This window comes from Callospermophilus lateralis, unplaced genomic scaffold (assembly GCF_048772815.1).
Source record: "Callospermophilus lateralis isolate mCalLat2 unplaced genomic scaffold, mCalLat2.hap1 Scaffold_2084, whole genome shotgun sequence".
In the NCBI taxonomy this organism is placed as follows: Eukaryota; Metazoa; Chordata; class Mammalia; order Rodentia; family Sciuridae; genus Callospermophilus; species Callospermophilus lateralis.
The window spans coordinates 150205-282794 of NW_027513060.1; the positions used below are offsets into that span (position 1 = coordinate 150205).

A 132590-nucleotide genomic window follows, 5' to 3' on the forward strand; every position below is an offset into this window, starting at 1 on the left:
CACATTAGATACCTAATAAATGTTTGATGTCATTATTACTGCTATGTGATAAAAAAATCCCTATTCTAGTCTACTTGTCCCCCAACTCCTATGCGTCCTTAAGAGAGTCCTTTTTCTTCTTTAGTCTCAGTTTCCCTGGCTGAAAAACAGAAGCAAGTGAAGGCCCAGAGAATTAGATACTTGAAAGAGGGGAGGATCTTGGATTTCCTATTTCTATAAATAGCCAAATTGCCTTACTTGCCTGAGGAGGTCCAAACAGCAATCAAACCTCAGGATCTCCCAGTTCTTACCACAACCTACCCCTAGAACCTCTAAGAGCTCTCCAGAGGGAAACAGCTGTGTATAGCCCAGCTCTGTTACAAGATACAGAGAAAAGTTCACTTCCCTGTTGAGCAGCTGCATGATCCTGCAGGTGGCAAGTTACCACCTCTCTTCCATCTGTACTAGTGGCTCCCACAGCCTCACCTCAATGTGCATCACTTCCTCTCCTCACCACCCAGACCAGCTGGTGTATCACCTCCAGCTGCCACTGGCCCAACTGGAGTCATCTGTGCCTCTCAAGCTCAAAAACAGAGTCCAAGTCCTATCATTCCTTTCTATTTAATCTGTCCCCTTAATAGTGACACATCATCTGTCACAACTGGGCTCCTGCACTCACCTTTGTCAAGTCCCAAGAAGCATCTCCAGCAACACTGTTCTTTTCCCCCAGGATTCTCCTGATACTCCTCAGTTTCCTGCTTCTGGTGGTCACCTCAACAGAGCAGGACACTCCTCCAACAGGCCAATGTGCAGAAGCCCAGGCCCTCAGGGAAACAGTTTATTTCTCTACACCTATATCCAACAAAGACACACTGCTCCTTTGGATTCAAGGAAGGACTCCAGGCCCAAAAGTAGGAGGGTTGGGTTTCACTCTTGCTCACAGGCTGCTGAGACCTGAGGCAAGCCCCTACCCCTTTTGGCACTCTCAGTTTTGCAAATTGTAGAAAGAGGAAATGGGTCCCTCAGTCTGCAATCACCCAACTATAATAATCTTTTGCCTTTATAGACTGCTTGGGAATTTCATTTTCATCCCTGGATCTCGTTTGATTCTCCCAACAAGCTAATCCACTTATAAATGAGAAAGCTTAGGTTCCCAAGGGAACAAAAATACCCAAGTCACACAGCAAATCAAAGGCAAAGCCTGGATTAGAGCCCTGAAATCTTGGTCCTTCCCTGGTCCTTAACTTTCTGTGATGCTGGGACTCTTGCTGTGTGGCTTTCTTTGATTTGTTCCATTTGTAAAAGGACAGTGTGAGGATCTAATTAGGAGAGGCAATGAGGGGGACTGTGTTTGGGAAACCATAAAAGGCTGCAGAAAGATGACTGGACCGCTACATTACTACTTAATTGCTCTTCTCTTGGCTGAAGCGCCCCCGCGCGTCGATCCCTAGACGCTCAGACTACGCAGGCGCCCTTCAGTGTTTACAGACGCCTGAGGCCCTGCATTTGCGCGTGCGCTTCCAGCCTCCCGCCTCCCGGCCAAGCCAGAACCCTCTGGCGGCTCTTCCTCCTCAGATTAGAGCCTGCGCGCTCCAGTCCCCCTAGCGGTTGTGGCCGTTCTGTCACCACGACTCCCTGGGGACTCAGTCGGCTCCGCGTAGGTTGGGGCGTCTCCACAGCCCCAGAGCTGCGGAGATGTTAGGAGCGACGGGAGGCACAGAGTGATCACTATCTCCTCCTCACCCTATTTTCAGCATCTCAGTCGTCGTTCCACTGAACCTCAGGCGTCGATCCTAGCATCCACCGCCGCAGACACGAGACCGTAGTCAATCCCACCAGAACCTCAAAGCACCCCCGCATGGAGCTGTAGTTCGCGGTTAAGACCTTCCTGGGGCTGGAACGCTGTAAAGACTACGTTTCCCAGAAGTCCAAGAGTCAGAGTCGCAGAAGGACCCGCCGCCTGTTGGGAGTTTAGAGTTTGGGGACCTTACTGGGGTTCTGCAAGCGAACCTCAGGCTCTGAACCTGGAGTGGCGGAATCGCGTAGCTAGCGTAGGAGTGCACAAGCATTGGAAAGGATGTGTCTTAGAATACAACCCATTAGTTTGCAACTCCCACAGGGCCCCCTCCCCATCACTCCTCGGAGACTGCACTCTCAATTATCATCTTACTGCAATAATGGAAATGTTCTTTATCTGTATTATTCAATACTATAGCCATTAATCTGTGATTACTGAACACTTGACATGTGGATAAATGCCATGCATGAATTCAAATTTGTACTTAATCGAATTCATTTTGAAATTAATGTATTTTTTTTTTTAGTTGTAGATGGACACAATACCTTTATTGTATTTTTTTTTTTAAATATGGTGCTGAGGGGCTGGGGATATTGCTCAGTTGATAGAGTGCTTGCCTTGCACACATAAAGTCCTGGGTTCAATCTCTAGCACCACAAAAAACAAAAATAAAAAATAAAAATAAATAAATGTGGTGCTGAGGATGGAACCCAGTGCCTCACACGTTTTAGGTAAGCACTCTACCACTTAGGCAAGCACTAGCGCGCTCGCCTGGCATGCGTGAGGCCTGGGTTCGATCCTCAGCACCACATACAGACAAAGATGTTGTGTCCGCCAAATACTAAAAAATAAATATTAAAATTCTCTCTCCCTCTCTCTCCTCTCTCTTTAAAAAAACAAACAAACAAACAAACAAAAAACAATTCCAGCCCTCTTAATTAACTTTTATCAGTTTGCAGCTCCCTCCTCAGTTTTTGTCCCTGGAAACCTCAAAATTAGTTTGGACTGTAAAAATCTGCCCTGCTATTCATCAGGCTGAAATAACAGACACATAGAAGGTGGTATTTTATTATTATTATTATTATTTTTATTCCAGGGATTGAACTCCTCCTGTCTCAACTTCCCGATCTCCTGGGATTACAGGCGTGCGCCACCTGCCTGAAGGTGGTAAAATTAACAAGAAATATTTTTCCTAAATACATACCACAACCATAAAAATGTCCTAACAACCCTTTGCTTTAAGTGACTACTTCTTCCTTACTTAACTGAGCAGCCTTGTTTTCTAAAATTATAGGCTATTGGAAACAGCTGTTTGAATTGTTTAAACAAGAATGAAACTCTTGCCTGGGGGATCTAACTCACTAAATGGACAGAATTTACACCCGGGGCAGAGATTGAGATAAGGGGTTTCTGAACATGTGTTCTACTATAACGAGTCTGGGTGGCCCACAACTGTAATCCCACACACTTGGGAGGCTGAAGCAGGAGGATCAAAGTTCAAGGCCAACCTGGGCAATTTGGTGAGACTGGTCTCAAAATAAAAAATAAAAAGGGCTGGGGTTATAGTTCAGTGGTTAGAGTACCCTGGGATTCTATCCCCAGGGGTGCCAAAATAAATAAATAAAATTCTAAAGAAATCTACCCATATTAACTTCATTGTTTCCAAGGAAACAGTACCTTGCATCCACTTAGCAGAGCAGACCTGATGTTGACCCCTTTATACATGGCTCTGATTTGCTTGAGTCTATCACATACTGTCCAGATGTGGTTGACTAAGGCAGGTGGAGGTGCTGGGTCATGCTGCTGGAAGTGTAGACAGGCTGTATATAGTGGGCATTGTGCTGAAGGGCACAGTAGTGGGCATGTTGAGTGGCTGCAGGTGCCTGCCAACTACTTCCTGGTCCCTCTCTAGCCAAGGTTATTCTCTTTGCTATCACCATCAACCTGAGCTTTACTGACTTTGGCAGCTGTCTTCCTCACCTGCTTGTTGCTCATGCTCAGAGCTTCCCCTTCAGTCTCCTGGCTGTGGCTGTTGACAGGCACCTATCTGTGTCCCACTTGGGTGTATAATTTTAGTCACTAGGTCCTGAGCAGGGGGAAGATGGTTATTGCTGTCCTCTGGGTCTTTGCCTTTAGCTTTGGATTGACTTCATTCCTAGAGTGGAACAGTAAAGACAGTACCACAGTAAAGAAAGTCCCAAGATGAAACCATAGATGAAAGTTGCTGCTATTTAAGAATGTGGTCCTCATTAATTATATAATATATTTCAATTTCTTTTTTTAACCTTTATTTTACTTATTTATTCTTATGTGGTGCTGAGGATCGAACCCAGGGTCTCACATGTGCGAGGTAAGCACTCTACCGCTGCGCCACAACCCCAGTCCCAATATTTTAATTTCTTTGGCTGTGTCCTGCCCCCAGGGCTCATAATGTTGCTGATCAAAATCAAGGTCTTTATGGTGGCCTGCATGCAGCTTCAGCCAGCACACCAAGCTGATGGGCCACTAGAGGACCACTGTCTATCCGGAGATAACACTACCAAGTCACAGACCTTGACTGTGGGAGTTTTGCTCTGTGCTGACTGTGCCATCAGCTGTGTCACTCTTCTTCAGCCATTTTGGGCTAAGGATAAACCCAAGTGGGTAATGAACATGGCCATTCTCCTGTTATAGCCAATTCAGTTGTCAATCCCATTGCCTATGCTCCTTGAACAGAAACTTCTGCTATACTTTTCACAAAATCACCCCCAGGGGTATGTTCTTTGGCAGAATGATGTCAAAAGTGGTAATGGGTAGGACAGGACACAGCCTGCTCTCAATGTGGGCTGTGACATAGGTTGTGGCCTCTTCCAGAATAAGTCACAAACTCACAATAAACAAGGGACAGGGAATGATTGATTTTCATCATGAACGACAGCTCCACCTCAAAATTGGGAGGAGGGCTGCCTCTTTGGAGCACTTCCCTGGAGTTTCCACATATCTAGCTATATGTATGTATTAGTAAGCTCCAAGGGTTGACAAATAGATTTATGGTTCTATGCAGCTGTTCTTACTGTGTATATGATGCTGACAGTTTAAATGGATTCTGAAAGACTTTTTAAAAAAGAGTCTGCCTTGGTTATGATAGAAAATGACTAAAACTATTTAACTGTAGAACTATGTGAACTATTATAATGTGAATATTTTTAAACTTAGGGGCAATGGAAAAATAAAAGTTGGCTGTACTAAAAATGTATACTTGTTTCTAAGAAGGCAACCAGGAAAATAACAAGTACAATTCTTCAATCAAGAAACTGCCATATTGTGATTGCTTCAGCAGCAAATATATTAAAAATTGGAATGATACAGAGAGGATAGCATGGCCCCTGCACAAGAATGACAATGGCCCCTGCACAAGGATGACATATGAAGCAGTGCATATTAAAAGAAAAAAAGAGAAGCTGCTGTATTAATCTAGGGAAATAATATTCTCATAAGTTCTTAGGTAGAATTATCATCAGAAAATCATGTCAAACTGTTCTTTTTCATTTATAGAAACTACCCTTGAGGAAGAAACTGGAGAAATGGGATTCATTCTCTATAACATTCTCTCTTTAAAAACTAGGTAGTGGGCTGGGGATAGAGCTCAGTTGGTAGAGTGCTTGCCTTGCAAAGGCAAGGCCCTGGGTTTAATCACCAGCACCACAAAAAAAAAAAGAACTAGGTAGTGAATTTTATATCACAAGTTCAAACTTGGTCAAGTTATTGGACTCCCATGTATGAAAATTTTTACTAAGTAAATTTATATGAGTGCCTATTTTGGGTGAAATGAAAATAAAACTGTAAAAAAACAAAAAAACTTTACCTAATTTATGCCCCTCTCTCAAACCTACAATAATAATAAGGAAAGTAACTTTTCCTTTTATCTTTGATGGAACACTCACATGGGTCCTTTGGTGTGTTGTGAGATGAACTCACTTTTCCCAACCCCTAGATGTTTTAACCCTAGATGTTTTTAACCATTTCACACCTTTAAACTATTTCATTTTTAATTCTACATTAATTAGTTATAATATTTGGTGGGCAATTAGTTAACAACATAAAAACTGTTCATTTGCCTTAAGATTGTTACCAAAAATTTTTTTAGTGTTATTTTAGTTGTTGATAGACCCTTATTTATTCATACGCAGTGCTGAGAATCAAACCCAGTGCCTCATACATGCCAGGCAAGTGTACTACCACTGAGTCACAGCCCCTGCCCAAGATTGTTACCAATTTTTTTTACAGAAATTTAAATTTGTCTGATAAAACTTCATATAGAACACATTCAGATGGCACTAAGACTGAGAAGCCAAAGCTAGGAAAATAAAAAAGCAGCTACAATGCTATTTGTGTTCTCATGTACTGAGAATAAAGCCAACCCAATCCCAAAGGTATTATTTGTGAAAACTACTTGCAAACAGCAGTCTAAACCTTTGATGTTATCATTTAGAAACATAACATAAATATCAAGCAAAAAATAAACTTGCTGGGTTTTAAGCAGTATTATGAAGTATCTCAGACATATATTTCCAGTGTCGGGACATCCAGATCTAGCTCCTTTGGATTGTACTGGTTTCCTTATTTTTTTTTAATATTTATTTTTTAGTTATAATTGGGCACAATTCTTTTGTTTTATTTATTTATTTATTTTTTAATGTGGTGCTGAGGAACCAGGGCCTCACACAATGGTAGTCAAGCGCTCTACCGCTACAACCCAAGCTCCTGGATTCCTTTTTATGGATGTATTGTGATAAAGTAACTATTCATCCTGTCCAGCACTAGACTGCAACTTCTGGATCCAAGGGTGTGTGTATTTATCAGATGTGGCCAAATTGCCCTCCCAAGAGAGCAAATAAACCAGGTTATACTCCACCAGCTACAAATGGTGGACTCCATTTCCCATACCTGCATCAACTAATTTTAAGAAAAACAGGTTGTAGCTCATTGGTAGAGTGCTTCCTCAGCACCACACAAAAATAAATAAAATAGTGGCTGAGGAGATAGCTTCGTTGGTAGAGTGCCTTGCATGCACAAGGCCCTGGATTCAATCCCCAGTGCCACAAAAATAAATAAATAAAATAAAATAAAATAAAATATAAGGTATTGTGTTCATCTGCAACTAAAAAAAAATTGAAAAGAAAAAGAAAGAAAATTATTCATTTGCCAATCTGAAGAATAAAAGATGACTTTTCTGCCCACATCCTGCATGAGGATGGAGTGCTTAACTATCGGGTGTGTGGGCTGGCTGGGAAATAAAAGCTATGAAAGTAATATTAAGAGATTAGGGGCTTAGATATTGGCTCATTGGTAGAGCATTCGCCTAGAATGTTTGAGGCCCTGGGTTTGATCTTCAGCAATAAAGGTACTGTGTCCAACTACAACTTAAAAAATAAATATTATAAAAAAAGAGAAATTAAAGACAAAGACAAGAATTATCTATTAAAAAGCAAGGGCTAGACAGGAGAATAGCCCTGATGGGTCTGATCCTAACAAAGAGAAAAACTTGCACTTGCTTTATTTATAGCTGTACAGACCAAGGGGGATAGTAAGGAGCTTCTTCAGGAAAAACAGGATAAGAATGTGGGGGAAAAACAGTTTTTTTGTTGCTTGTCAGGTTCCGCCCATCTCCCAACTGACTGCCTTGTTTGAACCTGGAGGATGATCTGGGCTTTCGCCATCCTGGGAATTTCACCCAGGAGTTCCCAGAAAAGCAGCTTCCCTGTCTTAAGGGCTCAACCAATATCCATAGCTGATACAAGGCTTCCAAAACCTTTCATTTGAATTTTAAGCTACACTTTACTAGTTAATGTGCAATTTTATTTTCTGTGGATGACTTGTTTTTCTTCTGATAAAAATCACTGTTTCTCACCCCCACACACACCAGTTCTGGAGAACAAATCAAGGCTCACTGAACTACATCCTAGTCTTTTTTGACTTTTATTTTGAGTTGCCCAAAGTGGCCCTGAATTTGCATTCCTCCTTCCTCAGCTTCCAAATAGTTGAGTACAGATTAATGCCATTGTATCTGCTCCACTGCTCATTTTTATAGTGGGTTTCTGTTTAGTTGATTTACAAAGGTTATTTATATGTTCTGGATTTTATTACTTTTATATGTATGCTGCAAGTAGTTTCTCTCCATTTTTTTTTGTCCTTGCTTGCTTTTTTTGTAGTGCTCAGAACCCAACCCAGAGCCTCACACATGCTGCAAGTATTCACTGAGTTGCACTCTAGTCCTCTCCACCTATTGCCTCCTTTTTTTTAAAAAAAAATTTTATTTATTTTTAGTTGTAGTTGTCAATACCTTTATTTTTTTTAATGTGGTGCTGAGGATCGAACCCAGCGCCCCGCGCGCGTCAGGCGAGCACACTACTGGTTGAGCCACATCCCTAGCCCTATTGCCTCTTTTTTGACTTAGTTGATTGTGCATTTCTTTGTTTTCTTTTCTTTTGAGACTGGGGATTGAACTCAGGGGCACTTGATCACTGATCCACATCCCCAGCCCTATTTTGTATTTTATTTAGAGACAGGGTCTCACTGTTGCTGAGGCTGGCTTTGAACTTGCGATCCTCCTGCCTCAGACTCCTGAGCTTCTAGGGTTATGGGCATGTACCATGGTGCCTGGCCTGCATTTCGTTTTTGAGTGAGCTGTTTTTGCTGTTGTTTTGTGGTACTCAAGATTGAACCCACTGAGCTAAGTTCCCAGCCCTTTTCATATTCTATTTTGTGACAGGGTCTCGCTAAGTTTCCCAGGCTGGCCTCAAACTTCTGATCCTCCTGCCTTAGCCTCCTCAGCCTCAGTTGCTGGGGTTATGGATGTGCACTATCTCACTGAGATGTTTTGTTTTTGTTTTTGGTTTTGGTTTTTCCTTGAGATGGGTTCTTGCTCTCTTGCCCAGGCTGGTCTCCAATGATACTATAGCCTGAGCCTCCCAAGTAGTTGGAAGTATAGGTATGTGTTATCATACTGGCCCTGAGTGAGGATTTTTAAATTGTGGTAAAATTGTCATTTTTAACTTTTTTAAAATTTTAAATTCATTTATTTATTATAATTTGTTATACATGACAGCAGAATGCATTTAAATTCATAGTACACATATAAAGAACAATTTTTCATGTCTCTGGTTGTTCACAAAGGAGTCACACAATTTGTGTCTTCATACATGTACTTAGAGTAATAATGTCCAGCTCATTCCACCATCTTTCCTACCCCCATGCCTCCTCCCTTCCCCAAATTCCTGTTTGCCCTATCTAAAGTTCCTCCATTTCTCCCTTGATCCCCCACCCCACCCCCATTATGAATCAGCATCCACATATCAGAGAAAACATTTGGCCTTTGGTTCTTTGGGATTGGCTAACCTCAATTAGCGTAATATTCTCCAACTCCATCCATTTACCGCAAATGCCATGATTTTATTCTCTTTTAATGATGAGTAATATTCCATTGTGTATATATACCACAGTTTCTTTATCCATTCATCTACTGAAGGGCATCTAGGTTGGTTCCATAGTTTAGCTATTGTGAATTGTGCTGCTAGGTCAAATGGTGGTTCCATTCAAAGTTTTCCAAGGAATCACCATACTGCTTTCCAGATGGTTGCACCAACTAGCAGTCCCACCAGCAATGTATGAGTGTGCTTTTTCCCCCACATCCTCTTCAACACTTATTGTTGTCTGTATTCTTTTCCTTTTTTTTAATATACCTTTTTTTAAATTTTTTAAAATTTATTTTTAGTTTTCAGCGGATATAACATCTTTTTGTTTGTATGTGGTGCTGAGGATCGAACCCGGGCCACACGCCTGGCGCGCTACCACTTGAGCAACATCCCTAGCCCCAAATCTTTTTTTTTTTTAAATACTTATTTTTCAGTTTTCGGTGGACACAACATCTTTATTTTATTTTTATGTGGTGCTGAGGATGGAACCCAGGGCCTCGCATGTGCTAGACGAGCACTCTACCGCTAAGCCACAATCCCAGCCCTGTATTCTTTTTTTTTTTAATATTTATTTTTTAGTTGTAGTCGGACACAATACCTTTCTTTTTATTTATTTATTTATATGTGGTGCTGAGGATCGAACCCAGGGCCTCACGCATGTGAGGCAAGCGCTCTACTGCTGAGCCACAACCCCAGCCCTGTTGTCTGTATTCTTAATAGCTGCCATTTTGACTGGAGTGAGATGAAATCTTAGAGTAGTTTTGATTTGCATTTCTCTAATTGCTAGAGATGTTGAACATTTTTTCATATATTTGTTGATTGATTGTATATCATCTTCTGAGAAGTGTCTGTTCAGGTCCTTGGCCCATTTACTGATTGGGTTATTATTATTATTATTATTATTATTATTATTATTATTATTATTGGTGTTAAGGTTTTTGAGTTCTTTATATTACCTAGAGATTAGTGCTTTATCTACTGAGCGTATGGTAAAAATTTGTTCCCATTCTGTAGGCTCTCTATTCACCTCACTGATTGTTTCTTTTGCTGAGAAGAAGCTTTTTAGTTGGAATCCATCCCAATTATTGTCTCTTGATTTTATTTCTTGCACTATAGGAGTCTTATTAAGGAAATTGGGGCCTAATCCCACATGATAGAGATTAGGGCCTACTTCTTCCTCTATTAGATGTAGGGTCTCTGGTTTAACTCCTAGGTCCTTGATCCACTTTGAGTTGAGTTTTGTGTATGGTGACAGATAGGGATTTAATTTCATTTTGTTGCTTATGGATTTCCAGTTTTCCCAGCACCATTTGTTGAAGAGGTTATCCTTTCTCTAATATGTTTTTGGCACCTTTGTCTAGTATGAGATAACTGTATTTATGTGGGTTTGTCTCTGTGTCCTCTATTCTGTACCATTGGTCTACCAGTCTATTTTGGTGCCAATACTATGCTGTTTTCATTTAAGGTTTATTAACCTTTTTTTTTTGTTGTTGTTGTTACTGGGGAGGGAACCCAGGGGCACTTTACCAGAGAGCCACATGCTCAGCCCTTTTTATTTTTAAAATAGTTTTAAAGTTTTCTTTTTAATTTTTAAATCAGAACTTTATAATTATACATAGTAATTGGGTTCATCCCAATGAACTCATGCATGGGATTCAATTTCAGTTCACCATCCCATCCTTTTCTCTCCCCTTTTTTTTCTCCCATCCTCCTTCCCCTTCCCTGTTCCCCTTCCTCTACTCTGCTAAACTTCCTTTTGCTCATCTATTTATTTATGTTTGATTGGTTCTTTTTACTTCTACATAAAAGTGAGGTTCCCTGTGGTATATTTATATGTGCACAAAATTCATTCGGCATTGCCTCCCTTTTCTCATCCCTCCACTCTGCTTTTTGATCTAATACACTGCTGACCTTCCCTTTATCTTTATGATATCCAATCCTTTCCTCCTCATTTTCTTTATTTTACTTTAGCTTCTTCATGAGAGAAAACATTTGACCTTTGAGTTTCTGAGTTTGGCCTATTTAATTTAGCATGATGTTTTCCATTTCCATCCATTTACCAGCAAATTTCATTCTTCTTTATCTCAGTCCTTTTTATTTGAGAAAGGGTCTCTTGCTTAATTGTTGAGTCTGGTCTCAAACTTGTTATCCTCCTGGCTCAGCCTCCTGAATCGCGTGGAATTACAGGCGTGGGATTCCATACTTGGCTCAAATCCTTGCTTTTGATTCTTGTGGATATATACCTAGGAGTGGAATTGCTAGATCATATGATTCTTGTATGTTCACCCTTCTGAGAAACTTCCAAACTGTTTTCCACAGAAACGTATTACCATACATTTCTACCAGCAGTGCATGAGAGTTCCATTTTTCTCTACATACTTGCTAACACTTTTTTCCCTTATTGTATCCATCCTAGTAGGTGTAAGGTGGCATCTTGTTGTATTTTATTTGCATCTCCCAAATGACTAGTAATGTCAACATGTGCTCACTGGCCATCTGCTTATGCTGTTTGGAAAAATATCTATTCATATCTTTTCCTCATTTTTTTTAATTGGGTGTTGCTGTGTTGACTTTTAGGAGTTCTTTATGTATTCCTGATAATAGCCCTTATCCAATTATATTTGCAAATATTTTCTCCTGTTCTGTAGATTTTCTTTCCTTCTTTCTATTTTATTTAGTATTATTTTTTTATCTTTTAAAAAGTTTTTTAGTTGTAATTGGATACAATACCTTTATTTTATTTATTTTTATGTGCTGCTGAGGCTCAAACCCAGCACCTTGCATGTGCTAGATGAGCACTCTACCACTGAGCCACAATCCCAGCCCCTATTTTTTTTTAATTTTATTTTTTGCAATGGTGGGGATTGAACCCTGGGCTTTGAGCATGCTAGGCAAGCACTCTACCACTGAGCCACAACCTCAGCTCTGTATTTTAAGTGAATTTTATAATACATTCTGTCATATTCTAAAGATGGAAAATATTTTCAGTAGAAGCCAATCACTTCTTTATTATATAATATTCAGATATAACACAACTAGCCAGATGTGATGGCTCTTGCCTATAATCCCAGTGATTTGGGAGACCAAGGTAGAAGAATTGCAAGTTCGAGGCCAGCCTCAGCAACTCAGCAAGGCCCTGACTCAAAAAAAAAAAAAAATTAAAAAGGAGATGTGACTCAGTGGTTAAGTACACTGGGTTCAATCCCTGGTACCAAAATAATAATAACAATAAAAACAGCTTGTTGCACCTCATAGCTGGGCTAATACACCCTCCAATGTGCATTTTCTAAGTATCTGAGAGTTAGCTAATCCTAAAATAAATTGATCACTTTCACTAACTGACCTAGGCCTCCACAGGTACTGTGTCCTTTGACTGGGCATGCCTTTTGGTGATTGTTACTACCAACCTGCAACAGAAATAGTCATGTGAAATATTCAGGCCAGGCCTGGGTTGGTGGGAGGGATGCAGATACCTGGGACTCAGGCCTTATCCCAAGAGGAATTCCATAGACCACAGCATAGTTTTCCCTGGGGAGGTGAAGAGATGTACTAGCTTGACAGGAAGTTGTTCCAAAGATCAGGCACAGCATATGCAAAGGCCACAAGGGCCCAAGGAGCCCAGTTTATTGTGATTTTAAAGCACTGTGCTGGTTTATCACTAGCCTTTACTACTTTCCAAGTTCTGTGACCCATCCCCATTAGAATTTCAACAGACCTGTCACCTCCAAGGCCCAGAAAGCTACCTGACATTGCCTAATTTCTCTTTTTGTTTCACTGAGAGGACCACCTTCTGGGTCTTCCCCAGTATTTCCCAGGGTAAGGCTGGCCCAGTGAAGCGCTCTTTTGATTCCTCACCCAAGCCTGTGTTCTGAGAGCTCTGGATAGGCCAGAGACAATTTTATCACGTTCCATGAAATCCACGATACACTGTCAAGTGTACCCACAAGTGATGTCTCTACTCCTCCAGAGGCTGCCCAAACAAGTTAACTCTTGGACCCTGATTCAGGATACTGGGCTACTGGCCAGCTCAGCCATTTACTCCATAAAACCTCAGGCAAACAAACCTCTTGTTTCTTTGGATCAAGGGGGTTTCCGAGATTAAAACAGCTGCATCCCCTTTTAATTTAATTAACTAATTTATTTTTATTTTGTTTTTGGTACTGTAGATTGAACCCAGGGTGCTGAGCAACATCCCCAATCCTTTTGAGTCAGGGTCTCCTCTTGAGACAGGATCTTTTTTTTTTTTTTTATGGTGCAGAGGATTGAACCCAGGGTCTTATGCATGTGAGGCAAGCACTATACCAACTGAAATATAGCCCTAGCCCCAGAGAGACACGGTCTTGCTAAATTGCTGAGACTGGCCTTGAACTTGGAATCCTCCTGCTTCAGCCTCCAGAATCACTGGCATTACAGTCTTGTGCCACCGCGCCCAGCTTGCATCCCTTTAATCTTAGGGACCTAAACTGTCTGTGACCAACTGGGCCCCTAAACCTTGTTCCCTTCCATAGGCAGTTCTGACTCCTGACCTAGCAGCCCTCAACCCATGGGAATTTTTATGTCGTCAAACTTCTGAGGACTGCCCCCCCCCCGCGTCCCACCCCCGGCCGAGAATCTTTTTTTCTCTCCTCTGGCCAACTCAAAAGTCATCATCTCCGGAAAGAAGGATTTCTTCCCTTCTGTCTCTTCCTCCTCTGTGCTTCTGTCATGCTGTGGGTGCCCTGTGTCTGCGTACACCCAAGAGACCGGGTGTAACCCAGCTAGGGAGAGTCTTGGTCGCGAGGCGGCGTTCCTTCCAGGAACACTTGTCTGCCCCTGCAATGAGTTATGGCATCTGTGACACCAGCCTGGATCCCTACAGCCCAAAGCATCCTCCGGACGGAAGAAAATAAAAAGACTCTTGTTCTCTAAGCATCCTTCACTTTAGAATTGAGTCCCGGCGCGTTTGGGTCAAGGAAGAACGCTGGACTTGGCCTTGGAGGCCCCGCCTCCGGAGCGCGCCAACAGGCAAAGGGGTAGCTGACCCAGGGCCTCGATTCTGGTCCCAACTTATTACCCCTGACAGCAAGAGGAGCACCCTGTGAGGCAAAAATTTTCTGGTGGGGCCCCAGCGGCGCAGACTTGCGGCAGCTTCCCCCGAGGAGTGCGCTCAGTTCCTCCATCCCTATCAAGCCCTTGGTACGGCCGGGGATTCCCCGCCACCGCCCGACCCCGACGTCCTGGAGTCCCCGAGAGGCCCCGCCCCCGCCCCTGCAGCGCCTGCTACCGAGTGCCGCGCCCAGGGCACTGGCTGGAGACCCGGCTATAAGCGCCACATTCTGCGGCAGCTACAGCAGCGGGACCGCACGCAGAAGGCACTTTTCCTGGAGCTGGTGCCGGCCTGTGAGTGTGCCCTTGAGCATCTTAGAAAATGGCCATTGAGGAGGCTGGGCTCCCGGCCTGGGAAGAAGGTTTGGCTGTTCAAGCCGTGACCCAAGTGCTTCAGCGACTTCTGGCTTCCGAGGTCTTTCGACTTGAACCTGTCTGCCACGCCCCACTTCTGAATGGCCAGGATTCCCGTCCCTTCCAATCCAGGCTCTTCTTAGCACTCTCTTGGGCGGAGAGATCCTTGTTGATACCCCCTCAAGGCTCGGTTCAACCCCCACGAGCTGGGTTTCCTAGAACGTTTGCCCCTGAGTATTGTTTTTGCCAGGTCTCTTGTGCTTTCCTCCCTCTCAGATGGTCCCCAGGACCAGATCAAACCATTTAGTCTCTAACCCAGTGAAGGAAGGCTGAGTAGCCGCTTGTTGGTGGATCTAGGGTAACAGTGAAACTCTTCATCTCTAAGGAGAAAGCTCTGAATCTGGGCTCTGCTGCCGCCTATAGATGACTGGGACACACGAAGCTTCTCTGTGCTCAGCACACCCCAGCCTGAGGGAGAAGCAGGGGCCGCAGGATTTCAAAGGGAGCTGGGAAGTCAGATTCTTTTGGAGCTTTCTGGGCAGCTGGAGTGTGCGTTGGGGGTAGGGGTGGGGCAGTTCAGGATGGGATGAACAAGAGTGGATCTGTGTGTAGGACCATTGGTCACCTGAGATTGTATGTTTGGGGTTGGAAGTTTTAGTTTTTTTCACTAGTTCCAGCCTGCCCTGGAACTAGTGAGAAAAGTTTGGGGTTGGCCACAATCCCTGCTGCTATTTCACTGGAGCTAATCTTGGTAAGTCCCCAAGACCGAATCTGTTTCTTATCCTGGGAAATCACTCTGCAATCTTCCAGGTGCTGGGCCTTTTTCTTGATGGTCCTGAGGCTCTCCCCTACCTCCAGGCAGCCTCACTTAAGGGCTTCGATAGACAGGGGAACCTCCCAGTTTGAGGAAAGAGTCACCCCCAATCCCTTTTTGGGACTTCCAAATCTAAGGGTCTGGAGCAACCCAGAAGGCTGAAATCAGAAAGACTGAAATTCCTATTATCTCTGTGGTCTTGGGTAGTTCATGTCCCCAAGCCTCAGATTTATTCTATGTAAATTAGGCATAATGGAACCTTTTTAAGATTTGCTGGGGACCAGTGCTGTGCCTTTACTACAGCTGAGGTGGGGTTTTGTATGAGAACTAGGCTAAATCCAGGGACCTCAGTCAAGGTGACAAGCAGGGCACTGGGTGAGGGAAGGGAGCTGAGAAGCTAGGCTGGGCTTACCACCCCCCAGCCTGCTCCGGAACTGAAAAGAGGAAGTTATCGTGCATGGTGGTGGGTGTGTGTAATCCAGGGTCTAACCACCTAACCTAAGAAGGTCTGTTGGATAATTGCTCAAGGACTTTCTATTTTGACCTGGGGGAACTTGCACCAACTCTGGGGAAGTTAGGATTACTTTAGTGTGAAGTTAGAGCCCTTGAAGGGGAAGTGACTTGCTGAAGGTCATAGGCTAGTACAGCTTTTTGTTTCATCATGCTCTGGAGCCAGCCCTGTCTGGGGCAGAGGTGAATCAATCCTAGGCCCCTGGCGTCCTTCAGGACCCTCATCAGGCAGGACCCAGCCATCCTGTTGCCAGAAGTAGGGATCCTTCTGTCCCTGGGAGAACAGGTCTTCTCCTGGGTGACATGGTGGTCTATGCCAGCACTAAAAAAGGTCCTGTAGAGATGATCAAACAGCTCTCAGGCAAGGGGCACAACCCATCCACCAGTAGCTGCCTCAATCCCAGCATCCCTGGACTCCTGCAGCCTTTCTAGCTTGTATGCCGGGGGATGGCTGGAAAGTGTCTATCTCTGCCCCAACTCACCCTCTTGCACCCCCAGATAATCATCTTCTAGAAAAAGCTGAGCTGTTGGCCAAGTTCTCAGAGAAGCTTCATAAGAAGCCAAATGATGTTATTTCTGCCACCCATCAGAGCTTCTGGTAAGTATATGTATCAGTGATCATAAAAGGCTGCCTGTTTCTAGTCCCTTCTGCCCACCAGCCCCCATACTGGGTCATATTCTCCCAGCACCTCAATGGCTCCTGGCTGCTACTCAGGGGTGGTTCTGGAGAGGCAGGCCCTCTCCCAGGCCAGCTGATTTAAAATCTTCTTTCTCCTTCTTTCTCTGAATTTTTCTATCCCTTTCACCTCCTAACCCTGCACTCCTGTCTTTCCTCCTTAGCCTTTTTCCATCTCCCTGTTCTTTACCTGATGCCTACAGAAAGGATCTTGCTCCCTATTCCAAAGAGAAAGAGAGTGAAGACTAGATCAAGGAATGGGTTGGGGCCAGAGTTAGCAGGTGTTTTTTTGAGGAAGGTCCTTGGCAAGGAAACACAAGGCCAGAGCACAGGACTCATGAAAGCTCATTTCTGAGATTTGCTCTTTCCTATTTTTCTTTTTATTTTATTTTTTTGTGGTGCTGGGGATGGAACCTAGGGCCTCTCCTATGCTAGACAAGCACTCCACCACTGACTGCTCTTCAGTCCTTGCTTTTTCCTTGAGTGGCTTTCAGGCTTCCATTTTCCTCAAGAAAAAGTTAACGGCTCTTATTTCAGGCTTTTCATGGGACACTGGGAGCCTTTGAGCATTGGGGTGAATGGAGGGGACATAAGCACCTCTCTCTGGTTGGTTGGCAGGGAGAAGTCAGGGCCTGACTCAGACCAAAGCTCACCACCAGGCACTCTGAGGGTGAATTGGCAGGAGGAGGAGGAGGAGGGGCTCTGCTTGGACTGTGGTGAGGTAAGCTGGGAAGGGATCAAGAATGGGGCAGGGCCAGGATCAAGGACTTGGGGCAGGGAGATACTGTCAAGGGAACCAGGAAGTGAGCAGAACTTCCTGTGTTTGCTGCATCCCCTAAAGTCCAGTGCTGCAAGCATTGAGTGAGCCTACTCTTCACCCCTTGTCCAGGCAACCCCAGGGCCCAGCATCAGGTGATGGTTAATATATATTTGCAGACAAACAACCAAGATTGATGTAGTCTGTAGGCAGGACTTGGCACTTCCACCTTGCATTACTGCCCTGCCTGTCCCCTGCAATGGCATCTCTTGGCTTCTATTTTACCCTACTTATTTCCTCTGATTTTCTTCTTATATCTGTAGATTTTACTTCTGAGTTCCTTCTCTGGCTCCTTTCCTTCCTCCCTTTAAATGTGGGTGTTCATTTGAGTGTGCTCATTGGCTCCCATGGCCACAGGGATTTTCTCTTTCTTTTTCTCTTCTGACACTCGGACCTGTCTCTACCCAGCCTTCTTTTCTGCACACTGGACTCTTGCTCAGCAGAGACATCACATCTAAAATCATCTCCAGCTGTGGGTGGTACACCCTGTAATCCCATGATTCAGGAGGTTGAGGCAGGGGGATTGTGACTCGAGGCCAGCCTAGGAAACTTATAAGACTCTATCTCAAAATAAATAAATAAGAAGAGCTGGGGATGTAGCTCAGTGGTAGAGTACTCCTGGGTTCAACCCCTAGGGCCACAAATAAAAATAAATAAATAAATAAATAAAATAATTGAGGTCACCATCTCTTCCATAATATAGCACTTAGCACTAGGCAAGCATTAACTTAGTTAATCCTCTACATTGTAGGTACAGAGCGGGAAACTGAGGCTTAGAGAGGTGGATTCTAGATTTGAAACTCCACCCACAGAAATCTACTTTTTGTGATTTCTTCATTCTTTCAACAAATATTTATTGACAGTCACTATGTCCAAGGAACAGGGAGTGCAGCTGTGAACAGACCTGGCCCTGTGGAGTTTTCAAGGGAGGAGAGTGTGATGGGCCAGTAAACATGTGTCCAGTTACAGTAAGCCGAGTCACCTGCCCAACACAAGTGTGGGAAGGGGGCTATAGACAAATTGAGAGCCTCTCCCCCAGAGCTGATGCTGTGGTTGCAACTTGATAATGGTGTGACATTATGCCATAACATTTGTAGATTTGTATTCATCAGGATACAGCACAATTTCATCACCACCAGACATCCTTCTTGCTATCCCTTTTTAGTCACACTCACCCTTCCCCAAACATCCTTAACCACTGGTAGTAACCACTCATCTGTTTTCTACCTCTATCATTTGAATTTTTTTCCTATCATTTGAATTTTGACAAGTACCAATAAAAAAATATTGAGTGGTATAACACAACAGAAATGAAAGCAAGTGATAGGTGACGAGGATGATGATTAGGTTGCTCAGTGGTGAGAAGGATTATAAACATTGTAAATTGGACCAGCTATAAAAGTAGGGGCCCTGTCTGCATGTGCAGGGGGTCTTCCCAGTCCCTCACCCAGGGAGTTATATCAGTGCAGGTAGACAGCCTCAGTCTCGCACCTCAATCCATCCTTACCAGGGCTTGTGAGAAAGTACCAGGAACAGATGTTAGCAATAAGAGTACCCCCCTACCCCACCCCCATCCCTTCCTTGTATTTGCTGCGCCAGAGGTGCTCAGAGTCTGGCCCTCATTTTTCTCTTGCCACACTGATGGGCACTGCCTTGCCTTGGATCTGTTTCTCTCACTGACCCCTCAGCATTGAAAGAAGGGAACCAAATTTCATCTTCATGGCTGGCCCATCTCTTGGCTCTGGGGTTGAAGGAATGTGGAGTGAGGCAGGGGTAAATATGTAATGATTCTCACCCTACTTCCGGGCTTTCAGGGCAGATCCACGACTCAGTCTGGGTTCAGTACTCTCACAGTCCATTCCTGTTCTTAGCCTTGTGTGCTTCTGTATTCTGAGATCTGTGCTTGGGCAGGCCAGCAGTTGGTCAGGGATTGTAAAGAAAGCCAAATGTTGGAGAGGCAGGGAATAGAACTCACATCCCTTGAACCCTCCCTGTAGATCAACACTTTACTTGGAGCATGATGTAGTTAGGTAGCTTGAGTTCAAATATCAACTGTCACTTAGCTGTGTGACTTTGGACAAGGCATTTAACTTCTCTGTAGCAATATTCTCATTTGTAAAACGAGGCTGGTGGGTTTACTATATGGTGTTATTATGGGGATTAAAAGAGTTAACATGTGTAGAGTGCTCAGAATAAAGCATGGCACGTGTAAATGCTAGATAATCATCTGCTATTATTTTAAATATTTTTCTTCATAATAGTTCTGGGTTGCTCTATGGAGGTAGGGTGAGGGTCATCTCATCTGTACCCCTGCCTCATTCAGCATTCCTTCAACCCTATGGAGGTAGGCACTATCATTCCCATTTTGCAGGTGAGGAAAACGAAGCTTGCTAAGGAGATTCACTTTCCAAGGGTCTCTACACCCCTAGGGTCATAGAGAAAATAAGTGGCACAACACAGCTAGAATTGAAACTCAGGAGTCAGATTTTTGAGCCTAGAGCCTCTGTTGTATCCTTATGCACGATCCTAAACTCATCTGAGCCTTGTTGGGAAGGGGCCGTGGAAGGTGGTGGCAGGCTCTGTCCCTCCAGCCTCTCCTGCCTGAGAGGGGCGTGAGGCCTGGTGAGCCTTCCAGAGGTGCCCATGACCACCTGTCTGCCCCCACAGATGGCCTACCAGGTGGTGAAGAAGAGTGCAGCCTTGGATGCCCTGCAGTCGGAGCTGGAGGAGCGGCAAAGCAGGTGAGTACCGGTAGGGTGAAAGGGATTGCGCCCTCCTCTGGCCCAGGTAGGGTTATTGCGTGGCCCCAACAGCTTCCCCCATGACCACCCTGGCTTGTGTTTGGGGGATGCGAGCTGCACGGCTCTGAGGGCGAAGGCTTGGCTGGGGACGTGGCTTAACCACCTGTCTGGCCGGTGGCCATGGGTAGATCTCTCTGGGGTCTTAGGCGGGTCCCCACTGGGCGGTGATGGAAGCGTTTTGGGATGCACTGCCTGCGCTTCGGGTCCTCCAGGCTGGCGGCTGTGGAGGCCCGCGTGGCGCAGCTGCGGGAGGCGAGGGCGCAGCAGGTCAGCCTCGTAGAAGAGCTACAGAAGCAGAATGCGGCGCAGCGGAAGGCCTACGAAGTGCTGCGCGTGCACACTGGGCACCAAGAGGCAGCACTGCGCAAGCTCCAGGAGGAGGCGCGCGATCGGCTGGAGCAGCTCTTGCAACGCAAGGAGCGCGCCGCAGCCGAGTGCAACTTGCGCAACGAGCGCCGAGAACGGTAAGAGGGCTGGGCCCCAACCTGTTCTATGACTAGCCTCCTCAGTCTGGCCTCGCCCTTGCCTGAAAGTCAGCGGTGGGGACTGCCCCCTGGGGAGAATGGACTAAATCAGGCTCGAACCTGAAAGCAGGGGCGTTTGGTACCCCACCTTGGAATCTTCTGGCTCCTAGGATGCTTTTTCCCCCACTAGGGCCAATCAGGCGCGGGTGTCCCAGGAACTAAAGAAGGCTGCCAAACGGACTGTGAGCATCAGCGAGTAAGAGTGAGGAGGGACCGGATCTGACTCCTGTACTCTGTAGTTGCCCGACTGTGTGCCCATTTTTCCATCTTCCCCACTCCCCAACACCGGTACCCCTGAATGCATGTGGGTGGACACAGCAGCAATCCAGGGTCCACTGGATCCTTGCAGAGCTGTGTGATTGTAGGAGCAAGTTCATGTGCCCACCGCACATCCTCCCTCCCACTCGGACCCTTCCCCGCCCGGAATTCACATCTTCACTGTAATCAGTGCTTGGGCAGGGAGGGGCTGGCCTGTTGCTTTGGACTTCCTGAGCTTTATTCCTCTCTCCCAGGATTCCACACACTCTACATGATGGGATCAGAGAGCAGACAGAGACTCTGGCTTTGGCTATTAAGCCTGAGTCCCTGGAGAGTGAGGCTTGTGGGAAGTGGAAAAGGCCTTTCAGGTGAGGACCCAGTTGGCTGTCTCAGAATTCTGAGGCTGCCATTGTCTTCTTCTAGGACCTTGGGGCCAGCTGGTGGGTTGGGGCTAGGAGTTTGGGGAGAAGCTGGGTTACAGCCCAGGACTGGTCTGACCTACAGTGCTTGGGGTTGTTGGGGTCATTTTCACTGAACATGCACTGCTTTCTCTTCTTCCTAGGACCAGAGCTCTGGGGTGGGGTTTAAGGCTTGTGAAGGGTGTCATGAGGAGGGAACTGTGGGCAAGGCCCAGGGCTCATCTGTCCTAGGCATGTATGTATGTAAACACAGGTGTGTGCATGGGTAGGTACACACGAGGACATGGGCATATGTATACAGGAGCTTGGTTGCGAATACCTTAGTGTGTATGAACATAAGAACATATGTAGATGTTTGCTCACACTCTCAGTCCCCCCAAGTCTTGATTTACTTGTTATTGAGGCTGCTCTCTCCTGGTTCCATTTACCAGCCTGAAGGCTTTTCTCCTCAGTCTTTTCTTGTAGGTCCCTGGTGTCTAGGTCCTGGGATAGTGAAGGAACCTTGGAGAGGGACTTGAGACACTGGTCTCCAAAGTTCTTGGCAGCCCTGGTGGGCTGAGACATCCCAGTACAGTTGGGCATTTCTGAGATTACTCAACCAGCTTAGGTTTCACTGCCCCCAGCCTTGTCCCAGCCTGAGGCCACTTCATCTGCCCACTCCCATATGCCCTAGCTCAGCCTCCCAGGAGCTTTTGTTTGTGAGCATTTGCTGAGGGTGTGGGGGGGGTTGGTAGTTCTTATCATCATGGTAGAGACTTCCATTGTCAAGTCCCTCCCTGCCTGCATTTTCCTGGGTTGGTCTGGATTACAACTCTCCTGATATTCAAGGAGTCAAGTTCTTGTCATAGGCTCTAGAGGTTATGAGTCTTCAGATCTCCAGCAAAGTATAGGGATGAAAGATTGCTGCCTATACACCTACCAGCCAGTCCCTTAGCACGTGGTTCTCGGTTCTGCCCCAGGTCTGCCTCAGCCACCTCTCTGACTCTGTCCCACTGTGTGGATGTGGTGAAGGGGCTGCTAGAGTAAGTGTGTGTATTTGTGTATGTGAAGGGGTTGGGCCTATTGGAGCCTCATGTCAGGCTTCTGGAGCCCAGGCTTGGTCTCTGTATGTGCCTCATCTGTTCATCCATATGGTGCCCACTGTCTGTGTGTATCTCTTTTGGGCCCCAGAGGCAGGAACCAGGTGTATGAACTCATTTTTTAACCCCTACTCAGCTATCTTCCAGGCTTATAAGGGATCTGTCCTTATCCAAGGTCCTCACAGGGGACCAAGATTTCCAGCCTGAGGCCAAATGGGAACTCTCACTCAATTGGAAAACTAAGGCTCAGAATGTAAGAACTCATTCAGTCACAAAGCCAAGCAGTGGCAAGGCCAATACTAACCATTAGCCCTGAAGTTTTCCTGCAACCACCAATCCTGCCCTTGTTCTGTGCTTTTCTGTGTATTCTCCACTCCATCCCGGGTAAATTGGGTTGGGGAACGGGCTGGTTGGATCCTGGGGCCATATTCTGCTACTGCCATGTCTGTTTCCTGTTGCTGCTACCTTTGGGGAGCTTGAAGCCCCCACATCAGAAGGCCTTGGTGAACATCCTCCTGACTCTACCCCTGCAGTTTCAAGAAGAGGAGAGGTCACTCAATTGGGGGTGCCCCTGAGCAGCGATACCAGAGCATCCCTGTGTGTGTGGCTGCCCGACTTCCTACTTGGGCTCAAGATGTCCTGGTAAGGGAGGAACTGGGCCACATGTGTGGGGGCCAATATGGGAGTGCAGGCCAGGCAAGCAAGACCCCCAGGACCAGCAGGAGTTTGTCTCCACAGGCCACGGTGGGAACTGCTCAGGCTCTTTACAATGGGGGCATAGACTGGAAAGGGAGATGGGAGGCTGAGAGAGTAGGTGGCCCAATGAGAGTGCTGGGAGGCAGAGTTGGGAGGCTGCTTCAGGGGACCAGGCAGAAATGAAGATATTTGCTGGGGCTAAGTTTGAAACTCAGGATTTGGGAAGAGACCTGGGGTGTGGATACCAAGCCAGCAGCAGGCTGTATGTGTGCACAGGCACATTGAGAGTGAGCCTGTGAGGGGGCACAAACAAGCATATGTGGGGAAGGCCCGGGTCACCAACCTTCCCTTTCCCCACAGGATGCCCACCTTTCTGAAGTCAATGCTGTATGTTTTGGCCCTAACAGCAGTCTCCTGGCCACTGGTGGGGCTGACTGTCTTATCCACCTCTGGAATGTGGTAGGAGGTAAGGACCCCTCCCTGCAGCCCAACCCAGTACTTTCTCTAAAGATCTACTCTCAGCTTGCTCCTGGGTGGGCCTCTTTGTGTTTGCCTCTACCTGGAACATTCCTGTGAGCAATAGCTACAGAACCCCCCTGCAGGAGCAGCACTCTGAGGATGCCTCTCCGAGGAAGGGTAGAACCCCTAGGCCTGCAAGATGGGGAGGGCTGAGTGCAGATGGGCCTCTGTTGGGGGAGGGGGAGGTCCCTTATCAGTCTTACAGAGACAGACCTTAGAGGAACAAGTCCTTGGGTTCACCAGGCCATCACCTCTTTTGGTATCACTCCACCTGCCAGAAGTCAGGAGACAAACATTGACTGTCCATCTTGTGCTAAGCTCTGCTCTACAACTGGGTTAGGGACTCAGAGCCAACCCCTGGAGGCTTCCTAGAGGAGGCAGATCTCCAGCTGGTCTGGCTTGGCTTGCTGTGTGACCTATGGACATTCCCTTCTCTCTGGTTTTCTCTAGCCCTATCTGGGAAATGCCTAGCTTCCCCCTGAGGCCCCTGCAGCCCAGGCTGTAACTGTACTCCATGATTCTGTGCTCTAACTTAAAAGAGACTCCTGTTCCCACTCTGGGTTCCAGTTCCTCTATTTTGTGAGTGACCTCATTTCACCTGTTCCTTTCCCTGCTCTCCCCCTGCCCTGCCAGGTCGTCTGGAGGCCAACCAGACCCTTGAGGGAGCTGGTGGCAGCATCACCAGTGTGGACTTCGACCCCTCGGTGAGGGGACTTTGCCCCAGTAGCATGGAATTATCTCCCCACACCCCAGTCTCTATACCAGTGGGCAGAGGCTCCCATCAGTAACAGTATCCAAAAGCTGGGTCCTTGGGCTCTTGCATATATCACTCCTGCTGGCCTGAGGCTCATTTGTCTTCCTTGATGACTTGGGCCATGGGAACCTTTAAGGCCACCCCTACCATAGTTCTCTGGACTGAAAGATGCTGCCTTTGGCCAGGCCTAGACTCAGACCTCTAACACTCCCCATCTCTCCAGGGCTCCCAGGTTTTGGCAGCTACTTACAATCAGGCTACCCAGCTCTGGAAGGTGGGAGAGGCACGGTCCAAGGTGAGACCTGACTGGGAAGGCAGCCTAAGGGTCAAGGGTCCTTTTTAGGATGAGGGAGGTGCTATTATGGGGTTTTGGCCATGCCTTTGATCCAGACTTGGGATGGGGCAGGAAACACTGTCTGGACACAAGGACAAGGTGACAGCTGCCAAATTGAAGCTAACAAGACACCAGGGGGTGACTGGGAGCAGAGACCGGACAGTGAAGGAGTGGGACCTTGGCCGTGCCTACTGTGAGGCTCAGCTCCAACTCCACCTCCCATCCCCCCCTTCCCTCAGATACAAGGGAACCTACCCTGCTTTCTGGGAGTGGCTCTGGGATTCAAAGACATTTTGGGTGAAATCCTCCAAGGTCATCCTTCTCTGTGCCCCATTGGTGTTCCCTATCTGATTTCTTCATGACTTTAAGCTTTGGGTAGATGAAGAAGAGGTGGACTGAGCCCTGGGCTGGGAAGATCTGGGTTCTAGTCTTGGGAGAACACTGCCCCTTTTGGACCTCAGCATCTCTACGTGTCTACTGTGCTAGCTCCTGACAACCCTCTGAGACCCTGCGCTCTACCCCTTGGTCCCTAGGTTCCAGAACTATCAATGTCCTTTCCTATTGTAACGACGTGGTGTGTGGGGACCACATCATCATTAGTGGCCACAATGACCAGAAGATCCGGTTCTGGGATAGCAGGTGACAGGCAGACTGTGGGTGGCTGGTGGACCTGGGGTCAGAGTGTTGGAGTTCTTGCTCCTTGGCAGGAAGGGTCATGGTGATTCCTTGGGGGAGTAAAGCTATGGGGCTGGCACTACCAGCTGGTATCCTCTGTTGGGCACAGCTTCATGGGGCATAGCGCCCCTGGGAAGCTGTGCCACTTTCCTTGTGACTTCTCAGTCCAGTATTGACTGCCTGGGCTTTACAACCAAGATGGACAAACAACTTTTTCCATTTTATTTCTACTTTTTTTCTGGTGCCAGAGATTGGACCCAGTGGTTCACTACCACTGAGCTACATCCCCAACCCTTCTTACTTTTTATTTTGAGACTGAGTGTTGCTAAGTTGCCCAGGCTGGGATCTTCCTGCCACAGGCTCCTGTGTAGCTGCAGTTATAGGTATGTGCCTTCATGCCTGGCTACCACGCTTCAATTAAAAAACCAAGAAATGTTTTTAGTTGTTTTTTGAACAGAAGAGCCCAGCATTGGGTGAATGGTTTACAAATGCAGAGCTGGAGCCAGTGCAGGGCCCATGTAGGCTGGTCTTGCTGGTGTGCAGGGACTGCCCTTTGAAGCCCTTCCTTCTCTCAAGTTTTTCAAGACAGACTTTTCATTGTTTTTCTTCCAGTGTTTATTTTAGTGATCCAAGGGTTTCAAGGGCTCCTTCTCAAATCAAAGTCTGACCACGTTCTTCAGTGGAGGGAGCTGGGTGGAGGGATAAGGGAGATTAGTTACTGGCAGAGACCTGCCTCTGGACTTTGTTGGTTAGGAAGGGTACCACAACTAGTCCCTTCTTTTCAGGAATGGCTTGGGGGACTGTTCCTTAGCCCTCTCTCCTCAGGGGTCTCCGCTGCACCCAGGTCATTCCTGTGCAGGGCCGGGTCACCTCCCTGAGCCTCAGCCATGACCAGCTGCACCTGCTCATCTGCTCCAGAGATAACACACTCAAGGTCATCGACCTCCGGGTCAGCAATATCCGCCAGGTGTTCAGGTACTAGCCTCTGCCTGTTGATCCTGTGGCCTTTATTGGGGCAGCTGTGTTTCTCTTTTCCTGTAAAAGTTCTCTGCCTTTCTTGACCAGGACCTGCTGAGGTACCTGACACCTTAGAGAGATGGGGCTCTCAAAGCCCCTGGTTGGGGACAGGACCGGCAGTGATCTCCATTCTGACCCCAGCCCTGTTTGTCTTTAGGGATGATGGCTTCAAATGTGGTTCTGACTGGACCAAAGCTGTGTTCAGGTGTGTCTGTGAGAGCTTTCCCATCCTCGAGTACACCCCACCTGGTCCTTGTGTGTGTCCTTACCTGAGTCACTTTCTCTTGTTCTGCTGTGGCCACTGCAGCCCTGACAGAAGCTATGCACTGGCAGGCTCCTCAAATGGAGCCCTTTACATCTGGGATGTTGACACTGGGAAACTGGAGAGCAGCCTTCAGGGCCCCCACTGGTGAGCAGACACTACCCTCCTACTAGTCCTGCCTGACACCAGGTTCTAACATCTCCCAGCCCCTGTCTCCAAACCTTCACCCCCACAGCCCTTCAAAGCACCCAGGTATCCTTCCACGTGTGTTTTATAGATACCCACTTTACAGATGAGGAAATGGGCTCACAGAGGGCCTCAAACTATCTAGGTCCAATACTGGGGGGCAGAGCCAGGCTGCAGACCTGGGTCCTGCTGCCCCTTGAACCCTACTCTCCCTCTCCTCAGTGCTGCTATCAACGCTGTGGCCTGGTGCTGCTCCAGGAGCCACGTGGTGAGCATGGACCAGGGCAGGAAGGTTGTGCTCTGGCGCTAGGATTACACCCCCACAGCCTGGGCTGGAGAACAGCTTCCCTCTGCTTCACAGAGCTCCAGAGCCCACAGGATGGGGGTGGCCTCCAAATTTAATGGGGAAGAAGGCCCAGAAGGACTTGGTCTGTTTGTTTAAAAACAGTGTTCTTGTTTAAAAAGTCTTTTTAAAATATGTATCTCCTCACTTACTTAGGGAGGGTGACTAACAAAATTGTCTGTTTGCGTCTTTGCAGCATTTGTGGGGTACAGGGAGACCTGGGCTGGGGGCTCAGGGAAATCTGGTTTGGTCTCCTTCCTCCTCCTGCATAGAGCTGTTTTGGCAGAGCCAGCCCAGGGACGCAGGTTGCCCAGCTTAATCATGCAAACAACATGAAGAACGGCTCAGGACAGCCCAAACCAGTGCCTTTCAGAGCCATGGAAATGTAGCCTTGGGTCCAACCTGGCCCTGAGGCCAAACCAACACAGTGGGCTGAAAAGGGAGCAAGCAGCCCATGGGGTCCTGCTGGAAAGGGTCCTAACAAACAAGAGTGATATCAAAGTATTTGGTACACTGGCCCCCTTTCCTCCTCCAGAGGCAGGGCCCAGGTAGAGGAGGGCAGCTTAAGCCTGGGCCTTCATTTACCTTGGCATCAAATTTCACCCCCACAACATGCCCCAGTCCAGGCTGAACTCACAGGGCAGAACCCAGCACCCCATTTCTTTCTGTAGCCTAGGGCTTGGCACAGGTCAGTGAAGACAGAAAGGTGTTGGCCAAATGGCAAAATCTACTCATTGCTCCCAGATTGCCTACCTCTCCTGGCACGGCAGTCCTGAACTCTGGATGCCATACCCAGCTGCCTCCTGTCATCTGTGCATGTGACCTCTGCCCCTCATAGTACCAGATCCTGAGGCTGCTGTGCCTCATGCTTCTCTCCATCCCTGCTGCCACTACAGGCCACCTTCTAGACTCACTGTCTCCTCCCAGTCCCGTACTTGCCAGAGCCAGTGACTTTCTAAGTTGCCAACTCTTTGAATTTTCCCTGCTGCCTTCAGAAGAACCCCTCAGCTTGAAATCTAGCCTTTGGAAGTCACCCTGTTGGCCTGCATCTTCATTCCCTTGCTATTCTGAATGTGACTTGCATGTGCTTTTCTCTATCCAGAATGTTCTTGTCCCTCCCAGCCCACAAGTAAAATTCGTCCTTCAGGATTCCCCTACTGACAGCCCTTTCCTCATCTACCAGGCTTGGTCCTACCCTTTCTTGTTTGTTATCAGCCTCCCTCCATTATAAGCCATGGAGCTCTTGAAATAGGCCAGGATGGGAACAGAATGTTCCCTGGGATCAGGTCTGGCTCAGAGAAACCTCAGGGAATGTTTATGAAGTCATTAAGTTCTCCTATGCAGGCACTCTGTGAGTTCAATAATCTAGCTCCCCTCACCCCTGCCCCAGCCCTACCGCTCTGATCCCTAGTGGCCAGCAGGGGTCACCAGCTGTCTGGTCTCTGAGGAGTCCTTTCACCAGCCTCCCCCCAGAGACTGATGGCTGAAAAAAACCAATGATGTCCCAGTGGCCACCATTACTAAGTACTTAACGTGTCAGCCTCCAGTGTACTTCCGGTAATTTCATTTGTTCCTCTCAACCAACTTGTGATATGGTTATCACCTATTTTACAGATGAGAAAAGATGAGGCTCAGAGGTTGAGTCAAGATCACACTTGCACACACCTGCATTGTGACTGCATTCATCATACAAATGTCAGACTTTAGGCTCCCTGGGCAGTGATGCACCGTGCCCCCCACTTCAGCCACCACAACTACCACCACTACCAGAGTGGGGGTGATTCCAGCTTTGTGTCTAACTGGGCTTCCTCCCTGCATCTTCTCTCTTCAATTCTGACCCTTAAAGCCAGGAGGGTTAGTGTCCTTCAAAGTGAGGGGGAGGCAGGAACAACGGAGAGAAGGAAACTTGCCGTTCAGATTAAGTGCCTCACTGGAAGGCACAGCTCAGCAGATCACAGACTGCTCAGACAGCCCAGGAGATGACGGGACTCGCTCTCTGGGATGGCAGCCTCCCTGACCCCAGCTTCCCTGAAGGCCTTCCTTCCACTTATGGGGGCAGGCCTGATCATACACTGTGGGATGGTGTGGCCTCATGGAGTACATGTCCACCTTAAATTTCTGTGCTTCCTGGAGGAGCAGATCTGAAAGGAGAGGCAGACTGGAGGGAGAGGCCACAGATGCCCAGGGCAGGTGCTCAAAGGGGCTAATGATAAAGACCTCTCTAGGCCTTTCAGAAGTCAGTGCTCAAGTTTGTTTTTGTTTTTTTTTTAATATTTTCTTAGTTGTCAATGGACTTTATTTGTGGTGCTGAGAATCGAACCCATTGCCTCACACATGCTAGGCAAGTGCTCTACCACCGAGTCACAACCCCAGCCCTTTTCTTTTTATTGGTAGTGCTGGGATGGAACCTAGAGCCTCATGCAGGCCAGGCAAGTACTCTATCACTGAGCCACACCCCCAACCCTAGTGTTTGGGGTTCTAGTACTCAGGCATTTGGGTGCTGTCTGCCTGAGTTTAGGTCCCTAGTCAAACTGGAATGACCTGTACACTTGCCACGTACATGAACTGATGCCCCAAGAGAGGGCAGGAGCTTGTTCTGGGTCACACAGCAGAACTGAGGCAAATCACAGTGGCTTCCAGGCTCTATATTGCCATCTGTCAAACTTCCTGTTCCAAGGCTCTCCCCACCCCATCAGCCAGGTGACATAGCTCTTCTGTAGGCCTAAGTACCTCCAACTGCCCTGCCTAATCTGAGGCCTTAAATGACAGACACCCTTGTTCTGGTACCTACTACCCCTTGGTCATCTCCTAGCCCTGGCTCCTCTGTTTTCTTGAGACTCCCCCACCTTATGTGAGCCTGTTTGTGCAGGGGCTGAACTCCTGTGCCCAGAACATAGCCTGGTACAGTAGTTTGCTGAATGGACAGAGTAACAGAGTTGGTTTCTGAAGGAATCTTGACACAAGGTATGGACCCACTTGTGAGAATGTGTGAATATTGCTATCTTCAGACACACCACCTCTGGTTTTAGGCTTTCTCTGAAATAATATCTTCAGCTCATCTGTACATTATATTATTTGATCCTTTTGGACTTTAGGAAGTTTGCATTACCTTCTCACTCCTACCTTCAAAGATGAAGAAAATGAGGCCTAGAAAGGTGAAGGGCTGAGCCTCAGCCCCTCAGGGCAAATCTGAGATAGCTCAGGGCTTGCACACAGTCTCTTCCCCCCATTTCTTCCTGCCCCTCCCAGCAGCCAGCCGTGGCAAGTGTTTGGTACAGTGTGGAAGGGGTGTGGACCCTACTCATGGGTTCATTTCTGCAATGCTTCAGGATAAAACACTTCAGGAAGATATTCCCAGATCAGAGTTCTCAGAAACAGACATGGCAGAAGGACTATGTGTGGTTTTTTTTTTGGCCACTGGGACCAAGGGAAAATAGTCCAGGAACAAGATGCTCTTTGGCATTCATATGGTTCTTGGCAGATCAGTCAGGAACAAAGCAAACATAGGAAGAACCTAGGTGGAAACTCAATTGGTTGTGTCAAGTGGTGGGGTTTCAGGACAAACTTTAACTCTCTTCCTTTTAATCTAAAATTTCTATTATTTGGTTATATTTCTGTCAGGAAAAACTTTACAATGAACAAAACAAATTCAAAGGTTTCAGAGCTGCCAGATTTTGTCATAAAGCTACTTGAAGAGGGCTGGGCAGTAACTGGAACCAAAACCAAAAACTGTGGCTGGGTTCCCTCGGCAGTGACTAGTACAGCCTGAGATGTCATTACAACCTGGAGCATGACAATTTGTGCCAGTGGATGAGTCCAATTGCTGGAATTTTCTTTTCATTTTCTTGTTATTCTAAGAAATCTTCAGCCATGGCTGAACAGTGTTGGTGGTGGAGTGGTGAGCATGCTTGCCTTCCAAGAAGCCTATCTACATGGTCTGTTCTCAGCTACGGTGACCTGCTGTGTGATATTTTTACTTGTATCTTAGAATAACTGAACTGATCCAGAATAAGAGTTGGATAAACTCTTCGAAATCACTCATTCCATTTCTTTTAAAGTTGGGGTTGCAGCAGGTTGGAGGGAGGATCACTCATTTAACAGCATCAGGGCTGAAGCCAGATGACATCACATGGTTTCTGTGTGGCTTGTGGACGTGGGCTGGGTGGTGGGGTCAGAGAGGAAATGCTGCAAGCCATATGCTGGGAGTCTGGCTTGCCCGCATCAAGCTTGTTCCTAAGATGAAGGAGGCCTACGGTTAGCTGCGACACTGGGATGGGGCAATTAGCTGAACTTTGCCCCTGGTCACAGACTAAGCCTCCAGTGCTAACAGCCATCTCAAATGTGAGCAGCCTGCACTGCAGGGAAAGCAGAAGATGGAAATATTCTGTGTCCCAGATTTATGGCTGGACACCTCACACACATCCCTTCACACAGGCCTCTTGAGGGACCTGTGTGTTCCTGTACAGCAGGAGACTATCGAGGATCTCAGTTATTAAGGTGAGGACCCAGGAGGTGGGAGAAATGATGTGAGGAGTATGTGGAGACCACCCTGTGCTGCATACTTGATATATCCTTCTTGGGACCAATAAAATGTCCTTATACACACTCAGTTCATTACTTCATAGGATGTAGCTGTGGGAAAGGGGAGAAGCATCCAGAATGACCACATCCAGGAAGCCAGTGGTCACATCCTCCAGGCTCCCTCCTTAGCTCACCAGCATGCTGCTGCCCTTTCTTTCCAGCATGTCTCATAATATTGTCCTCATTGTTATGTAGCCGTCTTTTTTCCCCACTGGGAAAGAACCTTGAAAGCAAAGACCATTAGTTATTTCTTTCCATCTTTAGGACCCAGGATATCATACCTGGCACAAAAGTGGTCTCAGGGTCTGTGTCCCATGGTGTATTTACTTGCTCTCCGAATTTGTTAAATGCTGTAAAGGAGGGCCCAAGAGTATCTTTGTAAGAAACATGGTATTTTGGGAAAAGCCTGTTGAACCAAACCTTTTTAAAAGGAAACTTGGAAAACTTAATTCCATTTTTTTATTATTCAATATTTTATACATAATAAATACAAATTTTTTACAGCCACTGTAAAGAAAGCGCATCTGCACAGAGACTCCTTCTGAGCCCTGCCCTGTGCATGGTGATGCTGGGTTACATGTCCTGGAGGGAGGGATTATTTTTTTAAAACGGAGGCATATTTTTACAACTTTGTTTTTAAAAATAAAATTAGCAGCTCTTCCAAGAAACATTTTAAGATCTAACAAAAGACTTCAACAACTTTCTGAAGTTGTGAAAAATCCAAATTCAAGGATAATTTGGCTAGCTAAAGAAAGAGTAGAAGACTGGGTGGCAAGTTGAACTGCTCTATTTAATAAGCACTTTTTAGATTTGTAACATTTCCACAAATTGTAAAATCTTTAAAAAACCACCCTTTTAATTGCTTTTTTAAACTTAAGAATAAGTTTGATAAACATAAGAAGACCTCAAGTAGATCAACAGTTTACAAAATGCGAAAAACCAAAACCATAGCCAACAGTCAAGGGGTATTGTTACTGAAGTGATCAAATGAATAACTGAAAACTTCTTCGGTTCAGACCCTACATTTTGTCAAAAATCCCACAGGGATGTTTGGTGAGCATTTCAAGTTTCTAAAGATTCTTAAGAGGGATGGGATTTTCAAAGCATAATACAACTTTTGGATTAAATTCTAAAAAATGTGATTTCTTAGCCAAAACAGAAAAGCAACAGGCAAGCCTCCCTCAGTCCCTAGGTAACACACTCCCTACCTTCCATGGGTGGAAAGCAGAGCCCCACGCTGTTCCCAGTGCTGAAGACTGCTGAGCACCCCTCCCACCCGCAGCTCTCCTGGGACTCGCAGAAGGCTCCTCTTCCTCATCAGTCTGCACTTGTGTGGGATGTGCAGTCAGAGTCTTTTCTTGCTCAGGAAGCTAGTTTCCTCCACAGGCCCACATGTTCTTCCTTCCTAGGAAGCATCAGGGAGGACCTGGAGCTGCATTATTCATGAGTGACAGCTTGTCTATACCAACAGCGACCAGGCTGTCTGGGTCAGTGCACTAGCTTTTGAACAAAATAGTGCTAGGGACCTCCCCGATAGAGAAGCTCAACAAGCAGCCATGTGTCCTTAATTTATCAGACACTCAGGTTCTAAAGATATTGGTCAGAAGAGTATATGCTGTAAAAACTGAGTTGAAAAATGTCCAAAGACAAAAAGAACATTAAACCGGCTCATTTCAGATCTGGAAGCTCCATCTCTGCTGTGGCCGTAGCCTCCTTTCTATTAGTCTATGTGATGGGCAAGATGAGGCTACTAGTTTAGCCCCCTCCAGGTTAGCCCCACTAATACTAAATGAATGGCATAAATATTAATACAAAGGACACTGTTATTATTTTAAATCTGTTAGTTGTGGAAGAGATGTGCGTTAATGCAACTGGCGCTAATGCAATGGGCAGTCCACTTTTTCCCGGTATGGTTTCACTCTTCATCTGGGGACGAACTTCGGGGAGGAGCCAGCCTCTCCTGAATCCCTCCTTCTGTTTCCTTTTGGAGCCAACAGAATCTGATTAATACTTAATCTGATTAATACTTAATCAGATGAGCAAAAGCCACTTGAAGAATGATGAGATTTTTGCCACATCCTTGTGGCCACAGTAATATACTGTACGAGCACACATGATCAGAATTCTGTGACTATTCCCTGGAATGAGGCCTGGTCTGGAATCTCCTATAAAAATGGACCATTGTTAGGCATGAGGGCTACTCCCCTCTGCTTCTAGGGCCCACTAGGATTTGTGCTATGGTAGGACAGATGACATAGAAAATGACAACAACAAAAAAAGGCACAAAATATTCAAAACATGGGAGGAGTTCACCAGGCCACCCAGTCACAGAGAATCTGCCTTGGTTTTGCTCTGTTAAAGAGTCACCATCATGCAAAGGTGCCTAAACAACAGGATGGGCCAAACTCCAAGCCTGACCTTGATTGTAGCGGTAACAAAGGGCAAGCCCATAGTCACACCATTGTGATCTCCACATCCTCCATCTTCTCTGCTGGCCTTCGGTGGTTCTGTGTGGGTGGAGGGGGAGCCGCTCGGACCTGAGTAAAGAACAAAGTCTTGGTTTGTAAGTCAGCTTCCAGACTCAGGCTGGAGCATCTGCAAAGTCCAACCAGTCCTCTATCCAATGACATGGGCACATACTTTCAGTGTAAATTTCCCACCCCGAAAAGCAGGTACTGTTCTGGATGAAATGTCAAGTCTACAAATGAGACTGCTGCCTGGGCTAAAAGCCCTGGGCACAACAGTTACTAAAGCCCTAAAATCCTTCTCCACAGCTAAAGCCTGGAAGGCAAGAGCGCAATACTTAGGGAAATAAGACATTTCAGCATGTCTTGGGAGTCAGTTCTAAGAGAGAAGGCTGGAGAGGCAGGCTGGGGCAAGAAATGAAGGGCCTTGTTGAGACATGTTATAAGAAATCTGGGCTTGGGCTGGGATTGTAGCTCAGCGTAGAGCACTTGCCTAGCATGGGTGGGACCCGGGTTTGATTTTCAGCACCACATAAAAATGAAGGCATTGTGTTGTGTCCATCTACACCTAAAATATAAATATTAAAAAAACCCTATATTTAAAAAAAAGAAATCTGGGCTTTACTCTGTAGGCAGGGGAGTCTTTGATGGATTGTAAGGCATATCAGATCCATGAAAAGATGTCTCAGATAACAGTTTGGAGAAGAGATTGGAAGTGGGCAACAGGACAAGTGAGCTGACAACATAGGAGACTTTCCAGACTTTTCAGAATGAAGGCTGATGTGAGCTGAACTAGATACCAGGAATGGTGGAAGCAGAACAGTGAAGAGTTTTGAGACCTGTATCCAAGGTAAACCTGGCAAGACCTGGTGATGACTGCAGGTAGGCCAGGAAGGTCTGAGGAATGCCTCCAGAGCACTGGTAGGATAGAGGATCCATTCACCAAGACAGGCAAAATGGAAGAAGGAACATGTCTTGGAGGGAAGGTAATTCACTAATTTTTGCTGAGTTTTGGGGGTTGGTCTCAGACATATAAGTTGAGATTACCACAAGTCTGAAACTCACTGAGAGACATGATTCTGGGATTTGGTTCTCACAGTCATGGGAATAGGTAACTTGGGGAGAATATGTTGAATGACTTCAAGAGAAGCAGTCTAGGGACAGGATCATGAAAAGTATCAGCAGAGATGGAGAGAGGAGGAGAAACCTGCTAAGGTCAATGAAAAGGAAGAGCTGGAGGTATAGTATAGAGCCAGCCAGCAAAGTGTGGTGGACAAGAAAATTAGCCCCGATTTCTCCATTTCTACTCTTACCCACCAGCCCATGTTACTAATGCCTCTTGCTTGGACAACTGCTACATCCTCCTAATGGCTCCTGTATCAGTTCTGCCACCTTTTATTGGTCTCCACTTGGTAGCCATAAATATGTGTTTAAAATACAAAACAAATCACAACACTGCCCTGCTTCATACCTCACAATGGCTTTCAATCACATTTAGAATCAAGACCCAAGTCCCTGCCAGGTGTGGTGGCCCAGCCTGTAATCCCAACTACCCAGGAGGTTGAGGCATGAGTATCACAAGTTGAGGCCAGCCTGAGCAATTTAGTAAGACTCTGTCTGAAAAAATAAATAAATAAAAAGGGCTGGGGCTATAACTCAGTGGTATAGTGCCCCTGGATTTATTCCCCAGTATAAAAAAAAATATTAAGACCCAAGTCATTAATAAGGAACTCAAAGCACATCTGCTTAATGAATCAACCTAGTGGTTCAAGAAATGGTGATAAAGGTCAAGGAAAACAGAATTGCAAAGGGTCCACTGGATTACCAGTATGAAAGCCATGACCTTGAAGAGGAGTGGTAGTGGAACTAAGATGGCAGTAAAGTGAAGGGTGAGCATAGGTAACTATTTGTCAGAATATATCCCTGAGAACAGGAGTTCTTTGAGGTCATTTAGTGTATTTCAATGCTCCTCAAAGAGGCAAATACGGCCTGGAAAATAGATTCTTAATAAACACTTGCTAAAACAATTGTTTTTATGTTACAATTATACTACTTCAATGTTCCTAGAGCTTGAAATACAATTGAAATACACCTGCACAGTGGTTATCTTGTGATCTTACCATGTCAGTGAGAAGTGTTCCAGTATAAACTAAATGATCCAAGATGAATTGACTTTAGAGCTGTCGAGGCTGTTTGAGGTGGGAAACTGTAGATACTTTTCTGGCACATAACCCACTTAGCCTTTTTAATCGCTCTTTTTTTAAATTTATTTTTTAGTTATAGGTGGACACAAAATTTTATTTTTATGTGGTGCTGAGGATTGAACCCAGTGACTCATGCATGCTAGGCGAGCGTTCTACCTCTGAGCCACAACCCCAGCCCCTCAATCAATCTTTTTACCTTCCCAAATTCATTTCATCCTTGTTTGGCAACACACAGGGGCTGATTTTGATTTGGAAGAACTATGCATTCTATAACCCTGCCAGCTAGGAGACTTACAGGCAGGAGTTTGCCATATGAGGTCTCAGGAGTATGCCTTGATGCCTGTGAGAATCCTGGTGACTCAGCATGGAGGCTATTTTCTAAGGGAGAGAATTAAAAAGCTCAATTTATGTGCTGTTGTGCAATAAAATGCACTCAGACCCTGCCCAGAGGACCCTTACCATTTGTTGAAGGAGACGGGGGAAGAGCTGGGCACTCCTCTTATCCGGGCTGGGGTAAGGACTGCTGGGAGGCTGGTCATACAGCGGTAGCGGAGGCAGGGATGTTTGCGGCTTGGGGGAAGGAGAGATCTGCATGGAAGGAGGCAAGGTTACCAGGTGCTCTTGGCCTCAGGAAAGAGAGCTGGCTTCTTCTCTGCTGCTGAACACACATTCCTTTTCTCTGGGACTAAATTATGACTGTTAAAGCTTGTCAGCCTTTTGCTCATCAGCAAATAGACCTAAAATAACTACCCCAAACTGTTTCATGATGCATTTAACAGTTTCCTATCATAGATCTCATTATATTACTGATTTTAGTTTATCTTCAAACAGTTACCAATTCAAACCATTCTCTAAACTTTTCTTTTTTAATTGAAAATATGATAAATTAGTCAATTCAACAAAGCTAAGGAAGAACAAAAAAGGGGACAAATTGTACTGTTTTTACATATGAAGATACAATAACTGGCTGAGCTTCTTGTATGTGAGGCTAAGTTATTATCACGCAAACAAGATTGGCAAACACTTTATTCTTCTATCTGCCAGGCTGCTGTAACAGATCCCCAGAGAAAAACTGAACTGAATAAATTAGGACTTCCTGTAAATGCAAGTTTCCTACTGATGAGCAAAACCTTACAGCCCCTTTATTGTGGGACAGGGGCTCTGGCAGGCCCTGGGTTATGTGGTAGGGCTCTGAGTGTGATAGAACAAAGAGCTACCTCAGAGTTGTACCACATAAACTAACCATGGACATAACACATTCTCTCTCTGATTTGTTTTTTCTCTCTCCACCAAACCAACCTTTGATATGCTATATACGATTTAGTATTTTGGTTAATAGATTCACAGAATGCAGAAGAATGAAGGCATAATAGGGTCATATCCCACAAGGGTCTGACCGTCAAGTCTCTGGTTTCTGAAATTCAGCTATATAGACATCTGGCAATTGAGGACTGGAACAGGGAGGGTGAGGCAGAGAGACTGCAACCCACTTTTGCCTGGTTCAAGAGACCCTAGGGAGTTATTTTCTTTAATCATGTTTTAAAGCAGCTGTTCTTTTCTTCTTTTCAGCAGTGCTAGGGATCAAACCTTGAACGTACTAGGTAAACATTCCACCACTGAGCCACACCTCCATCCCTTTAAACATTATAAAATTCAGCTCTCCCCACTCTGGTACCTGAATCTCTTTCATCCATGGAGTATCACCATTTTCTGAGGCTGAAAGTTCTTCAACTAGCACCGATGAAAACACTCCAATCCGCCCATTGAATTCCCCTTCCCAGAAGCCATCGTCATCTTGGTTCTCTTTGTTCAAGATACAAATGATTGCTCCCTCAGGAAAAGATAGCTCATCATCTGTTTGGCCCTCATAATCATAAAGTGCTTTCACAAAACAGACTAGAAAGCAAGAGAGAGACAAATCTGGTTAAGAACAAAGACAGTCAAGGCTGCTTTTGCAACCACCCCTATGCTCACATGTCAACTCAGAGAGCACCATTCAAAGTTGTAATTTTTTTACTCACTGTCATCAAAACAGGGAAACAAAAAACAGGAAGAAAGTGCTTTTTAACCTACTGAAGGCTTACTCCTAGGGTAATACAGTTTAGGTCAAATGTGACCAAATAAAGTGTGCCTTGTTTCAGTCTTTACCACTGGCATCTCCGTTGAGGCTGCCTGAAACGAGTTCTGCTTCCGTGGAATTGCTGGATGTGTGTGACCGACTGTCCAAAGCGGCCAAGGACTGCAGCATGCTCAGTAGGCTGTTCGAGGTGGGAAACTGTAGGTACTTTTCTGGCACATAACCCACTTGGCCAACTTTATTTTGAGCCTGGGTAAAAGACATGGTTACAAAACAGGTTTGCACACACAAAGGTTTGGACCGGACATAATAAGAACCAAAACAAACTCCTAAAAATGTCACAAGAGGGGCGATATGAGCAAAGGAATATACCTTTACCCAGTCTTCCATATCTCCATCTTCAATCACTTCTAACACCTCATGTTCCTCAATGGTCAACTCATCTGGTTGAGAAGCCTGCAATGGAGGATGGTCATGGACAAAATTAAAAAGGTTAGATAAAGAGCAGATGTGAGCTGGTCAGAACAAAAACTGGGGATAAAAATATTGAAATGATTTTGAGAAACAAAAATTTCAATGCTGTAAAACTATCATAATGAGGTGAAGTTTTACTCTAAAAAAATGAAACAAAATAAAACTGCAACTAAAACTGGATCCTCAGGAGGCAATCAGATCAGTGATCAGCACTGGGCTGGAAGTGAAGGATGTGGGTTCCAGCTTCAGCTCAGGTACCTAGTGGTAAGTTACTCAGCCTCCATTTCTTCAAAATGACAGTCCTGCCATTCTCTTGAGGATTGGGGTGTTAATGTAGGATGAATAAGCACAGAACCATGACGACTTGGGAAGCACAGGCAGAGGAGAAGGCACTGAAACGGAAGTGCTACCAAAGGCTACCATGGAGGTGCATGGAAAATGCAAAGGGCTATGTACATGGATTGGATGGAGGTTAAGCAATGCCGAGGGTTGATCTGGAATTGCTATAAAATAGTGGCCCAAAGAGGAAAATTGTGGGAAAGGCCATGATTGAGATCAGGCAAAATTTGGATTATGCTCCAATATTAGTATGAAGACTGGGTTGATCCTTAGAGGTTCTACACAATCTGTGATGGCTTTATTGTCCCTGATAGCACCAGTCACCAGATTTTCCCTTAGGACAACAAAACCTGAGAGGAGACTCTCAGAGGCTCCACAGAGGGGTTGGAGAGTCTGTTTGGCTTTGCTTCCTAAAGAGCCTTGTATGTCATATTAACAGGTGGCCTTGTGAGTATCTTCTGGCTCTCTGGTAAAAGCCTTAAAAGCTTCCCCCAAGTCCCAAGATCAGTTAAAATTGTCAACTGAGACCATATAGTTTTTCAAATCTCACAATTTCAAAGTGTAAAATATCTCCAAGTTACACAAGCAAAAATTGGGCAAGAAAGTTAGTCAGTTTCTATGATTCACTCCACATTTTGCAAGCTTTAAACATTTCATCAAAACCCAGATTCTGAAGCTACCATAGCTCCTTAAGACAAAAACAGTCTTGAAAATGGGTGATAAACCAGAGAATACTATAAGACTAGATTTTCTCCCCTCAGTATTAGGGTTTGAACCCAAAACCTCACACATGCTAGGCAAATACCCTACCACTGAGCTATATCCCCAGCCACTCCAGGACCAGATTTTAAGTAAATTACCTCTTATGTCAATATATGAAACCCACTTATTTACTTTTTTTTAAGTGTAAAAGAGAATTTATTTAATTGAAAAGAAAAGAGACAGAACTCCTGCAGGATGAGAGGGGACCTGATAGAAATTGTCTCATTTACTCTTTTTAAAAATTTGTTCTTCATAGTTATACACAGCAGTAGAGTCAATTTTGGCCTCAATTATTCTTTTTTGAGGAAAATAATTTAGTTCTTTATTATTTATTGGGATGTGGACGTGCAGCACTCTTTGTAAAAAAGAAAAATCAGGCTTAATGCATCTTAAAATTTGGAATTAAATGAGTTAAGTCTATATGATAAAGATTCTCTATTAAAAAAGAAGATGTTTTATAACATTTAGTCTGAAGAGTGATAGGTAAGTTATTACTGTTCTTGAAATAAAAAAAGCCAAATAGCTTGGAGGATATTTTTTATATAATAAATTCAGCATATACAAAAACATCATCCTACAAAAAAGACAGCATACGAGAGGGCCATGTGACACTGCCAAGATCATTAGTCAACAGGAGGTAAATATGGGCAATTTCAGGATTTAAGCATTGGATAAATTGTTGAATGAGATAATTAGTGTTGGTCCACATTTACTCTTGATAGCTTTTCCAATGGAATTTCTTTGCTACTCTGAAACCACATTGTGTCCTGAATATACCAGTAAAAGGTACTTCTGTAGTAAAGCCGTTTTCCTAAATTACATGCCAAGACTTAAAAAGTCTCAATACAACCATACCAGTCTCTACCCTGTGTGAGAGCAAAGCAGGATATGTTGCTGTCATTGTGCAACAGCCATTGAGGCCCAGTGCAGCAGGAGTCTTCTAGCAGAAGCAGACACTAGCATGACTGTGCTGACACCACACACCAATGACAACTTTTGTACAAGGTTTTCCTCTACATGGCAATCAAGACCTAGAGTCTGGGCCCTGTGAGCCTCGGGGTGCCCTGGACCAGCACACTCTTCCCTGTGGTCTAGGTGCACCATGTCTCTCTTGCTTCTATGCTTATACCCGGCTGCTCCTTTTGTCTGTCCTGCTCTGTTCCAGCTTTCCTATCTGATGAATGGATTAGATTATTATAGGTATAAAAGTCTAGTTTCAGTCTTGTTTCTATGGGAAAGAGACCATCTGAGTCTCAGTTTTCTTTCTTTCTTTTTTTCTACCAGAACATAAGTGCCATAAAGACAGATTTTTGTCTGTTTTGATCAGTGCTACATCACAGGCCCTAGAAAGAGCAAAGTATTTGTATAAAGAGATGCTCAAGTAATTGTTTGTTGAATAAATGGTGTTTTCTGATAATATCTTCTTTGTAGGGTTATTGAAGAGATTGAAATGAACAAAGAAGCAGTAGCTTCTCATGACTTGTGGCCCAGCTCTCTTTCTCAGACCACTGGCAATGAGCCAGTTGCTTCTTCCTTTTATTAAGACTCCATGAGTCCATCACACACTGACTACCATGGTGCTCTAGCTCACTGCTAGTCCTTATGAGTTCCCTATTAGAATGACTTAAGGCGGGGACTGTATTTCTCACTTATTCCAACTATAGGCAGCAAGTGGTCAGTCAATGGCTATTAAATATATGCAAGGTCTCACAATGTCTCCTTAAGTCCTAATATGTTTCAGTCTGTTACAAAACTCCATAGCAAACTGTGAGCTATTATAAAGTAGAAGATAATGAAAGAACACTTTTGTGTTGTTGCAGTACTGGGGATCAAACCTAGGGCCTCACACATTGCTAGGTAGGCACTCTACCATTGAACTATATCCCAAACCCTGAAAGAATATTTTGTATGTAAAACATTTTCTATATTGTGGCTCATTTCCTTAGGATGGATATTAATAAGGTTAAAAGTTATGAATACTTTTAAAGCTTTTGAATCTGAATATTAAATATAGCTTTTCTGTGTTCTCACCAGGTTCATCTAGTCCTTTTTTATTGGTGTAGGCCACAGAAATCATGATTAGGCTCAAAGTCAATCTCTTTCTCTTTTTTCCATTCATTCATTCATTGCAATGGAGTTTTGCTATGAGGATGGCCTTGAATACCCCGGTTTCAAGCCATCTTCCTCCTGCTTCAGCATTCCAAGTAGTTGGGACTATGGGCCTGGGCCACTGTGCCCAACTGATCTCTCTATTCTAATTTATCCTCCTGAGTTTCTACACAAATACCAAAGTTATCTCCTTAAAGTCCAGAATAAAAACCGAACTCCTGAGCCTAGTATACAAGGCCCTTTATTATCTGACAGCAAATGCCTTTAGATCTTCTGTTACTCCCCACCTCTCAGCGCTCCTACACATCCAAAAGTAAACTGTTCTCAACACCCTATCCTCTCATCCCAGTTTCCATATCTGCTGTTCCCTTTGCTTAGAAGGATCCTTCCTTTCCCTATCTTCTCTCTCTACCTAGAAAAGTCTAGATTATGATTTAATTTAAATGCCATCTTGTCTGTAAAATTTATTTAACTACTGCGTAGTCTGTCTATTCCTGGATGGCAGGGATAGTGTCATATTAATTCTTATATCACAAAAGTTATCACATATTGTGCACTCAGTTTTAGCTCATGATTAACTGACTAAATAGATTCTGTTTGTTTTTTTTTTTTTGTATTGAGGATTGAACCCAGGGGCGCTTCACTACTAAGCCACATCCCCAGCCCCTTTTTATATTTTGTTTAGAGATAGGGTCTCACTGAGTTGCTTAGGGCCTTGCTAATTACTGAGGATGGCTTTGAACTCATGATCCTCCTGCCTCAGTCTCCTGAACTGCTGGGATTACAGGCATGCACCACTGCACTCAGCCCTAAATAGATTCTGATAGTCTGGTTTCACAGAGACGTATCTGGGATAGATTAATGGAGGTACTGTGATAGATCAATGGGTGAATGTGAGCTGTTTTTTTTAATATTTATTTTTTAATTGTAGTTGGACACAATATCTTTATTTTATTTATTTATTTTTATGTGGTGCTAAGGATTAAACCCAGGTCTTGCACGTGCTAGGTGAGCGTTCTGCCACTGAGCCACAACCCCAGCCTGAATGTGAGCTGTTTAAAACAATTTAGACACTTAGAACTCTCTCCATCTAAGGATCTTAATTAGTTTTGAAACTTTCATGTAAATATAACAAGGAGAGGTGATATCAGAAAACATTCTGAACCCTAGTTTAAAAATGTCCTGTAAAATATCCCCAAATTTCTTAGAAGATGATTTCAAAATTTCAAAACATTATCAAAACAATGTACACTAGGAAAAAACCCTAACTTTTTAAAGAAAACAGCAAGTATTATGAATTTAAATATAATGAAATGATGTTAAACTCAAAAAACCCAGGAATAGCTGATACTGAAAAGTTTATAATGCCAGCTTTTGGCAACACAGGACTGGGGAGTGGAGTGAGAGTGCCCAGTGTATGACAGTTAAAGAGTCTCTCAGAACAGTCCCTCTGTTGTTATTCCTTAGCATTAACCTTTTCCTCTTGCTTTCTCTATCAGTATAGGGGCCAGAAAAGGATTCATTTGCTCATGCCTTCCTTACATCATTCACTTATTAATTTCACAATTATTAATCCAAGACCCACTGTGTGCCAGGCATTGTCCCAGGAGCTCATGACACAGAAAAGGTACAAACACAAAGTTTATACTTTCATAAGCCTTTAATGGGGAACCAGGCAAAGAAATATGAAGACAAGTAATACTTAATCTGGCTGGCACTAAGAGCTATACAGTCATGTACCACATAATGACATTTTGGTCAACACTGGATCACACATATATGGTGGTCCCATAAAATTATAATGGAGATGAAAAATTAAAAAACAGCATTGTAGCCATCATGATGTCACAGTATAACATATTATTCATATGTCTGTGGCATCATTAGTGTAAACAAATCCACCATGCTGCCAATCATATATATGTACAGCACACATAATTATGTATAGTATATAGTATTTGATAATGATAATAAACAACTAGGTATTAGTTTATATTTAATATACTTTTAATCATTATTTTGGTGTGTAATCTCTACTTACTAAAAAAACAAGTTTACTGTAAAACAATTTATGCTGGCCAACAGTAGCCTTGTACATGTCACGTTTATTGCATCTTTGGATTGCATGAGTTTATCTTGTGCTTGATTTAATCTCATGTTGTTTTGTTCGTCATGGTCTGATGAACAGAAATAATATATCTCTACCACACAGGCTAGGTGTCTATTAGGCTATACCATCTAGATTCGTATAAGCTCACTCTACAATGTTTGAATGACGATAAAGTCACCAAATGCTGCATTTCTCAGATCATATTCCCGTAGTTGAGTGAGAGATGACAGTATGGTGAACAAAACAGTGTTATGGGATAGAGTAGTAAAGAGCTAGCTATGTGTTTAGGTGGCTGAGGTGACCTTTGGAGGCTATTTGAGTTGAACTACAATGAAGATAAGGGCAGTCAACAGATATATGGGGAGACACAGTTCTAATCAGAGGGAACAACAAGTGCAAAGATGTGTACTCAGGAAGGAACCTGGTACTTTTGAAGCCAGAAAGGCAGCCAGAGTGGCCAGTGTACTGAGTGTGTGAAGTGGAGGAATGGCCTGACATAAAGCTGGGGAGAATGCCTGTAGTCCGATCAGGCTAGACATTACGGATTCCAGTGAAGAGTTCGGGCTGGGAACGGTTTTTTAGGAAAAGGAATGGAATTAACATTTAAAGCTTAAAAAGGGTTTTTTTTAGAAAAGGGGATGGAATTAACTCCTTTATATGTAAAAAATAATTGTAGCTGGAAAATGGATCGTTGGGAAGCTAGTGTCAAAGAAGCCTAATTATGAGGGCTCATCCCCATCTTATAACAATCAAAGAAACGGCCTAGATAAAGATGAGAGCAGTAAATATGGTGAAAAGTGAATAGATTCAGGATATGTTGTGGAGGTGGGCACAACAGGACTGGCTGACAGACTGAATGTGGGAGTGAGGGAAAGAAAGGAACTGGAAAATTGAAACACCATTTACTTTGTGTTGAATATAAAGTAATTGGATAAGCAGGAAAGGATGAGAGAGAGTAAGAACTATTATACCAAACCAAGTTTGGAAATTCTGGCATCTGTTAATCCAGATTTCCTGCTCAATATGGACAAGAGGGAATTATATTAGGATGAGTAAAGGCAAAGTATTAAAAACTGCTTTGGGAAACAATTTTATTTTGATATGAATTTTGAGGTTCATTCTAATGGAGGGTTTATGCCAAGCAGGCAATAGAGAGTAAGGGTAAGAGCTGTATTTACTGAATATACTGTATTTACTGAACTAGGTACTATGCCAAGTGCTTTGCTATAAAGGTAATCTCTCATTTAATCTTCACATTTATTTTACAATATTATCCCCATCATGTAGATAAGGAAACTGAGGCTCATAGAAATTAAAAGGCTGACTAGAGTAACCTCATGTAGTTCATAAGCAGTGAGACAGGATTTAACTCAAGAAATCTAATATCAGAGCTTAAACTCTTCATCATTATGTTTCGTTCCTTTAGATATTAACTGAATACTAACATTATGCTAGGTGTCCTGTGAGAAGCTGGGTAGACACAGTCACATGTATCTTTAGGTTTGTCACAATTTAATATCAGCAATATCTTAATACAAACCTTGTAGGAATAAACAACTTTGCAGGTGAGTGGATAATTTCTTAAGGTACCAGAAGGACTGGAACTGCTGTCATCAAAAAATCCATATTGTCTTCAAACTCTTCTCCTTCTTCTCTTTCATTATCTGCATTTAGCTAGAAAAAATTAAAAACCATTAGCTAGTTTGCTTGCTTCAAGAAAATGTCTGGAAACAGGAAAAGCACCTAAAATTGAACTGTTCCAAAATGTTAATTTACTTATTCGATTATACATAGATAGGACTGTCTGTTCATGCATGCATGTTAATAGAGGATAGAGATCATTTTTACAATCAAAAGTAAAATATGTTTCAAATAGAGAAGAAATATTTATTAGTATCTTTCACTTTTTATTCTTAAATACTGACTGACAATAGGCAACAAAAGAATAAAATAGCTTTGCATGGTGGTGCATGCCTGTAATCCCAGTGGTTTGGGAGGCTGAGGAAGGAGGATCCTGAATTCAAAGCCAGCCTCAGCAACTTACTGAGGTTCTAGCGAGACTCTGTCTCAAAATAAAAAAATAAAAAAGGATGGGGATATGGCTCAGTGGATAAGCACCCCTGGGTTCAATCACTGGTACCAAAAAAATTTTTTAAAAAGCTAAAATAAAATAAATTGGACCATCGAAATTAAAAATTGTTTTGCATCAATGGACAATAAAATGACAGGATCCCACAGAATGAGAGAAAGTATTTGCAAATCATATACCTGATGTGGGATTAACATCCAGAATATATAAAGAATGCTTAAAACTCAACAATAAAAAACAACCCAATTAAAAAATAGGCAGCCAGGTTCAGGGTGCACACCTGAAATCCCAGTGGTTTGGGAGGCTGAGGCAGAAGGATTGTGGGTTCAAAGCCAGCCTCATCAATAGCAAGGTGGTAAGCAACTCAGTGAGACCCTGTCTCTAAATAAAATACAAGGCTGAGGATGTGGCTCAGTGGTCAAGTGCCCCTAAGTTAAATCCCCAGGATCCTCCCAACCCTGCAGCAACAACACAACAACAAAAGGCAAAGAACCTGAATGGATATTTTTCTAAAGAAGATATATAAATGGACAAGAAGCACATGAAAAGATCCCAACATGTTTAATCATTGGGAAAGTGCAAATTAAAACCATGATATACCATTTTATACTCATTAGGATGGCTATTTTCAAAAAGCTATTTTCATAAATGTTGATGAGGATGTGGAAAATTGGACCATTGTACACTGTTAATGTTACTGTATATAGTACAGCTGGTGTGGAAAAACAGTAGTATGGTGTTTACTTAATAAATTAAACATAGAGTTACATATAATCCAACAATTCCATTTCTGGGTAGAAACCCCAAAGAATTAAAAGCATGGACTAGAATAGAAAATTGTAAACCCATGTTCACAGTAGTAGTGTTTACAACAGCCAAAAGGTGGAAGCAACCCAAGTGTCCAGTAACAGATGAAAAGACAAACAAAATTGGTACATACATACAATGGAATATTACTCAGTCTTAAAAAGGAAGGAAATTCCGACAATGTTACCACAAGGATGAACTTTGAGGACAGTATGCTAAGTGAAATAAGCCAGTCACAAAAAAATAAACCCCATAATTCCACTTATATGAGATATCTAGAGGAGTCAAAATCATAGAGACAAAAAGTAGAAAGGTGATTGTCAGGAACTGCGGTGAGTAATGGGAAGTCATTTCTGCAAGATGAGATGGATACTGAGGACAGTGCCACAACACTGTGAAGTTTACTTAATGTCATAGAACTATATGCTAAATAATACACAGGTATAACTAGATGATAAACAGGTATATTGACACAAAAGGAAAAGTCCCCTGTGCAGTGTTACACAGGAAAATATATAATTTTCTAATCTGAGTCTCAAGGTATATTACCCACCATAGCTAAAAGGCATATTAATTAAAGTAGTATTGGATGTTCAAAATGTATATGTATTTATCTATAGCACCATTTGTGCTATATTAAATATAAATAATATTTACACAAGCATAGTTGTCTGTCAAGGGAGTGCAGGACAAAGAAAACTGAGGGATGGACTGGGGTTGTGGCTCAGTGGCACGTACAAGGCACTGGGTTCAATCCTCAGCACCACATAAAATAAATAAATAAAATAAAGGTATTGTGTCCACCTACAACTGAAAAACGGAGGAAGGGGAGAGAGGGAGGGGGAGGGGGAGGGGGAGGAGGATCACTAATACTTTTAAATTGACTCCTCTTAAAAAATTCTAAGAATTCCTAAATTTTAAGAATATCTAAGAAATTCTAGAGACCCGCAGGGAATTCTAGAAGAATAAACTACATTTTTCCTGCCACATTTACTGCCACCACTTCAAACGTCCTGACATAGTTTCATTTATAATTATTACTGAAAATTCTCCACATGTCAGTGAGGTAATCTTGTGCCTGATCTTACAGTTATTCATTTGTAATCCCTCAGGCCAGTGGCAAAATAAGTTTAGATCTTGACTTCTCAAATCTCAGACTTCAGATTCTATTGTTTTTTCCTACAGGGAATGGTGTTATACAAAAAATAAGGATGATGTTCTAGAAATTTCCATAACACTAACTTAAAAAAAAATATTTCAACTACTATAAGACATTCCCTTCACACTCTAAGAAAGGTTATAAACATTTAAAAAATGTGGGTATTACAAAAAAATTTAAAAATGCTCATACATTTATAAAAATGAAGGTAGAACAAATTTCTAAAAAATATATAAAATGTTAATATTGTACTGTGCTATGGCACTTGGAATCAATTCAAGACATTTTAACTTGGCAACAATGGTTGACACTAAACATTCCTTTCCCTGCTCTATTTTTGAGTTCATTTTTTGGTTCTTATGGAAGGGAATGAAAGGCTTCAGTGACAGCAGCACATGCTTCTGCACTGCTCCAGCACCTTCCGGAATCATATCATCTCAGAATAATTTCTTCCTTTTCCCCTCTTCTACCCTCACAAAACTATTTAGAAAAATTTTTTTCTAAATATTTTTATGGTTGTAGATGGACACAATACCTTTATTTCATTTGTTTATTGTATGTGGTGCCAGGGATCAAACCCAGTGCCTCACACATGCTAGATAAGTATTCTACCACTGAGCCACAGCCCTGGCTCCAACCCCTCACCTTCCCACCCCCGCCCCGTGGTGGAGGAGATGGAAGTCAGGGTCTCCTACATGCTACTTCTGAGCTACACACCAGCCCCCTCCTCTACCCTCTTGACTCAGCATTTCTAAAATTACATTCTTCTTCTATTATCTAAAGAACTGCACTCAATTCTTTTTCTTCCGGTCACTTGACAGAACTTCAATCAAAATGATTTTTTTTCTAGCTGTACTAGTATTTTTCCTTCCTTAGATGTTGTAAAATGCTTACTGTTATTGCCAGGACAGATAAGAAGAATCTTTTTGAGTTGGTTTTAGTAGTGGTCTTCTTGTACTCGCAAAATAACCTCAGATAGGCACCATGGGCTTTGTGGTACTCTCTAGGAAGCAGTGGGCTCTGAGTCTGTTGGACTTGAGTGTGAGAGCTGACCATGTCACCTCCTGTGTGACCTTGGGCAAACTACTTAACTTCTCCAACTCAATTATCTCATCTCTCTAATGAAGTTAATGACTGCTTCACAGGGTACCATAAGGATTAAATGAGGTAATACATTTAAAACCATTAATGCATGCTTGCTGCACAGAAGGCACTTAATAAACCATTAGCTTTTATTGTTTCTATGAGGTAGGGAGAATCTAGATAAAGAATCTGTTAATACTCAATACAGGGGAAGGCAGCTGCTTATAGAAAATAAACAACAGAACCTCTGAACTCCATGTGGACAGAGAAGTGATCACAGTGAACATTATTCCAAATATGACACAAAAAGTTATGAAATATGTGAAAAAGTATCAGGAAAATGGATTCCTGCTTCCAAGCAAGATGGACTATCAGGGTCTAAACTAACTAAAAACTGTTCAAAATATATGGAAGAGGGCTGGGGTTATAGCTCAGTGGTAAAGCGCTTCCTTAGCATGTGTGAGGCACTGGATTCAATCCTTAGGACCACATATAAATAAATAAATAAATAAATAAATAAATAAATAAATAAAGGTATTGTGTCCATTTACAACTAAAAATGTTTAATAAATATGTATTTATAAATATGTGTGTGTGTGTGTGTGTGTGTGTGTGTGTGTGTGTGTATACATATAGTTTTTAAGACACTGGACATTAAGTAATGACCTACTGCCAGAAAAAGTTCCTAGGCAGAGACATAAGGAGAGGAAATCCAGGCAGAGAGGATGATGGTCTCCCAGAACTGATGAAGTAGAACTAGGAATTCAGGAAGGCCAAAGTGGCTGGAGTTGAGACTGCAGAGTGATGAAGAGGAGGGTGGGAGAGAGAGACAGAGATAGACAGATATCATGGGAAATCTGCAGAGGACAAGTATTCAGCTGAGTACTGATCAGTACATGTTATATGAAGAAAGTATGTGTGGTTAAGAATAGAACCACCCAAATGGATTAGAGAAAATGATCCACAGATATTGCACAGATTTGACAATAATTCCTGTTCTCTCCTAATAGAATAGAAAACCTCAGAAGGCTCAGGGCATCAGGTGGAGTTCTCAGAAAACCAGTAAGGATACAGAAGAACCAACTTGACTTAACTGACATTTATAGAACATAATATCTAACAGCAGCAAGTACATGAGAAACATTTACCAAGATATACCATATACTAGGTCACAAAACAATTTAGTAGGATTCAAGTATGTCAAGTATGTCGGACTACAACAGAAACAAATTAGAAATCACTAACAGCTGTGTGTGATGATGCAAGTAGACTGTAATCCCAACTACTTGGGAAGCTGAGGAAAAAGGATCACAAATTTGAGGCCAGGCTGCAAAACTTAGTGGTCCCTGTTAAAAAAAAAAAAGGCTAGGTAGAGCATTTGCCTAGCATGCACAAGGTCCTGGGTTCAATAAATAGTAAAACAACACACACACACACACACACACACACACACGCGTGCGCACACACACACAAAAGGGGGAAAAAAAAGAGACCAGTAACAAAAAATATCTGGAGCTGGGCATGGTGGCACACCACACCTGTAATTTCAGTGATTCCAGCAGCTGAGGCAGGAGGATCAAGTCCAAGGTTAGCTCAGGCAACTTAGTAAGACTACGTCTTAATATATAAAATAAAAAGAGCTGGTAGTGTGCCCCTGTGTTCAATCTCCAGTACTGACAAAAAATTATGTAAAAATGATTTAGAAAACCCAGAACAACTTTGAGAACATCTTTAAGAAGTTGGGGGAGCCAGGTGTGACGGCACACGCCTATAAATGCAGCATTCAGGAGGCCGAGACAGAAAGATTGTGAATTCGAAGTCGGTCTCAGCAACTTAGTGAAACCCTGTCTCAAAATAAAAAATAAAAAGGGCTGGGATGTGGCTCAGTGGTTAAGTGCCTCTGGGTTCAATCCTTGGTACAAAAAAAAAGTTGGAGGACTTATCCTCCCTGACTTCAACATTTTATAATTTTTGGGGCGATGGTGTTTATTTCTACTCAACAAAATCCAACCTGTTACTTGGAACACCTTAAGACTCCTAAACAGTCTCCCTCTTCAAATCCTATCTTCACAGATAGTATAGGTTGATTCCAATCACAGTCATGCATTGCTTAGAGATGGGGACTACTTCTGAGAATGCATTGTTAGATTGTTAGGGGTTTTTATCATGGTGTGAACATCGCAGAGAATGCTTACCAAATTAAGAGGCCTATGTTACTACATGACAATTTTTTTCTTTCTATATTTTAGATGACATAATTCTTACGGGACCATCATTAGATGGGCACCCATTGTTACATCTTGGGAGCAAGTTTTTACCCCTCATATATCAGATCACACACTAATTTCTAAGGTATATAAAGAACTCAAAAAGCTAAACACCAAAAAAAAAAAACACAAAACAAAACAAACAAACAAACAAACAAAAACCCACAACCCAATCAATAAATGGGCCAAGGACATGAATAGACACTTCTCAGAACAGGATATTCAATCAATCAACAAATATATGAAAAAATATTCATCATCTCTAGCAATTAGAGAAATGCAAATCAAAACTACTCTAAGATACCATCTGACTCCAGTCAGAATGGCAGATATTATGAAGACAAACAATAATAAGTGTTGGTGAGGATGTGGGGAAAAAGGCACACCCATACATTGCTGGTGGGACTGCAAATTGGGGCAGTCAATATGGAAAGAACTATGGAGATTCCTTGGAAATCTGGGAATGGAACCACCATTTGACCCAGCTATCCCTCTCCTCAGACTATACCCAAAGGACTTAAAAACAGCATACTACAGGGACACAGCCACATCAATGTTTATAGCAGCACAATTCACAATAGCTAAACTGTGGAGCCAACCTAGATGCCCTTCAGTGGATGAATGGATTAAAAAATGTTGTATATATACACAATGGAATATTACTCAGCACTAAAAGAGAATAAAATTATGGCATTTGCAGGTAAATGGATGCAGTTGGAGAAGATAATGCTAAGAGAAGTTAACCAATCCCAAAAAAACATTTTATAATTTTATAGGACTTAAGACAATGGAGTACTGGCATCAAACTAGACAAATAGATCCACCAATGAAACCAAACAAATGTTGAGCAATAAACACTAGTGGATTACTGGTTGACTAATGAGAGATGGGAAAGGCAGATTACAAAGGAAATGAGGAAACCTCTGGGGGTAATAGATACGTTCATCATTATAATGGTGGTGGTTTCATGGTGTATACATGTGTCTGTATGTATTAGACTGTGCACATTTAGATATGTGCAGATTATCGTATGTCAATTCTATCACAGTAAAGCTGTTAAAAATATTAAAAAAACTTGGGAATTTTAATGTCATCTTTCATACAGTACTTGATGCTATAAAACCATTAACTACATTGGAAATGGGACCTTCAATGATGATTCAACAAATGCTTCAGAAATGAAAAATAATAAAAGAATGCACAGCTATTAAAACATCATAGAAGTTAGAGGAAGAAAGGGAACTCAGAGATGGTGAAATAATTGATAAAGAGCAGGACTTCAGAGGGAGATATATTTTGGTTCAAATGTCACTTCTCTTCATTTATATGCTGTGTGCCTTCAGGAGGTATTTAATTCTCCCAAGTGTGTGTCCTCAACGTAAATACACTCAGGATTTTTGTGCTCATTAATTAATTGTGCACATATATATAACGTATGATTGTATTTGGCAGAATACCTGGGTCATAATACACTCTATCAATGTGAACTCCCTCCATTGAGTAGTAATGCACCTGTCAGAACTAGAGTAAATGGCTTTTCTGAGGTTCAGATAAATATTTTTAACATGTACTATGTATAAGAAACTGTGTCAGGCACTTTATTTTTTTCTTGTATAAAATTAAGTTAATTCCTTTATTTCATAGAAATCATAATTGATGAGATAGTTTTAAGAACTTTGAATTAATAACTTAATTTCCTAAAAAAGTCATCATAAACAAAATAAAGTTGATAATAACAACACAGTATTCCACTAGGTAGAGATAAAAAGCATTACTTTTTTTTTTAAACTATGTTGCCTCTGCTGCTTTCAAATTTGCCTTTTCTGTCTCAGGAGTAACTGGGATTACAGGAGTTTGCCACTGCATTCAGCTCATTATCTTTTCTGATGGCTTTTCTTCTAGTAATAACATATATGTACATACATTTTTTATAATTTATTTATCCTCACATTTTTGTGCTAAGAGCATAACATCTACTTTTGTTACATTTTTCATAAATAACATACCATAATTAACTATAGCTACTTTGCTGTACAATAGATCTCCTCATTTATTCTTTTCTAACTATGATCATATTTTCTTTAACCATATACCTTCACCCAATCATCCCAATCTCTAGGAACCACCATTCAACTCTACTTCTGAGATAATTTTTTTTAAGATTTCACATATAAGAGAGAATATAAGATACTTATCTTTTTGTGCCTGGATTATTTTACTTGACATAATGTCCTTTAGATTTATCCATGCTGTCATGAATGACAGGACTGCACTGTTTTTATGGCTCAACAACATTCATATATATATATGCCATATTTTAAATTAATTAATTATTTGGTACTGGGGCACTTAACCACTGAACCATATTCCCAGACCTTTTTATTTTTAAATTTACAACAGGATCTTGCTAAGTTACTTAGAGTCTCACTAAGTAGCTGAGGCTGGCTTTGAACTTGTGATCCTTTTGCCTCAGCCTCCCAAGTTGCTGGACAGATATGCACAATTGAGCCCAACTAAATGCCACAATTTAAAACCCAGAAATCTGATGATGGATGTTTAGGTTGATTCCATATCTTAGTCATTGTGAATAGCACTGTGATAAACATGGGAAAGTAGATAACCTCCTTCAACATACTGATTTCATTTCTTTTGAATATGTACCCATTAATGGGATTGCTAGATTGGCACTTGTTATTATGGCTATGCAGAAAGTCAAGGAACATAGTATACATCCCCTCAGAGTGAAATTCTGTGCATCTTTTCGCCTACCTTTTGGCCGTAGCTGTCATTAAGTGAGACTGGTTCTCTTGATCTGTGGGCACTAACTTAATAGACATATTCAATTTAGTAATTCTCAGTACCTAGTGAAGGGTCTCATAAGAAGGACTGGCTCAAGGCATACTTACTGAAGTAAGCTGTTCCTACTGAGGATTTGTTAGTTTCACTAAAAGAGTAGGCTCTTTTGAATATGGAGTTTAGTTAAATAAAAACCACGATTGCTCATTTGGAAATACTGTAAATGCAAAAGCAACTGAAGATTTTTGTAGGCACATTCTACAAACTGTTTTCAACAGTTTGCATTTATAAAAATCCGCTGTTTCTTTTCACTGGGATTAGCTTAAACCAAAAACAGATTTTCATATTCAAAAACAAAGACCTCTATACTGCAAGAACTATTAGGCAATACCTGGGCTGATGGAACTAAACTACATCTCAACGGTTAAAAATATTTAATCTACTAATAAATTTGAGAGGTTTTCCATTACAAAAAAAGATTAATTTCCTTGCATTTCAATCATACTATTCAACATGGTCTTCATAATGACTGGAGTCAGAATTTCTGTGTAACTCTCATATTCAATCATCATACTCTTAGACAAAGTTGACTGTTTGCTTTTGTTCAATATTTGGGGGAAGTGACTAAAGATAGGGAAGACAAGTACATAGTATTAGCTATAATTAGAAAGTTTAAGAAAAAAAATAAACCAATATTAAACAAGGACTGCAAATCTCTGACCAACTAATCCCACTCTGAAAATCTGTACTACAGGAAAAATTCTCAATATGGAAAAATACAGTCACCTGTTGGTATCCAAGGCAGGTTGGCTCCAGGACCTCTCATGGATACCAAAATCTATCAATGTCCAAATCTCTAATATAAAATGGCATAGTATTTGCATATTAAACAACACACATTCTCCCATGTATTTTAAATCATTGCTTACATTGCCTAATACAATGTAAATGCTATGTAAAAAGTTGTTACTGGGGCTGAGGTTATAGCTCAATGGGAGTGCTTGCCCAGCATGTGTGAGGCACTGGGTTCGAGTCTTAAGAACCACATGTAAATAAATGAAATAAAGGTCCAGTGACAACTAAAAAAATATTTTTTTAAAAAAATTGCTATACTATTTTGTCCAGGGAATATTGATAAGAGAAAAAAAGTCTGTATATGTTCACAATTGAAGTGATTTTTCTCCCAATTTTTTTGATCAGTGGTTGGTTGAATCCATGGATGCAGAATCCAGGGATATGGAAAGCCAATTATATGTGTAAAAATTTTTTATATTATTTAAAATAGCAAAAATTTGGAGGCAGTCTAAATAATGAGCATATAAGAGAACATTTAAGTGAATTTTATTATGCCTTCCTAATGGAATACTGTACAGGCACTGGAAGAATAATTATGAAGATCATCTAGTGACAAGGCATGTTAGGCAGGAAAAATACAAAATTAATTTAATTATGATAAATATATTTAAAATATATATATCAGTAATGAATATATTTCAAAACATGTTGTATACCATAAATATATATAATTTGTGCTTGCCAATTACATGAAAATGAAGAAAGAAAAGAGGAACGAATTATACCACATTGCTATCTGTAGTGTTATGGAACTTTTGGTCATTTGCCTCCCCATTCTGTTTTCTAATTTTTTTTTGTAATATAGTTATGTAACTTTTCCTATCATAGAGTTAATATAATTTCAAAAGTTAGGTTGTAAATTGGTTGTGGATTTTGAGTAAGGGAAAACAAAGAAAAAAAAGGAGGGATGAATGACATGAAGACAGACTAAGTCACTGGCAGCAATTCAAACACAGGAAGCTCTTCAGTTACCCACCAACTGAACATTTACACCAGCAGACTGTTCTCCTTTTAAACAATGTTGCCATATTCTGAGATTCTTTTTTTTTTCTTCCCAGTTTTATATTCTGTACCACGTATGAAGCAGAAGACAAAGAGTCAATGCTCAAGTATAGTTCCTTCCTTATTCTATAAGGTAAATAGACTGTATATTGAAAAAACATTTATATTTTATAAGGTAATTTTCAGTTATACTGTTAATGTCTACCAGTAGTATCAATCATATTTTCTAGATGACTAATGCTTTTGTTGGCATCTATAATGGAAGAAAATATTTGGTTACTAGAATGTGTGCTTCTGCTTTACATTTGTCAGCCAGCTAGCTGTCAGTGTGAAGAGATACAATCCTCTCTAAGTTATTTTAGAGATGTTATTCAAAAGCAGGTTAAATAAATATTGGGACCTCATTAAATAATTTTGTGACTGAATCTCTCTTTAATTTATATTGTCAGTAGATCTTCTACAAAATATAATCCCTCAATGAGGAGGGAAGACATAGGATTACCAAGACTGACTAGATAGAAGGAAAATGTGGGATGATATTGCAAAATACTTTCTTTACCAGAGACATGTCTCTAGATGAGCTGATGTCTACATACCACTAGATACACATTTCCTTCATTCCCCTCCTTTATACCCAGGAGCCCTTCCTCTTTATTTTTTGCTAAAATTGTTCAAGGACTACCTTCAAATGACATTTCCTGCATGAGGCAAACTTCTTCTAACTAGTTTTGAGCTTTTCTGGCTGCATGTCACAGAACTATGAGATTTTAGAGCTGGAGATCTTGGAATCAATTAACTTAACATTCTCTCAGAAATCCAGAAAAAAGTGACTTTTCCCAAGGTGTGCTGATGATAGAGGTAAGCAATTTCAAGCGGCCACACAGTGGCCCAGTCACACAATGCTACGTATCACTAAGGTCTATGAAAGTCTTGTCTTCTCTCCCAGCTTGTAAGCTCTTTGAGGAGAGAAACAAGTTTTATTTACCTCCAATTTGCCTGGAAGTAAGCACAATGTGAAGTGATACGGACCTTCTCAGGTGGTTTAGTCAGAAGAGGTGCTAGTCCAAGGATAGTAATGGGTTTGATTGGTTGGAAACAGTGCTGCTGCTGTAGAAGCCAAAAGCAAGTTTGTGCCCAGAATTTGCTGACATTATAAACTATACAACAAAGTAACCTAAAGCAGATTGGAATTAACATCTTTTAAAAGATGCAATAGGAAGAAATATTCCATGACATGAAGCAACTCTGTTCTAATGAAAACATGGCAAGCTCTTCTAACCCCAAAGTCATTTGGGTGATGTGTGGTTTTTTCCCCTGGACTGAATTACCATTAATAGTGAAATAAAAATAAACCTTCAATAGATCTTGTCTTCTTAAATGTATACCCACACACAATCCTTTTTAAATGTGCAAGTGTATGCCCATTAAAAAATCAGAATGTTATGTGAAAAAACTGAAAAAACTTCTAAGAATGTTTTAAAACTTTGGCTAATTTCTCTATCAAGGACGCTTTATTTCTGAAGGACACAACATTACAAATACAGTGGAACTTGGGAGATTTTAGCTTTTAGTTTGATACTGTTCCACCCACCCACCTATGTATCCATATTTTTCTCCATTTCTTCCTTCAACAAATATGAAGAACCTATTATGTGCCAGACATTTAGCTGTGCAGAGCAATGAACTAGGCAGATATGGCAATTATATTTCAGAGAGGAAGACGGACAATAAACAAAAGAAAACAAAGAAGAGAAGTACAAACTGTGATAACACCATTAAGGAAATAAACAAGATGAGAGAGAGTAATGGGTAACAAGGTGGCAGTAGGAATTAGGTCTGACTAGAATGCATCACATATCCACCTATGTAGTATCAGGGAAATCAATGAACTTTTCTGATTCTTAGATCTTTAACATGACAAACCAAAGTTGAACTGGATGACATCCAAGTGGAAAGACCTTTGGATGTGAAGTAAGAAAACTTAAGCTTGTGCCCCAGGTTTGACAATCAAGTATGAGAGCCTGTGGGAGCTGGAGTTACCTTTACACTGAGCCTCCACACTGCTGAAAATTTGTTTATTTTAATTTTGAGACAGGTATGGTTATGTTGTGCAAGCAAGGTGCGAACTCCTGGACTTGAGCGATTCTCTTGTCTCAGCCTCCTGTGTCACTGAGACTACAGCTGTGTGCCACCACGCCTCACTCACACTTCTTTAAGATTTTACAACTCTGAATGTTTTTCATTTTCACTAAAGATGACTTCTGAAAACTTCAGAAAGGCTAGGTTAAGTTTTCTATTCTACTACTTCTAGCTAAGAAGTACATTTACTTCATGAATAGAATAAATAATGAGATTGGTAGATAATCATTGATAACCCCATTAATGACAATGTATTCTTTTTCTGCACATTAAAAAAAACATTAACAAACTGCTTTTATCTTCTCTCTTCTTTTTCCTGTACTTCTTTTTCATCCTTTAGTGAAAGCCCATCATATCCAAGAAAAGAAACCATACCGAGTGTAGTGTGCCATTGCTGGTGGCTGCAGGAGTGTGGGCCCATCGCTCATTTTCCAGTTCTTCCATTACTTGGTTCATGGCACTCTTTAGCCATGTGTCCACAGAAACGCCAATCTGCTTTAGCAGGTCTAGCCGGGCTTCAGCTTTCAACTTAATTATCTAAGGAAACCAAGAAAATGATCAGAAATCAAGGCATTTCCCCCCTTTCATTATTAAATTATTTCCCATTTATTTATTTAGGACAATCTTGATATTCACAAGCAATTCTTCTTGGGTATAAAAGGTAATTTATCATTTGCAGAGAGGAGGAGAAAGGAAAAGAACATAAACACAAGAGCAGTCCCCCTAAACATGGCAATAGCATACTTCTTCCTTCTATCTATCTATTGGGGGTGGGGGTATGTGCTGGAGATTGAAACCAAGGTCTTGTGCTAGATAAGCATGTGCTCTACTACTGAGCTACACCTCCAGCCCTTGACTGACTGTATATTCACAAGAGCATAGTACTGATGACACATCAAATATAACTTATGAGGGGCTGGGGTTGTGGTCAGCTGTAGAGCGCTCGCCTAGCACATGCAAGGCCCTGGGTTTGATCCTCAACACCACATAAAAATAAATAAATATAATAAAGGTATAAAAATTTAAAAATACATAACTTATGAATAGGAAAAGGAAGTATGCCATAAAGCCTACTCCCCCCCCCCCCGTTAACAAGGCTACCCCTCAGAACATCCTAAAATCCAGTATTTTCAACCTTATAATCCAACTCTTGGTCTTTTTCTTTTCCTCTATAATCCATCTTTTACAGGCTGTGCATGGTCTCATCATGTCACTTCCCTGCTAAAATCTTCTACAAAAACTCTGGAGTGCCTACTGAATATAGAATTAACTAAATTTTAACATGGAACAAGCCATCTTTCAAATTCAACTTATTTCCTCCACTACTTTCCACACACCCTGCGCTCCCACACTACTATGTGCTGTTCCTCTAATATATCATGTGCTCTCATGCCTCTGTTTATGAGGGTCCCTCTGTGCATAATATCTTTTTATTGCCTTTTGATGTCTGGTGAGTTCCTACCTTTCAAGAGTCAGTTCAAATATTATCCTTTCTCTGAAGATCTTCATGACCACCCCGCCTCCTTACTCCATACCCCTTTCTCTGCTCCCAAGGCAGGTTATACAGACCCACTCAAAATGTGGTAGCATACACATTACTTTATACTCATCTGTGCAACTGCTGACCTTTTAAATATAACTAGGCTCCTTAATGACTGGAGCACTGACATTCGGTGCTATTCTTCTGATAAGTGTTTGATAATTGTTTTGAATGAGTATCCTATATAAAGTAACTTCTATTTGCTCTTCTAAGAAAAGATTTTACTTTGAAGAGGTATACTACTTCAGTTGATATTAATCTTAAGATGCATTCAGTGCCACTGAGTTAAAAACTACTGTTTCCTTTCAATAACCACTTTTTAATAATAAATGATCTCTTTTTAATAATTCTAATATTTTCAGCACAAGCTTAAATAACTTCTTTTTTTAATATTTATTTTTAATTTTTTGGTGGACACAACATCTTTGTTTTATTTTTATGTGGTGCTGAGGATCGAACCCAGCGTCCCGTGCATGCCAGGTGAGAGCGCTACCGCTTGAGCCACATCCCCAGCCCCAATAACTTCCCTTTTGATTTGGCTGCCTTTGGTGATTGTTTGTTGATTAATAGTCTTCTTGCTTTTAAGTTATGATGCAGCTGTCAGAAATAGTGGGGACTGGAAAAAAGTTCCTCTTCTACAAATTCAAGAAAGGGAATGACTGCCTCATCTTTAGTCCTTATTACAAAAAAACTTACTAAACAAGTGACTATAAAACCAATTTTAAATCTGTCTGAAACAGTGACTGCTCTGCTACAACAGGCATGCCTCTGAAAGTCATCCTCCAGTGACAGCTCTATGCTTGTCTGATTGACAATCATCTCCAGCCTCATCCAGTATTCATGCCTTTACTTCTGCTTTGGGTAGTCTGCCATCTCCAAAAACCATGGCTGGGAGCAGGGGGTGAGGTGTGCAGCTCAGTGTAGAACACTTGCTTATAATCAAGTTCTGGGTTCCATCTCCAGCAGCGAAAATACTGCTCCCTCCAACCCAACCAAATAACTGACCAAACAAACAAACAAACCCCAAACAAAACCTCCACCCATGCTAGGAGTGAGTCAATCCCTAAAACATTTCCAGTCTGCCAATCCCTAAAATTTATGCTTTCCTAAATCCTACATATCAGCTCTTGCTTTGTTTAGAGAGAATGTTTTGTAAAGATCATTCTGTTCAATAAATGTAATTCATCACACATCAATAGACTTAAAGATAAGAATCATATGATCATCTCAATAGATGCAGAAAAAGCATTCAACAAAATACAGCACCCTTTCATGTTCAACACACTAGAAAAACTAGGTATAACAGGAACATATCTCAACATTCTAAAAGCTATCTATGCTAAGCCCCAGGCCAACATCATTCTAAATGAAGACAAATTGAAAACATTCCCTCTAAAAATAGGAACAAGACAGGGATGCCCTCTTTCACCACTTCTATTTAAAATAGTTCTTGAAACACTGGCTAGAGCAATTAGACAGAAGAAACAAATTAAAGGGATATGGATAGGAAAAGAAGAACTCAAATTAGCACTATTTGCCAACGATATGATGCTATACCGAGAAGACCCAAAAATTTCCACCAGAAAACATCTAGAACTAATGTTTGAATTCAGCAAAGTATGAGAATATAAAATCAACACTCATAAATCAAAGGCATTTCTGTATATCAGTGACAAATCCTCTGAAAGAAAAACTACCCCATTTACAATAGCCTGAAGAAAAAAAAAAAACCTTGGGAATCAACTAAAGAGGTGAAAGACCTCTATAATGAAAACTACAGAACACTAATGAAAGAAATTAAAGAAGACCTTAGAAGATGGAAAGATCTCCCTTGTTCTTGGATAGGCAGAATTAAAATTGTCAAAATGACCATACTACCAAAAGTACTATACAGATTTAATGCAATTCCAATCAAAATCCCAATGACATTCCTCATAGAAATAGAAAAAGCAGTCACGAAATTCATCTAGAAAAATAAGAGACCCAGAATAGCTAAAGCAATCCTTAGCCAAGAAGAGTGAAGCAGGTGACATCACTATACCAGACTTTAAACTATACTACAGAGCAATAGTAACAAAAACAGTATGATATTGTTACCAAAATAGACTGGTAGATCAATGGTACAGCATAGAGGACACAGAAACTAACCCATATAATTACAGTTATATTAGACAAAGGTGCCAAAAACATATATTGGAGAAAAGATAGCCTCTTTAACAAATGGTGCTGGAAAAACTGGAAATCCAGATGCAACAAAATGAAATTAAATCCCTATCTTTCACCATGCACAAAATTCAACTCAAAGTTGATCAAGGACCAGGAATTAAACCAGAGACCCTGCACCTAAAAGAAGAAAAAGTAGGCCCTAATCTCCATCATGTTGGATTAGGTCCTGTAAGTCTCGATAGTGCAAGAATTAAAAGAATCAACAAATGTTATTGATTCAAACTAAAAATCTTCTTTTCAGCAAAAGAAACATCAGTGAGGGGAATAGAGAGCCTAAAGAATGAGAGCAAATTTTTACCACATGCTCATCAGAGCACTAATCTCTAGGTTATATAAAGAACTCAAAAACCCTGACACCAAAAAAACCAAATAACCCAATCAGTAAATGGGCCAAGGAACTGAACAGATGATATACAATCAATGAACAAATATATGTAAAAATGTTCAACATCTCTAGCAATTAGAGAAATGAAAATCAAAACTAACTCTTAAGATTTTATCTCACTCTAGTCAGAATGGCAGCTATTAAGAATATAAACAGGGCTGGGGATGTGGCTCAAGCGGTAGTGCGCTCGCCTGGCATGCATGCGGCCCGGGTTCGATCCTCAGCACCAAAAACAAAGATGTTGTGTCCGCCGAAAACTAAAAAATAAACATTAAAAATCTCTTTCTCTCTCTCTCTTCAATAAGTGTTGGAGAGGATGTGGGGAAAAAGGCACACCCATACATTGCTGGTGGGACTGCAAATTGGTGCAGCCATCTGGAAAGCAGTATGGAGATTCCTTAGAAAACTGAGAATGGAATCACCATTTGACCCAGCTATCCTACTCCTCAGTCTATACCCAAAGGACTTACAAACAGCATACTACAGGAACACAGCCACATCAATGTTTATAGCAGCACAATTCATAATACCTAACTGTGGAACCAACCTAGATGTCCTTTAGTAGATGATTGGATATTTAAACTGTATGTGTGTGTATGTGTGTGTGTGTGTGTGTGTGTGTGTGTGTGTGTATACATACATATACATACACACACCACACATACACACACAATGGAATATTACTCAGCATTAAAAGAGAATAAAATCATGGTATTTGCAGGTAAATGGATGGAGTTGGAAAATATAATGCTAAGTAAAGTAAGCCAATCCCAAAAAACCAAATGCCAAATGTTTTCTCATATAAGAATGCTGATTCATAATGGGGATGAGGAGGGGAACATGGGAGGAATAGACAAACTCTAGATAAGGCAAAGGGAAGGCATGGGAAGGGAGGGGGCATGGGGATAAGAAAGGAAATGGAATGAAATGGACATCATTACTCTAACTACATATATGAAGACATGAATGGCATGACTGTACATTGTGTACAACCAGAGATATGAAAAATTGTGCTATATATATGTAATATGAATTGAAATGCATTCTGCTGTCATATATAACAAATTAGAATAAATTAAAAAACAAAAAAGATCATTCTGTTATTTAGCAAGTAATAAATTCAGCTTAATTGTTTCACATATTAGAATGGTGGTCTCTTTCTTTTAACTTTGAAATTTCCAATGAGAGAATTCTTTTTTTTTAAATTTTATGTATGTATGTATGTATGTATATATGTATGTGGTAGTGAGGAACAAACCCAGTAACTCATACATGCTAAGCAAGTGCTCTACCACTGAGCCACAATCCCAGCACCCCCAATGAGAGAATTCTGATGACCCTCTCTTGGTGGCTTTCTGTTCGACTCTCACAGATTCCACTCATAATACAATTTTAGTCGACCTCTTCTTGGGAAGTTGGTGTCAAAAACAACCTGATCTCTGATTTGTTCAAGTGGGGTTTTATGGCTGAATTAATGTTGTTATCTTAAGAGATTTTAAAGCATATAATTTTTTTTAAATGGAGGCAAAATTCACCATCCTAACCATTTTAAAGTTCAAAATTGAATGGTTTGGGGTATCATATAGATTGTTATGTAAAGTAATTAGAGTTTTGGCTTAAAGGGACATCATTTGGTAAATATTCTTGAAAAATTAGCTTTTTTGATCGCTCATGAAAAAATAAATTTAATATGTAATTAAAAGACAGAAAAAAAAGAATCTTTATCTTTCTTTTGTCTTCCCTCCCTCCCTTTTTTGGTAATAGTTTTATGGACATATAATTCATATACCATAAATTCACTCATTTAAAGACTACAATTCAATGGTTTATAGTACATTCACAGTGCACGCAATCATTTCTGTCAATTTTAGAACATTTAATCATCCCTGAAACAGCTCAGTATGATTGAGCTATTGCTCATTCCCTGCTGCCCTGAGCAGCAACTAGTCTGCTTTCTGTCTGTAGATTTGCCTCTTCTGGATATTTAATATAAATTAAATCATAAAATATGTGGATTTTTTGTGATTAGCTTCTTTCACTTAGCATGTTTTTAAAAAAAATTTTTTTTAGTTATACATGGACACAGTATCTTTATTTTGTTTATTTTTATGTGGTGCTGAGGATCAAACCCAGGGTCTCACATGTGTGAGGTGAGTGCTCTACCGCTGAGCCACAACCCAGCCCCTCACTTAGCATGTTTTTAAGATTAATCTCTGTTGTAACATGTATCAGTACTTCCATCTTTTTAATGGCCAAATAATATTCTGTATTTGTCAACTAATGGACACTTGGGTTGTTTCTATTTTTTGACTATTATAATGTAGTTATAACATTCATATACAACTTTTTCTGTGTGCATGTTTTCATTTCTCTAGGGTGTATAGATAGGAGTACATTGTTGGGTCATAAAGCAACAACTCAATTGCAGAATCACTGTTGATCCCACCAGCAGCATATGGTTTCACCATATCATGGCAAACAACTATTAAAGTCTGCCTTTTTGATTCCAGTCATTCTAGTAGGTGTGAAACTCATGGCTTTGTTTGCATTTCCTTGATGACTAATGGTGTTAAGCATCTTTTCAAGTGCTTATTAGCCATCTGTACATCATTGGAGAATTATCTATTCAGAGTCTTTGCCCATTTTAAAATTGGGCTGATTGTCTTGTTATTTTTGTCTTTTTAAGATGAGTTTTCATGTATTCTCGAAACAAGTCCCTTATCAAGTACATGATTTGCAACATTTTTTCCCATTCTGAGATGTTGTTCACCTTTTTGACTGCATCCTTTATTTTTATTTTTCTGGATTGAACCCAGGAGTACTTAACCACTGAGCCACATCCATAGCTCTCTGTTTTTTTTTTAGACAGGGTCTCACTAAGTTGCTGAGGGCCTCCATGAGATGCTGGGATTACAGGTGTGTTGCTACTACACTTGGCTTGATCGCATCCTTTAAAGTATGAAAGTTTTTAATTCTGATGAAGTTCAATTTATGTAGTTTTCCCCCCACATTTTTTGCTTGGGCTTTTGGTGTCAAATATAAGAAACTAATCCAAGGTCATAAAGACTTACTTCATGGTTTCTTTTCAGAGTTTCATAATTTTACCTGTTACATTTAGATTACTTTGGAATTAATTTTTGATCTGATGTTAATTTTTAAAATAATTAATTGGTAGGCCATGAGACTAAGGTGGCTCCAGTATCCTGGATTCCTATGTAAATAAATAGGAACCCAACTCAGTGTAAAGGGTAAAATGAAAAAAGCTTCATCAGTCAAAAACTGCCAACTACCTTCTAACAGGAAAGGATCTAAATAAGGCTACTGCTCCACATTAACCAATCAAATATTTTCTTTTTTTGCTTTCTGGTTCATCCTACAAATCCTCCAAGCACATGCTTAAACCCAGTGGCTCGGGAGGCAAGACAGGAGGATCACTGTTCAAAGCTAACCTCAACATCGAGGCTCTAAGTAACTCAGTGAGACCCTTTCTCTAAATAAAAATACAAAAAAGGGCTAGGGATATGGCTCAGTGGTTGAGTGTCCCTGAGTTAAACCCTCAGTATCCCATCCCCCAAATCATCAGTGTACCTATATGAGAGAAGATCATAAGACATCATTTCAGGAGGGGTCCTATCACATGCCAGTAAGAATGAATGATGCATAGAGAGGCCAAGAAGAATCTGGACAGGCCTTGCTTGGTTTCCCCACTCAGTCTATTAGCACTAGAACATACTCCTTTGTCCAATAAATTTCTACGTGGTTGTCCATACTTCAATCATGTCTATGCAATGAAGTCTCCATAAAATGAGAAGGTTTGGAGAGCTTATGGACAGTTGCATGCATGGAGGCTTGCAGGAAGGTGAACAAAAGCTCATTTTCATGTTAGGATGGTGGTATACAACTCCATGGGAATGGAAGTTTCTGGACTCAGGATTCTTCTAGATCTTGCCCTATATATGTCTTCATCTAGCTGTTTATTCATATCCTTTAAAATACCCATTATAATTGGTAAATGTGTTTCTCTGAGTTCTGTGAATGGCTCTAGCCAGTTAATTTGGCCTAAAAGCAAGGGGATTGTGGGAATCCCAATTTTTAGGCAGTTGGCAGAAGTTCTGGAAACCTGGGCTTGTGACTTGTATCTAAAGTGGGGGCAATCTGGGGCCAATCTGTGGGATCTGATGCCATTTCCAGGTTGATAATGTCAGAGCCGAACTAAATCACTGCCAGGTGTCTATTGAAGAACTGAATGCTTGCTGGCTGGTGGGAAAAAAAAATTCTTGTTTATTTTGGGATCATGAAAGTGATCTGTGTTGTGAGCATAGAGCAGGGGGAATTAGTTTGGTTTGTTTCCTCAAAATCCTCAAGAGATTCCAATAGTTTATTTATTTATATATTTGATACCAGGGATTGAGAGTAGGGGCACTCAACCACTGAGCCACATCCCTAGTCCTATTTTGCATTTTATTTAAAGACAGGGTCTCACTGAGTTGATTAGCACCTTGCTTTTGCTCAGTCTCCCCAGCCATTGGGATAACAGGCGTGTGCCACCACACCCAGCTCCAATTGCTTATATTTTAACAATTGCTTATAAACAGAATTTTCCAGTGTTTTCAAATCAATTTTGATGATATGCAAACTGATTAAAAGCTTTGGAATATACCTTTCTGTAAATTTCATAAAAATTTACTTAACCAAAAATTCTGAGGTGGGTACATTAAACTCCATTTAACAGATGAGAAAAATGATTTAACTGCGATCATACTGATTTTGGTAAATTTTTTTACCAATGGTTCCTAATGAATCATGCCTTCTTGTCCAAGTTGTCCCCTCCCATACTGATTCTGGGCTTGTCCTTGTGATTTGGTTTGGCCAAATCCATTTGCTAGAAGCCGAAGCTCACTGATAAGGGCCATTCAACTTTGTTAGGGAGGCCAATTTTACCTATGTGAGGATGAAAGAAGACACAGGAAAGACCCAGCCCTCCAGGCAACTCTATGGCTGAATGTAGTGCTTAAGTAATATCAGGAAAAACCAGTAAAAGAAATGCAGTTAACATCCAGCATAGTAAAAATCAATAAAACACTGCTGCGTTTGCTATAAAGTTAGGGATAGTTTTTAAAGGCAACAACAAATTATTGTTTGAATAATTTAATTTTGGTATGTTTGGGCATTTTCCAGGTATCATTCTGTTACTGATTTTTAATTTAGTTCTGATGGGTCACAGAACTTACTTTGAATCTTTTTTTTTTTTTTTTTTTTTGTAGTTGTAGAAGGACAGAATGCCCAGAGTCAGTGTGGGAGGGGACTGCTTAGATAAGGCGACATGTTTTATTAGGAACCATTGGTAAAACAATTTACCAAAATCATACCAAAATCATACCAAAATCAGTATGATCTCAGTTAAATCATATTTCTCATCTGTGAGATGGAGTTAAATGTGTCCACCCCCAGAATTGTTCTATGAATTAAATAAAAAATATTTATGGTTATTTTTATGTGGTGCTAAGGATTGAACCCAGTGCCTCACACACAGCCCTGTATGTGAATCTTTATAAACTTAGTGAGACTGATTAACAATCCAGTATATAATGCAGCTGAATGGTACATGTGTATTTTAAAAGACATACATTCTACTCTTGTGCAGCAGAATAGTCTGTGAATGCCAATTAGGTAAAGTCGTATAGTAGCATCTCTGTCAAATGATTTTTGTTTTAATGTTTTTATCCCAGATTAATAACTGTTATACAAAACAGTGAGCCTTTTATAAGCTAATCCCTCTACTATAGTTTAAATCTAAAATGCTCCCTAAAGGCCCATGTGTTATAGGTTTAGTTTCCAGCCTGGTATGATTGGGAGGTGGTGGAAACTTGTAGGACCCAGTGGGAGGTCTTCCAGTCACAGGAGGTATGACTTTGAAGGGGATAATGGGACCCTACCCCTTTTTCTTGCTGTCTTGTTTGTGGCTTGGTTATGAGGTAAGCAGCTTTGCTCCATCATGTGTTCCCCATCATGAAGTGTTTCCTCACCACAGGCCCAAAGGCAGTGGGATGGGACAAATGAACTAAAACCTCAAAACTAGGAGCAGAAATAAAGCTTTTCTCTTTAACTTTATCTGGGCCCCCACCCCACCCCACCAGTGCTGGGAATCAAACCCTGGGCCTCAAAAATGCTAAGTGAGTGATCTGTCATTGAATTACAATGCCAGCCCCCAAACTTTTCTCTTTATAAGGAGATTATCTCTGGTATTTGTTACAGTAACAGAAAACTGTCTAATATACTCCCATTACAAAAAGCAAAAACTGGGGGCTGTGGCTGTGGCTTAATGGTAGAGCACTCACCTAGCATAGGGGTGAGGCACTGGGTTAGATCCTCAGCACCACATATAAATAAGTAAAGCAAAGGTATTGTGTCCAACTACAACTAAAAATAAATATTAAAAGATAAATAAATAAAGGTATTGTGTCCATTTACAACTAAAAATACTTTTAAAAAGGCAGGAACTGCTATTGAGATATATTCTACATTCAAAAAGAGTTGCAAAGAAATCTAAAAATTTTGTAGTTCTGATACTGCTTAATATGTATAAAAGGATAAAGAAGTTCCATAAAAAGAAAGAAAGGGGCTGGGGCTGTAGCTCAGTGGAAGACACCTGCTTCACATGTGTGAAGCACCACACAAAAATAAATAAAGATATTTTTAAAAAAGGAGAGGAAAAAAGTACTGAGATTTTCAATGTAAAAGTGGGAAAAAATCAAAGAAATTTAATAAAATCCCTCTAACTTTAAATTTAATTGGATATACCAAAATTAACTCATGATCATAAAACAATAATAAATGCATAGCACTAAATCTAAGAAAGAGGGGCTGGGATTGTGGCTCAGCGGTAGAGCGCTTGCTTAGCATGGGCAGGACCCGGGTTCAATCCTCAGCACCACATAAAAATAAAGGCATTGTGTTGTGTACATCTACATCTAAAAAATAAATATTAAAAAAAATAAATCTAAGAAAGAATAAAAAATAAATGACGCTCACAGTAATAAGCCCAGACCTTCATAGCTCAGACATTAGTGCCTAAATTTCATTCTCTATTAAAAGAAATCTGAGGGCTGGGATTATGGCTTAATAGTGGAGTGCTTGCCTAGCACATTCGAGGTGCTGGGTTTGATCCTCAGCACCACACAGAAATGAATGAATGAGATGGAGGTGTTGTGTCCAATAACAACTAAAGAAAAGAAAATGAAAAATAAAAGAAAGAAAGAAAGAAAGGAAACAAACAAACAAACAAATAAATAAATCTGATCTCCTTGGAGCTAATTCTAAGTCTGGGCAGGGAAAATATAAGGTGAGCCTATGAAAGCTTGTTGTGCTTAAAAGAAAGTATTCAAACTATTGGGGGTAACATCAAAGGGATACAGAAGACACTCTGAATGGACTCCAACTTTAGATAATATGGGGCCAAATTTAGATAATATGGGATTTAGAAAATGACAACTGAATTAATCTAACAAAAAATGAACAAAAATTCATAAGCTGAAAATACATAGGGTAAGACTCCTCAATATTATTGAGGGGTCAATTTTCATCAAATTGATTTATACATTCAGTATAATTCCAATCAAAATACCAGCCATCTTTTTTTTTTTTTTTTTTTTTGTAGAAACTGATAAGCTGATGAAAATGAGAATAGTCCAAACAATTTGAGGACTTACAGTAACTGATCCCAGGACTTATTATTCTAAAGTCATTAAGACTGGACACTGGCATAAGGATAGACATATAGATCAATGGAACTGAACACAATCAAAGGAAGATTCACACATACATAGTCAGTTGTATTCAGTAGAGTTGCAAAGGTAATGAGGAAAACTGCTGGGAAAACTGTATCTCTATGTTGAAAAGAAAAACCATGACTGTTAACTCAAACTGGACCTCAACAACTGAAATAATTCTTAGGATCATAGCCCAAACAGAACACTAAAATTACAACACTTTTTAGAAAACATAAGAGAATATATCACAACTTTAGTGTGGGCCAAAAATGTCTTAAGATTTAACCATAAGATAATATTGATAAATCAGATCTCACCAAAATTAAAAATTTACAATATAGAAAATGAAAAGCAAGCCAAAATCTGACGAAAACATTCACAATACATATATTTGAAAAATGATTAATACATAGAATTAAGACTGACCCAAATTTTAAAAATGGGTAAAATACTAAAAAGGATATATATTTGGCCAAAAAATTATAAGACTCAGCATTTTAGCAATCAAATGCAAATCAGAACCACAATGAAATGTATCGTATATCCACTCAAATGGCCAAATATATAAAAACCAATGATACTAAATGCTGGTGAAGGAACTGGAACTCCCATATCCTTTTTTTTTTTTTTAACATTTATTCATTTATTTTTTAGGTGTAGATGGATGGACACAACACAATGCCTTTATTTTTATGTGGTGCTGAGGACTGAACCCAGGTCCCGCCCATGCTAGGCGAGCGCTCTACCTCTGAGCTACAATCCCAGCCCCTGGAACTCCCATATCTTGGGAGTATAATATGGTACAGTCACTTTGGAATACACGTTGGCAGTTTCTTATAAACACACATTTACAATATGATTTAGCAATTCCACTTTTAGAGAAATCAAAACATGTCCAATCTTGTATATTACTTGTATATTCTTATAAATAAAGAGTAAAAATCTGGAAATAACCCAAATATATATGAACAGGTAAATGGGTAAACAAATATATGTATCGAAAGGGAGAGACTGGATACAAGAGTACATACTCTCTTTCATTTAAAGAAAATACAGAATAAGTAAAGTTAATCCATAAGATAGAAAACACTTCCGTTGTTACCTGGTCACAAGAGAACTTTCTGAGATGACAGAAATATTTTATATTTTGATTGTGGTGGTGATTTAGGCTATATATTTGTCAAAGTTCATTGAATTATACATTTAATATGGTTATATTTTACTGTATATATAGTATATTTTGATAAAGTTGATTTTAAAAAACCTATCAGGTCAGAACAATACTCAAGATAGAAAATACCTATTCACCCCACCAGAAATAATGAATACTTCGACAAACACAATGGGGTAAAAAAGAACCTTTACAGGAGAAAGACCCAGTAGCACTACCTTAATTAAGTGACCACTCATGATGGCAGATGAGGAAGAAGACCCGACCTTTGAGGAGGAAAATGAAGAAATTGGAGGAGGTGCAGAAGGTGGACAGGGTAAAAGAAAGAGACTTTTTTCTAAAGAATTACGATGTATGATGTATGGGTTTGGGGATGACCAGAATCCTTACACTGAGTCAGTGGATATTCTTGAAGATCTTGTCATTGAGTTCATCACTGAAATGACTCACAAGGCAATGTCAATTGGAAGACAAGGTCGAGTACAAGTTGAAGATATGGTCTTCTTGATTCGAAAGGACCCAAGGAAGTTTGCTAGGGTTAAAGACTTGCTTACCATGAATGAAGAATTGAAACGAGCTAGAAAAGCATTTGATGAAGCAAACTACGGATATTGATAATTTTTGTACTTCATGAAATTTCATTATATTCTGTGGAAATCATATATAATAATTGTGTATTTTGTTCAGTAATGTCCTAATATCTAGGCATGTAAATGAAAGATGGAGAAACAAAGTTTTCAGCCTTTATTTTCATGTCTTTGATCTTAGAGTGGTCCTTGAGCCTTTAATTACCTGCCTTTACATGACTATACTTGAATTACTTACTGAGTTTAATGACTACACGTAAGTTAAAGTACCTTACAAATTATGCAGTTCCTTCTGACTTTTGACTATCTAAAGGATGAAGTAGTATTTATGTGTTAGGTATATTTGTGCCATTATAAGCTATACTATAGCTGTTTAATATGTGAAATCTAAGTGTCATTTTGACTATGACAGCTGAGACATATGCCTTACATATTCTGAAGTTTTTAGACAACAGTGGTCTGAGATGTTATTAAACATAGTGAACTGGTTTTCTTTTAAGGAGATGATATTTGAAACTACAAGTTTTTGTAAGAATGTTTATGTGTTTTAAATGATAATTTGTTTTAATATTTTCTAAAGAGTGATTTTTTAATTTTTATTTTTTTAGAAACTTAAAAGTTTCATGTTGATGCTTCTATGTTGAAAGACTTTTTTGATTTAAAACCTTTTGGACCTAGGTTACTTTTTAAGTTTTATCATTTTCCCAATCATCTACTTTCAGGAGCAGGAATGGCAATATTTAATGAGCTAATGGTAGGATAAGCATTTGGGGTAGTGTTTTTTTAACATATTTGTAAGTACTTGTGGAAATGTGTAGTTGACTAAAACTGTAACTACAAAAACCACTTTTGTAGTTCACAGTATACAGGTTTTGTGTGAATTTAGCTTACTGCATTAAATTATTGCCCTTAGCTTAAAAAAAATGACCACTCATATCATTAACTGCAGACAACTTTATTCTATATGATTCCTGATGTTATGGAAAACATGGCATCACCACTGAAGCATTCCAGCCTAAAATCTAACCTGCCTCTAACTAGGCTGGTAGACCTAACTTGCACCTTATAGAACAGAAATAATGTGTCAGTCTAATAAACGTATAAAGCCAATATTGCAAAACATAATATAGATGTTAAATATAGATGTCAGTAAGTCCATGTTTATTCTTCTCTTTTCTGTATGCTTGAAAATTTTTGCAACAAATAATTTAAAAAATGATTAGTTGCCTGGTGTGGTGGCACACGCCTATAATTATCCCCAGCATCTTGGGAGGCTGATCTCTAAATAAAATACAAAATAGGGCTGGGGATGTGGCCTATTTTAGTAGGTATTAGTAGTCGAATGCCCCGAGTTCAATTCCCCATACCAAAAAAAAAAAAAAAAAAGTGATTAGTCAAGAGGTCTGCTAACATTAAGAGTACAGTAAAACTGCACAATAACAGGCTCTAACATAATGTAAGTTTGGACACAATATGATTGAAAATTGTTTTTATAGTAGGTTCAAACTTGTCATTTCATTATCCTTGTAATAATGAGGCCTTACCTTTTTACATAACTGGATTTTTTTATAACATTACAACAAGGGTCTTAATTATTTTTGAGTCACTGAGGGACAAGAGTAGCACAGTAATTTTAAATTACTCATGTATGATAGCACTTTATGAGGTGACAATTTAAGATAAAACAGGGCTCGGCATAGTGACACACACCTGTAATCCCAGCAACCCAGGAGACTGAGGGAAGAGGATTGTGAGTTTGAGGCCAATTTCAGCAACTTAGCAAGACCCTATCTCAACATAAATATAAAAAGGCTGGGAGCATGGCTCAGTGGTAGTGTACCCCTGGGTTCAATCACTCTACCCCTAGTACCAGGTGTGGGGGAAACTTGTATCTATAAAAGTGTGCTTATATAAAGAATAATTTGATATTTTTCTTTTGTTAATTCACTGATACTATATAACGGAACTCTGGATTTTTTTGTTTGTTTGTTTTTGGTACTGGGGATTGAACTCAAAGGCACTTAACCATTGAGCCACATCCCCAGCCCTATTTTGTATTTTTATCTAGAGACAGGATCTTACTGAGTTGCTTAGTGCCTAGCTTTTGCTGAGGTTGGCTTTGAACTCATGATCCTCCTGCCTTCACGTCCAAAGTTGTTGGGATTACAGGTGTGCATCACTGTGCCTGGCTGGACCTTGGTTTTCAAATACACATTTAATTCAGATCATAGAATCTAGTGAACATCTTGGACAAAGGATAATGTAGTCTATAGTTCCTCTTACAGATCTTACACCAAAGGAGGTTACTAAAAATGTCCTATATTTGATTTCTCACATTATTTTTTCCTTATTGTGTTAATCATTTCATTGTTCAAAAAAACAGAACTCGACCAACCCAGAAAAAAGGTATAATGTAAACTAAAAAACATTCTGAAACAACATAAGTCATGAACAGACTAGACTACTACTTAAAACTTTTGACTTCTTTACAAGCTACTTTAAAGAACACACACACACCTTTTTTAAAAATATTTTTTTTAGTTGCAGATGGACACAATACCTTTATTTTTATTTAAATTTATCCATCTATCTATTTATTTCTTCTTTATTTTTTAAAATATTTTTAGTTGTAGATGGACAGAATAGCTTTATTTATTTATTTGTGTGGTGGTGAGAATCAAACCCAGTGCCTCACATGTGCTAGGGAAGTGCTCTACCATTGAGCCACAACCCCAGCCCTCATCTTCTTTTTATTTATTTATTTATTTTTTGTGGGGGTACTAGGGATTGAACTCAGGAGCACTCAACCACTGAGCCACATCCCCAGTCCTATTTTGTATTTTATTTAGACACAGGGTCTCACTAAGTTTCTTAGCGCCTCACCATTGCTGAGGTTGGCTTTGAACTCGCGATCCTCCGTCTCAGCCTCCTGAGTGGCTGGGATTACAGGTATGTGCCACTGCGCCTGGCTCACCTTCTTTTTTATTGTAGTAAAGTGTATGTAACATAAATTTTCCATGCTAACTAACCATTTGAAGTGTATTGTTCAGTGGCATTAAGTACATTCATACTGATGTGCAGCCATTACCACTATCTTCCAGCTCTCTTTCATTTTGCAAAACGGAAACCCTATACATTAAACAATAATTTTTCGGGAGTCTGAGGTAGGAGGACTGTGAGTTCAAAGCCAGCCTCAGCAACATAGAGAGGCCCTAAAGCAACTCAGTAAGATGCTGTCTCTAATATATATATATATATAATGAGAGCTTGGGATATGGCTCAGTGGCTGAGCACTCCTGGGTTCAATCCCCAGTACTAAAACAAAAAACAACAATTTGCCATTCTCCCTCTCCCAGCCCTTGGTAACCTCCATTCTACTTTTTGTCTATGAATCTGATTACTTTAGGTGCCTCATCCAGGTGAAATCACACAGTATTTGTCTTTCTGCAACCCTGATCTCTTCTGGTTCTTATTTGCATGGAATATCTTCTTCCACCCATTTATTTCAATCTGTCTGTGTCTTTGGATCTAAAGTTGAGTCTCCTATAGAAAGCAAATTTCTGCCAATTTCTAAGTTTTGACTGGACAATTTAATACATTTACAATTAAAGTAATTACTGATAAGGAAGGACTTCTGTCTTCCTGTTTGTTTTATATATGCTTTATAGCTTTTTAGTCCCTACTTCCTCCTGTATTATTGTATTTTGTGTTTAGTTGATTTTTCAGTGTCATGTTTTAGTTCCCTTCTCATTTCTTTTTGTATATTGTATAGCCATTTTCATAGTAGTAACATGGGAATTACATTTAACATCATTATGTTGTAACACTCTAAGCTATTACTTTTTAAATAGTTATGTAAAAAATAACATAAATGATGAATGTGTGTGTATATGACAAAAGGCATTTCAAAAAATTTGAATTCCTAAATACCATACTAAGAACATTATTATTAGCTGGGCATAGTGGTGCATGCCTATAATACCAGTGGCTTGGGAGGCCGAGGCGGGAAGATCGAAGCAAGTTTAAGGTCAGACTCACCAACTCAGTGAGGCCCTAACCATCTGTTTCAAAATAAAAAATTAAAAAGGGCTGGGGATGTGGCTTAGTGGTTAAGTGCCACTAGGTTCAATCTCTGGTATCAAAAAATAAAAATAAAATTTAAAAAATTAACATTTCATTTAAACAGTTGTCTTATTTCAAATTCCTGAATTAGAGGCTGAAGACATGATATAGCTCCTACAAATACTCCTAAGACAATCCAAAGATCATGACAGTAAAACAAGAGTTTGTCCATCACTATTGGTATTATTTTTTTGTTGTTGTTGTATCTGGGACTGAACCCAGAGAACTTAACTGAGTCACATCCTAAGCCCTTTTTATTTTATTTTTTTTTAATTTTGAGACAGGGTTTCACTAAGTTGCTTAGGACTTCACTAAGTTGCTGAGGCTGGCTTTGAACTTGTGATCCTCTTGCTTCAGCTTCCTGAGTCACTGGGATTACTGGTGTGTGCCACCATGCCCAGTGAGTATAGTATTTTCATCAGTATCTGGAACATAGCTGATGCAGTGGTTGAATTAATCAGTTAGTAAATCTGCCCCAAATTAACCAGACAAGAATTAAAGATCTCTAGTCTTTGGAAAAGCATTTTTTATATTTTGAATTTCTTCTAGTTGGAAGATTCTTTAATCTATTACAAAAGACCACAAATGACTTTTATTCTAATTAGCAACACTGAATGGAGACATAATATAGGAAAGACTGGATAAAGCAGATTCTTAATAAGGCTCTTGTTAGCAGGAATTAAAAACCAATCTTGAAAGCTATAATGCAATTTTAACCACCTTTCTCTCTCTTGTAACAGGTATTTATAATTAGGTAAAAAGCTATTGAGTAACTATGCAATTCAGAAAAACCAATGCAAAAGATATACAGGCAGAGAAAAGAAAAAGGGTATGTACAAAACAATTAATGTCAATCTCTCTTGTTTTCTAGTCTATCTAAAAATTTCATTATGATAATTTTGTAAGTACTGCCCAAATACACATGCCCTCCTATTTGCCAGTTAATTTTAGCTGGGAATTTTTTAAAAATTCTCTAATATGAGGAAACTGAGAGATCATTTTAAGAAAATAGAATTAATTACATTTTACAGACATTCAAAACTGAGATAATCTGACATTATAATTTTAGCATATTCCATATTTTGGAACGAAAATGATCTTTGAGAATGCAGACTTAAATGTATTAGGAGAGGTGAAATATTCTGTTGTGGGAATCTCACTTTATATTTTTAGTTTTAAGCTAACAGTGTAGTTTAGCATACTCATACTCAGGGAAATAAAAGGTCAACTGGCCTTTATTTAGGCCTTTATTTAGACTGACAGCTGTTAGTACTACTACTATAAAAGATGTGGTAGTAAAGGCACTAGTGGAGTTAAGGTACTAGATAGTGATACCATGGATGGAGTCTGTAAATGGAAAATATAAGTACAACCCCTTCAGAAAACTTCTGAGACTTGTTCTAAGGTAATCACTTCTGTTCCACTAAGGCGGTAATACTGGCTTCATCCAGAGTGAAGAGAAACAAAACAATAGAATAATAATCTCTTCTACCACAAGCCAGTGTTTTCCAAACTGGCAAGGGCCCGCCAGCAGTACTTGGCCAGCACCAGAGGGTAGTGGTTTAGCTGTGACTCTGAATTCAGAGAGGAAAATGTCTGCTCACTGCACACCCTGCCCTTCTCACTATGGAGGCTGTGGGTCAGACTATGCCAAGAAAGAAGCAGAGGAGAGGTTACCAGAGCTTCTTTAGACTATGAAGATGGCAAACCCATTCTGGTTCAAATCACTTCCATGGGGCTATGTCAAAAACACGCTCATATACCCTGTGTTTGCCTCTGTCACCTCACCCTTACCCCACAACCACGGAAGCACTTTTTCAAAACCTCTAGAGCAATAAAGGGGTGTATGAAAATCACTAGTTTAGATTACCTTCAACCAATGCCAGAATTCCTTGTACAGAGTCCCTGACAGATGCTTGCCCAGAATCCTGAGCCCTTACAGTGTTGCATTATGTACTTATTCTGCCACTCAGAAGATCTGACTCTTAGAAAATATTTCTCAACATCAAACTAAAACCTGCCTCCTTCCTACCTTCATATTTTGGTTCAAGTTCTGTTTCTTGAGGTTGCAAGCCACAGATCTATGTTATTCCCTTTTCCCTGACTAATTAAATACTATTCACTGGCCAACACCATCCTAAGTCCTACCTCTGCTCTAAAAACCCCTTCCCCAATGCTCCTCGTGTCCTCCACTTCCTGAAGCATACTTGTATGGCCACTCTTTGGCACTTGTGCTTCACAGTCTTGGTTATCTTTGGCATTCTTTAGGCTTTTCTAATAAGAACATATCTCTTGAGAGTTGTAAAGTCTTGGTCTTTTTTTTTTAAATGTCTACCTCCATATCCCTTCATCATGCTGTAGCAGAGTAGATGAATACACATGTGTGTCCTCTGTGAACTGGACATAGTTTACTTACTTTCTATCACATTTCCTTACAAAAATCTGTTATTCCAATCACTTTCAATTGCCAAACTCTACCCTGTGCCTGCCCCCTTTTGCTAATACTTTCTTGTTCTCTCATTTTGACCTCTCCCCCTCTAGGGCAAGGAGTATTAGCCTGGGGTTGATGAACTCTGATGCTGTACACAACATGTACATTTCTTTTTTTGTGGGAGAGGTTTCATAGTTTTTATACAACTTTCAAAAGATCTCATGAGTCAAAAAAAAATTACTTTTATAATGCCCTATCGCTTCTCAACCAAATCTCTATTGCTGAAGACCCAGTTCATGCCCCTGGATTCAGAAACCACCCATATAAGGGAGATTTTTTAGGTTCTAAATATAAACATATATAATCTTATGTAAATATATTACTATGTATTATTATATAATATATAAATTATATATAAATGTTATTATATATTCTATAATATATAAGTTATCATTTTATATATAAACATAAATATCTCTACCATTAACTTGATTATAATTTTACTTTGTTAAACTTTAATATCTTTATTGTGATTTAATTCTTTTGTTATGTAATTTTCATGATTATGAACTCTTCACAGCAGGTTCAAAGTCTGCTATATGTATACTTTCAACAAAGCAGGCACTCAATAATACTACTGTGGACATAAATTAAATGGTGATTCCCCTTCAACTTAATAAGTGTAGGAACTCAGCTTCAAAGGTGTACATCACAGCTGTGACATTGACTGGAGTTGGGCAAAATGCCATAGTTAGCTGCCCCCTTACCTCTGCTTTACGAATATTTTCTCTAGCTTCATCTATTTTCTGTTCCAGTTCTGCTCGGCTTTGTTCTGATACAGCAACTCCATGGCATTCAAGTTTGTTTAGAACCTAAAGAGAAAACAGGTACAGAAAATAATCCTCCTTCTCATCTTTGTTCCTTGAATGATTATTTGAAAGATTTTAGTAACTAAAACCATGATTCCTTTTTTAACAAATTATTATCCTTTCCTTAACTTGTAATTTTGTTTCATTTATTTATTTAATTCTAAAAATTTGGATTATAGACTCTGTAAGTTGCAAAACTAGTACACACTCCCTTCACCCAACTTCCCCCAGTGGTAAAAATTTATATAACTTTACATTAGTAGTTTCCCTTTATCCTTAGGAGATTCTTTCCTAGACCCTCAATGGATGCTAAAAATGCTGGTAATACTGAATTCTAAAATTACTATGTATTTTTCTATAAGCCCTGCAACAATGCTTCTCAGTGGAAGAATTAATCTGTTTTATGTCATGGTGCCTTCTTTGCATTACTAGTCTTGTATTTTGTCGTTATTAAGTAAAATAAAAGGTTAAGCAAAACACTCTGATATTATAACAGCAGATTTGATAATCTAACTGGCTACTCAGTAAGTAACAGGTGGATAGGGTACGTAGCGTAAAAATTATGGTTAAAGTGTTTTGGATCTTGGGTGGGAAAGAATGAGACTTCCATGTTATTCAGAATGGTGTGCAATTTAAAACATCTAAAATGTTTATTTCTGAACTTTTACATTTAACATTTCTGGGCTGTGGTTGACTTCAGGTAACTGAAACCATGGATAGTGAACTGCAGATAAGTAGGGGCTACTGCAATAGAGTACAAAAATTGACATTGGCTCAATCTACAGATCCTACTTGGATTGTACAAGTTTTGACATGCATACCTTTAGTTTTTAAAATTTACATGAATATAAAATACTGTTACAAAACAATTAATGCAAAATGGCAAAAGTTTTTTATTACATTGTATAATCCATTATGGGGTAAAACTGTCATACCATCAATTAATTTTTATTTTTTCTAAACCACTTTTGAGCATTTCTCTCTATATAAAAACAAACAGAAAATTTTGTTTAAAAAAATAAAATTAGATATACTATCTTCTCAATCTTTCTAAGAAAGCTTTTCATGTCTGTATAAATAGACTGACCTCATTCTCTTTAATTAATCTATAGATCCAAGAATTTAACTGTACCATGTTTCATTTATTCTTACTCTATTTGCCTTTTGAATTTTCAAGTTTCTCAACATTATACGTGACTCTGTACAAAGAACCCTTTGTACAATGACGTTTTGTACAAAAGTCAATGACTTTTTGAACACATATAGGAATATTTAAGATAAAAAATATAAAAGCAGAAATTGCACATTTTAATTTTAATAGACATTACCAGATTATCTACACAAAGTTGTACCTACTCTTCCTTGTATCTTACCCACACTGAATTTTGCCAGTCTTTAGAATTATGCCAATGTATTTTTTAAAAAATAATCTCACTGTTGAGTTGGTTTTTCAAAAAAAAAATCAATAAAATCGAGAAAACTTTAGCCATGCTAACCAAGAGAAAAAGGGTAAAAACTCAAAGGATATATCACCACAGACACCACTGAAATACAGAGGATGATCAGAAACTATTTTAAAAACTTATACTTCAATTAAACAGAAAATCTTGAAGACATCAACAAATTTCTAGAGAAATATGACCTACCCAAATTGAATCAGGAAGATATACAAAATTTAAACAGGTAAATTTCAAGCGATGAAACAGCAGATGCCATGAAAAGCCTATCAACAAAGAAAAGCCCAGGACTTGAAGGATTCTCAGCTGAGTTCTACCAGACCTTCCTTCAAAGAAGAACACCAATCCACTTCAAACTATTCTATGAAATAGAAAAGGAGGGAACCCTTCTAAACTCAACCTATGACCAGACAAAGATACACCAAGGAAAGAAAACTTCAGGCCAATATCCCTGATGAACATAAATGAAAAAATTCTTAGTAAAATGCTGGCAAATCACATAGAAACATATTAAAAAGACAGTGCACCATGATCAAGTGGGTTTCATCCCAGGAACACTGACTCAACATCCAGAAATCCATAAATGTAATTCACCATATTTTCAGGTCTCTAATTAATGGAGAATCATTTTATATGTTGCTAGCAATTTGTACTTCTATTTCAATTCACTTTTTTAATCTTTTAATTATTATTAAGATATATTTCTTTCAAGATATTTACTCCTTTTTTTTCCTATTATTTGTTATAAACATTTCCTTCTACTCTATCCCCTTTCCTTTTTTAATGCTCTTTTGTTTTGCGGAAATTTTTAATTTTTATGTGGTCACATTTTATCAGTCTTTTCCTTTATAGCTCCTGAGTTTTGTTTTGTTTAAAAAGGTATATGGCTGGGCGCAGTGACAAATGCCTGTAGTCCCAGCAGCTCTGGAGGCTGAGGCAGGCAGATGGCAAGTTCAAAGCCAGCCTCAGCAATGGAAAGGAGCTAAGCAACTCAGTGAGACCCTGTCTCTAAGTAAAATTTAAAAAAAAGGCATGGGGCTAGGGATGTGGCTCAGTAGTTGAGTACCCCTGAGTTCAACCCCTGGTATCCCCACCCCCCGTCCAAAAAAAAAGGGTATCTGTAATATACCAAAAATATGGGGCTGAGGTTGTGGCTCAGTGGTAGAGGGTTTGCTTAGCATGTGTGAGGGACTGAATTCAATTCTCAGTACCACATATAAATGAATAAAATAAAGGCCCACTGATAACTAAATATATATATATATATATATATATATATATATATATATATATATATATATATATATATATAAATATTCTAGGTTCTTCTAGTTTTTTAATACTCATATGTTTAGCGTTTAGCACTTAGCTCTTTAGTTTTCTAAAATTTATTTTGTATATAGTGGAAGAAAGAAACCTAATGGTGTATTTTTCCCTAAACATACAAAATTGCTAAATCCATTTACTAAAGGATTTTTACTAACTTTTTTCCCCAAAGATTTGAAATGCCATTATGTGAACGTCTAGTGCGTTCGGGTCCCTGGGTAAGGGTCACGAAATAACCGGGACACAGGGGATGCAGAGCGAAGGCAGCAATTGCAACTGCATGCTGAGGTTTATTTGCAAGTTCCTTTTATATTCTTCTTCTAACAAAGCAAGCAATTCTTCAATAACACTTTGCCCACATTGCCCAGATAACATGCCTCAGCGGATACACAGAGCTAACTTCAGATCGTTCCTGCTTATTTGATAAGTACCCTCCTAAAGTTCTTTGTAGACATTGTCTACTCCCCTGAGCAGGCATTTGTTTCTTTAGAATGTACTGTTCCTAGGACAAGTATGCAGGAAGCTTCTTCCTCTTGGCCAAACCATGCAGAACTTGTGACTTGCGATAAGGGGAAGAGAACGTTTCCTCCTCCTAACTGAGGTTTGCCTCAGCTGACCTAAATCACAGCCACAGCTCTTGCACACTGTCAGGCCTGAGGGAGCTAAACTCTGCACACTCGAACCCCAACACCATTAACTTTTTTTTTTTTGGTAGTGCTTGGAATTGAACCTAGGGCTTCATGCATGCTAAGCATATACATGTTCTATCACTCAGCCATACCCCCAGGCTAACATGTTTTCTATTATAAAAAAATTCAAATATACTTGAAGGTTTTAGAGCATCTATTACAATAAATCCAATATATTAATAACTGAGATTCAAAAAAATGTTAAAATTTGCTTTACCTATCCTTTTTGTTCTTTGCTACAGCATTTGAAGAAAAAAAATCGATATTAAGTCATTTTATTCCTACGTGTTATAATAAATATCTCTAAATGTGAATTGTTTTATACAACCATAATACCATTATCAAACCTAACAATAATTTCTTGGCAGCTTTTAATACACTGTTCATCATTATATTTCCCTCCTACCTGAAATATGGCATCTTGATTGACATTTCAAATCTTTGGGGAAAAGAATTAGTAAATCCTTTAGTAAATGGATTTAGCAATTGTGTATGCCAAAAATGGTATCTTGATAAGATCATTATTCTAAATTATCATATGTTCTTTAATAGATTTGCTATTTTTTTTGTATTAGATCACAGTTAATTTCTGTGGCCATTATTTTATGATTTAGTATGTGGTAAGTCTCATTCTTGTGTGTTTATAAAAAGAATTCCAGGTAAATTTTAGAGCCAGAATGTCAAGCTTCTCCAAATATATTTTCTAAGTTTCATTAAAATTTTATATTCCTTTACCTTATCAGTATTTTACTGCTGTGATGAATAACTTTTTTCCACTGTATTTGCAATTTATTATTTCTGATTAATGAGAAAACTAAAGTTTTCCTTTTTCCCTTCAGTTTTGAAGACTGAACCCAGGCCTCACTCATGCTAGGCAAATGCTCTGCCACTGAGCCAGATTCCTAACCTTGGAAAATTAATGATTTCTAAAAATATATTCTTGTATTTGTTCACTTTACTAAACCATCATTGACAATTGGGTCTTGGTATTTTGGGTACATATATTATTAATAAATAATGATGGATGTGCCTTTTTCTAATATTTAAATCTCTTAACTGGTTTTCTTTAATTAATACATTGACTAATCCTATATGACACTGAAAAGTAGTGGTGATGATAGATGTTGTTTTCTTGTTTTATCATTGTAATAAGCAGCATGGCTTTGAAGATGTAAATACCCTGGTGTTTGAAACTGTGGGTATGTATGATGTAATTTGCAGAAGTATTAGAGTTAGGAACCTTAAAATAATGAGATCATCCTTGATTACCTAAGTGAGTTCAATATAATCATGTGATATCTTTCAAGCAAAGAATTTTCTCTGGCTAGAGTAAGATAAGAGATGGGTAGAAAGGAAATTAGAGATTCTAAGAAGAAGAATTCAGTGTGCCATTGCTGATTCTGAGACCGGAAGCACAAGTGCAAGGACCAGGAAGAGTAGCTTCTAGGGGCTAAAGACAGCCTCTAGCTAATAGCTGGGAAGGAGACAGGGAACTCAATCTTGTTTTCTTCTCTTTAGTTGTAGATGGACACAGTACCTTTATTTTATTTATTTTTATGTGGTGCTAAGGATCAAACCCAGTATCTCACATGTGCAAGGCATGTTATTATATATATATTTATCATTTTTACAAGTTTGTTATACCTTTGTCTAAAATCAACAGACCATATATGCGTGGGCCTACTTCTAGACTCTTCATTTTGTTCCATTCATCTGTAAGTATATCCTCATACCAATGCTAAAACATCTTGATTAGTATAGTTTTATGTCTTGAAACCAGGTGGAGAAAGCCCTCAAATCTAATCCTTCTTTTTCAAAATTGTTTTGGCTATCTTAGATGATTTGCATTTTCACATATCTTTGAGAATTAGCTTGTTAATTAAAAAAAAATGCTGGGTATTTAACCTGTATTACATTGAATATATGGAGAAAACTGGTATTTTAAAAATAGTCTTCATATACTGGGCATAGTGGCGCAAGCCTATAATCCTAGCAGCTTGGGAGGCTGAGGCAGGAGGATCTCAAGTTCAAAGTCAGCCTCTGCAGAAGTGAGGTGCTAAGCAACTCAGTTGAGACCCCGACTCTAAATAAAATACAAAACAGGGCTGAAGATGTGGCTCAGTGGCAGAATGCCCCTGAGTTCAATCCCTAGTACCCATCCCTCCAAAATAAATAAAAATAGATTTCATATGTAGTTAAAGTCTATATATGTGTCCTTATGCCAGTACTGCACTACCTCAATCTCTGCAGTTTTATAAGCTTTGAAATCAGGAAGTAGGAGTTCTCTAACCTTATTATTTTTCATGACTATTTTGGCTATTTGGGGTCTCTTGAGATCTCATATGAATTTTAGAATGGCTTTGTCTTTTATTGTAAATAACACTGTTCAGATTTTGAAGGGAACTACATTGAATTTGAAGAACATTTTGGTATTAAGTGCCATTTAACAATATCTGCAGCTATCTGGGAGGTTGAGGCATGAGTATTACAAGTTCAAAGCCAGCCTCAGCAACTTAATGAGACCCTGTCTCGAAATAAAGAAAAAGGGCTGTGGATGTGTCTCAGAGGCAAAATGCCTTTGGGTTCAATCTCCAGTAACAAACAAAACAAAACAAAACAAACACATGAAAAGAAGCCCCCATAAAACAAACCCCAAACAATATCTGCCTTCAGTTCCATGAATACTGGATATATTCCCAATGGGATTTTGATAGGAATTACATGGAATCTGGACATCATTCTGGGAGTAACTGTCATCTTATCAATACCTTCACTTAATGAACATAAACTGTCTTTCCATTTACTTATGCCCTCTTTAATCTATCATCAATGTTTTTGTAGTTCCCAGTGTACAAGTCTTTTACCTTCTTGATATTTTCTTTTTGGTGTTACTAGAAATGAAATTGCTTTCTTAATTTCCTTTTTTTATTGTTGCTGTGGTACTGGAGATGTATTAATTTCCTTTTTGCAGTGCTCATTGTTATTTTGAAATGCAACTGATTTTTTTGCTTTTATTTTGCATCCTGCAACTTTGCTATAACTGCTATGGCAACTTTGCTATAACTGCTCTAGAACTCCTATGTTGAGTAAACATGGTGAAAGTGAACATTCTTAGCTTGTTCTTGATCTTGAAGGAAACATTTTTGATTTTTCATTATGGACAATCAATTACCACCCCCCCAATATCTCATACTAGGATGGAACCTGGGGACTACTACTACAGAGCTACATCCCCAACCTTTTTTTTGTTAAATAGTCTCAATAAGTTGTCCAGGCAGGTCTTGAACTTGTGATTGCCTGCTCCCCAGCCTCCTGAGTAGTTGGGATTATAGGTGTATATATCCACGCCTGACAACTGTTAAACATTTTTTGTATTTTAAAGCTGACTATGATGCACTGTGGTGTGATTTTCTTTGTGTTTTACCTGCCTCAGGCTTACTGAGCTTTAGCTCTTGGTTTACAATTTTTATTAATTGTGGACAGATTTTAGCAAAAAAAAAAAAAAAAACCCAAAATCCCAGGCTTTGGGGGATAAGAAGTGAGTGTATTTTGCATGTCAGAGGTATGTGAAGTTTTAATTATAACTTTTAACCATAAGGTATACTGTGGAAGACTATGTTTTTCAAAAAGTTGTTACTACATTTCTCATTCTGCATGTTTTTCCAACTTCGTTACTTCTCCACCAAGAAGTAGAGTGTATGTCCTACCTCCTTGAACTATGGACAGGCCTTTGTGATTGTCTCAATAAAATATGATTCAACAATCCCAATGATGTTTCTGAGGCTAGGTCAAAAGAATACACAGGTTTTATTTTCTCACTCTTGGAACTTATATCTTTGGGGCTTTGTACTACCATGTAAGCAGTATAGCCAACCTGAAGCCACCATGTTGGAGAGATCATGTGGAGAGACCACACAGAGACAGAAGTGTGTAAGAAGCCCTAGCATTCTGGTTCCCAACTGTTTAGATCTTCCCAGCCTAAGAACCAGTTATTTTGGGGGCTGGGGATGGGGCTCAAGCAGTACCACGCTCGCCTGGCATACGCGAGACACTGAGTTCGATCCTCAGCACCACGTACAAATTAAGACGTTGTGTCCGCCGAAAACTAAAAAGAAAATAAATATTAAAAATTCTCTCTCTCTTTCTCTTTAAAAAAAAAAAGAACCAGTTATTTCACATGAGATGACACCAGCACTGGCCATTATCTGATTATTATAAAGTGATAACTGCCAAGTTGAGACTACCAATACCCAGAACACTGAAAGACATTATTTTTTTTTTAATAAATCTTTTTTATTTTTTTTAGAGAGAGAGAGAGGGAGGGAGAAAGAATTTCAATATTTATTTTTCAGTTTTTGGCATACACAACATCTTTGTATGTGGTGCTGAGGACCAAACCCGGGACGCACGCATGCCAGGCGAGCGCGCTACCGCTTGGGCCACATCCCCAGCCCCTGAAAGACATTATTAAAAAAATGCTTTTTAAATTTTTTTAAGCTGGGTATGGTGGCGGATGACTGTAATCCTGTGACTCAGGAGGCTAAGGCAGGAAGATCCAAGTTTGAGGCCAGTCTCGGCAACTTAACAAGACTGTCAGCAACACAGTGAGAACCTATTTTAAAATAAGACACAAAGCTGGGTGTGGTGGCACACACCTGTAATCCCAGTGGCTCAGGAGGCTAAAATAAGGAGGATGGTGAGTTCAACATTGGCCTCAGCAACTGAGCAAAACCCTGTCTCTAAATAAAATATTAAAAAGAGGGTTGGGGATGTGGCTCAGTGATTAAGTGCTCCTGGGTTCAATCCCAGGTACCAAATAAATAAATAAAATAAAATAAGGTTTGGGAATGCAATTCAGTGGTAAAGCACTCTTGGGTCCAATTCCCAGTTTAATAATCAAAAAACCAAAACCAAAACAACAACAACAAGAAAAACCCACAAAAAGCAAACAACAACAACAAACCCCCAAAACCCAAAACATTGTCTCCTGTGAGACAAGTGAAATAAGATGTCAAAGTAGGCAAAAAAAAAATACATGGGATACAGCAGCAAGCAAGGCCCAATGTTGAAAATATTAGTTTATGATTAGGTTGAAAGTGAAAAAATAGCAGTGTATGATATGGACCATAGGGAGAGTAAAGAGTTAAAAAAAAAAAGACAGCCTAGTTCAGGAATCTAAGGAATTTAAATATTTAACCATTGGATAGAGAAAGAGCAACCCATGAAAGAATCTAGACAGGCTGAAGAGGAAGAGGAAAAACTGGAACAATGCTGAGTTACAGAGGGCTGAAGAGTGTTTTAAGAAGAAGGGTGTTGTTAGTTATGATGAAACTTGATTGGTTAAGAAAAACGAGAGATCAAGTGTCCACTTTGGATCTTGCAACAGACATCACTGGTGATTATGATAAATTTAGAAGGAAAGGAATGATCAGAAGGAAAGCAAGGCAAAGCTTAAACACAATGAGCTGAAAAGTAGGAGGGAGGTCAGGATGTGTAAGTGTGGACAATTCTTTTAAGAAGTTGGAAGTGAAGTCAAAGAAAGAGGATCTAGATACTAAAAATCAAACTAAAAAAAATACCATATTTAAAATAATTTCTTTGCACTTGGAGTTTAGTCTTGAAAATATATTTTCATGGAATTTACAACTGTGTCTTCAAAAAAACTTGTCTTGAGAGATGAAAGTCTACTTTAATTTATCATATGTATGCCTCTTCCCCCGGCCAACAAACTGTAATACACCATCACTAGTCTTTCTTAGGCAATTTTATGGCAAACAGGTGAATTAATGTGTTGCTGCTACAAGGTTTACAGAATTTTTAAGATAAATAGATAAGACTATATTGTTGAGTTTGAGAAAGAACAAAAAAAAACATATATGGGTGCTTTTCACATTAATAAAATTTAGCTCCTTAAATGGGTCTGACACTTGGCTTAAGCTGAATGTGGCCAGGATTCTACTACACTTACCCATTGTTGATGAACAATATTTTTGTGCTCACGTGCCACACGTGTGGCCCATTTCCTAGCCTCTTTATTTAGACTGTGCTCCTCTGTGGTCCCAGTTTCTGATTCTAATTGTCGACTCTACAACACAAGAGAGAACAGAGAGAAAAATATTGTTATTCTGATTGCAACTATTATACTCAGTAGTTAGACCAAAGGGCCTTCATTTAGCACTTAAAAAACAAGACATACTGAGTATAGTGGCACACACCTATAATCCCAGCAACTGTGGAAGCTGAGGCAGGAGGATCCCAAGTTTGAGGTCAGCCTCAGCCTTCTGAGTAGCTGGGATTAAAGGTGTGTGTTACTGTTTTTGGCAAGAAAAAAAAAATTATTTTTTGATACTGAGTATTGAACACAGGGGTATTTAACCACTAAGCCACATCCCCAGTCCTTTTTATTTTGAGACAGGGTCTCACTTAGTTGCTTAGGGCCTTGCTAAATTACTGAGGCTGGCTTTCAATTCACAGTCCTCCTGCCCCAAGCCTCCCGAGCCACTGGGATTACAGGCATGTTTCACTGTGTCTAGCTAAGAAAATAAGTTCCTAAATATGAATTGTCCAAAGAGGATTTTTAGAATAAAAAGAGATATAATGAAATGGAAAGAATTTTAGAGACTCACTTGCAATTTAATCTTTTCATAAATTCTGAAGTCAGGTCACAGAAGACATGTGAAAGCTCTTTATAACGTATATCTTAATAAAATAAAAATATTATACAAAGCAAACACAGTCCAGTGTGCTAAACAACACACAGAGCAATATTCTCAGCCATCGTCACTATCAAAAATCCTACCATCCAGGCACATGGTAATCCCAGAGAATCAGACGGCTTTGAAAGGAGGATTCCAAGTTCAAAGCCAACCTCAGCAACAGTGAGGTACGAACCAATTCAGAGAGATGCTGTCTCTAAATAAAATACGATATAGGGCTGGGGATGTGGCTCAGTGGTCAAGTGCTCCTGAGTTCAATCCCCGGAACTCCCCCAATCATCCCCCAAATCCTATCAGTCAGGCTATAATGTAGATCACTATTTTTTTTAAAGATGGACATAATATCTTTATTTATTTTTATGTGGTGCTGAGGATCAAACCCAGTGCCTCACAAGTGAGAAGCAAGCACTCTACCACTGAGCTATAACCTCAGCCCTATCACTATCTTTTAGAGTGGTCATATTTACAGTGGTTGATTATAGTGAAGGAGCTGCAGGTGACTGCTTCTTTTTAAATGATGACTAATTTAATTTTTAGTTCATTTTTTAAATATTTTCCCTTTATTCTTTTAAAAATGTATTTGAAATATATAAAAGAATGGTAACATATAAGAGACATGAATCACCTAATTTAAAGAACATTGGTATCTTTTTGAAGCAGAATATGAGAATTAAATAATTAAATAACAGATAGCACTATAGCCTAGCTCTGGAAAAGCTCACTTACTCAATTTGCTTATTTGTAAAGAAGCATACATATAATCTCAGAATAACAGTAGCACATGCACAGACACACACAAACAAATTAGAACTTGAAGAGGGATGCTATAAAAGGTTAGGTGTCAGTTTACAAATTCTATTAACGTAAAGGAGGGTCAACTAAATTTGATTCTTGAGATGTTCAGAAATAGAATAATTTTAGAAATCATGAGATATTAGTAAAAACGTTTCAGAAGCACGTTGTTCTTTTGCTGCAAAATAAATGTCAATCTAAATACAAGCCTGTGCTTTTGAGTTCTATTTCCTTTGGCTGGAATAGTTTTCCTATTTATTTATTTATTGTGTTGTTCATAAACAAACTCCTAGTCTCATTTCAAGTGCTACCTTTTCAGGAAATCTTCCCTGACTTCTCCAGATGACTAAGGGGCTCTTTTACTTTGACTATACCCATTATATTAATTGATTTTAGTTTGTTAGAAGTCACTGAGTCTCCACTATCAGGCCAACATCAAGCCATGCCAGTGCTGCACTGGCTTCAGTTTGCTCTTAGGCAATCTGAGGGCCTGAGCAGTGTTTCACCTAGTTTGGGACCTAACACAAACACAGGAATGTCCTTAGTAAATGCTAGTTATGCAAATATAACTGAATGCCCTGATTCCAAAGTGAGGGCCAGGGTACTAGATTATTAGGACTGTGCCTTTAGAGACAAAAGAACAAACTTACTTTATTAGAATGAGTTTCTGACTGATGAGAGACAAAATTATTCTATGTGGGTAAGAACAGAATGAAGAGGGGAGAAAGAGAACTAATTTATTGAGTGCCACAAATTTTAGCACAGGTTCTCAGAGCTGACTTTAGAATTGACATCTTTTCTCCACTCATCCAATTAAAGGTCATCTAATATAATCTGCTGTATGTTTAAATTTGCATTCTAAAATCCATTCAAACATGAATAAAGAAGGAATAAATCTGAATCTCCAAATTTAGTGACTTCTGCAAACTCTTACTTTATGGAACTTATTATATATTTTAAGAAGCAGTCATTGAAATCTAAAATACATTTATGTGTCACCCTGGCTAACTTAACCCCGCCTCTCCAGGCCTTAGTTTCCTTACTTATAAATCAACATGTCCGGAGATGGAATCTCAGGTTGTCAGCAACCCAGCAATAAATTTTAGAATAAGTAGGATCATTTTTGGCCAGAGAGAATAATGTTCTCTGGATAACAGTCTCAAAAAGCATGTAATAAAAAAATTATGTTCATAATGCTACTGTAGGAGGGTGCAGTGGTGCAGCCTATAATCCCAGCAGCTTGGGAGGCTGAGACAGTAGGATAGCGAGTTCAAAGCCAGCCTCAGCAATTTAGCAAGGCCCTAAACAACTCAGTGAGACACTGTCTCTAAATAAAATACAAAAAAAAATCTGGGGATATGGCTCAGTGGTTAAGTGCCCCTGAGTTCAATTCCTAGTACCAAAAAATAAAAAATAAAAAAAAATAATGCTATTGCTCTGAGCTCCAGATATCTTCCTAGCATTATCTGGGAGTTTAGCCTAATCAAAGAGCAAAAGGGTCCCAATAAAAATTTAATAATATTCCTGAAATATAAATTTATTTGGAATTTAATGAGTGCTAGAGATTAAATTCAAGTTTGGTTAGTATAAATCTATTTATATGAACTTGTGTATCCATATCTATATAATTTTACCAATGATTACTTTGAATGTTGAGAATTTGGGTGGAAACATTGTTTTTTCATTTTAAACTTTATGGCATATGATATGATATTTTAAAAAGAGAATGTATGCATGTTTATTCCTACTTTAAGTTAAAGTGGAAGTTCATATTGCAGTAGAAAGAAAACCTTAAAATCTAGCAATGAGGGAAACAATATGATGTTTTGACTCTTGTATACTTTGGGTAAAAACTTTCTTTTCATGTTTTATAATCAGAACACTATAAAGTTATGATAACTTTGAAAACAAGGTTACCATTTACTGATTCTTTAATCTCTGTGACACTTTACATATTTCTTTTTTTAAAAAAATATTTATTTATTTATTTTTTAGTTATCGGCGACACAACATCTTTGTTGGTATGTGGTGCTGAGGATCGAACCCGGGCCGCACGCATGCCAGACGAGCGTGCTACCACTTGAGCCACATCCCCAGCCCCTACATAATTTCATTTAGTTCTCAAAACAATCCTAATACACAGAAATTATTATTTTCAACTTATCAGTATAGAAATCTAAGCTCAGAAAAGGTTATGTATCAGTTGGGCATGATGGTACATGTCTGTAATCCCAGCTACTTGGGAAGCTAAGGTAGGAGGATCACAAGTTAGAGGCCAGTGTGGGCAATTTAGTAAGACCCTGTCTCAAAACAGTGAGTGGGGAGGGGGGAAGAGGAGAGGGAAAAGAAGGAAGAGAAGAAAGGGTTGTTTTTTCCCTAAAGCCACTCAACCACTAAGCAGTGGGTCTAGAGCCTGTATTGAGACCCTGCTGGCTCAGATTCCATGCTGTCCATATATGCTTATACTTTGTCACTAATTGTACTATTTGGTTAGTACTAATATTAATAACACAGAGACAATAATATTAAAAAGACACTGCTAAAATATAAGTTTCTTTTGAATGAAACTTTGGAAAGGTTTTTAATTAGAGATAAGACATTTAACTGATTTAATTTTCCTTGAGGAAAACAAAACAAAACAAAAAAACCCGAACTGGTTCAAATAAGTTTGAGAAGGCTTTAAAAACTAGCAATGTTAAGTTTTTAAAAATTTCCAGTCCATTTAGAATAAAATATTAAGATCTTTAAAAATTATAAATTAAATAATTTTAAAGAACTAAATAAAGGAAATTAACATTCTAGTACTTATGATAAATCAATTTTAACACATCTCAACTATTTTGTCCTCAGACACCTCTCAAGATTCATTCCCATCCTCTCCCTCCATTCCTTTTATTTGGGACTGAACCCAGGGTTGTTCTACCATTGAGCTATATCCTTATTTCTTTTTATTTTTTGAGACAAGGTCTTGCTAAATTGGCCTTGAACTTGTGGTTCTCCTGCCTCAATCTCCTGAGTAGGTGGGATTATAGGCATTTGCCATTGTACCAGCTTAATTTAAATTCATTTTAAAGTTACTATAAGGGCACAGAAGGTTCAGACAGATATCTGAGTACCTGTATAGGATGACAAAGTGAGCTGGGAGAGAATGCTGATTTCACAGAGGAAACAGAGTCCTTACTTTTCAAATCTGTACCCAAAATGTGTTCATTTGAAAGAGAAAAAGTGACGAATGAAAACCACTAGCACAGTAAAATACTATTTTTCCAACCAAATTTCGAAAAAAGATAAAATTAGGGTTGTTGTACCAGGAACAATCTCATTAATCCTCATTTAAGGCAAGTACTTTACCACTGAGTTACATCCCCAGCCCTCATTAACCTTCACTCAAAGTGTGTGTACTAATTGTATTTTTCAGTTCATTGGTGGATATTATCAAGTTAATATCAATCCGTCTTATTCTTATTTTAATTTTTTTTTGTTTTTGTTTTTAGTACTAGGGATTGAACCCAGGGATGCTACCACTGAGATACATCCCCAGTCCTTTTTATTTTTATTTTGAGACAGTCTTATTATGTTGTTGAAGCTGAACTTGAACTTTCAATCTTCCTGTTTCAGCTTCCTGAATTGCTGGCATTACAGCCCAATCCACTAATTCTTTTTGATGTTTTCTAATATATTCAATTAAGTTAATTTTTATTTAAGTTAATTTTTATTTATTCTCAAGAGGTCCCTTTTGTCAGGAATGCTGGTACACTCCTGTAGTCCCTGCTACTCAGGAAGTTGAGGCAGGAGGACAGCATGACTCTATGAGTCCTGGACCAGCCAGGGCAACATAGGGAACAGAGTGAAATGCCCATCTCAAGAAAAAGGGGAAAAAAAAGTAAAAAGACCTGGATCTCTGTAGGTTTGTGCTTGGAATGCAATAATAGGTTCAGAATCTATAATTCTGGAATTCAAAATGCTCTGAAAATCACAAAGATCTTTTTTTTTTAAGTTTAGAACTCATTTGAAGCAAAGTGAGTTAGTCTTGAACTAAGGAGATGTTATTTATAGGCTTTTATTCATTTAACTTGGTATGAATATTGAAATGTTTTACTGCAAAAAATACTGTGTTGTTTGATCATCAGGTGCTTCCTCATGTCCTATTCAGTGTGTAATGATGGTACAGGGATTGCTTCTGAAAATTTCTGAATTTTGAAACAGATTTGGCCCCAAGCCTTTTTTGGTAAGAGTCTGTAAAACCTAAAGTCACATATTTTAAACCTTACACACACCTTGGAGAGGAGGTGGAGCAGTGTACTGTCAAAGACATGTCTTAAGCTTATTCTGATCAAGCTGGGACAGTAGCACCTTCACTGCAGAGAAAAGTGGCAATTCAACTGCATAATTGGATTGTGTGCCTAGTCTTTCAGGTGAATAAACTAGAGAATTAATGTTGTGGTCTGAGTCTTGAGGCAATTCTGGAAGACTGGACAACTGGTTAAAAGGATGTACAGTACAATTCCATTAAGGCTGATGAGAACTCTGATAAAGGAGTACCATTCTCTTAGGTCAGAACAGCTAGAATAGCAAGGGCAAATCTAAGCAAAAATTATATCCTTGAAATCTCAGTGACTCGAGAGGCTGAGGCAGGAGGATTATAAGTTCAAGCAACTTAGTGAGACCCTATCTCAAAATTAAAAATAAAAAAGGAGAGCTGAGGGTATAGTTCAATGGCGAAGTGCCTTAGGGTTCAATACTCAATATAAACCAATACACACACAGAGACGCACACACAAAATCCCCAAACCCTGTACGTCAATACATCACCAAGGCATCTATTGAAAGCTCTCTGGATGCTTAGAGAAGGAACTAATTCAGGAGAAAGGTGAAGGTGACTAATCCAGCAGAGGGCCTATCACATAGATGGTAGGCTTTCTATGAGAATCAAATAAACCCTTTCTGGAAGGCTGAAGAAATGAGAACAACCCCTACTGAATGCCTACCTGTCAACACTGCTGATTCTACAAAGTAGCGCTCATGTCTTTAGCTGCAGCTTTTCAGTTTTGGATGCCACCTGCCACATATACCTGGCACCTAATTCCTGAATGGGAAGATTTTCCACAGAATCTCTATCATCATCTTTCCTGTTTATGAGACATTGCTATATAAATACAAAATTACCACCAGTGGAAAGAGCTACCCATAACTTGAGATTTTTTTTTCCCCTTTTGGTACTGGGAATTGAACCCAGGAGCATTCTATTTCTGAGCTATACCTAAAACCCTTTTTTAAAATTTTATTTTGAGACAGGGTCTCTTTAAGTTGCCCAGGCTGGCCTTCAACTTGCGAACCTCCTGCCTCCTTAGCCTGGCAAGGATCATAGGTGTTCACCAGTACACCTGGCTTACGTAACAGAATTTCCAGGTAAATTTGCTACAGGATACATTAGCCCAATATGGTCCTTTATAGACAAGGGAAATTCTTGTTAAATATTTAATTTTAATAAATGCATAAAAAGCTCCACTTAAGGTTTAGGGATATAGCTCAGTTGGTAGAGTGCTTGCCTTACATTTAAAAGCCCTGGGTTCAATCTTCAGCATCACTAAACAAAACAAAACAAAACAAAACAAAAAAACTCCACTTAAGCAAACCTTAAATATGCAGATGTCCTCAAGCAAGTGGACTTTTTACTTAATGTAACTGTTAATCTAGAGAAGGCAGAGTTAAATATCTGAAATGGTGGCCAGAATAACAGGAAAATACCATGTATCAGAAATTTTATGTCAGCCCTTTTGCTACCATTATCTCTGAAGATCTTGTTAATTACAATTCAAGGAAAGAAAAGAGGAAAGGGTTTTCTCATTCCCACCAGGAAGCTTGAGAGAATATTTCCTTGTTTTGCTGCCTCTATAGATCATACTTATCCAAGTTTTATAGACGTGTGTTTCCCATATTTTTTCCTATCCCTGGTTGACCTTGTGCTTTTTCATAGGATGTGAGAAACACTTTGAAGGACTTATGTTACTGGTTTTGCAAACAGAAGGTGGGCACGTATGCAGGACAGAGATGCTGAAAAGTGCAGGTCATAGGGAGGTAACTGTCAGCTATTGCCTTTCAGGCTTATAAAATGCTAAGAAAGAGGTTAATAAGATTTACTTTGGGTAATACAATAAGAGAACAGAAGTCCCACGGGACTTGCAGTAATCAGTTTAAAAAGGAAGTTAAGTACTGCAAGATTTTGTAATCTTTGTAGTATCATCTATATTTGATATTTTGATATTTCCTGAAGCAATGAGGGGCAAAACCTAAAACAAAAAGGAAAAACATAAAGATCCATCTAGCTCTTTACCGACCACTATGTGCCAGGCATTGAGTCAAAAGTTTAATTTCATACCCAATAAAATAGTCATTTTATATACAAGGAGAATAAATCAAAAAATTTAAAAATATATAATATAAACAGCTAGTTTTAGATACTAAGACCTAGGACTTGTTCTTGTATAATACCTGTATGAATATCTAACACCAGTATGACCTGTGTGACAGCTGAATGACTCTTCAACACTGATATTCTAATCAATGTACTTGTCAATTCTAAACAGAATACCTGTTATTTAGGGAGGTGTTTTAGGATACATTCCATATCCTCCTCAGAATAATTTTGCATTAAAAACTCATTTCTGCAAAGAAAGATGTACTCTGCTCATTTTTTTTAAAGAATTTTTGACTTGTTACTATCATCTGATAAATGGTAATGAGGTATAAAGAAAGGATACTTTAGAAATCAATAACACAATATGGAAATATAGACAATAGACAAGAAAACCTCCTTTCAATATTATTATTTTTTTTGGGGGGGGGTTGACTGAGGGGACCAAGGATTGAACCCAGCGGTGCTTAACCACTGAACCATATCTCCAGGTTTTGGTGGGGTTTTTTTGTATTTTATTTAGAGACAGGTCTACCTGAGTTGCTTAGGCTCCTGCCTCAGCCTCCTAAACCACTGGGATTATAGGTATGTGCCACCATGCCTGGCTAGCTCCTTTCAATATTAACCACAAGATAGCTACTAGGTCACATCAAACAACACTTTCCTTTGGTCACTGTTACTTGTAATCATCTTATGATTAATCATATATTAAGATAACATGAAAGGGAATTCTATCAGTCGGAAATAAAAGGCATAATAATTCCAAGCCTTAAATAAATTCCTATGCTAATACTGTGACTATATGTTTTTAGTTGGATGTTTTGAACTTTTGTAGAACACTGCAATTTGAAGTGGATTATCTGAAAACTTTTTCTCTTTAAGTTTTAACACAGTATATGATAATAAGTTATATTTTATTACAGTAGTAACGTTAAACATCCTATGACTTTCCTACATGTATCTTACCAAAATTTAGAGAAAATATTAGCAACTACATAGTCTTAATTCAAATTTTGATAAAGAACAATACTGTCCTACTTCTGCAATGGATCTCATCATATTTTGTCCTACTTGAAAATATTCCATAGTTCTCCATCTAACAATGTATATAGAATTACCAAACATAAAATCTGGTTGCAACATATGCCTATGGGATTTTCAGTTTCTCTTTCATCCCAAGACTATTTGCCATCTCAGGAATAGGTCGTATACTTACAAATGTTTTAGCTATAAAATTTCTAGTTGAGGGACCCTGATTAGGGGAGATGAAAAACAGCACCTAAGACATAGGGCTGTCATGGGATTATATGATTTAATATAGGTCATGTAATTAGAAAAATGTCTAGCATAAAATAAATGTTCAATGAATGCCACCTATTTTTTTTTGTTTGTTTGTTTTCAATTGCTGTCTTAACTTCCTGACATATTATTCCTCAATTTCTATAAGATAAATCTCAATTCCTCTTCAAAAATCTAATCCAAACAATCCAATAAAAAAAATGAACAAAAAAGTTTTGAATAGACATTTCCCAAAGTAGATATATAAATGGCTAATCAGCTCATGAAACATTCAACAATATTAGTCATAGGCAAATGCAAATAAAAACTACCATGAGATATTTCACAACCACGAGCAAGGCTATAACCAAAGAGACAGGGCTGGTGGGGGGAAGAAGCTCAATAGTGGAGTGTTAAATGGGAAAAAAAACCAAACTACAAATAACAATCAATATTGGTGGAGATGTGGAGAAATGAGAACCCTTACCCAATACTGATGGAAATATGAAATTCTGCAGTTACTCTTGCAAATGGTTTGGCAGTTTGCTAAACACTTAATCAGGAATTTACTATGACCCAGTAACCCAAGAGAAATGAAAACACATTCATACAAAGACTGGCATAGCAATTAACATAGTAGCATTATTCATAAGAGCAAAAGTGAGAAACAACCTAAATGTTCAAACTGATGAATAGATAAACAGATAAACAAAATGTGGTATACTCATATGATGGAATACTATTCAGCAATAAAAAGGAACAAAACATACTGCTGCATTCTACAACATGGATGAATCTCGAAAACATTATGTTAAATGACAGCAGCAAAGCATAAGAGACTACACATATTGTATGATTTAATTTAGAAAAAGCAAATCTAAAAAGAATAAAACTAGAAAGAGTGGTTGCCTGTATCTGGGAGGGGTGATGTGGATTAACAATAAATAGACATGCAGGATCATATCAGGATCATGAAAATATTCTAGAACTTATTTATGATGATGAAACATAATTTGGTAAATTCATTAAAAATCATTGAACACACTTGAAATGGGTGAATTATATGATATGTAAATATGCCTCAATAAACTTATGAAAAGACAGAAAGCTCATCTAGCCTGAGGTCTATAGTTCAGCATGTCATAGCTATCCTTAGCATTTAGTTGAGTGACTGGAACATACAGTAGGGGTTCAGTGTTTGTTGAACTGAGATATGTTTCAAAACAGAACCAACAAGAGCAATTTCAGAAACACACTGAAGATAGAGGTGAGTGGTACTTCCTACATGTCCAAGATTCAGCTGGCAGAAAAAATGAGTTAATGCACACTGACTTGTATTCTCTTCACTTCATGCCAAGCTTTGTGCTACCAGCTCCAAGAAGTAAAACCTGAGAAGCAAGTAAACAATGGCTCCATTCCCCTAAGGAAAAATACTGGTCCATACTGAGTAAAAATACTTGCTTGGGAATTTGTTTGTTTGTTTACTTATTTATTGGCACTGGGAATTGACATGCAAGGCAAGCACTTTACCACTTAGCTATATCCCCAACCTTGTAAATTTGTTTTTTGTAAGCAATAAGAATGCTTAATTTATAACAACAAAAATTATACATAAAATATTTTATAGTTAACGTTTTCAAAATCATTATAAGGATTTTTATAAAACCACAGGTATTTATTGTTTTCTATTATGAAAAAAAATTAATGGCTTCTAAGTTTCCAACATTTTTTTCAGGAAACAACAGCATAACAGAAAGAGCATTAGAACTGCAATCAAAACAGCTATGTGTCATTCATTCCCCACATGACTCTGGGCAAATCTCTTTTCCTTCTTAGGATACAGTTCCTTCTTTATTACAGCCAAGATTAGCTCTTGGGTTCTTCCCACACTCCTGTTGGGAAAACTAAGGTGTTTCAGACAAAAGGAAAAATGAGAAGCTCAATCAATTTACTATACAAAGTAAAGGAAATTCCTAGGTTATAAGGGAAAATCAGAAAGCTACTGCTGATGCATTCAGGGGCCCTGTATATAGACAATTATGACTCAGTCACACACCAGGTCCCACCCTTCATTAACATGCAACCCCAGACATTCCATCCCTCCCACCCTTGACCCATACCCCGATATACCTCAGCTATGGTCATTCTCAAAGCACTGACAGGGGAGAGCTCAATATCCACCAGTTGGGCAGCTCTTAAACTCTACCCAGTAAAGATTGCACAAGGATAGAAAACACAGCACAGAGTTAGAATTATAAGGCAATCAGGAACACAACAGCTAAGAACATTTAGCAGTGTTTAGAAACAAAGATAGAAGGACTTAGGGCTACAATTGGCCTTTGAAAGTGAGATGATTGATTTTTATGTGACAAATAGGCAAAAATAAAATATTCTCTAGTTAGTCACAATTTTAAGTCAAGTTTGATAAACTTGTCCGTGCTCTGTTTCTTCTAAGGCTCTACTTCATTCATCCCAAGCTTCAAAGAAGTCACATTATAGGACAATATCATTGAGTCGTTAAGAAAAATCTGATTTGTTCAAAAGGTCACTAATATAAATGGCAAAAGCCATTATCTAAGAAGCAAATACTAATTTCCTATATTTCTTTTTTTCCTAAATATTTCTCTTATTTTATTCTATCCTTTTTGCAGTACTAGGGACTGAATCCAGGCTCTTATACATGCCAGGCAAGTGCTCTACCACTGAGCTACAATCCCCAGTCCTGTATTTCCTTATATAGCTATTAACAGGGCTATTCAAAATATAAGAAAAATAATGAGGATGTCACCAACAAATACATTTCTATTAAAGTGATATCATTAAACTCTGAAAATATATCATATACTCCTTTCAGATTCTAAATTTACTAAAAGAGTTTTTGAATATAATTTGACTTCCCTCTTGGTTTGCCTACTTTTAGAGAATGTATTAGAATGCCAATATTACTTCTCATTTTGTAGAAGCTAAATTTCATTATTTTGTGTCAAAAAATTCATATTTTTGTTCATCATTTTAAAAATTCAAATAATGGCAAACATTTCCCTTAAACTTAAGAAAAATGTATAATTAATGTAAGTTCTCTAAAAGTTGCCAATTTGAGGTTTATGTTAACATTCTAAAATCTTAAATGAATTATCAAAGGCCTATAATTGCTTTCTAAAGCCAATTAAAATATCTCTATGCCCATATATATTATTACATTATTCATTCTACTCTGGTTAAAATTTAACCACTGGGTTCTTTGAGAGGTATAACATAAAAGAATTTCATGTACAGAAAGCATAATGTACATATTAATAAATCTGTTGAATAATTTTTCTTCTTCCCTCAGTTTTCAGATTTTCATTACTTTTGTTTCATAACTTCATCTTATTCAGTAGGAAGTTGTTAGTATAAAGACACTGGGTGTGTTCCTTACATGGTAGACAGAAGAAATGTCATGGTTTCTCTACATCTTCATAGTGTTGTTACAAAATTAATGAGATACACTCAGCTCTCCCTGTCTATTCCAAGGATGATAACTATGTAAGCACAAATATAATTTAAAAAAATGATAAGAGAATCTGAATTCCCCTTACAGTATCACTCTCACAGGGCTGGAACTGGAAGGGTTGAGGTTTGTGAAATACAGCATTCTCTTGTAAAAACAGCTGAAGATTATAGTCCCGTACCACCTACAGAGAAAATAAGATATCTTTAAGTCTTGAATAAGGTTAAAATGTCCAGTAATTACATTCTAAAGTCTAAGATTTACTCAGCTGGTTTCTATACAAATGAGAAATCATCCAACACTATGTGATCAAAAGGAAATGATAATGTTATGCCTTTTTTTTAAGATAAGAGTTATTACTTCTATGTCCTATTTTCTCAAGAGTTTAAATTTGAAAGTACTAGTTTAGCAACTAGTCCAGATTTAAAGACTAAACAATATGCACTATTTTAAGAGAGCAAAATGTCATGAAAAGCTATCCTGTGTAATGGGTGTGTATGTGTGTGAACAGGGAAGGGAGCATTGGTTTCTTAGTTTCTCCAAACTCTGAAGTTTGATGGGCTCTTAGAAGTCTGTTTTACAAACTGCCATTCACTAGGAAACTGCAAGGTAATCCTATCTATAGCACAAAATGATATTGCCAGAAAATTTCTTGTACTTTTTCCTAGTAGGTTGCATTCTAATCATGATCTTAAAATACACTCAGAAACCCTGTGCCTAATAGAAGAAAAAGTAGGCCCAAATATCTGCTACATCTGCTTAGGACCTGACTTCCTTAACAAGACTCCTAAAGAACAAGAAGTAAAATCAAGAATCAATAAGTGGGATGGAATCAAACTAAAAAGTTTCTTCGCATTCAAGCATGTGAAGAGAGAGCTTACAGAATGGAAAAAAGATTTATCAAACACACCTCCTCAGATAGAACATTAATCTCCAGGATATATAAAGAACTCAAAAAACTTAACACACACACACACACACACACACACACACACACACACACCACAATCAATAAATGGGCAGACAATTCACAGAAAAAGAAACACAGTCAATCAACAAATATATGAAAAAATGTTCAACATCTCTAGTAATCAAGAGAAATGCAAAACTACACTGAGATTCCATCTTACTGGAGTAATCAGAATGGCAATCATCAAGAATATAAGCAACAATAAATGTTGGTGAGGATGTGGGAAAAAAGGTATACTTCATACATTGTTGGTGGGGCTGTAAATTGGTGCAACCACTATGGAAAGCAGTGTGGAGAGTGGAACAACCATTTGACCCAGTTATCCGACTCCTAGGTTTATACCCAAATGACTTAAAATCAGCATATTACAGTGATACAGCCACATCAATGTTTATAGAAGCTCAATTCAAAACAGCTAAATTATGGAATCAACCTAGATGCCCTTCAACAGATGAATGGATAAAGAAACTGGTATATATACCTAATGGAATATTACCAAGCCTTAAAGAATAAAAAAATTGTGGTATTTGCCAGTAAATGGATGAAACTGGAGAACATCATGCTAAGTGAAATAAGCCAATCCCAAAGAACCAAAGGCCAAATGTTTTCTCTGATATATGGATAATAATTCACAATGGGGGAGGGGGAAGAATAGAGGTATTTTGAACTAGAAAGAGGGGAGTGAAAGGAGGGCAGGGGGCATGGGTATAGGAATAACATTAGAATAAATTGGACATTATTACCCTATGTGCATATATGATTACATCATCTGTAATCATAACATCATGTACAACCAGATGAATGAAAAGTTATACTCCATTTATGTATATCAAAATGTATTCTACTGTCATGTATAACTAATTAAAACAAATAATTCAGAAGACAGACTGAAAAGGAATATACATAGAACAGCAAAATAAACAGCATAGAAAGATGGTCTCTGAAAATGAATTATATGCTCTGGGAAAAAATGGAAATAAGCAACATTTGATTATGCAGAAACCCAAATTGCATTTTTCTGCACTGGTTACTCATCTTTCATGTGCAATGCATTACACCTCATTAGCAGCTCTGCCTGAGGATGGGCAGAAGAAAAAAAGTTCAAAAAAGTTCTGTAGTTTTACCTTGGAAATCTGGGAAAAGGATGGACTACTTGAGAGGATAATGTAGTGTTTTATATTTTATTTACAAGTGCAATCCCAGTTTTCCACTGCTTGCCTCCCCCCCATTCAATCATCCATTTATAGAGCTTACCAGGTCCAACGTTAAGTATAGGAGTGACAAGGGAATCCACAGATGAACAAAACAGCAAATAGGGTTAGTATCTTCCAGTAATTTAGAATGTGAAAACTGGAAGAACCAAATAGATTACACAGTTCAAATACACTGTGGAAGTACGCAGAAGGTACAGGGAGAGCAAAAGGGGTGATACTGAATTCAGATGGAAGAGGTGAGACGGGGTGAGGATTATGGGGAGGTTCTGGTCAAGGAATACTCACTGAAAAAACGTATTCTCAAAGGGAAATGTATTTTGTTCTTTTCTTGGGTTCTAATTTTAAGCTAGAATAACTGAAAGCTAATGATCCAGCCCTCAAAGCCTCACTCATTACCATGAAGAAAAGCTGGGAGGATCACTAGCCAAACAAATCCTCAAGCACTATGATGGGTGGGGCAAGGGCAGACTGGACAGGTCAATTCTTACAGACTTTAAACTTTTTGTTATAGATAATTTCAAAACACACATAAAAGTAGAGATAATAGTAATATGTATCTCCATGTGCTCATGGCCCAGTTTTCAAAAACATCCCCTCATGGACAATCTTGTTTCATCTATAAATTCATCTACTTCTTCTGTCACTAATTATATTGAAGTAAGTCCCAGACTTACTTCAATCTCATCTATAAACATTTCAATATCCTATCTAAAAGAATAGGGGTCTTAAGAAAACACATTCAGTTTAAAATTTACAAGACTAACATATCAATTAGTGTTCAAATTTCCCTATTCTTTAAAAGTTTTTCGAATTAGGATCCAAATAAAGTCAGTCCCCAGAGCGCAACTGGATGTTGCTTATAATGTGGAAGCTGGGAGAACTAAATAGGTTACACAGCTAAAGCACACTATGGAAGCACATAGAGGATACAGGGAGAGCAAAGAAGATGATACTGAATCCTGAATGAAGAGGTGAGATGGGGTGAGGAGTGGTGGGGAGAATCTGGTGAGGGAAAGCTGATGTTGCTTAAGATGATATTCTTTACATACACTGTAAATTTCTTTCTTCCTCCTTTTTCCTCTCTTGCAATCAATTCAATTGTTGAAGAAGCCCAGGTTTTTTTTGTTGAGTTTCTGAGTCTGAATTTTGTTGACTGCATCCTGGGAATGTTTTACTTCCTGTTTTTCCTTAAATTGGCTTTTGAATCTAGAGGCTTAATTAGATTCAGGTTTGTGTTTGTTTGGATCTGCTTTGTTTCTGTTTGTTTTGGCAAGGTAGGCTTTACTTTCATGAGAAGGTTTGCCCTGACTTGCCTCTTTTTATGATATTAACATTTATAGTGGGCTGAAGGTAACTTCCCAAAAGATATGCCCATGTCTTAATCCCTGAAATCTGTGGATGTTACCTCCTTTTGAAAAAGTGTTTTGGCAGATGTAATTAAGGATTCTGAGATAAAAACATGCTGGATTACCTAGGTGGGCCCTAAATCCAATGATAAGACATTAAGAGGGCTGGGGATGTGGCTCAAGCGGTAGCACGCTCGCCTGGCATGCACGGGGTGCTGGGTTTGATCCTCAGCACCATATAAAAATTAAATAAAGATGCTGTGTCCATTGAAAACTAAAAAATAAATATTAAAAAATTCTCTCTCTCTCAAAAAACAAAAGATATTAAGAAAATTACACAGACAAAAGGAGAGGGCAATGTGACCACTGAGGCAGAGAGTGGAGTGAGGTGGCCACAGACACCCAATGAGGTAAGGAATTGTTTTTCCCTTAAAGCTTTTGGAGGAAGTACAGCTTGCTGACACTTAAGATTTCAGATTTCTAGTCAAGGAAATGGAAAAAAGTTGCAAAGGAGTCCTGTGCACTTCTTAAGATCTTTCTCTTTCTCTCTCTTTTTATTTATTTTTCAGTTTTCAGTGGACACAACATCTTTATTTTATTTTATGTGGTGCTGAGGATCGAACCCAGCGCCCCGAGCATGCCAGGCGAGCGAATTACCACTTGAGCCACATCCCCAGCCCTCCTGTGTACTTCTTAATGTCAGCATCCTGCATAGCTATCACACAATAAAAAGCTAGAAAATTGACATTGGTATACACCATAAAGGTTATTAGATTCCACCAATTATACACTTACTCCTTTGGGTATGTTCATTTATATGGCTCTATGCACATGTGTAGCTTCATATAACCACAAACCATAGTCCAGATGCTAAACTGAACCATCACCACAAGACTCCCTTGTGCCCAAATATCTTCAAATTGTGTCTTCCAAATTGCAGCATGTTTCTGTTAATACATAGTCTTGCTAAGATTCATTCTTGTCTACATTTATTTTTGACAGGTTAAATGGAATCTCATGATGATTTTAATTTTCATTTCCTTGATTATTATTATTTTTAAAAAATAGTTGTACACAATACTTTTATTTTCTTTATTTTTATGTGATGCTGAGGATTGAACCCAGGGCCTCGAATGTGCTAGGCAAGTGCACTACCGCTGAGCCACAATCCCAGTCTTTCCTTGATTATTAACAAGGAAAGCATCTGCATTAAGTAGTTAGGGCTGCCACAACAAAGTACAACAGACTGGGGAGCTTAAATATCAGAAACAGATTTCTTTAGAGGTCAAGAGGAAAGAAGTTCAAGATCAAGATACTGGCAGGGTTGGTTTTTACTGTGGGCCATTCTCTATGGCTTAGAGCTGCCACCTTTTTTTGGTATCTTCATATGGTCTCTCTGTGCCTGTTTAATGTCTATAATTCTCAACTTCTTATAAGTACATTAGTCATACTGGATTAGACCCACCCAAATGACCTTATTTTAATTATATCTTTAAAAGTCTATCTTCAAATATGGTCATACTATGAGGTACTAGGGGTTAGGATTTCAACATGAAATTTCCGAGGGCCACAATTCAGCCAATAACAATATCATCTTATATTTTTTATGGTATTTTTTTTCCTGTAACATGCATGCTGTTTGTTTTATTAGTAGTTCATTCCTTTTTATGGGCAAAGAATATTTCACTGCATGTATATACCATGCCATATTTTACTTTCTCAACTACTAGTTGATAAACATTTGAGTTGTTTCCACTGTTTGACTATTATAAATAATGCTACTGTGAACACTCATGTACATTTTTTTGTTTTAATACTTTAAGTTTTCAATATTCTTAAGTGTATTCCTAGGAGCAGAAGTTGAGTCATATGGTAACTATGTGTTTAACTTTTTAAAAAAATTATTAAAGCCATCCTAGTGGGCAGAAAATGATATCTCACTGTGGTTTTAATTTTTGTGTTCATAATGACCAACAATTGCTGAACGTTTTTTCATGTGCTTATTGCCTGTACATCTTCTCAGAGGAAATGTCTACTCAAGTCTTTTGCCCATTTTTTAAAAAATATTTTTTTAGATGTTGATGGATCTTTATTTTATTCATTTATTTAAATTCGGTGCTGAGAATCGAACCCAGGGCCTCACACATGCTAGGCAATGCTCTACCACCGAGCCACAACTCCAGCCCCAGGTCTTTTGCCCATTTTAAGAATTGTTATTTTGTTGTTGAGTTGTAAGAGTCCTTTATATAAATCTGTTTATAAAATCCTTAATAGATAAATTTAAATATCAGATGTGCAAACATTTCTTCCATCTTTGGGTCTTTTTTTAAAAAACATTCCTGAATAGTGTCCTTTGATGTGTTAAGAGTTTTTAATTTGATAAGTACAATTATCTGCTTTTTTTCTTCTTTTTAATTTCTCTTTTTTTGTTCTTCTAAAATGTTTTTAGCTGTTGATGGACCTTTCTTTATTTATATGCGGTTGATAATTAAACCCAGTGTCTAGCCTCACGCATGCTAGACAAGTGCTCTACCACTGAGCTATAACTCCAGCCCGCCCGTCTTTCTTTCTTTCCTTTTCCTTTCTTTCCTTTCCTTTCTTTCCCCTTCCTCCCTCCCTCCCTTCCTCCCTCCCTTCCTTCCTTCCATGTTGGGGGATCAAACTCAGGGCCTTGCACATGCTAGGCAAGTGCTCCATCACTGAGCTGTATTCCTAGCCCTATTTTTAGTCTTATTATGCTTTTGATGTCAAATCTAAGAATACACTATTAAATCCAAAGTAATAAAGACTTACTTTTATATTTTCTCCTATAGTTAGATCACTGATACACTTTGAGCTAATTTTTGTGCAGCAGAGGTTCGACTTATTTAAACTCTGTTCTTTTGCACTTGTCCCAGAACTTTTGTTGAAGATATTATTCTTTTGTCTTTGAATGGTCATAATACCCTTGTGGAAAAATCAATTGTCTACAGATACATGTGTTTATTTCTAGAGTATCAATTTTATTTCATTAATTTATATGCCCATCTTTATGCTTCTACCACACTCTACTTGTAGTATGTTTTGAAATTTGGAAGTGTGAGTCCTCCAACTGTTTATCCTTTTCAATGTTGCTTTGGTTATTTAAAGTTCCTTACAGTTCCATGTAAATTTTTTTTTTTAAATTTTTTTTATTCAAAACATTACAAAGATTCAGAATCACATCGGTTACACATCCATATTTTTACATAATACCATAATAGTAACTGTTGTATTCTGCTACCTTTCCTATCCTCTACTATCCCCCCTCCCCTCCCCTCCCATCTTCTCTCTCTTTGAAGAGTGCCTTTTCCATTTCTGCAAAACAGGTCACTGGAATTTTGACAGGATTGCATTAAATCTGTAGATCATTTTGGAATATATTAAAAATTATCGATATGAAAGCCTCAAATCCACAAACATTTATTATAATCCAATTATTCAGTTCTTTTTTTCTGCAGTGTTTTATAGTTTTTACTCTTCAATGTCTTTGGTCAAAAAATTTTTTCCTGGGCTTGGGATGTGGCTCAAGCGGTAGCTCGCTCACCTGGCATGCGTGCGGCCTGGGTTTGATCCTCAGTACCACATACAAACAAAGATGTTGTGTCTGCGAAAAACTAAAATTTTTTTAAAAAAAATCCTCTCTCTCTCTTTTAAAAATTTTTGTTTCCTGTGTATTTTATTCTTTGGATACTATTATAACTGCAATTGTTTTCTTAATTTTCTTTTTGGAAAAGAATTATCATTAATAGAGTGTAGAAACACAATGGGTTATTGTGTTTGATTCTGTACCCACAAGATAAAACTTTGCTCAATTATTTTATTAGCTATAGTAGTAATTACACGAATTCTATAGTTTTCTACATATAATCATGTCATCTGAAAGCAGAGGTCATTTTAATTCTTCTTTTCCTTTTCCTTACCTAATTGCTCTAGCTAGGACTTCTAGTACAAAGGTGGATAGCAGGAGTGAAAGCAGGCATCCTCATTTTGTTCCTGATTTTAGTGTGGAAACCCTTTCAGTCTTTTATCATTGAGTATGATACTAAATCTGGTTTTCCACAAAAACTATCAAGGTGTGGATGTTCCCTTCTATTTCTAATTTGCTGAGTTTTTCAACCCATTAAAGGGGGTTGAATTTTCTTAAATGTTTTTTCTGTGTCTACTAAAGTGATCAAGTGATTTTCACCTTATTTTATTAAATTTACTTTTTTGGTTAATCTTTAAGGTATTAAGATTGGTAATATTAGAGAATTTAACTTTCAAAAGAAATACAGAATAACATTGTTATTTTATGACTTGTTCAAAGAGCTATGTTATTCATCAGTAGGAGTTCTTTATATAGACAGAAAACAATCACACATAAACTATTAGGGCCAGTAGAGCTAGTTTTAGAGTTATGATCCCAGAGAAAATAATCTATGATAACATCTGCTTCAGTTACATACAAAGCATTTCATAAAATATTAAGGAGAAAAGCAAGCTTCATAAATAATTAAAATTTAATAAAAGCTCCTAGACCCAGCTGTTTTCATTTAGAGGATGAAAGATATAGACAGCACCTTAACAATTATAGTGTGTTATGTCAGTATGAATTACCCCCCAAATATCTTTGGGAATATGTTACATTTTAGACATGTTAGAAAAATAGATTTTTACCTCAGAAGACAGAGTAATAATGATGTACAGTAAAAAAATCTAAAGACTTTCAAACTTCCCAGTAGGTTATCAAATCACCTAGTTGCCTTCAGCAGTTTGACAAGAGTCATGTAACAAGCTCTTTATAACAGAAAAGCACAAGGCATAAAACTTGTAGGTGTAAGCTTTTCTCACTTGGAACAAAAGGGAGCCTCTCCCGGATATATCATTCTTGTTAAAATTTTATTCCCACCACTTTCACCATAAACATAAGAGCATCTCATTAATTGCTCATCCCTGGGGAACAAAACACTCACATTAGGGAAGGCACAAAATGAAAGCTTATCTCTTTATGTATCCAAACTAATTCATAAATTCTTAATATATTTTAAATTAAAGTAACAAACTACAGGAATAATATAACATAGTATAACACAGTAGAAAAATACATAGAGCACTATGTGCATGTGACCCTGGGTAAGTCATATAAACTACCTGAGTCTGTGTTCCTCTCCATCAGATGAGCATGTTAATACCAATGACATGGGTTTCACAGTATGAGATGTAGATGTGCTAAAGAAAATCCTAGGAAATTAGGTGTGTGTACAATATTAGCGACTTGTTATAACCATGTTTTCTAAACTACCAGTACTGTACCCAAGCTAACTTTTTCTTGGAAAAAGAAATTTCAAAAAAGTTTAAAAGGATAGAATAAAAATATGAATAAAAATTGTTTTCCAATAAAATTAGAAATGAAAAATGTCACCTTACCATATAGTTGCACTGAATGCAAACTGTAAAATTCACTTCTAAATAATTCATGGGTTAATATAGAAATAACAATAAAAGCCCTACATATCACAGAGGGAGAAATTTTTTAGCCTTAAATGGGTTTACTTGAAAACAGAAAGACTGAAAATAAAGGTCCTAAATAGGAAAATAAGCTTGAGAAAGACAAGAACATAAACTTTAAAAAAAGAAATAATGTAGATAAAGGTAAAACTTAGGGACATAGCATTGGGAAGCAGAACAAAAGCTGGTTCTGGCAAAGATGAATAAAGGACTGGTATGTTAGATCAAAATAAGAAAGCAAGGCAATATTTGAAATAAAAAGAGAAATAACCAGAGGCAAAAAAGCATATGAGAAACTTATGCCATCAAGTCTGGTAACAACTGAAATAGACAACTGTTTAGAAAATGCAGGTTACCAAAATGTATTGAAAAAGAAGCAGAAAACCTGAATGGACCAATGAATAAAAAGGATTTGGTAAATGGTCAGAAACTAAGCACTACATAGAAGGAATTAAGTTATGATGCTTCCTTTAAGACTTAGAAAATGGAAAGATCGCCCATGTTCTTGGATAGGCAGAATAAATACTGTCAAAATAGCCATACCAAAAGTGTTATAAGATTTAATGCAATTCCTTTTTTTTATTATTGGTTGTTCAAAACATTACAAAGCTCTTGACATACCATATTTCATACATTTTATTCAAGTGGGTTATGAACTCCCATTTTTACCCCGTATACAGATGCAGAATCACATTTTAATGCAATTCCTATTACAATTCCAATGACATTCTTCATAGAAATAGAAAAAGCAGACATGAAATTCATTTGGAAAAATAAGAGGCCCAGAATAGCCAAAGCAATCCTTAGTTTGGTAAGATAGTGAAGCAGGAGGCATCACAATACCAGAACCTAAATTATACTCAGACCTATAGTAACAAAAACAAATGGTGCTGGGAAAACTAGAAATACATATGTAGCAAAATTAAATTAAACACCTACCTCTCACCCTGCATAAAACTCAACTCAAAATGGATCAAAGACCTTGGCAAGACCCTGTGCCTACTGGAAGGAAAAACAGGCACAAATCTTCATCATGCTGGGTTAGGAACCGAATTCCTCAACAAGATTCCTAAAGCCCAAAAAATAAAATCAATACTAAATGGGATGCTGTCAAACCAAAAAGCTTCTTCACAGCAAAGGAAACAATAAAGAATGTGAAGAGAGAGCCTACAGAATTGGAGAAAATCTTTACCATCTGCACCTCAGATAGAGCATTAATCTCTAGGATATATAAAGGACTCAAAAAACTTAACAAAAAAAAAAAAAAAAAGAAAGAAAGAAAAAAGAAAAGAAAAGAAAAGAAAAGAAAAACAAAAACAAACAAATCAATAAATGGGCTAAGAAACTGAACAGACACTTCACAGAAGAAACACAATCAATCAACAAATATAATTGCTAGAGATGTCGAACAAAAAATGTTCGACATCTCTAGCAATTGAGAAAATGCAAATTAAAACTACATTGAGACTTCATCTCATTACAGTCAGAATGGCAATTACCAAGAATATAAGTAACAATAAATGTTGGCAAGGATGTGGGGCAAACGGTATACTCATAGACTACAAATTGGTGCAACCACTCTGGAAAGCAGTATGGAGATTGCTCAGAAAACTTGGGAGTGCAACAACCATTTGACTCACCTATCCCACTCCTCTGCATATCCCTAAAGGACTTAAAATCAGCATACTATAGTGATGTGGCCCCATCAATGGTTATAGCAGCTCAATTCACATTAGCTAAGATATGGAACCAACTTAGGTGCCTTCAACAGATGAATGGATAAAGATAATGTGATTATACACACACACACACACACACACACACACAATGAATATTATTCAGTCATAAAGAAGAATAAAATTATGGCATTTGCCAGTAAATGGATGGAACTGGAGACTATCATACTAAGTGAAATAAGCCAACCACAAAAAAACAAAGGCTGAATGTTCTAATATGTGGATGCAACACACAATGGGGTGGGTGGGAGAATAGCTTTTCATTGGATTAGATAAAGGGGAATGAAGGGAAGGGAGGGGGGCATGAGAATAGGAAAGACAGTAGAATGAATTAGAAATAATTTCCCTATGTCTATACATGAATATGCGACCAGTGTTAACTCCACATCACAAGAATGGAAAGTTATACTCCATGTATATATAATATGTCAAAATACAGTTTACTGTCATGTACAACTAAAAAGACCAAAAAGTATTTTTTCCTGGCCCCTATAGCTTTACACATGCTAGGCAAGCATTCTCCCACTAAGCTATATCCCCAGCCTGGCCAAGATGCTTTTACAGACCTTTTTTCAACATTTTCTTGTGAAAAATTTAAAATATGCACATAGTAAAATAAAAAGAATTAGATAATGAACACCTAGATACCCATTGTAATTCTGCAATTAATATTTTACTTCATTTTCTTTCACACACTTTTATCTATCTATCCATCCATCCTTCTTTTTACATATGAATCCTTCTGTTTTTTTTTGGGGGGGGGATTCTGGGGGTTAAGAATATACAAAATAGACATATGACAAGACTTAAAGTACCAGGGTAGTAATGTTTATATTTCCCCATCACCTTTTCATTTCTAATGTTTTTCTAATAGATCATTAAAATTCTGGTATATTGAAAAGAATATATACATAAGGAGGAAAAAAAGTTTGTGCCCCTTTTCTTTCCCGTCTTTGGATACTGTCATGCAAAGAAGGATACTCTGATCCCTTTACAAATGGTTTCTAAAAGATATAGTCAGTTCCCACTTCCCCTGCCAAAAAAAGAGAATTGAACAGGATCTTTTAAAGCAGCAGCTACAAAACACATACATTTTTATAAATGTATGCACTCAGTCAGGAAACATTTACTATGTATTTCATTTATTAGGAAGAATATAACATTTACTAATCACAAGAATAATTAATCTTTCAAAAGAATAGTTCCACTACAAAAAAATTTACTCTATTAGAACCTAAAGAAAAGAAATTACATATATTTTTTCTACACACATTGGGACATGTGAGCAAAGTTGACAGATCAGTATTTTTAAATGAAAAGACTAGTGTTGAAGAATGACAGCATATGTCAAAAACCATGATACTGTAGTATTCAATCTGAAGTAGGAGGATGTTTCTGTTCCCCTGTGGATGAGTTAGAAGGATGCTGTCTCCAGACAGTTGTCCTTTAAGCATTCTTCTAGTATTACATTAGTTTCTTTGTTTTGTTTGTAGCAAAAACACGTTGAATTCTGAAATGGTTAACACCACCCACTGCAGTGAAGGTACTTTACCTTGCTGGAGTTCTCTAACAAAAACTGGAATGTGTTCTGCACAGTTTGGCATGTTTCTAACTCAGTCCGGCTGAAGGCTATTAAATAATCCTTGAGGTGATCATACACATTGCCATCGAGAGCCTAGAATAGAGGTGCAAATAAAAGCAAAAAAAAAAAGTTGTGATAAAGTTGACACATAATACCTCTATGTCCACAAGAAAAGTATGAAAGTTCAGTTTGAAATCTATTAATAATAAATGCACAGGATATAGACTGTTGAGTAAGAATAATATAAACAGTTAACAATCACTTGAGAAATGCTGAATCTCTCTAATAAAAAAGCAACTACAAAAGGTAAAATCCAGGGGCTAGTTTTGTGGCTCCACAGCACCACATTCAATAAATAAATAAATGTATTGTGTCCATCTGCAACTAAAAAAAGATATTTTTAAAAAGGTAAATTTCAACACTGGTAAAGCTGAAAGTGAAACAGAACATGACATGGAGACAAAAACTTCTGGTTTCTGATCTTTACTCATCTGCTTGTTACAATTTCTCTAGATACTTTATGTCAGAGGAGGCACAGACATTTAATACAATAATAAAAGCAAAGAATCCAGGCACAACTCTTGGAACAGTTACTCAATAAAAAATCTCCTCCATTTTAGTTAGCATATACTTACCAAAGGAAGGTCAGAGAAAAAACAATAAAAGTATTTTTAAAAAATGACTCAGATTCTGTTTTGTTTTCTATCTCTATGACTATTTTGGACAGTTCACATAAATGAAATCATATAATATTTGGCCTGGATCCTGTTACTTGGCATAATGTTTCAAGGTCCATCAATGTAATAATATTTCATTCCTTTTTACAGCTAAATAATACTCCACCATATGGATGTACTCTTTTGTTTAGCCATTTCTTCAGTTGATAAAAATTCATTCCCTTTCCACTATTATGAATAATGCTGCTATGAACATTTGTTTGAACACCTATATGAAGATTGAGCACACAAATGAAAATGTTCTTGTCATTCATATCTAAAACAGAGTCCAGAGGTCATGGGAAACACTTAGGTTTCTAATGACTGTTCCAGGAACTTCCCTGGCAGGCTAATCCAGCGAAATCGCCTCCATTAAGTCTGCATTTTCATAGATTTCCTCTGTCCAATGAAACCACTAACCTTTCCTTTGTTTTCCGGACATATCAAAGGCCATCCTGGCCTGTGTACAGGTATCCTGGACTGCAATCTTATTTTTTTATTACTCCTAAATAAAACCTTATTTTTTTCTTTTGGAGATTCGTCTCTCCATTTAACTCTGACACCATTTCTCCCAGGAATATACCTAGGAATGGAATTGCTGGGTTACAGGGTAATCCTCTATTTTTCTGTTTGAGAAACTGTTAAAACAATTTTTCACAGTGGCTACACCTGTCCACCAGTCCATGAGGATTCCCATTTCTCCAAATTCTTGCCAACAGTTGTTATTTTTTGGTTTTGGTATTTTGTTTTTTAAAATTATGAAAACCATTCTAGTGGTTGGGAAATGGTATCTCACTATGGCTTTGGTTTGTATTTCTCTAATGCAATGATGTGCTTATTGGCCATATATATGTCTTTTGGAGAAATGTCTATTCAAGTCCTTGACTCATTTTTTAATTGGGTTGTCTTTTTGATGTTGAATTTTAAGCATTCTTTACATATTTTGGATACTAGACTCTTGCAAGATATGTAATTTTCAAATATTTTCTCCCATTCTGTAAGCTGTCTTTTCACTTTCTTGATTGGTGACTTTTGATAAATGAAGGCTTTAAATTTTGATACATTCTTGCTTAGCTATTTTTTTTTCCTGAAGGTATTTTGGTGATACATATAAGAATACTCAACAAAGGTTTTATATTAAATTCCATTGGTATCTTATGTTTGTCTATTGCATTAACCTTTTTTTATAAAATTGATTTTTTAAAAAAAATTCTGTCCCCAAATAGCAAATATTCACCTTTTGAAGTGATCAGACCACTAGATGGCACCACCAAGCACTTGAAATACAAGCAGCACAGATATCTTTAATACAATATCCATGTTGTTATGTAATATGACCAGAAACTGCTGGTGTTAAATTGGAATAAAATCCCTACCTTAAGACATGCTTTTTATAAACTTTTTTAAAAAAAAATGGAAACATTTAACTTCTGACATAAAGGTTTTGGCTTAGAAATGCTGGTAGTGGGTAGCGATAAAGTGTTTGCAGGAACCACTGAAGTCTTTTTTTTTTTTAACATACAGCAAATGATAAAACAAGCATTATGAGTTTTTAAAAGAGTGACATGCATTTTAAGGTGAAACACACACACACACGCACACACACACACACACACATAGTTCTTGTGACCTTAATACTGAGTACCAACTATGCCTAGGTCTTGTGCTAGCTCTATGGGTCCAAGTGATAAGAAACTGGAAATTAAAAAAAAAAAAGTTTTTTGTTTGTTTCTGCAGTGCCTAGAAATCAAACATAGGATTTCATACTTTCCAAAGCCTGTACTCTACTACTGAGCTAACCCCGCAGTCCTCAAAGTCCTTTTCTTACTTCTCATTTATACCACTGTAACAATCTCCTGTGGCCCTGCACACAGCTGTTCCTTCTCACTAACCCTCTTGCACACTAAAATCAGGAGGATGTTTTGAAACTACTTATTTTACTTGACTGCTCAACACTGTCCACTCGCCACCTATCACATTTAGGATGCTTTTAAAAAATTCTTTATCATGGACTACATGATTTGACTTGGTTTATGTCTTTTGCTTCCTCACTTAATTACTCTCTTATTCTTTTCCTCATTACACTTTCTGTACAACACACATCTTTCAGCTCCACCAATACTCCCTGAGCTTTCACACAAGCTTTCCTCTGCCTTGATTACCCTCAGCCCTCCCTTTCTGGCTCACTCTTATTCATCTTGAAGAACTTCACTTGATCATTATCTACTCTGGATATCTCTCTTCTCTTTCTTAGCTTTTTTTTTTTTCCTGAAGGTATTTCTCTTTCTGCTTCATAACATGTTACCTCATGCTTATAATATTTGTCTGTCTTTCCTTGGGATCTACATGGAAGAGAGATCATGCCTGTCTGTTCATCACTACATCTTCTGTGCTAATTATGGAGATTGACATATTAGTAGTGCTCAATAAATATTTGTTTTACAAATAACACATGGATCAAAATTCACAGGATTGAAGAAGAATGCACCCACACAGAACCTCATAACTAAAAATTTAAGCCTAATGATGTTATAATTAGCAAAATTTTGGAAAAGACACATAAGTAACTGACCTCACAAAATTCTGTCTAATGTAGTGTTTTCAAAACTTTATAGTATAGCATCTGATGTAGAATCCCATGGCATGATACATGACTTTGCATGCTTCCTTCTTCCCAGAACAGATTCTGCTTCCCTGAGCATAGGGGCAAGCTCCTAAGACCAAGCTGGTAATGCAAGGCAGAACTTAATATCCCTGCTCTCTTCCTGCAGTTACTGGGCACAGGCAGGCACTTGATCTAAATTAGAGCATCCTGGGATAGAAGCCGCAACAAGTCCAAAATGGCCTATCTTTCACACCACATGACTATTCTCACCTTGTAGATATTTATTCATATTTGTGTAGGAGAGAATTAAAACAACTCATAAAGAAAAGCTGTGATGAGAAATCTGAGAGTAAAGATGGCAAGGGGGACTAGAGAGAGAGATCTGGGCAGTGTCCTGGAATAGGGTAGTTCCTAAAGCAAGCTCTTCTGTGATTTGTTTACAGTAGCCAACACATTCCCATTTTTAAAGCTACTTTGAGTTGAGTCTTTGTTACCTGCAATCAAAAGAATCCTCACTAAAGATGAATGAATGACAACTGTAGCTTATATCAACCATATCTAAATTGTATGTTTTGGTTGTATTAAAAGGAAAAAAAATCAACAACCCTTGATTCACATAGATAATTGCAAATAAAATTAATAGTTTGCTTTTCAATATTCCTTTATCTAAGTGGATCTAATACCTTAAGGCAACAACTTTTTATGTCAGAGATGAATAAAATGTAATCCAAAAGCTGCATCTATTCTTATAAATTTGAAGGAATAACTATTTAAAGCTTATGCTAAATGTAAAAGTATCACAACTATAAAAGTTTGATAAGGACATGCATAGTAAAGATGCATCTGTGTCTTGTCTAGCATTTAAACATTTAACTAAGACATAAGAATGTTCTCAAAGTACACTTGTTCAATTTCAAATTGAGCAGATGTGCACAAATTTTAGTTCAAAGAGACCTGTGTAAAGAGTCATAAAACTTTTTAAAAATGCTCAGAAATTGAAAGCATTCTTTCAAGGTTTATACAAATACTGAACTAACCTGACAATATCAGTTCCTTGGTTGTTTTCCATATGAAAAATTTGGTAGGTAACTTAACCAAATGTACATTTTAAAAAACAGTCAAACTGGGTACAGTGGTGCACATCTGTAATTCCATTGGCTCAAGAGGCTAAGGCTAGAGGACCACAACTTCAAAGCCAGCCTCAGCAACTTAGTAAGCTACTCAGTAACTTAGTAAGACCTTGTTTCAAAAAATAAATAAATATTTTTTTTTAAAAAAGGACCAGAGATGTGGCACAGTGGTTAAGCATCCCTGGGTTCAATCCCTAGTACAAAACAAACAAACAAAAAATGCCAAACATGTGACTGACTACCTAATACAAATTCTTAAAAAAGGAGAATTCTGTAATATTTAGGCTGAGAAACAATGGGACCCGTAAACAGCAATATATTTTAATGGTCCAATGGTGTTTTTGAAAAACAAAACACCTGAATTTGAATGCCTTCAGTAGCCATGCTCTTTTCAGTTAGCTAGCTGCACATCACCTGTTATCCATTCACCTTAACTCTACCCTCTACTCATTCTATCTGCTTTATTTCTAAAATCAGTTGAGTTTAGAACCAAAACCCATAATGGTAAATATGCAAAATAGTAAGAAAAATTGGAAATAGTCTAAAGACAAATGAAAAACTTAGAATTCTAAGATGTTTCACTGAACATTTAATTTACAGGAAAGTATAAATTCCCTGGAACTTATTTGAAGAGAAAAAATATGACGAGTTAGAAATTTGGAGAAATTTTTTTTCTAAGCATTTGATGCAATTTCCCCTAATGTGAGAACAGTGGCCTCCTTATTTTCAATTCAGAAAGGTCATAAAGTCTTTAGTCAGCATTATGCTAAAATCTCCTGAATTTCCTTAATGCAGCCTAGAAAAACAAACTTCTTTTCTGAGAGCCATGAGTATTTCTAAAATAGTCTTTGGTAAAAGTCAAGGAAATAAATATCAAAATGATAAATGTGAGCTGTCTTGAAATTCTACAGTTCTCCTTTGCTGATGTTGGAAGCAAACACTGATTGTCTGTATGCTTTTGTTTATCTTTCTCAGAAGATCCCAAGCTGTACCTGCAGACAAAGTAGCTTCTTACAGATTAAAACAACAATAATAATAACAACAAAAGAAATCAAAGCAAGTACGGCTGCTTTGCATTACTGTAAATATCTGAACATGTGGCTGAATTTGTCAATTGATATAAAGTAAAATTAAAAACACATCACCTAATTTTATACTTGGTTGTTTTGTTTTAGATCTCTGAGCTACATAAGAGTTCTGTGAAAGAGGAAGGAAATAGGAAAGTCTCTGTCTGTGACTTACAAAGTCAACAAAGAAAAAATTCAAAACTGCTTTTCTAAAGTCTGTGTTGTCTACTGGCACACAAGTGAAGTCAGATGCCAAAAGATCTGCTGTACTGCTCATGGCCAGGCAGTCTGAATGTGCTACAACCACATGATGCTGAGGCAGCAACCCCAGTGCGGCACATCCAAGAGGAAACCTGAACCACGCACACCTGCATTCAAATCCCAGTCCAGCTCCTACTAGCAGTATCACTCTACAAAGACTCTTTAAAAAAAATGGGCCAAGGACCTTTATTTTATTTTTATGTGGTGCTGAGGACCAAACCCAGGGCCTCGCACGTGCTAGGCGAGCACTCTACCCCTGAGCCACAACTCCAGCCCCTCTACAAAGACTTTTAACCTTGAGCTTTACACACCTGAACCGATGGAATAATAAAACTTAACCATTTCTACCAGAGAATTTTACCAATTTTCCTATAAAACTATGTAAGATTGGGGGCTGGGGTTGTGGCTCAGTGGTAGAGTGCTTGCCTAGCACGTATGAGACATTGGGTTCAATTCTCAGTACCACATAAAAATAAATAAAGTAAAGGTCTATTGACGACTAAAAGAAAAAAAAAAGACTGTGAGGAATTTTGGTGACAGGTTTGGTTTGAGTCTACTGTGTACTTGAATAGTATAACTTCTAAGTTTATTTCCTTATCTATAAAATAAAGAGATAATAACAGTATCTTCTAATTAAGTCTTTTAAATAGGTATTTTCTATGCTGTATTTTAATTCTCTTATTTCTTTTACTATAATTGTGGAGCTGTATTTGTAGTGGTTGACAGGGATTATAATTAACATCTTCACTTAAAACAATCTGGTTTGGATTAATACACACTTAATTTAAATCCCATACAACAACTCTGCTCCCATACGACTCTATTCCCTCCCTTCTCGGTGCTATTTATTGTCATAGAAATATATCTTTATACATTATAAGTCCATCAAAAATGTTTAATAATTATTGTTTCATGCATTGTCCTGGGGACTGAGCCTAGGGGCACTCAACCACTGAACCACATCCCCAGCCCTTTTTATATTTTATGTAGAAACAGGGTCTCGCTGAGTTGCTTAGGGCCTTGCCAAGTTGCTGAGGCTGGCTTTGAACTCAAAATCCTCTTGCCTCAGACTTCTGAGACACTGGGATAACAGGCGTGTGCCACTGCGCCTAACTCACGCATTTTCTTTTAAAGCAGACATTACATTATCCACTCTTTCTTGGTCTAGATAACCTCATTATTCTTGCCTTTAAGTTCGCAGATTCTTTCTTCTGCCAGCTCAATTTTGTTGTCAAAAACATTCAGAATATTTTATTTCAGTTATTATACTTTTGTATGTGAGTGTGTGATGCTGGGAGTCAAACTCAGGGCCTTACAAATGCTAGGCAAGCACTACCAATAAGCTACACCCCCATCTCAGTGATTGTACTTTTTAACTTCAGAATTTCTATTTGGTTCCCTTTTAAAATTTGTATCTCTGTTGACATTTTATGTTTGGTGAGATTCATTTTTATAATTTCCTTTACTTCTTTAGACATGGTTTCCATTAGCTATTTGGCTATAATAAAAATAGGTGCTTTTAAATCTTTAAACTAATAAGTCCCCCGTAACTTCTGCAGGGACAGTTTCTGTTGACTCCTTTTTTATCCTCCATATGGGCCATACATCCTGTTTCTCTACATGTCTCATATATCTTTTTTGTTGTTGTTGTTAAAAATGAAACATTAAAATGGCAGCTCATCAACTGCACCACCCCAGCAGCAAAGAAATTCACTTCTTTAGCAGTGGTCCTGATGACCCATAGGTAGTGAGGATATGTGCACATATGTGGAGCTGGAGCAAACAGACCTGGAGGGCAAAAAGACCTCATACAGAGAAACTGACATAAGTTCAGGTCTTCAGGTGTCTGAACCAGAGAAATGTAAAGATAAGACAATAGGTAGAACTGATGCAAACAGAACTATTCTTGACATTCCAATTTAGTCATAGAATTTTCTCATATCTATCTTTTGACTGTATTATTTACATGGCATCCTTTCTGTGTATTTTTGATGATGAAGTACTGAAACTCCAGAAAGTACTTAGCATGAAGAATATCAAGTCTCGTTCATGAGGAAATATCACTGATGCTGATCTAAATGTTCCTTTAAAAAAATTTATTATTTAATTATAGTTGGACACAATACCTTTATTTATTTTTATGTGGTGCTGAGGATTGAACCCAGGGCTTCGTAAGTGCTAGGCGAGTGCTCTACCACTGTGCCACATCCCCAGCCCTCTAAATGTTCTTTACATTGAAATTCTAGAGAAGAGTTAATATACGTTTCTTGGACATGTGGAACCATTAAAGGAAACAAACCTATCCTCTTATATGCTTCAACTGTTCTCTTATGAAACAACAATTGCTGGTTGGTGGTCTGATTCTTTTTAGACCCACAACAGCCTCCATCTAACAGAAACAATATTAGGCAGATGCTGTACACGTGACAGCTAAATTTCTTTGCATCTGCCAAATCTGTGCAATTTTGGGATACTATGATATAAAAGAACCTGTGATAAACACAATATTTAAGTAATTATACCCAGCAATTCAATTCAATAAAATATTTCTTGAGATCTTAACTGTGTGTCAAGAACTATGTTGAAACTGAATTTGTATTTGTTTTTAAATAAATAACCATGAGAAATGCTCCAAGTATTAAAAACAAGCATGTAATAGGATAATTTTAACTACCAGCGGTGACAGAAGAGAGGCATCTGGACAAATATTAATATTTAAGGAAGATTTTCTAGAGAAAATGATCCCTGAGTGCACTCAATACAGGTTGAGCATCCCTAATCTAAAACTCCCAAATCCAAAATACTATGAAATCTGAAATGTTTTTAATGCCACGATACTAAAAAATTGTGGATTTGGGGGAACAATTCAGATTTCCAGATTAGGGATGCTCAATTGGGAAAATCTATGCAAATATTCCCCAAATCTGAAAAACTGCAAAATCTAAAATAGTCCCAAGCATTTCAGATAGGGCTTCTCAATTTGTGTCTTGCAAGGCACTATGGGAAATACAAAACATAAAACATGTGAAACAATTAAAGAATAATATAGGCTATGCGCAATGGCACATGCCTGTAATCCCCATGGCTCAGGAAGCTGAGGCAGGATAGTTAGTTCAAAGCCATCCTCAGCAACTTAGCAAGGCCCTAAGCAGCTCAGTGAGACCCTATCTCTAAAATATAAAAAAAGGCTGGGGATGTGGCTCAATGGTTAAGTGAGCCTGGATTCAATCCTTGGTTATGCGGGGTAGGGAGGGGAGGAGTGGTGTCTGAGTTACTAAATATGTAATGTAGGGTATTTTAAAATTTAAATTTTACTTTTTTGATATTTAGTTATTTAGAATACCAAATCTTTCAAGTTCAGAATATATTAAAAAAAAAGAATTTGGTTTTCTTTATTATAAACGTTAACATGTCTATACTAAAGTCAATTCCAGTAAAAAAACTCTGCTTGCGAAACAGTATTTGGATCACAGAAAAAATCATTAGCTAAGGACATTTATGAAAGAAGGTCAAGAAACACAGGATCCATTTCTCAGCACCAATGACAGTAATTCCTCCCTAAAAAAAAAAAAAAAAGAAAATCACAACTAAACATTTTATTTTTCCAATTAGTAAGACTGATGCTTCCATAGACTGTGTGTCTCAATACTTTCTAAGGAATGGGCTTAAAATTCTAAAACAAAAAAAGTTCAATTCCTTATTCCAAAGTTTAAGGTATCTACAATTCTAACTTAATTTTGCTAAAAGAATTATGGAAGTTTATTTAGATGTTAAAAATTGCCTAATTGGTAAAAATCTTTTCAGTTTCTCTGTTAGATTTTGATCTCTTAGAGAAATTTCCCTGACCTTTAGGAAATCTATGAAGCAGGCTGGTGGTTCTTTCTATAAGCAAGTAGTAAAGTTCCAGGGGGCTTCTCTGAGCACATCTGTGCCCTGCTTACACAGCCCCTCTGGCAGGAGCTCCTAGTGTGACAACATAACAGCCTCATGTAGAAAGTGAAAAGGCATTTATGGCCTCACGTAGATGATTCTTGGGCTCGAATTTCACAAAAGCAAGGGAAATAAGTTTCAGCCCTAACTAAGTAGGAAACTGCTTTGCCATTAGTATTAGCCTTTTGTTTTTCAAGAGAGAGAGAGAGAGCGAGAGAGAGAGAGAGAGAGAGAGAGAGAGAGAGAGAGAATGAGAGAGAATTTTTTAATATATATTTTTTTAGTTTTTCCGTGGACACAATATCTTTATTTTATTTTTATGTGGTGCTGAGGATCAAACCCAGCGCCCCGTGCAGGCCAGGCGAGCACCCTACGGCTTGAGCTATATCCCCAGCCCAAGTATTAGCCTTTTTAACTCATTACTATTTAAGATTTCAAAGACTGAAATCTTGGAACAATATTTATTTATTCATGGTACAGGGGATCGAACCCAGGGCCTCATACATGCTAGGCAAGCACTTTAATACTAAGCCACATCTCCAACCACTCCAATAATATTTAAATGGTCCTTTGTGTTTGTTTATGCTTATCAGAAAATGCACCACACTGTTAATACTAAAAAGATCTTTCATAAAGCATATTGATATTCCTGTTGATAAACCACTTTGATCAGAAACATGTTGTTTATAAAATGCAGTTATACAAAATATCATTTTATTTGCTAATAGTCACTGTATCATCCATGTCTAAAATAGTATCTAAGAGAATATAAGTATTTAAAAATGACTTTAGAGGGCTGCGGATATAGCTCAGTTGGTAGAGTGCGTTCCTTGTGTGCACAACACCCTGGGTTCAATCCCCAGCACCACACACACACACAAACACACACATACACACACACAAAAAAAAACCCCAACAACTTAAAAATGACTTTAAATGTCAGTTTGCTTAGTATCATTACTAAATAAAAATGTTTAACTTATAAATAAGCAAAAATTAAATCTTTAAAATGTTAATAATAGCCCATGTTCATTCACAAATTGTCACACACACACTTGTTTTTTTTTTTTAAATCCTAGGGACTGAACAAAAGACAAGAAAGAACATGCCAAGGTGAGAGAATCATTTTCTACTGTGCAGTGGGGTTATTTCCTGTACTCTGCAAATTTTCTTTTGTTACGTTAGTAACCAAGTGAAAAATATATCAAATGAAAAATACACCTTTTTAAAAAATTAAAGAAAATCAAATGATACTTTATTATTATTTTTTGCTATACAATAGTATGCTATATGATATGCTATTTGCTTTATTTTTATTGTAGTTATCCTAGTAAGTGAGAAAGAATAGTTAAAATGGAAGCAGCCAGTTAAGTTTTATCAAACCCAAGAAAAGGTAAGGTTTGAGAAAAAGAGAGTGGCTAATTACCAAATGCTGCTGTGAAGAATAATAACTGTAAAAGGTAATAATGCCATTATTACTGACACCGTGAGAACAGTTTTATTGGTACACTGGGAGTGGAAGCCAGATTATTAAAGCAATCACAACCAACTTCATAAAGCCTAGCTAAGGGGCTGGCTCAGTGGTAGAGCACTTGCCTTGCAAGAGTGAGGCACTGGGTTTGATCCCAGCACCACATAAAAACAAATAAAGGTGGGCTAGGGTTGTAGCTTGTGGTAGAGCACTTGCTTAGCACATGTGAGGACCTGGGTTCGATTCTCAACACAAAAGGAAGAAAGGAAGGAAGGTGGGTATTATGTCCATTTACAACTAAAAACATTAAAAAAAAACAAATAAAGGCATTGAGTCCATACACAACTAAAAAAATATATTAAAAAAAAAAAAGCTTAGCTGAGAAGAAAGTGAATCAGAAGACAGAATCTTAAATAACACACATCGTTGTAGTCACACTTCCCAAGACACTGAGCTCAAGATACATTTGGAGATGTTCAACCAAAAGTTCATGAACCAAGCAGATCATCCTAAGCTTATAAAAAATGATTCCAGAAAACAGAAAGTGACTCCACTCATTTGGGGGATTTGCATGATTTTGGAACAATATAAAGTAGGCAAGGAAAATTAAAGATGAATTCTACTTATGAAGGTAGATATAAAAATAAAAAAGTGGCTCAAATTAATTAATTAATTAATTTTTGTGGTGCTGGGGATTGAACTCAGAGCCTCACTTGTGCCAGGTAAGTGCTCTACCACTGAACTATAACCCCAGTCCCTGAAAAGTGAATTTTATTTTACTTATTTATTTTTCAGTACTGATACCTAATTCAGAGGCACTTTACTACTATGCCACATCCCCATTCCATTTTTTTCTTTTTCTTTTTAGTTGTTGTTGGACCTTTATTTTATTTATTTATATGTGGTGCTGAGGGTCGAACCCAGTGCCTCACACATTAGAAAGCACACAACCCCACTGCCCCAATCCTTTTTATTTATTTGTTTGTTTGTTTAGAGAAAGGGTCTCACTAAGTTGCTAAGGCTGGCCTTGAACTTGTGATCTTCCTGTCTCAGCCTCCCAAGTTGCTGGGATTACAGGTGTATGCCACTATGCCTGGCTGAAGAATGAATTTTACAAGTACATCATTGTTTAGTAAGATTTATTCTAGAATGAAATATTCTGATATATTATGAAAAATAAAAATCACATGCTCTTCCTTAAAAATGCAAAAAACAAACGACTCTCACCCAAGGCTCCCAAACTCAAAAACAACAATACATTATAATCAACTGATAACTATATACATAGAAAAATTAAACAGAATCTAAATATCCATTAGAACTAGACAAATTCAACAAAGATTGCATTTTAAAATAAATCTACTGAGGTGGGATTTCTGGCTTGGCAGAGTGAGTAGGTTGGCATACCCTGCCCCCCAAAATGAAACCCTATAAAACTGGATAAAATTATCAAAATCTGCCATTACAGGCTCTGGAAATCAACCCAAAACTGAAAACTGCTGAACTTTGTGTAAGAACAGAGACAATCTGTGGTATTCCTGCCTAGGGCAGTTCTCCTGTCTTTTTTATATGGAAACAGTCCTACCAGAATAAAGCTGGCAAAGAACTAGCAGGTTCATTGCCAAGAGGGACTGACTTGATTTGAAGCAGAGGGTGAAAACTCATTTCAAGTGAAATAATGAGGAGTACACCAGAAAAGGCAGTGGCTCTACTGGACTAGGGCTGTGGTCCCAGTTGGGGTGAATATCTGACCAACAGCTGGATTTAACACAAATCCAGGGAAATAAAAGCCATGTTTTCCACAAGACCCTAACGGACAGGAAGGCCACTTGTACCTGCAAGGGAGAAATGAGGGAACACAGCACAAAGTAAAGGCAGTAAAAATAAAACTACCTAAACTTGGAATGCAGTCCTCAACTAATAAATGGACCCATGAGTGAAAGAGGGCAAAGGCCTAGTGCACTGTTTGTGAGTGTTAAAAGTACAGTTTGGGACCAGTCTCTGGCTGACTGCCAAGCAATGAAGCATAGGGGAAACCATGGGAATGAATACAAAGCTCCAAAATAAAAACAATAAAAAAGAGCAAAGATACTAGTGGCTGCACACTGCAGGATAAAGAGACTCTGAAAAATTAGCCTGGATAAGCAATAAAGTAACCAACTAAACAAAAACAACCTCAGGAAGGGGTGGGAAATACAGATATTCTAAAACATGTTATCTCAGCCTGGCATGGTGATGCATGCCTGTAATACTAGTGACCTGGGAGGCTGAGGCAAGAAGATCAAAAGTTTGAGGCCAGCCTCAACAACAAGCAAAACCCTAAACAACTTAGTCTCAAAGAAAAAACTGAAAAGGCTAATAGTAACCAACTAAACAAAAACAACCTCAGGAAGGGGTGGGAAATATAGATATTCAGTGGCTCAGTGGTTAAGCACCCCAGGGTTAAATCCCCAGTATCAAAAAATTAAAATAAAATTATCTCAAATACCCCCCTTTTTTAAATAAGAGCTATGCCAAGAAACAGTAAACTGTTATCCATACTCAGAGAATAAAGAAGTTAATAAAAATTGATATCTGTAATTGATATATTTGTTCTAAGGCACATAAAATATTGTAAACTGCCACATTAAGTACATATGAAGATAAATATTCAGGCTTTAGTCATTATTCACTGTGATGCTGACAACTCTAACTTCTAATTGCATGACAAAGAGTTAAACATAAACAATTATATAATCAAAACTTATTATGCTCAAAATGTCAACATCTGACAATACCCTCTAATTCAAGTCACTGGAAATGGGTATTATGAAAATAGCATACTTACGTAAAAAATATGATGGATGAACCCAGTAGTAGCTACCATTCACAGAATAGCTCTTCTGTGGCAGGAGCTTTGTATAGTATCTCTAGTTTTCACAAAATCCTGTAAGGTTGGTAACATTTTCATTTTACAGAGCAGGAAACTGAATCTTGAGAAGTTAGGCATAATAGCCAGAAGAATTTCTCAGGCTCAACTAAACATTCACACTCAGAAGACTAATCTACATAGAAAGATATAGGACAAAAATTATAGCCTGCCAGAAGGTAGCTCCAGGTATTCATTTTTTGTAGGAACAGTCTCTGCAGCAGTCTACGCAGTAGCTCACACAGCTACCTAGAGTTATTTTTTGCACCCCAGCCCCATTTCCCCTGCCCCAGGTGAGGTTCAGGTCCAAGAAAATGAGACACACATTAGTGGGTTTGGAAGTCATTCTAGTTTAATAGCCTCTTCTCCCACAGGGCCCAAAATCTCTTATAACAATGCTATAGGTATAGATTGCAGGTCTCTGCAAGGGACACACTGTTACCAGAGTCAATGTCCTCAGGCAAACTCAATGATATGGTCTTTTAAATATTTACAGTTTTCCCATTAGATACAGTTTACTCAACAGGCATGATTTTTATCAAGCAATGTTGCCTAGTAACATTTTTGACATAGAACATATACAAAGCCTTTTCAGCAAACATTTTCAACAGGGGCAATGGGTCAAAAATTGGAGGGGCAAAAGAACCTTATATGTAACAAAGATCTGTGGTCCTCCAAAGGGTCATGGTTCATAAGCAGATACATGATCTATCTGTGGTACCAACATTTCAAATGGGGTGATGATAATTAGGGGAAAAGTTCTTAAGCTCTTTAGGGAGCAATAATATGCTTGGATAACAGATTTAAAACATTAACAAATAGCCAAATTACCAGGCAGAAGGGAAAAGGTTTTTTTAAACCTTTACTCATATTACTTGGTCAACACTACACAACTAGTAAGAAACTTACATTCAGGTTTTCATGATTATAAAGCCTGAACATTTTCCAATGTATCTTATGCCTCAATCAAGAGCTTTAAACTTAGTAGAGGACCTAAATTCTATGTTTAAATTTATTTAAACTTTTCCTAGGTAAGAAATTTGATGTATCATAAGAGAGACTTGAACTCTTCTCTTCCAGACATATACACAGGCACCAGTTCAGCCAAGAAAAGCAGATTTAAGAGGTTTTCCAGAGCTATGATTGAGCTGTAGAAATTTCTTTACAGGTTCCCATTTCATGCCACCCAAACTTTGATCTGTACTTAAGTGGTATGACTAGACCTAAAGCTAAATTAAATTAAATTAATTTTGCTCAATACAATTTTATGGTATCATTATGGATAATATCGTAAATTAACTACTGCTTCTTATAAAGTATTTCAATTACTTCTAATTATTGAATGTTTTCTTTTTTTAATATATGTTTTTTTAGTTGTCAATGGACCTTTATTTATTTATTTTTATGTGGTGCCGAGAATGAAACTCAGTGCCTTACACATGCTAGGCAAGTGCTGAGCCACTCCCAGGCCTTTGAATGTTTTATTTCTTAACATTTCAGTTGCTTTCAGTGATCCCATCTTGATTATACATGTAGACAAATAGTTTCACATACATTTATTTATATCCTTCAAATAAATTCCTGAGATATAATTACTGAAGCAAAGAATATGGTTTATTTTTATTTAATGTTTTAACTGATATGTAAAAACAAAAATTGTACATATTTATGGGATACCCTGTGATGTTTTACTAAATGTATACATCATGTAATTTTTAAAATCAAGGTAAAAATATCTATCTCCTAAAACATTTATCACTTCTTCATGGTGAAAACTTTCAAAATCCTTTCTTTTAGCTTTTTGAAATGGTCATCCTACTATGCAAAAGCACACCAAAACTTCTTCCTATCTAATGATAACACAATATCTGTTGACCAAACCACTCCCCGTTCCATTCCCTCTGTTCCCCTCAGAAAAATAGGATCCATTTTAAGGCATGTGACATACAGTACCAACAGCGCCCCCGAAATGCTGTATCAATTTATACTCTCAACAACAGAATATGAATGTTTTAACAAATTTTTTTTTAAAGAGAGAGTGAGGGGGGGAGGGAGGGAGGGAGAGAGAGAGAGGGAGAGGGAGAGGGAGAAAGGGAGAGAGAGAGAGAGAGAGAGAGAGAGAGAGAGAGAGAGAGAGAGAGAGATTTTTTTTAGATATTTATTTTTTAGTTATCGGCGGATACAACATCTTTGTTTGTATGTGGTGCTGAGAATTGAACCCAGGTCGCACGCATGCCAGGCGAGCGCGCTACCACTTGAGCCACATCCCCAGCCCCATATTAACAAATTTTTTTTAAATATTTAATCCAGCTTTTATTTTTTTTATTGGTTATTCAAAACATTACAAAGATTGCAGAATCACATCGGTTACACATCCACATTTTTACATAATACCATAATAGTAACTGTTGTATTCTGCTACCTTTCCTATCCTCTACTATCCCCCCTCCCCTCCCCTCCCAACTTCTCTCTCTACCCCATCTGCTGTAATTCATTACTCTCCTTATTTTTTTCCCATTCCCCTCACAACCTCTTATATGTAATTTTGTATAACAATGAGGGTCTCCTTCCATTTCCATGCAATTTCCTTTTTCTCTCCCTTTCCCTCCGACCTCATGACTCTGTTTAATGTTAATCTTTTCCTCCTGTTCTTCCTCCCTGCTCTGTTCTTAGTTGCTCTCATTATATCAAAGAAGACATTTGGCATTTTTTTTAGGGATTGGCTAGCTTCACTTAGCTTAATCTGCTCTAATGCCATCCATTTCCCTGCAAATTCCATGATTTTGTCATTTCTTAGTGCTGTGTAGTACTCCATTGTGTATAAATGCCACATTATTTTATCCATTCATCTATTGAGGGGCATCAGGATTGGTTCCACAGTCTAGCTATTGTGACTGTGCTGCTATGAACATCGACGTGGCAGTATCCCTGTAGTACGCTCTTTTAAGGTCTTCAGGGAATAGTCCGAGAAGGGCAATAGCTGGGTCAAATTCCATTCCCAGCTTTCCCAGGAATCTCCATACTGCTTTCCATATTGGCCGCACCAATTTGCAGTCCCACCAGCAATGTACAAGAGTACCCTTTTAAATGGATGGCATTAGAGCAGATTATGCTAAGTGAAGCTAGCCAATCCCTTAAAAACAAATGCCAAATGTCTTCTTTGATAATAAGGAGAGTAACTAAGAACAGAGTAGGGACGAAGAGCATGAGAAGAAGATTAACATTAAACAGGGATGAGAGGTGGGAGGGAAAGAGAGAGAGAAGAGAAATTGCATGTAAATGGAAGGAGACCCTCAGGGGTATACAAAATTACATACAAGAGGAAGTGAGGGGAAAGGAGGAAAAATTTAAGGGGGAGAATTGAATTACAGTAGAGGGGGTAGAGAGAGAAGAGGGGAGGGGAGGGGGGAGGGGGGATAGTAGAGGATAGGAAAGGCAGCAGAATACAACAGACACCAGAATGGCAATATGTAAATCAATGGTTGTGCAACTTATGTGATTCTGCAATCTGTATATGGGGTAAAAATGGGAGTTCATATCCCACTTGAATCAAAGTGTGAAATATGATATATTAAAAAAAATTTAAAAAAAATAAATTGTGCACAACAAGTAAAAAAAAAAAAAAGAGTACCCTTTTTCCCACATACTCGCCAGCACTTGTTGTTGTTTGACTTCATAATGGCTGCCAATCTTACTGGAGTGAGATGGTATTAACAAATTTTTAACTTAGCTTTTTAATAGAATTGATACTAACATTATCATAATTTCCATTTCTTTGATTCTTGGGATAGAAGATTTTCAGTCATTAGTTTTTAAAAATTGTTTTTTATTGAGATGTCCCATTTATCACTTCTTCATTTTAGTATCTTAAGTTGTACAACTACTGCCAGTATCTAATTTCAGAATGTTCTATCATCCCCAAAAGAAAACTCACACCCATTAGGTAGTGACTGTTATTTCCCCTTCCCCGAAGCTCCTGGCAATCACTAATCTACTTTCTCACTTTATAAATTAGCCCACTCTGAACATTTCATATACATAAAATGAGGCAACATGTGACCTTTTGTACCCGGTTGCTTTTATTTAACCTTGTGATTTTAATGTCATCTATCTTTCAGCATAAATCAGTACTGCATTCCATTTTATGGCTAAGTAATATCAAATTATATGGATGTAACACATTTTGTTTATCAGTTATATAACACATTTAT

At 38.6% G+C, this 132590-nt stretch overlaps 1 protein-coding gene, 1 non-coding gene and 2 pseudogenes across 2 annotated transcripts; 3 read left to right on the forward strand and 1 right to left on the reverse strand.

Moving 5' to 3' along the window:
* Window positions 1-5084: 5084 nt before the first annotated feature.
* Window positions 5085-5188, forward strand: LOC143640376 (U6 spliceosomal RNA). The gene has a single exon (XR_013154920.1). It is a non-coding gene; the product is annotated as a U6 spliceosomal RNA (small nuclear RNA).
* A 9349-nt stretch (window positions 5189-14537) lies between these two features.
* Window positions 14538-27321, forward strand: LOC143386196 (protein Atg16l2-like). The gene is made up of 18 exons (XM_077108214.1): window positions 14538-14610; window positions 16493-16592; window positions 17289-17391; window positions 20155-20228; window positions 20501-20752; window positions 20943-21008; window positions 21325-21438; window positions 22449-22511; window positions 23102-23210; window positions 23625-23730; window positions 24417-24487; window positions 24761-24832; window positions 24944-25064; window positions 25405-25510; window positions 26372-26521; window positions 26721-26768; window positions 26871-26972; window positions 27234-27321. Exons 4-18 carry the CDS (start codon window positions 20155-20157, stop codon window positions 27319-27321), a joined length of 1542 nt encoding a protein of 513 aa, XP_076964329.1. The 5' UTR covers window positions 14538-14610; window positions 16493-16592; window positions 17289-17391.
* Window positions 27322-34388: 7067 nt separating this feature from the next.
* On the reverse strand, window positions 34389-120086 carry LOC143386199 (F-BAR and double SH3 domains protein 2-like; annotated as a pseudogene).
* On the forward strand, window positions 72004-72496 carry LOC143386202 (transcription initiation factor TFIID subunit 13 pseudogene; annotated as a pseudogene).
* Window positions 120087-132590: the final 12504 nt, after the last annotated feature.

Coding starts and splice junctions, on each gene's coding strand:
- LOC143386196 (XM_077108214.1), top strand. CDS start 20,155: ATGGCCTACCAGGTGGTGAAGAAGAGTGCAGCCTTGGATGCCCTGCAG. Junction 20,753..20,942: donor CGCAACGAGCGCCGAGAACG/GTAAGAGGGCTG, acceptor TTCCCCCACTAG/GGCCAATCAGGCGCGGGTGT. Junction 21,439..22,448: donor AAGTGGAAAAGGCCTTTCAG/GTGAGGACCCAG, acceptor GTTCTGCCCCAG/GTCTGCCTCAGCCACCTCTC.